Source organism: Scleropages formosus, chromosome 10 (assembly GCF_900964775.1).
Source record: "Scleropages formosus chromosome 10, fSclFor1.1, whole genome shotgun sequence".
NCBI classification, from domain to species: Eukaryota; Metazoa; Chordata; class Actinopteri; order Osteoglossiformes; family Osteoglossidae; genus Scleropages; species Scleropages formosus.
This window is the reverse complement of record NC_041815.1, coordinates 13335968-13479265: the sequence shown is the minus strand read 5'-3', so window position 1 is coordinate 13479265 and position 143298 is coordinate 13335968. Positions and strand designations below refer to the sequence as shown.

The 143298-nt window shown below is 40.2% G+C and overlaps 18 protein-coding genes and 1 pseudogene across 19 annotated transcripts in view; 1 reads left to right on the top strand and 18 right to left on the bottom strand.

Annotated features, from left to right (window-relative positions):
- Positions 1–6362: 6362 nt before the first annotated feature.
- On the bottom strand, positions 6363–21598 carry LOC108922430 (ATP-binding cassette sub-family G member 1). The gene is made up of 15 exons (XM_018732536.2): positions 21429–21598; positions 19914–20157; positions 14706–14823; positions 13284–13416; positions 13011–13061; positions 12739–12884; positions 11879–12002; positions 11658–11772; positions 11368–11516; positions 10195–10296; positions 9640–9808; positions 9421–9521; positions 9101–9259; positions 8397–8515; positions 6363–8139 (listed from the first exon to the last, which is right to left on the bottom strand). Exons 1-15 carry the CDS (start codon positions 21489–21491, stop codon positions 7911–7913), a joined length of 2022 nt encoding a protein of 673 aa, XP_018588052.1. The 5' UTR covers positions 21492–21598; the 3' UTR covers positions 6363–7910.
- Positions 21599–23528: 1930 nt separating this feature from the next.
- Positions 23529–27376, bottom strand: LOC108922427 (probable signal peptidase complex subunit 2). The gene is made up of 5 exons (XM_018732532.2): positions 27317–27376; positions 25750–25833; positions 25470–25630; positions 25086–25220; positions 23529–24869 (listed from the first exon to the last, which is right to left on the bottom strand). Exons 1-5 carry the CDS (start codon positions 27353–27355, stop codon positions 24683–24685), a joined length of 606 nt encoding a protein of 201 aa, XP_018588048.1. The 5' UTR covers positions 27356–27376; the 3' UTR covers positions 23529–24682.
- A 2252-nt stretch (positions 27377–29628) lies between these two features.
- rnf169 (ring finger protein 169) lies at positions 29629–37508 on the bottom strand. Of its 2 annotated transcripts, none has more exons than XM_029255218.1 (7): positions 37090–37508; positions 34953–35029; positions 33825–33933; positions 33637–33716; positions 32760–32866; positions 32396–32495; positions 29629–30969 (listed from the first exon to the last, which is right to left on the bottom strand). In XM_029255218.1, the coding sequence occupies exons 1-7, from the start codon at positions 37481–37483 to the stop codon at positions 29794–29796; spliced, it is 2043 nt and encodes a 680-aa protein (XP_029111051.1). In that variant the 5' UTR covers positions 37484–37508; the 3' UTR covers positions 29629–29793. The 2 variants fall into 2 exon arrangements, with proteins under 2 accessions (XP_029111051.1, XP_018587992.2); XM_018732476.2 differs by having other exon boundaries at positions 29630–30969; positions 33637–33720; positions 33808–33933.
- Positions 37509–51461: 13953 nt separating this feature from the next.
- LOC108922399 (olfactory receptor 2G3-like) lies at positions 51462–52388 on the bottom strand. Its single transcript, XM_018732505.2, has one exon. It carries the CDS (start codon positions 52386–52388, stop codon positions 51462–51464), a length of 927 nt encoding a protein of 308 aa, XP_018588021.2.
- Positions 52389–54422: 2034 nt separating this feature from the next.
- On the bottom strand, positions 54423–55349 carry LOC108922400 (olfactory receptor 142-like). Its single transcript, XM_018732506.2, has one exon. The coding sequence runs from the start codon at positions 55347–55349 to the stop codon at positions 54423–54425; it is 927 nt and encodes a 308-aa protein (XP_018588022.1).
- Positions 55350–59895: 4546 nt separating this feature from the next.
- On the bottom strand, positions 59896–60852 carry LOC108922401 (olfactory receptor 15-like). Its single transcript, XM_018732507.2, has one exon. The coding sequence runs from the start codon at positions 60847–60849 to the stop codon at positions 59896–59898; it is 954 nt and encodes a 317-aa protein (XP_018588023.2). The 5' UTR covers positions 60850–60852.
- Positions 60853–63384: 2532 nt separating this feature from the next.
- On the bottom strand, positions 63385–64362 carry LOC108922402 (olfactory receptor 142-like; annotated as a pseudogene).
- A 6216-nt stretch (positions 64363–70578) lies between these two features.
- On the bottom strand, positions 70579–78137 carry LOC108922403 (olfactory receptor 151-like). Its single transcript, XM_018732510.2, has 4 exons — positions 77234–78137; positions 76835–76872; positions 70831–71002; positions 70579–70589 (listed from the first exon to the last, which is right to left on the bottom strand). The coding sequence occupies exons 1-4, from the start codon at positions 78135–78137 to the stop codon at positions 70579–70581; spliced, it is 1125 nt and encodes a 374-aa protein (XP_018588026.2).
- Positions 78138–80364: 2227 nt separating this feature from the next.
- Positions 80365–81300, bottom strand: LOC108922404 (olfactory receptor 4E1-like). Its single transcript, XM_018732511.1, has one exon. The coding sequence runs from the start codon at positions 81298–81300 to the stop codon at positions 80365–80367; it is 936 nt and encodes a 311-aa protein (XP_018588027.1).
- Positions 81301–84252: 2952 nt separating this feature from the next.
- Positions 84253–85203, bottom strand: LOC108922405 (olfactory receptor 10J5-like). The gene has a single exon (XM_018732512.1). The coding sequence runs from the start codon at positions 85201–85203 to the stop codon at positions 84253–84255; it is 951 nt and encodes a 316-aa protein (XP_018588028.1).
- A 3801-nt stretch (positions 85204–89004) lies between these two features.
- On the bottom strand, positions 89005–89925 carry LOC114911700 (olfactory receptor 4E1-like). The gene has a single exon (XM_029255872.1). It carries the CDS (start codon positions 89923–89925, stop codon positions 89005–89007), a length of 921 nt encoding a protein of 306 aa, XP_029111705.1.
- Positions 89926–93727: 3802 nt separating this feature from the next.
- Positions 93728–94648, bottom strand: LOC108922406 (olfactory receptor 4E1-like). Its single transcript, XM_018732513.2, has one exon. It carries the CDS (start codon positions 94646–94648, stop codon positions 93728–93730), a length of 921 nt encoding a protein of 306 aa, XP_018588029.2.
- Positions 94649–97756: 3108 nt separating this feature from the next.
- Positions 97757–98689, bottom strand: LOC108922407 (putative olfactory receptor 7A2). The gene has a single exon (XM_018732514.1). It carries the CDS (start codon positions 98687–98689, stop codon positions 97757–97759), a length of 933 nt encoding a protein of 310 aa, XP_018588030.1.
- Positions 98690–102797: 4108 nt separating this feature from the next.
- Positions 102798–103733, bottom strand: LOC108922408 (olfactory receptor 2G6-like). Its single transcript, XM_018732515.2, has one exon. The coding sequence runs from the start codon at positions 103731–103733 to the stop codon at positions 102798–102800; it is 936 nt and encodes a 311-aa protein (XP_018588031.2).
- A 4402-nt stretch (positions 103734–108135) lies between these two features.
- On the bottom strand, positions 108136–109065 carry LOC108922410 (olfactory receptor 5AN1-like). The gene has a single exon (XM_018732516.1). It carries the CDS (start codon positions 109063–109065, stop codon positions 108136–108138), a length of 930 nt encoding a protein of 309 aa, XP_018588032.1.
- Positions 109066–118716: 9651 nt separating this feature from the next.
- On the bottom strand, positions 118717–119661 carry LOC108922411 (olfactory receptor 1D5-like). The gene has a single exon (XM_018732517.1). It carries the CDS (start codon positions 119656–119658, stop codon positions 118717–118719), a length of 942 nt encoding a protein of 313 aa, XP_018588033.1. The 5' UTR covers positions 119659–119661.
- Positions 119662–127526: 7865 nt separating this feature from the next.
- On the bottom strand, positions 127527–129033 carry LOC108922412 (olfactory receptor 1030-like). Its single transcript, XM_018732518.2, has 2 exons — positions 128965–129033; positions 127527–128477 (listed from the first exon to the last, which is right to left on the bottom strand). The coding sequence occupies exons 1-2, from the start codon at positions 129031–129033 to the stop codon at positions 127527–127529; spliced, it is 1020 nt and encodes a 339-aa protein (XP_018588034.2).
- Positions 129034–132141: 3108 nt separating this feature from the next.
- Positions 132142–133074, bottom strand: LOC108922415 (olfactory receptor 1D2-like). The gene has a single exon (XM_018732522.2). It carries the CDS (start codon positions 133072–133074, stop codon positions 132142–132144), a length of 933 nt encoding a protein of 310 aa, XP_018588038.2.
- Positions 133075–142959: 9885 nt separating this feature from the next.
- LOC108922416 (olfactory receptor 52D1-like) overlaps positions 142960–143298 on the top strand; it is a 921-nt gene continuing 582 nt past the window's right edge. Inside the window, exon 1 of the mRNA XM_018732523.2 lies at positions 142960–143298. This exon is cut by the window's right edge and continues 582 nt beyond it. Within this exon, the coding sequence (XP_018588039.1) occupies positions 142960–143298 (339 nt within the window).

Here is a 143298-nt window from a genome sequence, read left to right as displayed (position 1 = left end):
GGTGCATTTCCGAGGACAGAAGGAAAACAAAACATCAAAACGCAAACATCTTGTGCTGGACGGGGCCTCAGGGTAAAAGACAAGATGGAGGCAGAGCGTGCGGCAGCTGGTAGGACGCAGCGGCCCTGTGCACGTGACCTCCGCACTCCGAAACAGGCGGCATAAAGTATTCTCTCACACTAGTGTCTCATTAGAAAAGTCATTGCTGGATTTCTGTGTGCTGCTCCTTAGCAATTAAACTCCAAGTCATTCATGCAGTTTCCATAATTAAAGGAAAAAAGGTATTTTTTTTAAAAGCGATAGCACTTTAAAGCACAATGCAGAGAAATGGTTTATGTTACAGCTGTCAGAAAGAACTAATTACAAATTCCAAATGGTCATTCACAGACAGTGTGGCAAAAGGACTGGAGAGACAGAGGGAGACGGTTAAAAATGCCAAACTCTGTACTTTGACTGCAACAGCTCCAGAAAGATACCATATATCCTACAGTGCTGCTGACAACCAGAAGCCAATTCCAGGCACCTGACAGGCACCTTGCCTACCCTAAAGCTGTAACTACCTGTACCTGCCGTTTCCCTAAAATAGATTCCACCGTTTTCCTCAAAATAAACTATTATTCCTTGTGATTATAGCCCTCAAAGTGTACAGCTGAGATGTGGAGGGAAGGTCAGCAAGTGCCCCAACAATGAAAGGACCTGCAACATCCCCTTCATGTGCACCAACAGACAATTTTGGCATTCTGTCATTTTGGTTCAAACTGTCAAAATCTCACAGTGAGTTAAATAAAAGTATTGCAAACAGACATGGTGTCCTCGACAAAAGCCCGATGTCGAGTGCAGAGCTCTGGAGCTTTCTGATGGCCAATGTCTGCTCGGTCGGTCCACCATGGGGTTATGGTGCCACCACGCTAAGACCAGAGAGACAGAAAATAACATGGATGCTCCAGTCAGCCTAGCTGTTATGCCTCTGAAAAGTGGAAGAAACCAGAATGTAAGAAATTAAGCTAAGTCATCTGTGCTGGAGACAGTGGCACTACGTTCCACACTGTTCCAGTTGTTCAGAGGAAGATAAGAGCAGACCCGGTGCACAAGAATGTGAACATTTTGTAATTTTTAATACATTTTGAAAGCTCAGAGGAAACTACTTTCTGGAGTTTCTTTTTTTTTTTTTTTTGTAGTAGTCTGCAGATCTCTGCTTAACCAAGGCAAATTATCTGATATGTAATTATTTGAATATGTAATAACATTTGCACTTGGATTGTCCAGGCAGTCTAATAGACTAATTTTTATATGTATTGGAAAATCAAACTGTCTGGCATGTATCCTGTCCAACAGCTTGTCAAGCTAAATACATAACATGACAAATTCTGCAGGGCACAGTCCATAGGTGGATTTCTGTGGAACCCTGGTTCAAGTCCAGGTCTCAACAGGAAGAGCCAGTAACAATCAGTACTGCAATTACATCATGATGTGACCTCATGAACTAGGCAGAGACAACGAAACATCAGTCTGACAGAGGATTTCCCAGTATCACATCAGCTAAAAACAGAAGGTCAGCGCTGATTTTCTACAGCAGACTGGTCCTGTTGAATGCGCTTCGTAAAACGGAAAACTAGATTCTCATCTGATATTTTGTATTAGAGTTTTTGACAGATGACAAACCCAAATGCCAGTACTGATGATCAAAATCCGTGGTGAATTTCTCAGTCTGTCGTGGTTATACTTGTAGTTGGCACTTCTCACCAAAGACACACTTAAGACAGTGCTTTCTCCTTCTTGCAGGTCCCAGGGGAAGATCAGTACATCCTTTACCCTGACAGAGCAGCCTTCTTCCTAATGATATGCAAGGTGACCCACCAGACAAAGCAGTGTAATCCAACACTGAAGTCACTGGTCAGCGCTTCTCTTTCTGAAGCAAAAACACACATACACACACACACTTTCTGAACCGCTTGTCCCATACGGGGTCGCGGGGAACCGGAGCCTAACCCGGCAACACAAGGCGTAAGGCTGGAGGGGGAGGGGACACACCCAGGACGGGATGCCAGTCCATCGCAGGGCACCCCAAGCAATACTCAAACCCCAGACCCACTGGAGAGCAGGACCCAGTCCAACCCACTGCGCCACCACACCCCCACACTCATGGAGCAACCCTGAGCAAGGCCCACCCGAACCTGCTCGCCCCAGACAGGGCATGGGGGAACCGGAGCCTAACCTGGCACACAGGGCGTAAGGCCGGAGGGGGAGGGGAACACACCCAGGACGGGATGCCAGTCCATCGCAGGGCACCCCAAGTGGGACTCGTACCCCAGACCCACTGAAGAGCAGGACCTGGACCAACCCACTGCGCCACCGCACCCCTGATGAAGCAAAAACAATTGATGATAAAAGCATACACCTTAGAGAAATATTGGGAACGTCCCAGGACTAAAACCAGCAACCTTCAGTGTCACAATCTACACAATCTTGAGCTTTACCTGAAGACCACCTGCACTGCGCTGAAGCTCCATTTCATCCTAGCTCAAAGTGAATAACATGCTGAGAGCAAATGTTAGAAATAATTGGTTATCTTAATGCTCATGGCTGATATGACTTGACAGAACTAACATGTGGTCTATCTCATTCTTTGTTAACATTCATTATTATGTTTCACAGGGCAGACATTCACATACAGTCTGAAACAGCTTGTCCCAAGTGGGGTTGCAGCGAACTGGAGCCTAACCCAGCAACACATGGCGCAAAGGTGGAGGGGGAGGGGACACACCCAAGACAGGATACCAGTCCATCACAAGGCACCCCAAGTGGGACTCAAACCCCAGACCTGCCAGAGGGCAGAACCTGGCAAAGCCTGCTGCGCCACTGCCCCCCCCCGAGATGCAGATATTCATTGTCTATAAATGGGCATTGAGGCGAATGTTCAAAATTCTGTTGTTATAAAACATTCTGTTTTATTGTGTGCATTTTTATGGACACCCAAACAAACTATTTAAATTACATTTATTTAACAGATGCTTTTCTCCAAAGCGACTTCCAATGAAGTCTATGTAGTGTTATGATCCCCCACACCTTATTCACCGTGGTGACTTGCGCTGCAGGGGGTGCAGTGGGTTGGACCTCGTCCTGCTCGCCGGTGGGTCTGGGGTTTGAGTCCTGCTTGGGGTGCCTTGCGATGGACTGGCATTCTGTTCTGGGTGTGTCCCCTCCCCTTCCAGCCTTACACCCTGTGTTGCTGCGTTAGGCTCTGGCTTCCCGCAACTCCGTATGGGACAAGCGGTTCAGATGGTGTGTGTCTTACACTTCTAGATACACTACTTACAAATGGGTTACTCATCCATACATCAGTGGAACACACTCTCTCTGTCACTCACATTATGGGGTAAGCTGAAAAACATGTCTTTGGACTGGGGGGGAACCGGAGCACCCAGAGGAAACCTATGCAGATTTGGGGAGAACATGCAAACTCCACACTATTGTTTTATCTTAATTATTTTGCACCACCTGAATGTAGTAGCGCAGCGGGTTTGACCAGGTCCTGCTCTCTGGTGGGCCTGGGGTTCGAGTCCTGCTGGGGGTGCCTTGCGACAGACTGGCGTCCCGTCCTGGGTATGTCCTCTCCAGCCTTGTGCCCTGTGCTGCTGGCTTAGGCTTCAGCTCCCTGTGACCCTACATGGACAAGTGGTTTCAGGTGATGTGTGTGTGTTTTTTCCATTCTAAGGTAATTAGTCCACACAATTAAGCTTATTTTGAAGTTAATTTGACCAAAACCCAAATATAAAGTGGCCAATCTAATCTTTCAGTGGCAAAGATTTTGACACATCAGCTGAGATGACAAGGAATCAGAATAATACTGAGTAACAGCCTACTAATGCAGCTGTTTTTTTTTTTTTTTTTTTTTTTTTTTTTTTTTTACAACCACTAAATACATTGTTTTTCTCAAACTTCGATGGCACTACAGTCAGAATATTATGTTAATTTATGGTATTGCAATCTCAAGAGAAATAATTCATTTGTAAGCTCTACATAATAATCAAACAATATACAAATGTTATGTTTCATACAAATGTGAAAAAAGAAACTGCTAAATCAAAAAAGTCTTTTATACATTAGTGAAAATCATACATGGTTTCAGAGAATTTATAAGAAGCCTGCCATGGTGTACTTATTTAGCAAACACTTTTCTTCAAAGCAACTGAGATTGACCAATATTCAAAGTGAGAGCTGAGCAAAGAATCAGGAAACAAATAGATAAAAAGGTTAGACATTAAGTTACTACTAATTTTAATACCTAATAACTATATTCCACCTGGATACCTGAGATATCAGACATGTGGAGTGCACATGTCATCTGCTGTACACAATTTATCTGTAACACAATTGCCTGGGCTGAGGACAGGAATACCTGACTGTCTCTGATCAGTTTAAACCAGGAAAAGGCTTTCGCTCATGTGGACCATCACTTCATATTTAACATTCTAGGTATTTGTCCAAACTGCTGTGGTTGGGTTTACTCACTCAGTAAGGTAGGTGGCCAAGTTACCACTAGTGGCTTATTTGGAGAGCAGATACCCATATAAAGTACACAGTGGAGTGAGACATAGATGTCTACTGCGTCTCCTCCTCTACAGGCACTATATAGAGACACCAGCAGCTATCATACAGGCCCACTCAAGCACTCCACCTGCCATTGCAACATGATTTCTCATACTCATAACTCACATTTCCAAGACCCATTTAGTCCTTGACTCTTTCACATGAGTCTTAATTAGGGTAAACTGGCCACATCTGGTGCTTGTTTCCTCATAAGTTCTCCCCAGGCAAGGCTGGCTGAAAGATGCTCTGGAACATGTGTGACCCTTCTGCATGCCTGATGTTTAGGAAACAGCCTGTTTTATTTGTTATCTATCCTTGTTTTCTAGAATTCTTCACTAGCTGTAGGTTACACAGCTGATATCCAGTTTCATTGTTGTCTGACACTCTCCCGATCAGCCACCTGATGCTGCAACCTGAGGATTGCTTTACTACATTGAATCAGCCTTTTTGGACCTGGACCAAGACTTCTGTCCTCATAGGCTCTACCCCTATATAGCCTTAATGAGCTGGTCTTTTTATGTTTTTATTTATTATCTAGACAGGCTGTTTGGAATGACACTAAAATGCCCAGGAGGGGTGGGCACTCAGTGGTACTTGGACCCCCAGAGGTTTATTTTGTCCAATTCTTCTTGGCTGTGAGGTATTTACATTTACTTAGATTTGCTTAGCAGATGTTTTTTTTTTTTTTCTTCTCCAAAGCAATGTACAATTCAGAAAAAATGCACATTTCATACAAGTTTTTGGTTTTCCTCTCTACAGATACCAGCTGGCATACCTTTTTCTAGCATTATTGCTTCTGTTTTATGATCAGGTGTTTAGTGCTCTGCATTAATCTGCTGAGAAGAGTGCTGTATAAAAACAAATGTTTTCTCTGACATCAACTACATCAATGGCAATATTAATTTTAGATATCCCCATTAAAGGTCCAAATGTAAGTATATTTATCTGTGTGTTCTGAACTGCCAGAGAGAATTACTAACTACTGCCTCATGGTGAAAATGAAATTATTTAAAACAATATACTCAAATATGCCACCAATTAATCCTTTAGGTTACATATGAGTTAGCAAATGTATTTTATATTTTTCAGTGGATCAAATTCACTGCAACATAATTGTCTTATGCACTGATTTTAAATATGTAATGAAGTAATTTCACACCCAAGGGATACTCTCCACAAGCAAAAAATCAAGACAATATATTTTTTATATATTGAGTTGCAAAGCGAGGAAAACCATTTGCAATCAGTAAAGGAAGCAGATTAGTAATTTAAAAAAATTAAGGAAAATAAACAGCACAAAACATTTTGACTTATGCCCCACATTGTCATGTAACAACCAATTTTAAAATAAAGTACCAGTTGGAATTACCAATTACCAGCATGGGGAACAGTTCCCAAATATTGTATGCATGGCAAATTATTCACAGTTACACCTTAAATTTATCACACATACAGATGAAATATGTACCGTATATATAGTTTCTGGATCTTAAATGCAATACCATAATATAGTTATGCCAATGTAATGTTGCAAGTAATGTCTTTTTCCTTCTAGCTGACCATATTCACCTGGCCTCCAGATATTGTAGACAGACATTGTTTCTTGGCATTTGGTAACAGATTGCAATGAGTTTTGCACTGACTAGTGACTATTACTTCTGTGGGAACTCACATAGATTTGACCCATGAAATCAGTAAACAGCTATTTGTTTACACCACTACTTGTAGAATTTCTCATTGTTTTGTAAAGATAACAAATGTAGAGCAGCCTATTCTCATTTGCTGACATGTATTAAATGTGTATGTAAATTATAAATAGTTGGACCAATCACAAACCGCAACACCAAGCAAGGTGGATCGGTGAAAACAAAAGCATATGTCTCTTTTCTTAAAGATTTCAAATATGAAGAGACATGCTGAATTTTCAATCTGAATAATGTGCATGTGTGAAATTTATTATGTAATGCAAACAAAAGGTGGTATCCAAATATAAAAACAGAATTAAAGATTAATATGGATGGAAGATGTGTGTAGTTAAAAGTAGTACAGAACAGATTCATAAAAAAAGATTAATTCCATGATAAAAAGTCTTTTGATTGAGCTTGGCTTTGCTTCTCTGAATTTCTAATAAATAATTTAGACTGCAACACAAGAGCAGATAAGGTTGAAGCTTTTTTGTCTCCAGTTAAAAAAATGAGTGGCCACCCCATTTCTTCAACTTCAACAAGACTTCAACTCGCATGTCCAACATGCAACAGATCACACACTTCAGTTCATGAGCAGCGGCTATATCTGATTAGGCAGGTCAACATGAAAACCTCTTTGTGGTTCCCATCACACGGAGGGAATTCCCTGACTTAATACGAGTGTACCAATACCTGCATCAGAGTTCTGGCCAAATCAACCCAGGGGTCTCAAGCAAAGACCTGAGTGGGGATTTTGAACCAATGAATCAGTTTTGCACATTAACTGGAGTGTGAGTAAGCAGAGAAGTTTGTGATTGTTAACATAATAAAGTATGGTGGCCTCTCAGAAGAGCAATTCTTTGGTATGGCAGTTGACTTTTTCTATATTGGTTTGTAACATCTTTAAAACGGAATGGGATACAGCCCTGGTTTCCATGATGCCTTGAAAGAGTCAACACCTTACTTTACACCCTACTTACCTTACTTACATGAGCCTTATTACCATTATGTATAGCCCTTGTTCTCTGTCTCTTGCTGGTTTAGCACAATGGCTGCGTTAAACACACATATACAGGCAATAATGCAAAGTTTTACAGATGGTGGACACACCTGTGAAACTTTCGTACAGCTTCTCTTAAAGAGAAACTGTGCTTATATAGATCACCTGTACCTTAATAAACCGTGTTTTGTTTGTGATCAGAAGGAAGCAATGCTTATTACTACCACCTAGACTGAAATTTCCATCAACGATACAAAACGGCCGGCATGTAAAATCCATGGAACCAAGACAATTATTTTGCCACTATCCTTAAATATTATGCAACAGAAAGTCCCACTTAAAGGAAACACAAAATATGTTGTCAAGTTTGTTCAAACATCTACTGTATGGTACAACATACATTCGACTGTAAAGTAATTCTGAATGCTTCTACCATCCAAGGAGTTGTTTTCTTTCCTAGGTGTTATTACCACTGAAGAAAATCAGACCTTAATGCATCGCTCTATATTTTTCTGAGTTTTTAGGCCTGAGTCAAAGCCTGCATTGCTAGACTGACTGTCAGCAGGAACCGCAGAGCGGCTGCCACTAAGGTGACTCAACCAACACTTCCCTGGTCCCGTGAGTCCTCTCCCAGTCTACCGCTCGGAACTGATCTTGTAGCGCAGAACAAAGTAGGCCACGAGGCGGAGGGAGACAAAGAAGATGCCCAGCACAATAAAGTCCAGGTACAGCTTAGCATTCTCCACATCCAACTCCCTGAGGATGGCCTCTGACTTCTGAAAGTGGCACGTGTCATCCTTTTCACAGTGCAGGTCCTCGCGGTTCAGCCCATAGATAGACAGGATCACACCCTCAAAGCCATACCTATAGGACAGTAGAAGTACATTATCACTGTCACTGGCAGAAAATTCTGAAGTTTATTACTGAGCATGCAATGACCGTGTTCCATTAAAAGCCAGATGGACAGAAAGAAAGATAAAGAAAATGCATAACAGTGACAATGCAATAAGAGAGATTATTTTCTCCAAATATTGTAAACAGTGACAAACTGCTATGAAATATTTTTATATTTTTGCTCTCAGGTCTGTGGTTGGTGCTGCTGTAGCAGAAAAAGGACTTGCCTGACATAGGAAATGTATGACATCCACTGCAGGTACTTGGGGATAGTGTCAAAACTAACAAAGAAGCCTGAGAAGAGCAGTACGGGGATGGCTGTCACTGGACCCACAAATGTTGCCACCTGGAAAACACTGTAAATCTCAGTACAGTACAATATGTGGCACTCACTGTTGTGGACCATTGCGAAATTAGTGAACAAGATGTTATACTGAAGTAGCCATTTCAAGAAATTCCTGCCCATTGTTTCAGAAGGCAGAGATAGAGGTTAAGTAACTGATCTTAGTATCAAAATGTTTAGGGTTCGCATCTCAAAGACACCACTATTGCATACTTGTTTTAATTCTTAATTTTTTCATAGCTGATACAGCTACTCATCTTGCTGTATATATGGGTGATATATGTTGAATATACGTATCTCAGCATATCTCTAACAATACAATAGTCACAACCAAAGTTTAAAATGAAAGAGGGTAGAAAGTTAACTGAAATAAAGGGATTGCAAACACTAATCTTCATAATGCCACAAAAGAGCAAGCACAGTACAGTTATATAAGCATTCTTAATTAGTTCAGGGACACAAGATATTACTACTTTCACAGCAACCTTGCAACAGAAATAAACAGATTTGTATTCTAGGGGAACAGTTTCTAAAAGAAGTGGAGTGGAAAGACAGATGTGCAGAAGAAGCTGAAACAGGAGGTCTAACCTGTAGAGAGGTGGAGGCTGCCCCTATTAGAAGGCCCAAGGACTGGGCCACCAGTGAGGTCATGGTTCCCAGAGCAAGGAAGAGCACAAATCGCAAGACGTCACATGGCTGGGAGGTCATCCAGTAAACAATGCTGCAGTAGGCCACTGGAAAGACCACCTGCAGGTCAGATCCATACTGCACGGTCATGAATGAACCCTTGGAAAGCCTGGGCTCCCTGAAACCTTGTCGAAACTTCACTCCAAAAACACTCCAGCAGCTTGATGACTCCAGCACTTGGTGCCATCAAATACTCTTTATGACAGTTGAACATGTATTACCTGGAAGGGAACATCCGCCATGGTCTTTGCCAGATAGTAAGCCTTCAGGCTATACCAGTAGTTCAAGTGTTCTCGTAGAAAAACTCCCATCTCAAGAGGAACTAAAGATGGAGGAAAGGAGAATGGAAATGAGGATTAGTTTTAAAGAGGTCATTTTTTTTTCCTGCTGATGATTCTCTCTAGATGGTATGCTGGCATGCTGCCTACAGCCAGACTTACATGTTAACACGGTGGGCATAAGAGCTGCAAACATGAGGAACAGCATGGAAAAGAAGAGGAAGCCGGAGTTGCTGAGAACTTTTTTGGCTTCGTTACCAATGCCCAAGTAGAGAAGGCCGATCAGGATGCCAATGCCAATGTGGGAGGTGATTCGCAGGTGAGTCAACACCTAGGAAGGAGATGATGCACCATGGAAAGCGAAAACAAAGACGTCATCAAAACCAGTAAGTAACAATAGGAAACTGCCTTGTTTCTTATCCAAAGCACAATTTTTGACACTAAGATTGCATTTTTAAAACAAGAGCAATTTTCTAACACACATTTAAGAATATAATGCTAAAATTTTCATAAATGCTTCTCCCATAACATTTCCAATCGACAGTTTGGGAACAACTTAAGGATTTCCCACCCATTGTTGTCTGTGAAAATGTGTGTGTGTGTGTGTGTGTGTGTGTGTGTGTGTGTGTGTGTGTGTGTGTGTGTTTGTTCTTGACTCATTGCTACATTTTTCAGTGTTGTGTCTCTGTGTGGACACTGGGTGGTACTCTTTCCTACCGAATCCCTCATGATGCTTAGGAACGTCCTCTTGAAAAGGATGCAAAACTGAGTCAGGCAACTGGCAGAGAAGCTATGGCAACCCTCCGTAAAGGCAGAATCCTGCAAAGGAGAGGTATCAGCATCAGTATGCTGGTCAGCCATTGACTTATGGCTGCTCTTTGTGGCCCATATCCACATCCAAACAACTTTCAGCAGCATTCAGCTCCTGTCTTTCAAGAACGACTGTTCTGTTCAAAGGACTAAAGCACCAACACAGCAACACACATCTGCTCATGAAGTGATCCTGCAGTTAGATATATATACACAGCTTCTGATTTATGTAAGGGTTTAGAAAGTTTATGTATATCAAAACTGGCCCAACCCCTAACCATCAACCACACCTCACTGGTGACGTACACATTTTAACAATATCAGCACATTTAAAATGTTATTTCTATCAGTTTCTTTCATATGAAATACATATAAAACATTATATTTAATAATTAAAGTATTAATGGTATACATTATTGTACTGCTGTTTATAGGCTATTCCCGAAAAGTTTGTGAACCTTGTATATCTTAATCATTTTCATTTTCATCTCCATGTCAATTTGGGAGTGTTTGTACATGGACTGCATATTCAGTGATCTTTTTACTCATGTTTCATTTTCACAAAAACAGAATTCACATTTAGCACAGGTGACACTACTTCCTGTAATGTGTCATTAATTTTGAAGCGCAACACATGAAAATGTGTCTTACGTTCGGACCGTGGTCTGTAACTCTCCTGTACTTGTGTCCATATCACACAATATATTACATTGGACAATTGATTACATATTGAACAATATACTGAACAATGTGTGACTGAAGACTGAAAGAGAGGGCAGCAGCCAGGCACATACTGTTTTGTAGCTCACCTACACCGCTGCAAGGTGGTAGCAGTTTTAATATCAAAAGTCATGGAAATTTTCTATAGCTCAGAATTTCTGGCACTGACCCTTCGGAATATTTTTACTTATGTCCGAGTTTATGTAAGTTGCAAATTACGTAACCCATAAACCATCTGTAAATCTGAACGTGCCACTAATAAATCTTAATTCTGGTGATCTTTAGATTGCAGTTTCAGAACCACTGTTTCAGAGGTCAATGGAAAGCCTCCTGCCATCTATATCACCTTCAGACCCTCACCTCCTCTGCGGGCCGCTGCCAGAGGAACGGGTTGAGAGTCCCTTCATCATGCTTCTCCATTCTGTAGTCCCTCTCACACTTCTTTTCCTGAACGGCCCACACCAATCTGGCTGTCTGTTCGCCATACTCCCCTGAGGCCACCTCCATCACTGCAATGCAGCCAGAGAATTAGAGCATACCAATGAAGATTCCTAATATGGTGTTTAATAGACTGATATTTTATGTGCGTAGGAGTATTGGAGTGTTTTGACATGATTATTACGAATAACACAAACAAAACCATGTATTACCAAAATCTGCTGGATTGTGGTACGTTGGGCAGTTGAGTCCAAGCTCACTGAGGTATGGAACAAGGTTGGACACCTTGCCCTGGTAGATACACTGTCCTTGACTCAGAACATACAGCTGTAAGAGATATGTCAGTCAGCAAGAACAAATACCTGCCTGCTTTTTGATTTTCCACAGCAAAAGCCCCTCTACAGTGATGGAAGCTACTGAGTCATCTACCCACCTTGTCAAAGAGCTCAAACAGTTTGGCGCTGGGCTGGTGGATGGTGCAGATAATGGTTCTGCCACCTTGGGCGAGAGCCTTCAACAAAGACACCACCTGGAAGCATGAAGCGCTGTCCAGACCACTGGAGAGAAGAAAAGAAAAGAAGGCACTGCAAAAATTTTCACCTGCCGACTTTGTACTCACACACACATTTTCAGAACCGCGTGTCCCATACGGGGTCACGGGGAACCGGAGCCTACCCGGTAACACAGGGAGTAAGGCTGGAGGGGGAGGGGACACACCCAGGATGGGATGCCAGTCCATCGCAAGGCACCCCAAGCGGGACTCGAACCCCAAACCCACCGGAGAGCAGGACTGTGGTCCAACCCACTGCACCACTGCACCCCCTAGTGACTTTGTACTCTTTTCAGCTTATCCCTTTAAAAAAAAATAAGGCACATTAAAAACTTCAAAATGTGTGTATAATTCAGGAGTAGGTGTAATCAATTCAGATTTCTTTTTCTGCCAACTGGTGTAATTGCATAGACAACAATTCTATATAATACAGTTAACCATGTCAACTGCAGTATGTCTTCTTCTGGAACTTGTATATGGTGCACAGTTACCCAACAATTACTTAAAGCCACTAAGGTAGTCACAGCTGTCTGAAGACTGCTTGATGGGCTCCTATAAGAAGCCAATGAATTTCTAAAGTCCTTACTGAGCATCTTGCTTTCTTCAGTTTGGGGATAAACCCTGCACTAATGCTATGAGTAAGCTTTTAGGTCTATGATTTTACGCTCACTAAACTGTATACAAAAAACCTGGGTATGTTGTGCTGGATTAGTTTACAGATCTCATAATGCAAAAGTTCTGACCTAGTAGGCTCATCGAAGAACATGACCGGTGGGTTGTTGACCAGCTCCAGTGCAATGGCCAGCCGCTTTCTCTGGCCCCCTGACAGATTGGCTGTGCGAGTCTTGGCACACTCAAGGAGCCCAAGAGCAGTCAGGATCTCTTTAACCTAAAGTTCAGGCCACAATTCAGAACATTAACACTTAACTCATGAAAATGGCCCAAATCAAGTTCTATCTGCCTGAAAGGACAGCTTGATGAGCAATGATTAGGTCTGCTACAAGACGTTTCTCACCATTTCTCTTCTACCTTCATCCTTTTCCTGGAGTTTAAGATTAGCAGATACCTGCAAAATAATGGAAGATTGTCGGCTGTCTGTTTTACACATCAAGTCCTCCAGTTAGATGAAGAACTGAAAATTCCCCATACAGTGCACATGCATAGAAGGTTAGGGATGAATGCTACACTGTAACTTGTACAGAGCAAACCTGATGAGCACTTCTGTGTATTTCATCTCTTCATGCCCAGATGCAGTACCATCAGATCTCATATGGCTTGTTGTCCTTACCATCATGGCTTCTTGAACTGTCAAATGTGGCAGGAGCATATCGTCCTGCATGATATAACACGACACCTTGCGGAAAGAACGAAGATCCCGTGGCTGTCCGTTTATCAGAATCTTCCCCTTCATTCCTGTCTCTCTAGAAATAGAAGAAAATTTATTTGTAAAGCAATTACATTTTTCATTGCTATGTGTAAGAAATATCTTAAGCAGTGTGGTGGAGCAGTGTATATAGCTCCTGGGCCATGGTTTTGGATGTGGGGTTTGATCCCTCTTCAGTTTCTGAGGAGTTACCATGTTCTCCTCCCTGTTTGCATGCGTTTTCTCCCACAGACTAAAGAAAAGAGCAGAAGAATTCAGCGTAAACTACTTCATACCCTGTCTTACCTTACAAGCCACACGAGTAGCTCCCACTAAGTTGAGTTTGTCACTCTATTCTTATCTGGACCTAAAAATGCTTGGTCTCATACTTGGACATTACATTGAGCCAAACAATAACTATGGGATACAGTAGGTTTCAAAAATCAACTGTACACATTTCTCACATAATGGGGTTAAATTTCTCTGCGAAGTCCCCCCTTTAGACAAATTACAGTGATATGTTATGGAGAAAAATAATCAGTTCCTGGATGAAAATATGTTGTGTAAAATGAATTAAAATACCAAAGTAAAATGTCTTTTGTTATGTACAACAACCAAGTTAGATACTAGCACACAAACATTTTATAATATTTGCAACAAAGTAATTATTAGTAGTTTGCCCTTTAGTGCTACATTTTCATTCATTCATAACTGTTTGACCAATACAGGGTCACAATGCTCTGAATGTCTGCTCAGGAAGCATATAGTGTGAGGCAGAGTACACCCTGGATGTAGGCACACACACACATTTTCTGAACCGCTTGTCCTATACGGGGTTGTGGGGAACCAGAGCCAACCCAATAACACAGGGCATAAGGCCAGAAGGGGAGGGGACACACCCAGGATGGGACACCAGTCCATCACAAGGCACCCCAAGAGGGACTTGAACCCCAGACCCACTGGAAAGCAGGACTGTGGTCCAACCCACTGCGCCACCACACCCCCTTACCTGGATGTAGACATTTAGGTAATTTGGCTCACATATGTTTATGATAAAAAGAAATATAAGTTCACAAAATATGTCTTTCCCATGCTGACACTATGCTGTTAGAGGCACTGTGTAGCATAATTAACATGCTTGATATTAGATGATCTTCATTTGATCTGGAGATTAAAACTTTATTTAAGCTTTCGTAGGGTATTCTTTTTATTACAGCTGTTTATATGACTTAATTAAATATTCTTAAATATCCAGTAACTCAACACCGGTGAATATGAACTATATTATGTTGGACTAGATCGTTTTAATGGCAGGTTACTTAATGACCACTCAAGCAAGGTACTTACCTGTAGCCAGCTAAAATGTTCATGAGAGTGGATTTTCCAGCTCCAGAGGGGCCCATGATGGCGACCAGGCCACCACTGCTAAAGTTCCCAGAGATGCCCTTCAAAAGGGTCTTGCAACCTTAAACCCAGGGAACAAAAAGGCAGAGCCATGAGACCTCTCACAATATGAATTCAGATACCATACACAACTGCCAGTCATCAGTTTAAATGTTTAATATACTTTCTGTAGTATGTATACAGCTAACAGTGTCTACATTGTATCAGATGTGACTTGTAATGGCCTGGAACTGCTTCTTCAGCCTCTGCTTTGGAAATATCTGTACAATTTAATGGAAGAAAGTTCCTTCTATTGATGCAATGCACTCATTTTATTTTTTTCTCTGAGATGAACGTCGCTTTGGAGAGAAGCAAATGCTAAATGATGCTGGTAAATGACTAAATGTACATGTAAAATAAAGTAAAATATCTTCACCCCTGAGAAGGGGAGAATGCCCTGTAGTAAACTCCTATTTGACTAATGGCTGCAGCGTTAATCCTGTTGATTGCAGGGGCTGCCAAGCTAACTGGATTCATTGTTATAATCTGTCAGAGCAATAGACCAGCGTTTGTGACCTTTCCTGGCTTGTCTAAGTACAAAATCTGTTGCAGAGGGAACACTTTCCTGTTGGGTGACATATGAACACTTGAGCAGTCTTTTTGTACACTGACGGATATGTCTGAGCGCTCTAGTACAAGTGATGGGCTAAAAAGATCAAACTGGAGACCCTTCACATTATTACCCCCAATAAAACAACCACAATGCTTTACATTTAAATCTGAGCACGTTTCCCTTGATTGTTATAGCTTGGGTCAAACAGGTAAGCTATAACAGGAAATAAGACATTAGACTGATTAATACATTAAGAATATTATTGGAAATGTTTGCGGCAATAACAAATAATTTCAAGGCACTTGAGCAATCACTTGAACAAATGACTAAGTAAAATATTACATAACAGGAAACTACATCATCTACCCTGTTTGTTGTTTTGGCTGTTATTATCCACTCACTCGCTGTTAACAACTCGTCTAAATCAGGGTCACAGTGGTCTGCAACCTATCCCAGAAGCACAGGATGCTAGGATGGATAGGGCACAAGTTGGATGGGATGCTAGTCCAATATGCAAACGTCACACAGACTGAGCAGGATTTGAACCTATGTCAGCCCAGGTACTGAACAGCTGCACCACCATAGCACCCAATTATTAGTATCTTTATTATAAAATATTATTTTATTATAGTACTACAATGCTAAACTACAATACTATATTACTATACTACATACAGTATACTATATTATTATTATTTCTTCAGGATTGGTACAGTACAGTAGCCCTTTTAAAAGTACAAAGTGTCAGTCGTACTGTAAAATTTGTCTTTTTTTACATAGGCAAATCACAAACAGCTTCTATTCATGGTAAACTTCTACTCACAGTTCAGCCCCGAGAGTTTGTTAAATGGAATCAAATGGTGAATGCTTGTTGTGAGACGGTCAAATTACAATTATTTGTTATGGAAATAATAACTGGTTCCTGGACAAAAAAATCTTACGTGAAATTATTTTAAATACCTAAATAAAATATATTTATATGCATGACAATAATAACACAAACATATTTGATAATACCAGCAACAAAACTTATTTCTAGCTTGTTGTTTCATGTTTTACTTTAATTTATTAATTCATTATCAATAACTGCTTGTCCATTGCAGTCTAGAATCTAACCAGGAAGCATAGGGCATAAGGCAGAGTACAGGGTACACCCTGCCTGGAGACATTTTGATAATTTTACTCAGACATGTTTATTGCACAAAGAAATAAAGATCACAAAATCACTGCCTATGTTTTTCACTCTATACAGCACACAAACTATGCTGTTAGAGACTGTATAGCATTACTAGATATGCTTGATGCTAATCTACATCTGATTTCATGATTAAAGCTTTATTTACATCAGTCTAAGAGTATTTGTATTATTAAAGCAGGTTATATAGTTTACATAATTTTTTAAATAAAATGTTTATTTTTATTTCCAAATGTTAGTATTAAGGAAGCACAGGTACAGTAATGTTCAAGCCTTGGGTTGAAAGGATCTGGGTTCCAGTCATGCTCCTGCTCTGGGACCCTTGAGCAATGTGCCTATCCTGAATTTCCCCCATAAAAATTACTCAGCTGTGGAAATGTGAAAATAATTGTAAATAGCTTGTCACTATGGAGAAAAAATGAATAAATAAGAATAACAATAGTACTGAATCTGCTTTAATCAGATGGCTGTGATTGGTTCCGATTGTCAATATTTTATTCTGCAGTCAGTGTTTCCATGGTAATGGAGATGTTAATACATTAGAATCAGCCAGAATACAGTGAGACTGACACCACTGAGGAAAGAAAACCTATATACGGAATAAAATACCTGTTGGGGAAGTGAAATGACTGTGTAACAGGCTGGACAATAAACCCAATGTAGGATAAAAGGGTATACATTTCCTTAGCTGCTGCAGCATTTACTGTACTGTATAGGATCTGTTACATGAATATCATATGTAGTTATGATATATAAATCAGCATAATAATAGAAACTTGCATGGTCAAGTTTATGTTTAAATACCGTATACTCACACCACAGTGCATGGTCTGCATATATTTTAATAAATGTGAGACGTTACCTCCAGTGATACATTGCATTAACATGATAGTTTTATTTGATGTAAGTTATCTTAATCAACACTAAACACTTTTCAGAACACTGCAGATGTAAATGTGACATCCTTTTTATCACCGTGGCAACACGACAACCAATTGGAAGAAGTCCTTTTAAAACAAGTCCTCCCATCTGCACTGCTGAGGTTACTGTAGTTTATTGACCGACAGTAACCACCTTTGACTAGATAATGCGATGCTTTCCTGCTTCAGAAATTCTGAAGGAATCATTGGTTTTATTTTAATAAATCAGTAAGATCAACTTGAAACATGTCTTTGATTACAATATTATGTTTTCTTGATAATTAGTGTAATACTTCAGAATCTGTGAAATTTTTGATAATGGACATATATCAGATTGTGAGCCCAGACACTTAATTACTAAGTAAGTATTAAAACAAGCCCCTTATGCTCCTTATTTGTCCAATCTGAACAATCTGCTGTGTTTTGTCTTCTGTGAGTTTGCATAAGAACAAGTAAAAAAAGATACGGGTATAGGTCAATCTTGGGCTAAAGGTCGTGTACTATATTTGTCTGTGCACTTGTACACTGAGACAAACAAATGGTCCTGCAAGCCCATCAGGCAAAGCCATGCTGCCTGACATTAATAAATACTGTTATTCCTAATTTTCACACTAAAGTACAAGTTGGAGCTTAAACATGTACTGAGTCAATCACCTCTGTCTCCATTTGAAGGGTCCTTACAGGCATGAAGTGAATTTTTTTCAAAACTACATCATGACATAAGCTGTTCTCAATAACTAAAAGGGGAAGTTTAATGTCTTTAAGTATAGAAGAGAAAATAATCCATTATTTAGAACACACAACATGCAGCTCCTGCATAAGCAGCAATAAATATTTCATTAGAACAGTGAACAGCCCTCATGAATATCACACTAGACACACACACACACACACACACACTACAAGACTTGCAAAATCTAAGAAAGACATTTTATAAATCTGAAGCTGTTTCACACTCCTGTAAATCCTTAATTACATCAATACCCTGAACAAGTCAGGATGCTGAGCAAATGACCAAAGTCCAGGAAAACACTGACAGCCAGGACAAAGAATGGGAGAGTGTGGTTCACCTGGAAACCAGGGTAAGGCTGAAGGATGCAGTCATACAGAAGCTGATTCACAAACATCGCACCATATTCCAGTATGTTCTGGCTTGTAAAGGAGTTGAACCAAAAACACGCTGCATAATCTCCCAGCATGTGCCGGACTAGCAAAGGAGCTGAACTACAAAGACACTGTGTAATCCCCCAGCGTGTGCTGGACTGGTAAAGAAGCTGAGAAAGAAACACAGTGCTTCATCTCCTGGAGTGCTGACAGCTCTTAGCTCCTTTGCAGCCTGTCCCATCTGCAGCCACAGCAGAAGAAGGTCCCATCGGACAGCATCCTGCCTTGTGTATGGGAAGAATTGCACTTGCAGTCAAATCTGCTTTAACAAAGCTGCAACTTTAAGGAAATGATTTTATCAATGTGGTTACAGCCAAAGCAGTTTCACAAGCCCTCAATTACTTCTGGTGGACTACATGGAGCACTCAGTTTGCTGTGCCAACAAAGAACAGTGATGGAAAGAAAATGTCCAGGTTGGCTATAAGTGACCTCAAACAATGGATATAACCCATCATATATATTCCACTAATATTTACTAATATATTCTACTGCCTGATATTATTCCATATCTGGTTCATTTAATCGACAAACTAATTTGAATTTTCCTTACCAGCTGGATCCCTGAGCAATCTGAATTCCCAAAAAAAAAAAAAAAACAGTACCTACTATTTGAAATCTGGGCTTTCCGTCCAATGAAATCCAATTCATCCATATAGTACAACAAATAAATCGCGATGTTAGTGTGATAGCATATTACTTATCTTTGTCAAAGTCACATTCATAAGATTATCCATAAAACATAGAAGGTATTATATTATATATAGCTCATACTATATTACGTAATGTCCAATCCATGGGTTATATGCCAATGACAACCTTATTGCATAAGTCACTCTTACTGACTTACTACGTTGCACAGCGTAACAGGACATTGCCAGCAGGTACTGCAAAAATTTGGGTACTGGACTTGAATGGCTCTGCTGTTGCATCTTTGCACCACTGAGGCTTATTTATATAAAAAGTAAACGTTGGATATGGCATTCAATGGCCATAGCCACTGAAACCTGCATAAAGCTCTTTGATAAGCCTCATCAAATCAAACTGTAGGTGTTAACTGATTTTATAAAACATTTTTATGCATTACAAATCTTTAAAGTTGCTGTTTCTGAGATTTATTATACACTTTGGAGGAGGTTCAAGAAAGTACAATGTCAAAAGGTTCACTTGGTGCTTACTCTGCCCTAATACTGAATGCCATTTCACTTCTTATGATGATGTGAATACAAAACACAATATATATGGAACAAATGATCACAATATCCTGCACAGGTTAGCAGTACCTTTTTTTCTCCACCATGGGCCTTCTGGGACCGAATAGGAGAGGTCTTTGAATTCAATGTTAACTGCTGGCCGCCGTGGCAGGTAAGAAAACCGGTGGGCTTCAGTAATACTGTTCTCCACTTTCCTGAGGTGCCCATTCAGAAGTGGAACCTGTTGACTTCCAGCATTGCTGGATACCACCTCATCAACAGAGACACACACAGTTCTGGAGTCCAGCATCAAATCAGGAGGCCCATTGGAATTCTGGGAAGGAAACCACAAAAATTACTACACTGATTTAGCAAGATATATGGACAGAGAAGCAGCTCAGTCAGTGCACTTTAAAAGCCCTCTTTATGTGCAACCTAACACAAATAGGAGCATCTAACAGAGTAATGGGTATAAGTGCTGCCTTTAGATCCAAAGGTTGCAGGTTCAAATCTACACTACTGTTGTATAACCCTTAAGCAAGGTAATTATCCAGCTATAAAATGGGTTAATAACTAGGCAGTGTAACACTAGGAGACTTCAAGGAAAAGTGTCAGCTAAATAAATCAAGGGAAGTTAACAAAATGAAATCTACACTCATTTCAGCTACAAAATATTATAACATTAATAGTAAAAAAAAAAAAATTGTAACGCAACAGTTATCAGTGTTTTGAGCAAAAGTGGGCTGAAAGCTGCTGAACTTCACAAACGAATTAATAAGGGACTTCAGTATAGCACACATTTGGGGAGCGCGCTCCTTTGCGCAGGCGCAGTGCGCACTGCAATCCTGTCCAATCAGCGCAGCTCACACAGGGGCTGTCGGACAACGTCAGGCGCACTGAACCTCAGCATCTTCTCCATCATATTTATATTACAAGTGGAAATAGGTGCACTGCCAAGGTATTGCAAACACACCTCCTACAAATAATCTGTTCATAAATTGTATGCATCTTCGATGAATAAGTAAAAATAGACATTTTATAAACCCTACAAATCACAGTTTATAGCCTTTATATTTTTTAAACCCAGACTCTGGGCCAGAGTGAATTTTTCAATATTTTTTTAATTGTCACCAAAGGGAGACGTATGAAGTTCTTTTACACATGCGCTCACACACACAGGTTATAACTACAGAGACGTCAATAATGCAGAAGTGGCACTCCTTTCACAACAGAACCTTGTAAAATGTGAGAGTGTACAATAATAACTAAGAGGATGCAACAGGACACCACACCTCAGAATGATTGTTGAGGTGTTTTTGATATGAAATCCAGGTTTACCCGTATCGTTATCTAGGTGGGCTGCTCTAAGCATCTCGCAGCAGATTCGGAAAACGGTTAACTTTTGATGCACTAATGCTTGAAATGCAAATCGCCAAATGGTGAAAAAATTTACACTTAGCAAACTATACATGACTGCAGTGCGCTCGCAACAAAATTTGCATTTCAAGAAATCCCTGTATTTCCCCACAAATTTCCATGTACTAACAATCCTATTCCTAGAAACAACTAATCATGAGAAATGCCTGGAGACACGTTAATTCTCACCATAATAATGGAGTTTGTGACCGCTGCGCTGTTCACAGAAAAGGCAGCCATAAGACAGGCCATGTGACGAGGTCAGTCTGTGAAGGATGCAGCCGGGACCGCTTTTCTCTCTTCCTCGCTCTCTATCTCCCTCTGTCCGCGGCGGTCGCTGACGCCCAGCCTCTCCAGCACCTGGGATGAAGTCACTCTGTTGTTGTTTACAGGCGGACCGTCAAGTCCTGTGACGTTGGCAATGACGTCACGCGTCACGTAACTCGTCGCGCTGAAGGCAGGAGCAACGACAGGTACGGCTTCAGGAGGGTCTTAAGAGAGCCGCCGGTATCAGCCTTGCCAGACAACTCAGTGGGTCGATACGAGGAAACGCAAATGTTTTTAAATAATCCAGACACATTGAGACTCGCTGTTGCAAAGAACAGGTGCATTTAGTAAGTGTGATTGGATGGTTGGATGGACTGATGGATGAATCATGGGTTGGTGGACAGTAAGGGGAAGATGAATGAATCCATCAATGTGTGTGGATATTTGGGTGGACAGATGGATGGATGATCCAGTGCCATTATACTCCTTTTTGTAAATTCACATACATAGTAAATAAAGTTTTTATTGCCATGGTTGCCAATTAAAAAAAATAGCATACCACTAGGAAAAAAAAAAAAAAAGAACATGGTAGGTAATTAATAAAAAGCAAGATCAATATTTCTCATGTTTTGAACTAAACAGTAAGTTCATAAATATATCTAGATGTAAATGTTTTTGCTATTCCATCAGATAGTGGGGAATCACAAGATGTCTCGCACCCCAAAGTTTTCACCACTCTCCACATTAGTCATGAGAATATGGGACAGACAGGTTGTAGCTGACGGGGGTGTGGTGGTGCGGTGGTGCAGTGGGTTGGACCACAGTCCTGCTCTCTGGTGGGTCTGGGGTTTGAGGCCCCCTTGGGGTGCCTTGCAATGGACTGGTGTGTGTCCTGTCCTGGGTGTGTCCCCTCCCCCTCTGGCCTTACGCCCTGTGTTGCTGGGTAGGCTCCGGTTCCCTGCGACCCTGTATGGGACAAGTGGTTCTGAAAGTGTGTGTGTGTGGTTGTAGCTGTCCAACCCTTGAACACTGCTGTTCCACTTACTGTATAAACCTTCACTCATTCAAAGTGGAGGACAGATTAATGCCAGGCCATCTCATGTTTTTGGTGTATTTCTATCAGTTCTCTCATTTACTTTCATCCAGGACCAGATATAGTCCTGACAGTTGCATTTCCTCAATTATTTGGCCTCCTAAATTACTAGAGATCTAAAACAGCACAAAGAGACATAATTATCAGGCTTCCAAGAAAAGTGTAGACACAAAGTCATTGAATTGCAAGTACACCACAAGGGAGACATGCTTTTAATGTATTATATATCAAATATAAGATTTGAATATTTAGAAATCAAGAAATAGTAAGGTAGGGGGTGCGGTGGCGCAGTGGTGCAGTGGGTTGGGCCGGGTCCTGCTCTCCGGTGGGTCTGGGGTTTGAGTCCTGCTTGGAGTGCCTTGTGAAGGACTGGCATCCCGTCCTGGGTGTGTCCTCTCCCCCTCCAGCCTTACGCCCTGAGTTCCTGGGTTAGGCTCCGTGACCCCGTATGGGACAAGCGGTTCAGAAAGTGTGTGTCTGAGAAATAGTAATGTAACAAATTTACATAATACAGTATAGGCACTAGGTATTATGTTTGCCTGTAGTAAGGAATGAGTCAAGGGTTCAAATTAAGCTAACCTACCATCATACAACTGCAATTTAAGCCACTCATTTCATAGATTTTCCACATTGTTCAGACACCAAGTGACCCCACCACAATAATGAACAGTTTACATCATGTTTCTTGCATTTGCACTAATAGTTATTTTGTAAATTTGTAATTAATGTCTTGTGTCTTTTTTCCCTTATATCTTTAATTTATGTCATAAGCTGCTGGGAGGATTCACAGAGCAAGGATTTCATTGTATGGTGTAACAGACTGTTTACTATACATATGACAAACTCTTGAAATATCTGTATCCTTCTCACAATTTTTAGCTGAACTAGCACTTATTAGTAAATTCCACAATGAAACAAATTTGTAAAGATATGAAGAAATCCATTTGCTTTATTTGTACATAGTGAAGCAGAAGCACATAAAGTTGGGGTAAAAGTAAGCTAAAAACAACAATGCAAAATTGACTGGACAACTGAGAATTTCACACTACAATGGAAAAACCCATCCTCATGTATGAATAATGTATGAAAAACTAAAGAACTCAGAAGTCCTGTATAGACCACAAGTATAAATTTAGGAAATCCACAGACATGCATTTGTGCATTCTCTGTGGATTACATAACTTATGTTAAAAAATATAAGTATGTAGTCATGAAACAATTATCTGTGTCTAAAAGGAAAATATTTAAATAAACATCCCTGATTTCTATAAACCAAGAGAGGATATATCATTTATTCATTTAGCTGAAACTTTTCTCCAAAGCACTTTAAAATATTACTAAGTCTTCTTTTTACCGTTTGATCCATACCTAAAAATAAAACACAATACTTCATGTAAAGAAATGACTAACACAGCACAGCTTGTTCAATGCAACAGACAATAACGCCCAAGAAGGCCTTTAGGACATAACACATAAAAATGACTTAATTGTATAAATTTCATGGAAAGTACTTTTTTGGCATAAAGCATGGATTTGAATGGATAGATATAAAAATTCAGTTTGAGAAATGTTCAAATAGCCACTCTGCAATTAAAACAAATAATCCACAGCATATAGGCTTTTGAGGATAATAATAAATCTAAATTGCAAGCTGTGTAAGAATTGTCACCAAATTGTTTACTACACAAAATGTTTTGAAAACTGGCATATACTTGGATATTTTAATTAGCTGAACATTTTACACCTAAATTGTAATAAAGCTCTCTGAACTGTGACATTATCCTAGAGTTACATTCTATATACAAATGTTCTTTCCAAATGCTTCAAGTCTATTTAAACCAAATATCAAAACAGTATATGAGAATGAGAACCTACATTTGTCTGACACCTGCTGCAGTGACAGGACAATTACATTTGGAATTTTGGAAGGAGGACAAAAACACTAGGAAGAAATGGAGATTTAAGTGTTTGAAGTGTATACAAAATGCATCAAAAACTACACAACACATTTCACATCTGCTGTTGTAAATTTATTTTGCAGGGCCTTTATCAGGCAGCCACCATGTTGAGTCCCTGCTACTTCCTACTTTGTCTTTTTCTCCGTTGCCAAAGTGTCATGGAGTTTTGAGACATTTTTTTCAAACTGGTCCATAACCAAGGTTCCATTTTCATCAAAGAAAGTCCCTACAGACTTTTTGAATTCCATCTCCCGTTTTCGCTTGGATTTGCCATCAATGAAAGTGATTCGGAGAGAGTACTGGTCATCAAACCTGTGGCACACAATCTCTTGTCAGTATATAAAATAATTACAAGGTAAAACATTAAAGACTACAGACTTTCAAATTAGTTGATACTGGTCAGTTAATCACATATTACTGCATTTAGGTGTAAACAGAAAAAAACTGAAGCCATGGAGGATAAATAACATGGCACTTGGTAAGTTTACCAAAATGTTCCAATACATGGGAGTGAGGGCATTGCTTTACCTTTTCAAACTGGATGTAAGCTGCCACACATTGTCGGGATCCATGCCAGCTGGATCTTTCTGAACAGCAACCAGAAAAATGCTTTTTTCCTTGTAAGATGTATACAAAGTGAGCACACCCATCATGATAAAATAAGTAAATATGAGTTAAGGAGGATACATTAATGACATATCCATATGGAAAAAGACCCATGTCCAGATGGTTTAATTTATAAATACATTTTTTTAAAGATTTGAAAGGGAAAATAAGACAGACAGTCTTCCCTGAAAACCATTTCTGATAATTAAAAGAATAAAGACATTTGAAACAGATCACCGATTCTGGTCTAGTAATCTAGCACATTAAATTTCTCAAAAACACACAGTATTTCACATGAAAGGATATGAGATGACACAACATGCCAGGACTGGTTTGGACTCAGGGAAGGGGTAAAGGTAATCCCACACTAAGGCTACAATTGCAAAGAGGCAAGAAACTGTACAAATAAAGAGCCGTCCATCAACCAAGTTGAAGTTCTCTACATAGCCATACTTCTCCAAGAGAACCTGCAAGGGAGAAACAAATATTAACAAACGAAACATCACAAATATTAAAGCCAATTTTCCACTACTAATTTTTTTTTCTGAGCCAGGCTTCAGTTTTACTAATTTTACATGAAACATACCTTTTTGGCTGCATCATCAAGAGCATTCTTGACAGCAGCTCCATCCCATTTGTCAATTTTCACAGGTTTCTCATCAATCCTCCACTGGGGAAGGGGGGAGGAAAAAAAAAAAAAAAAAAAAAAAAGAAAAAAAGTTGACCTTCTCTTTTTTCCACAATGTCAATAAATACTGTATGTCTTGTAAATGGTTGTATAGTCTGCCTTGTACAGTCTGACACGTACCTGCCAGGATCACACAAAGCACAATGACCACGAGCCAGAAATGCCACTGTACTGAATTAATAAAATGTTCTTGGTTTTACTCACATGAGTATGGAGGAACCTGTCTCAATTTCAATCAGTGTGTTTGTATTGCTCTATATGAGACTTTTACAGAATCTAGCCAATGAATAAACAGCAGTATGTTTCTATTATGCATTTCCCACTGCAAATCTAAGTAACAAAATGCTAACAAATGCTTTTGTAATGTATTGGTGGCTTCATTGTGGCCAATTTTGTTACTTTGCCATGAGACAAGGAGGGAGGGAGTCAACATTTAAGCTGTAATACTCACTGTATGACCCGCTCCCGTTACTGGGATTTGAGCGGGAAAAAGGGTTTATTGAGAACATAGTCTCACGCGCTGTGCTTTCAGAAGAGGCACCAAGACCCCTGCATTCATGACATCGCTTCGAAATATAAAAATTACGTATTATATATATAGGGAATTTTACATTCATTTTTCGCTGTTATTTTATCAGAATCTAACTCGTGAATATACTGAGGGTGCGGGGGGGACTAAGGAAAAATTCCGACTTACGAATTGAGTTCCGGTCCCAATGCGTCCGAGTCCTACATTGAGGTATAACGCGTCTGAAAAACCTACGCTTTCTCAGTTCCCCCCCGCCCCATAAGGACACTATACAGTGACATCTAGCGGCCTATAGCGGTACCCCTACAGTAAAAAAACAGTTCCTTTATAAAACGTCTGATGAGGCATACTATTTCGGGGGGGATTTCCTTCACTTTAGCGCCAAGTCACCAAGCTCCCGTGTCGCATTTTACCATGATGTATGGTTTAAGCTTCCCCGTTCAAAATTTGTTTTAAAGTGAGCCACGCGTAATCGTATTAACGTGCAACAAGATCGTGATGCTCAGCAGCAGACGTCAACGAAAAAAGAAGAAAAAAATAAATAGCTCGACTATGCACAGCCAGTGAGTGACCCACCTAACACAGCATCAGAAAACGTAAGGAAACACAATGTGCCATTATAAACTCATACGTCGAACATGGGACGGGACGGATTCGACAGCTTACAATGCGAGCAAACAGCCACAAGCAAACAGCAAAAATACATATATTTAAAGAATATACATAACCCGCGACAACATACTTTTTTAGTGACTACTAGTCACACACGGTGGAAAACAAATCAACGAAAACCACCGTATGCCGAATATATCATGATCTACCGTACAAAACATAACAGCAAAAGTGAAACGCATATAAAATTATGCATCCAATACAGGCCGTACAAACAACAGGGAAAAACAAGTTTCATCTAAGAAATTATTTTAAACTACTTACCTTCTCCAATAAACCTCCCTTTCCGTTCTTCGCCGCCATCTTTCCTTCCTGTTCTTTCAATGTGATCTGGGTCAATCTGATTGGTTCAGCAAAGTGTCTTCACGACCAATGGTATTGCGCAACGTCATCATCATACGGCCGCCGCACAATTTTGCGTATGTACTTGACAAGAAGTGACTGACAGTTTATTTTGGCAAGTGCCAAGAGTGGGTGTAGCTGTATAGTTTCAGGATGTAAATCGTCTCTCTTTGTGCCTTAACTTGTAACTTTATTAAAGCTATATTATCATTCATGTTTTACGTAGCCCCCTGAGGTAATTTGGCGAAGGATTATAAGAAAACATTACAGTAACGGAAGATGCTTGAAAAACATGAAATTATGCATGATGGTAAATTATTATGAATTGCACCCATCACAAGCCTAAGCCTGGCATCATTTAAAAATAAATTCATTTTAATGTGAATTTTTGGGGTTTAAATAAAATGAACATCACAGCAAAGTGAAAGGTGTATACTGTATATTTTTAGTGTAACATGAAGCCTATACTGCATCTTCCTTCTAAAATAAAAAAGTTAAATGATACACAAGTTTCCCTGTGTACTTCTGTGGTTGTATTTTACTTTTACAAGAGGAGCACCCATAGATCTCCTGAATCACCCTATATTAAGTCCATAAAATATGAAGTAAATTAAGTAAATTCACTGAATAAAGCTTGTGTAGAACCAGAAACAGATAGATAGTCTACTTATCTACATAAGTCAAGGTCTGGGTTTCCCCTCAAAGTTAAATACCTGTTGGTTTTCAATTGTAAAGCTTTGACTCTAGAGAAAACACTGTACAATAAAGAAAAATGGTTCATTTTGTAAAAGACTTCTTTAATTTTTTTTTTTTTCCTCAAATTGTATTTTCAGCCTTTTTTTTTTTTTTTGCAGCCTAAACTGAGTGACTTTAAAACCATAAAAATCCAGGTGTAATACACAAAAAAAGAAATTGGCACTACCCAAATACCCCCCCTAAAATAGTTCACAATGAACACAGAGGGAGTATATTTACACAGATATGAACATGTGCGTTCACACATGTACTAATGTGTATTTGTCTAAAGTTCATATAACAAGGTTAATTATTTATAGATATAATATGGTTAAAGCTCATATTTTGGCAGGTCTAATAAACAAAATAGTCTTATGAAAACAATCTGTATCTCTGAGAACAAAATCTCAAATGTTACATAGCCCTTTGAAAGACTTACTACTTTACATGAAACATAAACCTGTATTGAGCAACAAACAGGCACAATCATGTTAAAAAAACAATTAAAAAAATCCAAAGTCATAACTTTTTTTCTTCTCCTTTTCATTGTTTCATAGAGCAGGGAAATACATTCTTCAAACCAGGATGCGTAGATTTTAACCAATGTCTCCTGGAAAAACGTTAAAAGTTCGCTGGGAAACAGTGAACTGAAGTAGTATTATCAGACGTTGGCTATAACAGAAAATAAAAATGCCAAAAATTATACAAAAGAACTGTCCAAAACATTTGAACTCTGAGGTAGAGACAAGGGTTAATATGTGGAAACAGTAATCATAATATATTTCCTCAATCAGAATATGTCAGCCCATGCAGTTACTTAAGCAGGTAAACCATTGGTCTTGGTCAGTGCCTGTACAAATAGCTTTCTAAAAGACTAGTCATGTTGTTATGCTAAATGCATGACAGAAAACCAGATTTTTAACGGGTTCATAACACCAATAGTGTTTTTTTTTTTTTTTTTGAAGAAAGAAGAAAAAAAAAAAAAAGAAAAAAGAAAAACAACAATAGCAGTTGGTGTACATATTCCTGATCAGGTCGCATAAGCATTATCTTTTTCTTTTAAAGTACAGCATATTAACAAGTTTTTCTATTAAAGGCAATTGAGAGCTACATAAGATGCTCCTTCCATAACTTGAGTGAAATCTTATGCTGTAAATATTCAAACTGGGTTCTATTCAGATATTCACAGAATACTGGAAAAGTTTTATTTAGGAAGTGGAAACAAATGACATCTGATGCTTCATATCAATCTTGTGTCACTGAATTAGTTTAGCAAATCAATTTCAGCATGTTTCTTTTTAGCCAACTAATTTGAGCTTTTTTTGGTAACAACTTCTATGACAGTCCAAAGTTTAAAAATTTGAACTATATATTGCATTAAGAAAAAATATGCACATAAGCTACACTATATAAAAGTTTTGTTTGAAATTAAAATCTGAAACAAACGAAAATACTAGTAACTGATTTTCACAAACTATTATGTTTTAGAACCTAGATTGTATATTTTATGTTTTCTTCATCATGTATAACTATTTCAAATTTTGTCATTGACTCCGGCAGTAACATGGGAATCAGTGGAGATATCCATATTCACTATTAAAAAGAAGAGTAAAAGAGATATTGCTGACTGATTTAAGTCACAGACCAACAACATCTTAACAGTTCTAGTTAAAGTGCTCTTTCTTTTTGGAAGTTCTTCCTGACCTTCTTGGATTATACTCCGAGTGACAGTCAGTTGAGACCCAAGACCGAAGAAGGTACCTCTCAGGGCTGATCTTTCGTCTGTCCACTTTTTGACACTCCTTATTGAACTGTCTTTGCAGCTTTAGTGCCAGTTTATGGTCCTCCTTTTCCTGTTGCACACGACGTTCAAGAAAGGAATTCTCATCGGTCTCTGTAACAAGGCTATCTTCATCCAGGGACTTGGGCTTTTTTGGAGCCCTAGCTTCCTCCAAATGCTTAGTCTTTTGGCTTCTCTTCCTGCCCTTCCTTGAGGTAGGTGTGCTCTTGATACTATTTCTGGGATTTGACACTGTACTCTTGTCTAGCACATCTGTCAGTTTTTGATTGCACACTGCCACTTCTACATCTTTTTTATCTGCAAGTGTTGATATTGGTCCACTATATGCAATAGATGCAATCTCTACTCCTTGAAGCGAGTCACCAGCAATGCATGTGCAGTGGTCCACTATTGGGGTACAGGTCTTGTTGACTTGTGTGACAGAAATGCTTGATTCCCCAGTGAGTCGATCAAATATCAACCTCCGCTTGTTACAAGTTTTCACTATTTCGTGTCCAGAGGTATCAATTTTTGGTGTGGAAACAGTCAAGCAATCCTTCAGTACGTTCTTTTCCAAAGATGTCTCGCTGATTTTACCCTTCTCCCCAGGGCTTTGTCCCTGGGTAAAGTCCTCAGTGAATGGACTCGTGATGGTTCCCTTGGAGGTCACCTGCCGATCAATCTCAATTTGCTTCCATTTTTGAAGAATGGTGGGACTTGCCTCATAGCTGGTGGGCTTTTGCAAACTGCGGCTTAGGTTTCTTGGTGTAGACTTCACAATGGTGGGTTCCAGGACTCGCCCATCTGGAAGCCTTTTCGGAGGGGTGCAGGGTGAGCAGACGATTGGTTTGAAGTGATTCAACTCCTCTGAAATGCTGTCATTGCTCTCAGGGCTGATGGACCTCTCTGGTTTGGCTTGAGGCGCCACAAAGGTGTTGGCTGTAGCAGAAACACTTCGCCATGGATGCTTTTTGTCAGGAAAAAGTACAGGAGCAGACAGGGATCGGCTGTTTTCAGAGGATAACAGAATTCCAGCGTTGTGGCTATAGGCAATATAGGTCTGCAGGGGGGAAAAAAAAAAGGTGATTTTCAACTACACTCAGATTGACAGATTTTCAAATATGTATGTTTCTGTACTCAAACACTTAAGCACTCTGGGTCCAAGTCTGACAAAAAAATCAGGTTATGTATTTTCAAAGGTGCACAAAGTATACAACATTTAAATTCATTGCTAATTGTCTCTCACACACACACACACACACACACACACACACACACACACACACACACACACACACTGTCTGAACCACTTGTCCCATGCGAGGAGCCGGAGCCTAACCCGGCAACACAGGGCATAGGGCTGGAGGGGGAGGGGACACACCCAGGACGGGATGCCACTCCGTCGCAAGGCACCCCAAGCGGGAATCGAACCCCAGACCCACTGGAGAGCAGGACCTGGTCCAACCCACTGCGCCCCCTACTACTAATTGTATTTTCTTCATTTGAACAAGTGAATGTCAGCTGCGTTCCTAAATCCAGTTGTTAGTTGATAGTAAAGTGCTCCCAAACAAAGTAGCAGTGTATGGCTGGAATTATTCAGCTCCCTAACACAGTGTTCACAGTTTGTGTCTTGTGTTGCTGAGTGTTTGTGATCAACAAGATGAGGAGTACTGCATGTTCATGGGATAAAATCAGTCAACAATCAGCATTAAAAATTGTGTGTATTTACATTTTGTCTTTTAAGTCACTTTATTCAAACTTGATTGTCAAAAAAAAAAAAAACCTAAGCTTTTTATTTAATTACAACAATATCTATCCACATTCCTGACCAGGACAAGTGGTCAGTGAAAATTAATTGATGGTAATATCTATATTTAGGACTTAAAGAACATACCCTGCAAAAAAATTAGGGTTAGTTTACACTTTTATTAACTGCATAAAAAAGAACACGAACAAAGCAGCCAGATGCTGATGAATATTGCATATGTTATTTCAAGTTAATAAAGAATAATAAAATAAATGTCCTGTGATGGTCTAACATCCCATTTACTGTGTGCCAGCCTCATGCCCTATTTTTCAAGGATAGGCTCTGAAACACAGCAACACTGCACAGGACAAAATACAACAAAATAAAGTCCTACAGGAAGTTTTTAATTAATGGCAGCTTTACATGAGGGTTTTTTTTTTTTTTAAATTATTATTTTTTTTAACAGACCCTAGCACATGAATGAAATGAGGGACATCTGTATTACTAAAATTTTAAAGATTATGGCATGGTGGCTGGAATTATGAAGAAGCTGATTGACCAAAAAAAAAAAAAAAAAAATCTAGTTCTAGTTTTGTTTGTAAGCTGAAGACTCAGTGTACATGCTTATAAAAATGAATCAAATAAAATGCAAGGATTATAGCTACAACACTGCAAAAAAACAGAACTGGTTATCAACAGACATGGACTACCAGCAGCAGGCCTTTAAAACACCAAATACCTTGGGTGCGATATTAAGCTGTAAGGGACAGCTGTTCTTTCGCCTGTCTTCTTCAGTATCTGTACAGCTCCTGCTTCTTTGCACCGCATGGTTTTGGAGACTGCTGACACAGGGGGCAATTATTTTCTGTTCACGCACACACACTTTTATTAAGTGAAATGTGAAAATGAGATGACTACTATGAAAATTATATATGTTTACCTCAGAATTTCATGCTATTCATTGTCGCTTTACGTATTTAGTCTGAGCATTAATGAATAACTGCACTGCAGTTAAAGTAGCTTACTGTTCTTTTAGTAAAGCTACACAACGAAACAATAGCACAGCAAGAGGGTCGAGGAATTAGGAAAGTGAGTTACAGTACATTCGACTGGAGGCTGGTGAGTTTCTGGTTTTGCGGACAAACGCAGACACATGTCGTGTCCTTTTTCCAATGGGCTCCTCATTTTCAGAATCTGACAACACTCCATGCTGCGGAAACATTTAAAACAGAACTGAGAACTGGGATGGACCTCGCAAAAAATGATTCTGACCCAAATTCCGAAACTACTTGTCTTTTTTTTTCCTATTCCTTTTAACTTTCCAAAAGAATGAGCATTATCTAAAATTTATCAAAATAATACAAGTGTTAATAACGAACAAACAAAAACTGCTTACGCATAACTTTCTTAAACATGTCCCAGTGTCACTTATCCTAATCCTTATGAATATCTATCTATCCATCCATCCATCTTCATGCATGCTTGTCCTTCTATATTTACTTTAGAAAATCAGATACTTAAACATCACATAATTTATAACACTTAAACATCTAAAACCGATTACTACTCAATTATGGAACACTGATCAACACAGTGGCCGCTGGTGTAACCAAGAAATTCTGTTCAATTTTGACTCCAGAAATTTATTTTACAAAAGTGGTAAACAAAGAACAGTGTCTTGTATTGTTGGTGGGATGATTCCAAGATCATGTGCAATATGAACATATTATTTTTTAACAAATCATTTATTTCTACATGCAGTTGCATAAACTTTGGTTAATTTCTGTTTCCAACAAAAACTTTTCATGTAGATGAAGCTGGAAGAGCTGCTGAAAGGAAACAAATCTGTGGCGATTACTCTTCCTCACAGGTGCTGAGCTTCTTAGCGTGGAAAGCAATCATACTTAAACGGGGAGGGAAACAGTCATTCATCAAAGGCTCCTCCACCCTCAAGTGAGTAGGTAAAGAAGAATAACTTACAGAGTCTTGAAAGTACTTTGGTATTCCACCTTCCTCCTCTATATGGTGGAGCTGCACCCGTCGCTTCTCCTCACTCATATCTATCTGAAGAAAAGAAAAAAAAAAATTTCTCAATTAGCATTCAACCTTTAAGTGATTCTTCTAAAGCTGCGAAAATGTACCGTAACCTACTGGTGCCAGCTCCTCACATCTGAGGAAAGTCTTTTTCTGTCGCTCTCCGTCCACTTGTCTCCAGTCACCCTCTAAAATCTTCTGGATAGCCTGCCCAGATGCCTTTTCACCTTTCTCCTTTTCACCCTCCAAGAGCACACAGGACATATTCACCAATGTATGAAAAGCTATCAACAATTAGTGTCAGTTACCACACTGACCCGTACTACATGTACATCAAGCACTAGATCTTGTGTGGAAGAGTCAAACATACTAGTTTCTACATTTATGTGTAAAGCACTCAAAGGTATACTGTGGTGAAGTTTGTATTACACTTACTTCAACCAGGAATAAGATTCATGTATATGGCTTTCATAACCAGAAACTAGACATCATGCAAACACTTATTCCACGTACAAAGTCTGAATATGATTTCTGCACAAATGATTCCAAACAGTACTGTGGAAATTCAAGTAGTTCATTTAAATTGGATACTGCGTGAACAGATCACTCTGGAATGACGTGTTCTGAGTTTGCATGAATTAAACGGAACACATTACATGGATGGCAGAAAGAGCCAAGAAAACCAGCTATTTAACACTGTGGTGACAGTGAGACTAAATATTGAGACAAACACATATTAAGGGAAAAGATTAGTTAATTCATCTTAATGACACAGATTTTGGGATGATGATGGACAATAAAGCTGGAAACTGTTTTAGTATCCAGACTGATTGGTTGTGAAGGACAAGGACTGCAGGTTAAAATAATTATTTGTATATATTACGTAGGGGGGCATGGTGGCGCAGTGGGTTGGACCGGGTCCTGCTCTCCAGTGGGTCTGGGGTTCGAGTCCCGCTTGGGGTGCCTTGCGGCGGACTGGCGTCCCGTCCTGGGCGTGTCCCCTCCCCCTCCGGCCCTACGCCCTGTGTTACTCCGGCTCCCCGCGACCCCGCATGGGACAAGCGGTTCAGAAAATGTGTGTGTGTGTGTGTGTGTGTGTGTGTGTGTGTCTGTGTGTGTGTATTTTACTTGGATAAAAATGCTACACACACAGAAGTATGTTAGATCTAGTGCTAAAATTTGCTTTGTGTTCCACTGTGCTGGAAAATCCAAAGAAAATGTGGTAATACTAATACATTGTTTCAGACATGCACAAAAAGTACCTTTTTCTTTTTCTTTTCATATTCTTGCTGAATTTCTCCAGGCTTACAAATGTGGACAGGAGCTCGGAATATTACTCCTGTAAGAAATGTTAACAAAGTGAATTATTAACACAAAACATCAGCATCAGACAAATTTGTTGCCATCTGCAAAGGCAGTTTATATGTGCCTTTCTTTCTAGCATGTTTTTGAAGATTTTTTTAAAAACCTACTTTGGACTTCAGCACAAAGAAATGATTGTTGCAGTCAACAAAAACACTGAAGAGATTCAATAAAAACCATAATATGGGTGGCAAGTAGGGGTAGCGTATCTAAACATATTAAGTAAAGCCACTCAAACTTATCAAATTGCGAATGCTGGCTGAGAAGACACTTTCCCAAAATGAATTACACAGTTTGAAACTTTAACCCTGCTGGATATTTACTGAAGTGATTTGGACTACAGTACATATCTGTGCGCACTCAGTGGGGGTAATCGATATCATAGCTGTTAAGGGCATTGACCTGTAACCTGGCAGTTGCTAGTTCAACCCTCACTCCCTGCTACTGCTGTAGCACCACTGACCAAGGCACTTACCTTGAATCACCACGGTACATTCATTTGCCACCAGAAGAAAAACCATCAACATTTAACACCAGTTAATAAGCCTATTATGGGAAGTTTCTTTGGATAAGAGGCCCAGGTAAGCGACCCAAAAAAAAAAAAAAGAGTAGTAGTAGCAGCAGTGGTAGGGGTAATAATAGTAGTACTACTGGTAGTAGTAGTACTGGTAGTTGTAGCAATAGTAATAGCATTAGTAGTGGGAGTAGCACTAGCAGTAGTAAAAGAAGTGTAGTAGTGGTGGTGGTAGTAGTAGCAGTGGTAGGCATAATAGTAGTACTAGTGGTAGTAGCAGTAGTAATATTAGTAGTGGGAGTAGCACTAGCAGTAATAATAGTAGTAGTGGTGGTGGTAATGGTGATATTGGTAGTAATAGTAGTAGGAGTAGTTTTAGTAGTAGTAGTGGTAGTAGCAGTAGTAATAGTAGTAATGGTGGTATTGGTAGTAATAATAGTAGTAGTGGTCATGGTGGTGGTAGCAGTAGTGGTGGTGGTAGTAGCAGTGGTAGGCATAACAGTAGTAGTAGTAGCAGCAGTAGTTATATCATTAGTAGTGGGAGTAGCATTAGCAGTAATAGTAGTAGTGGTGGTGGTATTGGTAGTAATAGTAGTAGGAGTAGTTTTAGTAGTAGTGGTGGTGATAGTAGTAATAGTATTAATAGTAGCAGTGGTAGTAGCAGTAACAGTTGTAGTGATGGTGGTAGTGGTGTGATGCACTGAGTTCAATGACTCCTCCCACTGAGAGCCACACATGTCTGGACTAGTCAAACAGGACAGCGTAAACACGGCCCTGCTGCACGTCCCACTCAGGAAAGTGCTTCAGGTTTCGCCGAACGACTGGTTACGGTCAGTCTGTGCAACGTGGAAATGTCGCTGAAAGGGCGGCCCTCCTCAGCCCTCCACCAACGTTCACGACCTTCAAGCATCCGTTGAACACACCTCTGTAGGCTATTGCCTCAGAAAGTTCAGAGCAAATGTTACTCAACGGCAATCAGATGGGCAGAGCTGTCATTGCTATGGTGGGTGAATAAGACGGTAAATTAGAAAGTTAGTGCAATGTGTAATTATTGAGGGTATTTAAACTGGGATCTGCTATCAGCTGGCCACGGGGGGCCATTAATCATTAGCTACCTCCTGTCAACAGCATCTGCAGGACCGTCTCCGAGTTTTACAAGCACTTGACTTGTCCGTGGAAGAGCTAAAATCAAGATTCAAGAGTGTGCACAAAACCGTATAAAATGCAACCCCCCCCAAAAAAAAAAAAAAAAAAAATTACACATATATTGCAAAGAATATCAGTCAGCGAAATACTTGTTACTAACAACTAACTCCTGAGGAGGATATCCGCAGCCGGCGGAGCGCGCAGCCCCGCGAGCTGCCGTCCAGTCAGTCACCATGACAGCTGACACTTTGTTTACAACAAGTTCAACTAGAGCCCGAAAAACCGCACAAGTTCGCAACCAAATCATAGCACCGTAACATTTAAAATTAAATAAAAGAAAAAAAAGATGGGGGTGCTGCTAGCTTGTTTTTCCGTACCTCCTCCCACGGCCTCCGCCTTCTCCTGCTCCATCCTCCGCTCGCAGCGCTCCGGGTAGCTGCGGCGGACCATGTCCCACAGCTCGGCGTTCACCAGCGACTTCTCGCGGGACTGCCTGCGGGCCCAGCCGGACACGCGCAGCCGGCATAGCGGACAGCAGCGCAGGGCGCTTTGCTCCACCGTCCGCCTGAAACACGGTAGGCACACCGAGTGCCTGCAGGGCATGGTCACCGGCTCCAGAAAGATCTCCGAGCACACGGGGCACCGGGCCTCCTCCTGCGTGAGGAGCCGAGCGGCAGAGGCGGCGCCTTCCATCGGTCCGCCTCGGCCCCTGTGCCTCTCCGTCTTCCCGGGTGCAGCGCCAGCGGACTTCGCGGAACTCACCGCCGCCATCTTCGTGCCTCTCTCCCCCCCCAACTCCCCGGCTCTGACCGCACAGTCTCCGCCCAGCGTTTATTACAGGAACCGGGGCGGCGAGCGCCACCAGCGGCGGCCCGCTCCTACCTTCACTTTCGCGGCGCGTAAGATAGAGCGCGACGCGCAAGATAGAGCGCGACGCGCCGATCTTCGTCATTTCTTCCACCAGCATTACTTTCGAGTTACGCTACATTCAAAACACCTTCGTTGCTAGTAAATATGCTGCATAAAATCGGTAAAAAAAAAAAAAAATGAAAGTGACGAATAACAACTAAAAGGTGGGTCCCCCCTGGCGCGGATTTGGAGAGGAACAGCGCGCCGCTTAGCGCGAAAGTACGTAGCGGGGGCTCCTTCGCTCCTTCGCCTTCGGCCACAGCGCGAAACGTCCTCAAGATGTTCACCACCAACTACTCATTGAAACAAAATAGAGCAGTATTTTTAAAACGTGTTAAATGATTCACAGTGGAACAAAATCTATAATGCTAGAAAAACGCTGGTGTTTAAACTGTGTCTTGCACGGTAGGGATAGAGTACTTCACAAATACGGCGTTTTTATTCATAAACACAAATTAAAAATAATGCTAAAAATGTGACTTTAACTTCCGACTTCGACTTAAAATGTGTCCCTCTGGACCTCTGCAGGGTAACAGTGATTTGTAGTGCAACAGGACTGACAGAACAGCTTTAAGTTTATAATAGTGCTTAAAAACAACGTTTTCTGAAATCTGGCAGTTGATGAAAAAGCATAGTTTAGATACTAAAAGCAAGAAGTATGCAACTACTCTGCTGTGAGGTCGTAAAAGAGGATTTTTCCCTTGTGTGGCCACTTCTTGACATGGAGGTAACCTACACTGTCAATAGGCCAATGATTCCCCAAAACAAGTTGTGTTTAGTAATTACCTTTACTCATTTAGCTGATACTTTCCTCCAAAGTGACTTACAATGCTACAGTTACACCAATTTACTCATTTATACAGCTGGATAATTTTACTGGCTCAATTTTAGGGTAAGTACCTTGCTCAAAGGTACTTACTACAGCTGGAGATTGAACCTGTGACCTTTGGATCTAAAGGCAACAACTTTAACCACTACGCTACTGGCTGCAATTAAATACAAGTAGACAATACTCACAAACGATAAAAATGCTCCGGAAAGAATTGCTGGGCATGTGTAAGGTGATGAAACACCCAAAAGGGCATTCTCAGCCCCTTTCTACTGTAAAGCAACAAAACAGATTTAAACCCTAAACATGAAACTGGATCACATGAAATAAGCAGAAAAGCTAATGTAAGAACACACACACAGAAAAACAAACAAACACTGTAAGAACATGTGCTGTGTATTACAAAGGTAACTCCCAGAGGAGTGTGGCCAGTTGTAAATAGTTCCTTAGTTTAGATTTATCATGTGCATCATATGTGTATATATATATATGTACTTTTTTCTGAAATACTGCACAGTAAAGATAAAATCCAACCCGATGTCTTACTAGAAAAATGCTGATGTTTAGTTGACCTTGGTTGACTCAGTTTGAATATAAATAAACTACTGCTCAGTAGTATTTTGCTTTCCAGCCTACAAAACCTGGTGCTGCACACATGTGCTGCGAACCCATGATCTTGATGGACACTTGTGTAAGTGGAGTGCTGTGCAGCAGGATCTCTGTTGAAACATATGCTAAAAAGGCCAGATTTTCCAGGTAGGTTACCAAATCAGTAAGTTACTGATTTCATAAATGATTAGTTGGATCTTCTTTTCTGCCCTGTAATGGACTGGAATCCCATCCAGAGTGTACCTAACCTCTCATCCTATGCTTCTGGACCACTGTGACTCTGCATTAGACAAGATTGTTGATGAATGAATGAAGGGGTGGCACAGTGGCACAGCGAGCAGCGCTGCTGTCTCACAGTGCCTGGGTGGTGCGAGAGAACGTGGGTTTCATCCCCGCTCAGTCTGTGTGGAGTTTACATGTTCTCCCGGTGTCTGCGTGGGTTTCCTCCCCCAGTCCAAAGACATGCTGTTCAGGTTCCCCCATAGTGTGTGAGTGTCATGGAGTGAGTGTGTTTCACTGATGCATGGATGAGTAACCCCTTGTAAGTAGTGTATCTAGCAATGTAGTCACCTTGGTGAATAAGGTGTGTGGGCAAGTAACACTGCATAGTATCTGTTGTAAGTCGCTTTCAACGAAAGTGTCTGCTAAGCGAATAAATGTGAATGAATGTTATTATGTGTGTAATTTACACATGACAATTCTAATAAAACACACACACACACACTTTCAGAACCGCTTGTCCCATACAGGGTCACGGGGAACCGGAGCCTACCCGGTAACACAGGGCGGAAGGCCAGAGGGGGAGGGGACACACCCAGGACGGGACGCCAGTCCATTGCAAGGCACCCCAAGCGGGACTTGAACCCCAGACCCACTGGAGAGCAGGACTGTGGTCCAACCCACCGCGCCCCCGCGCCCCCGCGCCCCCGCGCCCCCATGCCCCCATCTAATAAAACAAGTGTAGCTTTTTTCCCCCCAAAATTATACAATGAAAGTATTGGAAACATACTATTTTTGACAGTAACTGCACCTTATTAACACACTGACTGCAAATACTTTGTCACACTGCTTTCTGCTGCTGTGATATAACCCAATTAGCAGTCAGACTACTTTCCACAATCATAGTAAGTGATTTTATTAATTCTAAATAAACACAGATATCCTGTGGTGTCCTCCATCGCACTATGTTTACTAATTTCACCAAAATGAAAGGATGACACGATGCAGTTGGTGGCTTGACAAGGGTGACACAGGAATGAAGGATGAGTAAAATATTTTTAATTGAAAATGGGGAAATGCATATTTGCTGTAGGTTATGCAGCACTTACAGTAGAGTATGAAGTTAAGTAACCTTTGAATTAACAGTTAAAATGTTTCACATGGGCTGAAACAAAAGCTGACACTATGCCACCAAACGTAACAAGAGCTAATGTAGAGAAACAATAATCGTCTTGTTCAGGATCAACCTGGAATCACATGATGAGATTAAAGGCCTTGGGTGAGTAATAAAAGTTTCTGTCTTCACAGAATATGAGAGACACAGCATCTGAAAAGAAAATAGAATTGAATTTCAACTCTTGTTATTACATGCAACACGTTTGGAAAATGTGTACCATATTTGAACAACAAATATAATCAAAATTATGACATGTCTAATTTTATTAGTCCAAAAATCTTTAGATTTCTTATTTCTTTCACAAAGCAGACAAATTTCTTAATTATTGGGGAAACTTTCTATACGACACATTATAAAGTAAACCTACACAAATCCTTTGTCACAACCAAAGGGTCCAAATGTCAGCTCTGCTGGCAGACAGATTGGGCGACAGACTCCGCTGTAGTTGGAACAGCCCCATGGAAATGCTGTCGATTCTTTCATTTCAGCTGGTAAACCATGGAAAAGATAACAAAGTACCTCTTCATTGAACTAGGTAAAATTCCCAGTGTAAAATGAGCGGTAAAAAGGCATCAGTGAGGAAATAGGCCCTGTCACTTCTGTTGTGCTGCTGTGGAGGGATTTTCCACTTTATTTAGGTATAAGTACAACTGCAGCTTTTTAATGGTAATTTTAATTTTGGTGCAGAGACTACACAAAAAAATGTTTTATTTATATTTTTTAAAAGAAAAAATGAGAAATAAGACAAACCACTGCAAACCGATTTAACATTAGAGTCTTAACTTTCTAAAAAATCAGATACAAGAACACCTTTCAAGTGATGTCCTTTTGTTTTTTAGGATACTGCATTTACAAATATGTTATTCTGTTTTTTGTACAAATAATTACTGTACATACTTTTGTCATAAACATGATCAGACTATGAAACAAATTGACAGGGTAGAACCCTTTACAACATCCTTTCTTAGCTTGTGTATGGAAAAGGATATTTTAAAAAAGATCTCTCAGTAAGAACCACAGATCTACAACATATGGCATGTAAATAAATGACTACTAATACAGAAAACAACAGCCTTTTAACAAAATGGGTGTCAAAACTCACAAATGAAAATGAAGAAAAGCAGGAGCATTAGGATCAACGCACGCTGAAGGCTCATGATGGATGTTGCCTCTTCTCAAGACCAGCTGCAATGAAACTATTTCTCAGTGGTTAAATGTCTTATTTTCTCAATCGTCTAAGGAGGAGGAGAAAGTTTAACTTGTTCTGCCAAATCCAACTTTAAATACAAAAAAAAGCAATTCTTTGGAGCTGAGAGAGATGAATAGACCACATTGTGCCTAATTACATTTAAGACATTTAGGCACAAGACTCCTCCCCAAGTCCAGTGAGGACAAAATTTGTTTATCCTAATGTCAGGCACATGGTTTCTCTCGAGGCTACAAATGTCCAAGGAATGAACACATGGCAGGCTATAGGGCAGGTTTTTACTGATGTGCTCGAAAAGCCAGGCCAATGAAGAGGCCATAGATAAATCTCTGGAAGTCAGTCATGAGGCAAGACTTGAGACTGTTGACAGTCTTTTGTGTAATGCTAATGTTTGACATAGTAACCTGCACTGAAGTCCGTAGCCCCTTTTGTTTCAGAGTAAAGAATATTCGTGTACATAAAGGGTAAACTTTTTTAATGTCCCAGATTCCATAGCAGCTTGAATTGGGTCAGTTTTGATATTAACTATTTTAAAATGTTTAACTGGCAAATAGTAGAGTGATATAGAATTTACGAGATAAAAATAAATGAAAATCATACATAATAGATAAAAGACCTAGATGGCTTTAAGTTCCTATAATTTCTTTTGCTGAGCAGATGGTTTCTTCCAGAATGGCAACGGAACTTTAAATACTTTAAAGATACAAACTAACTGTACTTAGGAATCACTCATCTGCATTTATGCCTCTCTTTCTTCTAATGTAATGCACTCATTGTATTTTCTATAAGATGTGCATCACTAGTGGGGTGCGGTGGTGCAGCAGGTTTGGCCGGGTCCTGCTCTCTGGTGGGTCTGGGGTTCGAATCCTATTTGGGGTACCTTGTGACGGACTGGCGTCCTGTCCTGGATGTGTCCCCTTCCCGTCCAGCCTTGTGCCCTGTGTTGCTGGGTTAGGCTTGGGACAAGTGGCTTCAGCAAATGTGTGTGTGTGTGTGTGTGTGTGTGTGTGTGTGCGCATGTATGTATATTGCTTTGGAGAAAAGCATATGCTAAATGAATAAATGTAAATACAGCTGAGTATTTACAAAACTATTTGGACTAGATAGCAGATTTGACTAGAACATTGTCCATTGCAGTTATGGGCATGAAACCTGGAGGTTGCAGTGTAAAGCTCTTTCCCTGTTGTTGCTATAATAAATACCCTACATATCTCCAAATTGCACCAGTAAAGTGCTCAAGTGTAGAAATGGGTCAAATATTAACACTTTCAACATCAGTTTGAAGAATTACCAAAGGAGAGAAACAATAAAAGAGGTGGTCCTTCATGCCCCTCTGTCTTTGCCTCAAACTCTTTCAACTGGTGTTCCACAGGGCTCAGTACTAGGCCCTCTACTGTTCTCCATTCACACCCCTTCCCTTGGCTCTGTCATTGTCTGTCACAGGTTCTTCTATCACTGCTATGCTGACAATACCCAGCTTTTCTTCTCATTTTCTCCTGCAGCTACAGATGTATCCGCACGTATCACTGCCTTCCTCATGGACATCTGTGCTTAGATGATTGATCACAATCTACAACTCAACCTCTGGAAAAACAGGATTTTTTTTACCTCTATAATGGTCAATCTACCTGTGGGGAATTCAGTCTGAAGGTCCTTGATGATTTAGAATTGATGATTCTTAATTGGCTGTAGTATTTGACTGTGAGCCCTGCTTGGGGTGCCTTGCGGTGGACTGACATCCTGTCCAGGTTGTGTCCCGTCCCCTTTCGGCCTTGTGCCCTGTGTTTCCTGGTAGGTTCCGGCTCGCTGTGACCCTGCTTGGGACAAGCGGTTATAGGTGTTGGATAGTTGGTATCTGACTGTGTTCCTGGAAGCATGGGGGAATGCTGATCAATGGTTCACCCTAGACAGGACACCAGTGCACTACAGGGCTGCCACTCTCAACAACAACAATCATAATAAGAAATTTTGATGAAACAAAAAGAGGTAAGAAAACAAAACTGTCATCCAGTTTTAAAAAGTGTTCTTTCCATCTCTTGGTAATAGGTCAGAACTACAAAGGTACAATCTGGTACACTACTAAATTTTTGTTATTGCTTTAGTGCTATCAGCAACCACTCAGGTGGTAGCAACTGCAGTATTTGTAAAGGAAACTTAAAAAAACTTAGCGTTTAAGCCAAGGTATTTTCAGAATAGCTGTATATTTACTAACATGATCTGGAGTTTGTCCCATATCTTTTTTAGCATGGCCAGTTCATCGATACAACATGCCTTAGGGTCAGGAAACCTGCAAAATGTGATGGAGATGCAAACTTTACTGTGAAAGAACAATGGGCAGACTTGAAACCACAGGCCTAGGGGTATGTGAGGTTTAATAACAAAAGTGTAAATTATGCTCTTAGTCAGTCATAACAACCTGGAGCTAAACACGCTCAAAACGGTGGAGATGATTTTGGACCTCAGGAGAAATACCCCAGTGTTACCCCCACTCACCATCATGAACAGCACTGTGGCAACAGTGGAGTCATTCAGGTTCCTGGGCACCGCCATCTCACAGGACCTAAAGTGGGAGTTCCACATAGACTCCATCGTGAAGAAGGCCCAGCAGAGGTTGTACTTTCTTCGCCAGCTGAGGAAGTTCAATCTTCCACAGAGGCTGCTGATGCAATTCTACTCTGCAGTCATCCATTCTGTCCTCTGCACCTCTATAACTGTCTGGTTCTGCTCAGCTACAAAATCAGACCTCAAAAGATTACAGCGGATAGTCCGGATGGCTGGAAGAATCATAGGCACGCCGCCCCCCCAAACTCTCCAAGAATTGTACTCGTCCAGAGTGAGAAAAAAGGCTGGCAAAATCATCCTAGACCCTTCGCACCCAGGCCACTTCCTCTTTGAACTTTTGCCGTCTGGCCGGTGCTACAGAGCACTGAGCACCAGGACAGCCAGCACAGGAAAAGATTCTCTCCTCAGGCCATCTACCTCACGAACAGCTAAATGCCCCCCAGGGAGTAAACTGATGCAATAAACAACGCTATTTATACTTATATTTATTTTTCACATCATATCTCTTATTTACTTTCCCTTGCATTGTATATAACATACCTGTACAAACATATAATGTCTAGTGTCTATTTTGTATATTGTGTACTTCATACTGGGGGGCGCAGTGGGTTGGACCAGGTCCTGCTCTCCAGTGGGTCTGGGGTTTGAGTCCCGCTTGGGGTGCCTTGCGACGGACTGGCGTCCCGTCCTGGGTGTGTCCCCTCCCCCTTCAGCCTTACGCCCTGTGTTGCAGGGGTAAGACTCTGGTTCCCCATGACCCCGTCTGGGACAAGCGGTTCAGAAACTCTGTGTGTGTGTGTGTACGTACTTTAGACTCTATATTTTTTTTTTTTTTTATTAGCCCACTCTACTTTTATTATCTGTGTCTTGTCACTGTCATTCTGTCTGTGCTGTGGAAGTTTCTGTCACCAGGACGAATTCCTTGTATGTGTAAACATACTTGGCAATAAAGATGGCTCATTCATTCATTCATTCATATTCACTGTAGTAAATGACAAGAATTTCTTAAAGAATGTCCACTAAGATTTTGGGGTAGATACCAATAGTGCTGTAGAGGCTATTGGCACAGGAAAAAATTCAACAACTAGATGAGCAGAGGGAAGGCAAAATATACAATCTTACTGTTACTTATTTCCTGTAATCCAGAAAGGCTGAATAATTTCTCTTTCAAAGGATTGAAAATAAAGCCTGTCTTGAGCAGGGTCGCAGTAAACCAGAGTTTCTCCCAGAAGCAATGGCTCAAGGCTGAGGGGGGTACACATACATACTAACCCACTGAGACACTACAGGCTACTCACTGTGCCAGCCTTGCCACTGGCCTTGGTCTTAAATGAGAATTTTACTTTCAATGCAATATGTTCATATAATCTTTCACATGTCCTGCTTCAACTGACTTAGGTAAAACACAAAATAAAAGTAATTATTGATATTTATTGACAATAAATTTATGGAAAATTTGCTCTTACCAGCAACTGATGTATCATCATTGGTTAAGGAAAGAACAAAGTGATTACAAACCAGCCAGTTTTGCAACTGTGATGCATGGAACTCATTTTCTCTTTGGAGAAAAGTGTCAACTAAATGAATAAATGTATTACACATCTTAAGAGTTTTATTCAAAGTGATAAATTTACCTTTTTATAGAACTAAATATTTTGTCGAGCATATACAATAAGGGCCTTGGTCAAATGCCCCTCTTGGAAATTTACCTTTACCTTTAATTATCTGTGTTACATTTATTCTACTTACAGATGCTTTTCTCTGAAGACACGCAAGTCAGGGTATATAAAAATGTGTTTCATAACCAACAAAGAGCTTTATATTCTTTATTGCATCACAATGCGTTTGTGTCATACCATGTTTTAGCTGGTGCACATTTCTCCAGTAGCTTAATATGCTTAATATGGTCATAACAAATCATGGTGATGAAAATGTATGTGGATGTTAGGAGATTAGGAGAGAAGAGAGTCTGTAAGAGGTTTGTTTTGACACTTTTTTGAATACTGCAAGGGATACAGCCGTTCTGAGGGAGAGAGGGACCTTATTCCACCATACTGCAGCCAAAACTGAGACCCTACAAACTTCTAGTTTTGGACCCTTTCCAACTTAAGGTGGAGGAATACAGTGTGTTTGCTGGTGTAAAGGAGAGGATCAGGTCTTGGAGGTCTTTTGGTACTTAGATCCTTTATCATCTTGTAGACCATAACAGGAAGTCAGTTGTGTGAGATGGGGAGGGAAGGTACATGCGAACACTTAACGAAACACGAAATGTGCTGCCACTTTCTTCAGCAGCTAAAGAGGTTTGATGGTAGAGCGCAGAACACCAGACCAGAGAGAGTTGCAGTAGGAATCCTGGCATCCTACTGTGGGGAGGCTATTAACTACCATGTTATTTGCAGACCTCACACACTTTCTGAACCACTTGTCCAATACAGGGTCACAGGGAACCGGAGCCTAACCCGGCAACTCAGGGTGTAAGGCTGGAGGGCGAGGGGACACACGCAGGATGGGATACCAGTCTGTCACAAGGCACCCCAAGTGGGACTCGAACCCCAGACCCACTGGAAAGCAGGACCCGGGCCAACCCACTGTGCTACCATGCCCCCCTCTATTTGCAGCCCTGTTATACAGAAATAAAATATATGCCAGATTGATAACAGCATAAACTGTTCTTGTAGGAATTTGCCCATCTTCTGTGGTGTCATTGTGATGGGTCTAAAGTCACCCAGCCTACTATCTTATGTATTAGGTTCTGCTAAGAAAAATGTTATAAGAACTGATGATGTTAATTAATAAGATGTTATTATTAGACCCATATGGTGAAAGTTGTCAATGATGCCATGCAGATTAACAATATATGTTTTTCATCAAAGCTTAAATGTGGTGGCACAGTGAGTAGTGGTGGGTGATATGAGAAATCCTGGACTTTATTCCCGCTCTGTGTGGAGTTTGCACTTTCTCCCTGTGTCTGTGTGGGTTTCCCTCCAAAGACATGCAGCTGATGTGGGTTGGTGACTCTAAATTGCCCATAGTTTGTCATTGAGTGTGTACTTTTGTAGCTACTCTGCGATAGATTGTGTCCTGTCTGGGTGTACCCCCCCTCAGCCTTATGCCCAGTGCTTCCAGGAGAGGCTGTGGTTCACTGTCACCCTGCTCAGGACAAGCAGTTATTAAAATTGGATGGAGGAATTAATGCTTACTTAATTATTACTTTGGAATGTATGCTGCCTTGAAAAGTTCTGATTCTGGAATTTCAAAGTTTTACGAAGCATTATTTTCTTTTCTTTCAGGGGTGCGGTGGTGCAGTGGGTTGGACCACGGTCCTGCTGTCCGGTGGGTCTGGGGTTCGCGTCCCGCTTGGGGTGCCTTGCGATGGACTGGCGTCCCGTCCTGGGTGTGTCCCCTCCCCCTCTGGCCTTACGCTCTGTGTTGCCGGGTAGGCTCCGGTTCCCCGCGACCCTGTATGGGACAAGCGGTTCTGAAAATGTGTGTGTGTATTTTATTTTCTGCTGCTTTAATGGGAAGCAGAGATAAACAACAGTTTGAGTCTTCAGTGCAGCTTTAAATTCTGTTTCATGGTAATTTATTTCACTTGACAAAAGGGGGCAGTATATTATAAGAAATAAAATAAGGGAACACGATATTTTTCAAAACCTCTAATCAGATCTTCGTAGTACTCTAAAGGAGCAACAGCTTAGAACATGCACAGTTACATTTACATTTATTAATTTTGCATTGGCTTTTCTCCAAAGTAAAGTAAAAGTAATTAATAATTGTTGTACTTATTGACCTGGAATACACACACACACACACACACAGTCTGAAACTGCTTGTCCCAAGCAGGGCTGGGGTGAACTGGAACCTAGTCCAGCTGCCACCTCAAGCAGGACTCGAACCCTGGACCCACCAGAGAGCGGGGCCTGGCCAAGCCCACTGCACCCCCTGGTATACACCCCTTAAAAATATCAAAAGTATCGGCAGTTGTATAACAAGCCCTTCTTTTAGAGCCAGCAGTTCACTTGAAAAAAATTTTGGACTCTGGGAGAAACTTCCCAGCTCCTGTGTAGTCAGTCACAGCTCCAACACCATCATAAAGTTTGCTGACGATACCACCATTGTGGGTCTGATCACCAACAACGATGAGACGGCCTACAGAGAGGAGGTGACGCTCCTGGCAGAGTGGTGCCAGGACAACAACCTGTCTCTCAATGTCAGTAAAACTAAGGAGGTGGTGATTGACTACAGGAAATAGGAGACGGCTCATGCACCCATATACATAGCAGGGGACATTGTAGAGAGGGTCAACATCTTCAGATTCCTCAGGGTCACCCTCACTGCCAAACTCACATGGACGGAGCACACAGCATCAACCATCAAAAAGGCTCATCAATGCCTCCACTTCATCAGGCGTCTGAAGAAAGCCAGGATGTCCACTACAGTCCTCACCACTTTCTACAGGTGTGCTGTAGAGTCCGTCCTCACAGGATGTATTACATCCTGGGGTGACAGCTGCTCCATACAGGACAAGAAAGCCCTATAGAGGGTGGTCATAACAGCTGAGGAAATCATTGACACACAGTTATTAGCAGTCTAGGACACCTACACTACATGCCGCCTCAGAAAGACAATGCGCATATGAGAGATCATAGTCACCCTGCACGGGCACTTTTCTCTTCCCTGCCATCTGCAAAACGGCTTAGGTCTATTCGAACCCACACAGCTAGGTACAGGAACAGCTTTTACCCCACTGCTGTAAGACTATACAACACTAACCAATGTGCTACCTTTAGTAACTAGAGTTGGACTGCTCCACCCAAGCGCATTAGTAAATTACACTGTTACTTCAAGTATTCTCATTCTCTCGTTCTGAGTTCTCTGACTGTTACCACTATTGTTACTACTGTTACCATTATTTATTATTATTGCTGTCACTGCTGCTATTGTTATTTTTTTACTGTCATTGACACTGTTTTGTTCGTCATTGTTTTGTTTGTGTAGTATTCCTATTGTCCTTGTCCAGTCTGTGGAGAAGCATTCAGGAAGATTTTCATGATACATGTACATGGTACTTGTATCTATGACAATAAACTTGAAACGCCAGGCAAATAGGGGGGAGGACATGCAACTGACTAATCAGATTTCAAGTCATTTAACTTACATTTGCATACACAGACCAGGAACTGTGAGGCACCTGCTGCACCACTGTGTCACCCAAGTACAACAGAACAGAATACACACACACACACACACACACACACACACACACACTTGTCCCATAATGGGTCACAGGGAGCTGGAGCCTAACCCAGCAACACAGGGCATAAGGCTGGAGGGGGAGGGGATACACCCAGGACAGGACGCCAATCCGTCGCAAGGCACCCCAAGCGGGACTCGAACCCCAGACCCACTGGAGAGCAGGACCCAGTCCAACCCACCACATCACCATGCCACCGCACCCCTCAGAACAGAATAAAACATGAAAATAAAAAGGAAGAATAACAGGAAGTTAAAAGACACTGTGATATGGAGCAGGCAGCTGACCCCCCTGGACAGTTCCCCGGTGAGATGGGGGCGTTCCAGCAACAGAGGCTGTCACAGATGGAAACAGACAAAAACACTTTCCTCATCAGAGCATCCAGATAAAGAGACTTGTGGGAAGCAATAGTGCACTTGTCCTCAATTCTTGTCTCACAGGTGTCAGGTCTTGTGATTGAGAATTGAATTCAGGTTGTGTTTGGTTTTTTCCCGTCTTTATTCATCCATCCTACACTTAGTCATTTAACTGACACTCCGATGCAGCTTACAGTGTTAATCTACCTACAATTATCCATTTATACAGCTGGGTAATTCTACTGGAGCAATTCCCTTCTTCAAGGGTACTACAGCTAGAGGGAGATATTTAAACCTATAACCTTTGAGTCCAAAGGCAACAGCTTTAACCACTAGGCTACTAGCATGAGTGTATTGCTGGCCAGCAATAAAGAACTCTCTTGGTGATCTCCTCTGCATTTAAGGTTTTGTCCCCTTTCTACACCCCAGAAAACAAAAATATATAAGCAATTTTCAACATCTTATTCTTAAACCTGGATTTAAAGGTGTGCACTGGGTTTTGAATTATTTTTTTTCCTGTGTTTAGAAGACAGGGAATTTCTAATTTTTAGTGAAAATGTGACTGAACTTTATGTGGCTCCCATTTATGGTGACAGTGATTAGGAGTTCATTTAATAAAGATCACATCACAAGCAGATCTATAAAAATTACTTATGTCACATAAAGGAGGCCTGTACATAATGATACTTGATATTAGAAATTTGGTTATATGAACTGTACAATAATTTGGCAGTTCACTAACTTTTGGGTTCAGAAAACAGAAACAGCTCGTTTTCTTCATACATTACAAAAAGCATTTCTATTGTATTTGTTTGAAGACCAACCCATATATTATTGACTGCGACGAATACAAAACGTGCAATGATGTTTAACATATTAGCGTTCTATTTGGGACATACTGTAGCCCTCATATATTTGTCTGAGCATATTCTGAGCAATCTAATTATTTGTTAATATTATGCATTTTTAGAATTCCAAAAAATAATATACTTCCAGTTGATTTTGGATATGATCCATCTGTCTGCTAGATGCAGACAAAATCACAACTTGTGTACCTTCTTTATGTTTTTAGTAAAGAGACAAACAATTGTTCATCATGAAACTTACTTTTAGAATAAACTTTCAGAATTTTCTATTGAAATCTTTGGGTTTTGTCTGAAGCAACTTACATTTAATCCATAAAAGTTTTTCACATGAACAAAAAACGATCAAATTAGACAAACTACTCCACTATAGGAAGAAAAATTCTGCTGAATTATTTACACTTACAGTAGTCTATTAATGTAATGTATAAAAATCTGCACATACATATACAAAAAGTTTATTTTTTAAGTATAGCAAAAATGATAAAATATCTTTCATGCAGTGTAAGAATCTAAAATGTGATTCATACAAGCACAGTTTGTACAACACAGACAAAAAAAATAAGGAACACGATGGAAACATGAATTTGAGAAAACTGAGAATTAGCTCTTACTTGCACTGATCCACAGTAGGTACTGCTGTCTGTGCAGTTACAAAAAAACTGCTTACTCATAAAGGTAAAAAACAGTAAACCTTTACCTCACAAAGGTAAAATAAACTCAGTTTTATTTTGAGCACAAAGTTTAAGAAACAAGCCTCCATTTCAATGTACTGACTTACTGCTGCATATTCTCCGCAAACTCCTACGTATCTGTTTCAGTTTCAGGCCGTAAATGAGAGGATTTAGGAGAGGGGGAACAATGAGGTACTCCACAGAGAGGATGTTACGGAGAGCGTGCAGGGCGGACTTGGACCCATAACGTGCGAACATGACATCAAAAACAACAGAGAGAATGAAGTTGATCAGTGTGATCAAATGTGGCAGGCAGGTCTCCATGAATTTACTCTGCTCTTCAAGTGATCTTGCACATGTCTGTATAATGTAGATGTAAGAGATGACAATCACTAATGTTTGAGCAGTATGGAAACATGTGATAATGTATCCATATAAATTATTCAAAGTTGTATCTATACAGGACAGTCTTACTACCTCCCAGTTGGTGCAGTAAAGCTTATCGATGCTGGTCCCACACAGAGGTAGTCTAGCTGTCAAAATAAGGCCAATACTTGCCTCACAGAAGGGGAAGAGCCATATAATTAGTAACAATTTGCAGATCTTCTGAGATGTCATAATGGAATGGTATTCCAAGGGCCTGCATATGGCAACATACCTGTCGTAAGCCATTACTGTTAAATTTGTCAACTCTAAAAAGGTATAAATATAGACCACAAACATTTGAGTTATGCAAGCTCTGTAAGTCACTGTCTGAGAGTCTGATAAAAGGTCAATGAGAAACTTAGGATAAAACCCAGTAGCACCGCAAATTCCATTAACGCACAGATTGCACAGGAAGATGTACATGGGCGCATGGAGAACTTCTTCCAGTAAAATGGACAGAATCAGAGTTAAGTTTGCAACAAGGGTAAAAAGATAAGTGAGAAGTGTAAAGACAAAAAATATATCTTTGTTTGTCATTGTATCATTCAGTCCACTGAGCACAAAAATGATTTCATCTGAAGAATTCTCCATTCCAGCTGATTTGAGCTTGTATTTATACGAACAAAACCTCTTCTTAAATGTAGTTTTCTTAATCCTTTTAATGTTCAGCATAGCAGGAGGAGAAAAAATCTTTTTTGGATTTTAAGAACCAATCTAATTCAGTCTAATTCAAGTATAACAGTAAAGTACATGTACTTTATTATTTCTAAAGATGCATGCCTTAGAGTCAAAGTAGTAAAATGAATGCATCAGGTGATCTCTCTGATAAAACACATTTCACTGCTAAGACCTTTATATTATTCCTGTTTATGCTGCCACCCTTTGTGATTGGCTTTGTCATCAGGGCCTCATGAGACAGGAGACAGTCTTGTGTTTACATTTTTAATCACACTGAGCTTTCTGTGAAACAAAGCCTAAAGCATGATAACCCGTAGATAAAATAGTAAATTCCAGACAGAAAACAAAAAAAGCTGTTTGTGGTCATTATGGAGCATTTTTTTTAATTCTCAAAAGAACAGTGGCGTGACAGGTCCTCATCTCATAACAGCCCAAGCCTGACACCATATTACAGACACCGTTAGTTTCCACAATAAGCTCAACAAACAGCATCATGAAGACACAGGTTGCTGAGGTCTCTGCTGTGAGCAAACTGAAACAAGAAACATAGAATTTACTTCAATACCATGTCAGAAACCTGTGGCTCTCCATGCAGCATATTGCAAAATACCCATCATAAGCCTTTCTTGCTACATTTGCAAATTCAAAAAAGAAAAAAAATGTAGATAACAAAATATTATCTGATAATAAGCATTGAATTTCATCACATGTGAATACCGGATGAGGCCAGGGTATACCACTCCATCACAGGGAAGTCACACAGACCCACTCACACACTGCGGGCAATTATTGTCACAAATCCTCCTGAACTGCAGGTCTTTGGACTATGGGAGGAAACTGGAGCACCTCAATAAACACACACAAACACTAGAAAAATATGCATACCCTACACAGAGTGAGGATTTAACCATACACCGAAACAGCCCATGCACTGTAAGGCAACTGCGCTACCTCCTCTGTCACCTTGCATCCCAAAAAGTAGATGAGAAGAGAGAAAACAAAAAAGTTATTCATCTTTATGTCACCAAAAAAACTGAACACTAAGGAGGAGAAGGATAACTAGCTAACATATTAGCACTGAAATGTCACAAATAGATGAACCTCCGATTTGAAAAAATGATGACGGTCATACAGCTAGTTCTAAACTGTAATCCTGAAATATTTTCTTTTTAAATTACATAAAATTACTGTCTCCTGCTGAGTACACATACTGTTTCTTAATCTGTTGATGAAATGATAAATATACTCTATTTTACCCATGTTGTTACATTTACATACTTTTCAGCTATGGTGTTTGCCAACCATAAAACAGAAAAGTAAAAGCATGCTTTGCCTGGGGTGCAACAGTACAGGAAAATAAATAATATTGGCATACAAATGAACACTATTATCTTTATTAGATATAAGAAATAGAATCACAGAGAAAATTATAAGGTTTGCAAAAGTAATAATCCAATTTAAGTCAGCTGTGTAGACCATTCCAATGGTGATGTCATTCTAATACCTGTCCCCTGCTCTTTGTCTGAGAAGAGACGACAGATGAGAGGAGACCTTCTATACATTGAAGGGAGAACGAGAGGAGCAGCCAGTATGCACATGAAGGCCCTGAGTTCTACTGAAGCCTGCATAGAAAAGTCAGTGTGAATAATTATTGTCCATGCTTTCCCTTTAGGGACGCTAACAGTGTACCTGACAGCATTCTGCTGTGGCCAGGCAAACTAAACAATCAGGAAAAATAATTAAAATAAATAAAGGCTGAATGTAAATATATAAGTCTGGCAAGGGCAATATATATATATATATATATATATATATATATATATATATATATATATATAGTTCTGGAGTAAAATTGGCAGGGAATTCCCAGAAAAGTTGAACAGCATTATTTTATTTGTCTTACAGTTAAATCACAAGACAGAGTGAATTTTAAACTGAGATATGTATTTAACGCACTGAATTGCTGCTGCATATTCTCCGCAAACTCCGACGTATCCGTTTCAGTTTCAGGCCGTAAATGAGAGGATTTAGGAGAGGGGGAACAATGAGGTACTCCACAGAGAGGATGTTACGGAGAGCGTGCAGGGCGGACTTGGACCCATAACGTGCGAACATGACATCAAAAACAACAGAGAGAATGAAGTTGATCAGTGTGATCAAATGTGGCAGGCAGGTCTCCATGAATTTACTCTGCTCTTCAAGTGATCTTGCACATGTCTGTATAATGTAGATGTAAGAGATGACAATCACTATTGTTTGAGCAGTATGGAAACATGTGATAATGTATCCATATAAATTATTCAAAGTTGTATCTATACAGGACAGTCTTACTACCTCCCAGTTGGTGCAGTAAAGCTTATCGATGCTGGTCCCACACAGAGGTAGTCTAGCTGTCAAAATAAGGCCAATACTTGCCTCACAGAAGGGGAAGAGCCATATAATTAGTAACAATTTGCAGATCTTCTGAGGTGTCATAATGGAATGATATTCCAAGGGCCTGCATATGGCAACATACCTGTCGTAAGCCATTACTGTAAGATTGGTGAGTTCAAAAAGCACATACAGGTAAATTACTAATATCTGGGTTAAACATGCAGTGTATGACACGGTGTGAAAGTCTGCTAAGAGGTCAATTAGAAACTTAGGATAGAATCCCGTGGCACCACAAATTCCATTTATACAGAGATTACACAGGAAAATGTGCATGGGCTCATGAAGAAGTTTTACCAGTAAAATAGTCACAATCAGAGTCAAATTTATAAATAGAGTTAAAAGATAGATGAGAAGAGTAAAGGCAAAAAATATCTTCTTGTTTGTCCTGGTATCATTGAGACCACTGAGTACAAAAATTATTTCATCTGAAGAATTCTCCATCCCAGCTGATTTGAATTGGCGTACACAAAAACAAAGCCTTTTCTTAAATATGGCTTTCTTTGTCCTTTTAACTGTAAGCATAGCAAAGCTGTTCTCTCTAGTAAATTTTACATTTTAATGACTAAAATAGCCTTTTAAAACTTATGTTTTCATATGTAGACTGTAAAGTACATAAACTATTCTGAAATATAAGTGCATAATAAAATATAAAGTGAAATGCAACAAAATGGGGGAAAAAAAATCACTGGAAAAAGATTTAGTCCACCGCTACTGTTGGTTTGTTAGTATAGAAACATCAGATCATGTCCCTGGTAAGAAATATCTTTTTAGCTGCTGTTCAGACCTTTATATGTTTCAACTTTATGTTATCACCACTGAGATTTGCTATGTCATTAAAGTCCCCTACAGACATGAGGCAGAATTGTGTCTAATTACAGGATTTGCATAATGTCCCAAAGTGATTGTAAGACAATTTTTTTTTTTCATAGCAGCATCAGTAAATTTTGTAACACTGTGTCAAATTCAATATGAATCTTAAATAGAATGTATACAAAGATTATTTTTTAGGAAAACTAAGGGGAGCAGTTTGCAGCACTGCTTTTTATTATAAGAAAATACACTGATACCTCATGTAACAGGGTACTGTACAGTGAAAAATTGCTGTAAGGATTGTGGAAATCCCTCACTTACTCGCTTTTGTTAGCTGCTGGTCCTTGTCAAGGTCAAGGCAGTCTTGAGCCTATCCCAGAATCATTTGGCACTAGGGTATGAGGGGTATGCTCTGGACAGGACACTAGTCCATCACATGATAGCTCCCCGCACATACACCAGTAAGCCTGAACTGTGTGTCTTTGGACTGTGGGAGGAAACTGGATCAACCAGAGGAATGCCATGTAGACATGGGGAGATCATACAAACTGCTGCTTGTGGAAATATGTACTCTATACAACAGACTAATTACTGGACTGCAGAATTCAACAAAAACATGGGATCTTTCAAGGGAATTACAGAATGCAAAAAATGAACAATATATACAGAAACAATTATGCTTGGCATTAGGCAACATGGAAGAACAATGCATTATCATACTGCATTTGCATTTAAAGTTTGCAACAATTTCACATATATTTTATTCACAATACCCTGTGAAAATTCTGAAAGCAGAATGAAATTAACCTATGAAGTTTTACTCTTGGGTTTAATTTTTGTTGTTACCAGTGATGATACATTAAGGGTAATGGTGTGCCTGGTGTTTTGCTGTACCTTGCCTTATATGCACTCAAAATTCATCTAATATCCATGGGAATTCATGAGTTTACACACTTATTTTATTAGATCTGCATTTTAAAATCAGATAATTTGGTGTTCTTTAAAGTGCCTTTTATTGTAACCTTCATTTTTATTTACTTAATTGGGTAGACCATCTGTTCTTGATTCAAATGAAAATCAAGGGTACTTTTGGGCCTGGCAGGACTGAGAAGGTGAACTGAATGAGATACGTAATCCCTCCCTGGAAAAGCAGGCTGAGTGGTGTATCATTCTCCAGGTCATTTCTCCAGAGATCATGGCTGTTGACATGGTTGTAGATCAGATAGGAGACTCAAAGCACAGTCTCTGAGTGCCACCTTCCGTTAGAACTGAAATAAACCTGAAGGTAACTCTCACAGCATTGCGGTATCAATTAGAATCATTGAAAAAAATAGGTAAAACAATAATGCTTTAGGATTGCTGAACAATTTAACACAAACTGTTTCCTTAAAGTTTTCATCTGACACTTACTTAAAGCAATATAAAACTCGGAAAAATATTATTTTACTTTTGTATGTTACCTGCTCGCATGGAACTAAACACTTCCTTGTAGCAATATGACTTTTTATATGCAGAAGAAGGAATAGTGCAAGTCAAAATTGCTTAACAAACCATACAAAAGTTTTTAGGAAAAACTTTTTTTCTGTAAACACATCTTTCAAAAGGTTGCTGAGTCACTTCATACGTATCATAGAATCTGAACAGTGGAGTTTGTACTTTTTGTAAATTGACTCCATGTATCATGGGGTTGAGAAGCATGGGGACATCAGACATTTAAATAATAAAGATAAATTAAATAAATATAAATAAATAATTCTGTGGAGACTCCGAGTTGATTTAGATAGAATGCAGTGGCAGAACAAATTCCATGAACACACAAATTGCACACGCAGATGCGCAAGTGCTGAAACATTTTCTCTAGTAGAACAGTTGTGATCAGCAACATTTTTAAAAAAACAGTTAGAGAATGCATATGGAGGAAAAAATCTATTTGCTTGTTTATATTGTTTTAGGAGGGGTGTGGTGGCGCAGTGGGTTGGACCATGGTCCTGCTCTTGGGTGGGTCTGGGGTTCAAGTCCTGCTTGGGGTGCCTTGTGATGGACTGGCGTCCTGTCCTGGGTGTGTCCCCTCCCCCTCCGGCCTTATGCCCTGTGTTGCTGGGTAGGCTCTGTGACCCTGTGTGTGTGTGTGTGTCATTTAAACCAAAAAGCCCAAAAACTGTTTTTGAGAGTGTGATTTTCATTTGTCAGTAATGATCTGAAAAAACACAAAGACTCTTTTTAAATATGTTTGTGTTATTACCGTTTGTGCTAATGGAACAAATGCATTGTTCCCCAAAATATAGATATCTAAGGGTAACATATGTAAACAATGTATCAATGACCAAGGCTCCGGTTCCCCACGACCCCGTATGGGACTAGCGGTTCAGAAAGTGTGTGTATGTGTGTGTGTGTGTGTGTGTGTGTGTGTGTGTGTGTGTGTGCGCGTGTGTGTGTGTGTATCAATGACCACATTCTGTTTGTGTCACAAAATTTTCTAGATTCACAGTGAAACAAAAGGTCATTTTACCATGCCAATCAGTAATCATGTGTTTGTATGCACATAGACTACACTGCATGTCTTTTAGTTTACACACACACACACATTTTCAGAACCGCTTGTCCCATACGGGGTCACGGGGAACCGGAGCCTACCCGGTAACACAGGGCGGAAGGCCAGAAGGGGAGAGGGACACACCCAGGACGGGACGCCAGTCCGCCGCAAGGCACCCCAAGCGGGACTCGAACCCCAGACCCACCGGAGAGCAGGACTGCGGCCCAACCCACTGCGCCACCGCGCCCCCTTATGTCTTTTAGTTTAGTTGTGCAATAACTATCCCTATTTGCTTAAGCCTCTCTCGTGTTTAATCAATAGAGGCGATGTGACAGTTGCTCTGAAAGTAATGAGACCGATTTACAACTATGAACATTTTGTGCTTGTATTATTTTTTCACCCAACGCAGTCAGCCATTTGAAGATGTTGTGTGTATGTTGCATATTGTAAAAAAAAAAAAAAATATTATAATTGAATTTATAATTTTATATTAACTTTTAAAAGTATTGTTTTGTGTTTTGGCAAAAGTGGGGGTGCGGTGGTGCAGCGGGTTTGACTGGATCCCACTCTTTGGCAGGTCTGGGGTTCGAGTCCCGCTTGGGGTGCCTTACAACGGACTGGTGTCCCGTCCTGGGTGTGTCTCCTCCCCCTCTAGCCTTACGTGCTGTGTTGCCAGGTTAGGCTTCGGTTTGCTGCGACCCCACTTGGGACAAGTGGTTTCAGTCTGTTTATTTGTTTTGGCAAAAATTGTAAAAACACAGACACACAAACTGGGATGATGTACATATAACACACATTTTCAAAAAACTAACCCAAATTCCGTTGCAAATATGTTAACCCAAAGTCTGGTTTGAAAATTAATATTAAACACAATAAATGTGCAGTTGCCTTTTGGATTAGCAAAACACAAACATGTGACACACTTATTGCAATGCACAGCTAAATTTCACTATATGGTCCAGAAATTCTGAAAACAGTGAAATAAATCTGGTTTTGCAGTTGTATTATGTTTTTATTTTTCTACATTGTAAAATTCAGTCACATTTTCTGATTAGAAATGGCATAATAGCATTATAGTGCTCCTATACATTGCTTTATATGCACTTTATATTCACCTATCATATCTGGAAAATTGTGCTCAATATTTTTTTGAACTCAAATTTTAAAATGACGTAATTGAATGTTCTTTTACCTGCATTTTAACATAACATATTGCCTTTTCACCACGTTAATTGGCTATACTTACTGTTGTTCAAAGGGAATTCAAAGGTACGTTTAAGACTGAGGGGATCGAGAAGATGAACCAGACCCTCGTGATAGAGACATGCAATCACTTCATGGAAATGAAAAGTGGTGTATCATTAATCTCCAGAACCCATGGCTGACATATTTAGCTATAACTAGAATAAACCTGAAGATACACCTTATAACAGTGTGGTATCCATTAGACACACTGAAAAAAGCTGTTTTATCACACAGCAATTTAACAAAAGCTATATTCTTAACATATTTCTTTATCACTTAAAGCAATATAAAACTTGACTTTATATACAACTACTTTTTTATGTAATCTGTTGCAGATGGGACTAAACAACACTTCCTGGTAGCATTACGACTTTTCATATTTTGACAGTTACAGCAAAATCACGACACATTTCTTTTAAATGACCTTGGAGTTACTTTATGCCTGTCACAAAATCTGAACAGGGACCTGCGTACCTTTTGTAAGTTGAGCCCATATATTATAGGATTAAGAAGAGGGGGAATAACCAGAAATTCAACAGCCATAATGTTGCGCAGAGTCAAAGGGAGTCTGTTAGAGCCATACCTGTTGTACATAACATCAAAAAGGGTGGCAATCATAAAATTCACCATTGCAATTAAATGTGGCAGACAGGTCTGCATAAATTTGCTTCTCCCTTCCTTAGATTTCAGACACACCCTCACAATGCAGCAGTATGAATATAAAGTAAAGAGTGCTTGTGTTATTTCAAAAATGATGATAATGTATCCAAGAATATTGTTGAGTGTAGTTGGCACACAGGAGAGTTTTACAACTGACCAGTTGTCACAATACAGTTTATCGATGTGAGAACCACACAAAGGCAGCCTGAAGGTACACAAAGTAGTGATGACAAGCCAAGAAAGTGGAACACACCAAGCAAAAAACAGCATTGTCTTAACCATCAGAGGAGTCATAACCGTGTGGTACTCTAAAGGCCTGCATATTGCAACATATCTGTCATAAGCCATTGCTGTTAGAATAGGAGTTTCACACAACACAGAAGTATAAATGACATAAATTTGAATTAAGCAAAAATTATATGAGATCACATGAACATCAGACAGGAGGTCGAGTAGGATTTTTGGGTAGAAACCTGTAGTCCCATATAGGCTATTAGCAGATAAGTTACACAGGAATATATACATGGGTTCATGGAGGGTTTTTTCCATAGCTATGGTCACAATCAGAGTAAGATTCACTGAAATGATCAGCAAGTAGGTGAGAAGAGTGAAAGCAAAGTAAACTAGTCTATTATTTTTTACTTCTTGTAATCCAGACAGGAAAATGAATTCAACTGTGGAAAAGTTTTCCATTATTAATTTTCTTTTCACAAAATGAATCACAATGATAACAATAATAAAAAAAAATCTATTTTGGCCAAGCAGAAAAAGATTTATGTTGCGCAGATGTTTGTATTCAAATTCTAAAAACAAATGAAGATAAAATTTAAATTTCCACCTATTTGTTGTGGAATTGATCAAGAACACTGCCTTCTCTATGTTTCATTTTTGTTTTTATCCATACATTACTCTACAGCCCTGACTACACCAAAAATTAAAGCACCTTGTAACTGTAGCCAGGATTTGCATCATTTATATTCAGAACTTCAGAAGGGATGGCCTTTTTAGGTGTACAGCATCATCAGGTCCCAGGAGCTGTATACTCATTTGACACACATTTGTTCATTTGTTAATGAACTTCTTTCTGAAAAACAATAATCTGGGTAGTTGTGAACAGGAATTTTAAAGACATTCATTTTCAATGTCTGGATCTGTTATTGTTATAAACTAAGATGGTGTTGATTCACAGGCTTTTGTTCATAAAAGGCATAAATTGCACTTCCCCCTTTCACTAATTTCAAATCCCGCTCGACCCCCATTTTCAAAACTATTTGTGTACCAGTCAGGAAGAATAACAATTTCCGCAAAACAACCATGTGTGCAATGCTGGAGTGTATTGTGTAGATACATAAATATACTTATGATTTTAAATCTAAACAAAATCTTTAAATCTTGAATCTAAACAAATGATTTTTGTTAGTCTTATTAGTTATACAGTTGTTTTAAGCAGTTCAGTTTGCTTTACAGACCTAGTATAATCACACACATATACACATTTTCTGAACCGCTTGTCCCATTTGGGGTTGCGGGGAACCAGAGCCTAACCCGGCAACACAGAGCGTAAGGCTGGAGGGGGAGGGGACACACCCAGGACAGGACGCCAGTCTGTCACAAGGTACCCCAAGGGGGACTCAAACCCCAGACCTACTGGAGAGCAGGACCCAGTCCAACCCACTGTGTCAATGCGCCACTACGCCCCCCCCTCCAATATAATACCAGGTATTAAACTTACAAGTGGAGTAAAAGAATTTTTTTTCCAATGCCAAACTTGGAGCTAGAGGCAATTTTATGGGTTATCATATCTTTGAGCAGCACAACTAGCCCAGTGAGTGCAAGCTGCATGCAATGCTTGATGGTGCATACCAGATGTGTCTCACCCATCTGTATCTCTGAATATATTCATTATTTTGGAGCATTTTAGCAGACATTTTCTTATAGTTCTCGTAACTCTTCCTCACATTATGCACAATATTCTTTTCATATTAGTTATTTTTAGTTTGTGTTTTTTCCTGCATTTTACAGTGCACATTTGCATTCCACAAACATCTTGTTTAAAACAGTTATACAAAAACAGATTCAAAGAGGTAAACAAGACATGTTGTAGGCTCACATCTACATTCCCTAGTATTTAATTTAGGAACCTATAAATCCATCGTCAACATCTGCCTGTCCTGAGTGGCATCGTGGCAAGCCGGAGCCTACCTGGCAACACAGAGCAAAGGGCCAAAGGGGGAGGGGTCGCACCCAGGGCAGGATGCCAATCCATTGCAAGGCACCCTAAGCAGGGCTCAAACCCCAGTCCTGCCATACAGCAGGCACCACCTCTGCAACTCATAAATGAGAGAGTTAAATGGAAGTTTCATTAGATAATTTACGGAGAGCCTGCGGTCTGTTGCAAGTGCCATACTGTGAGTACATGACATCAAAAATAATTGACGGATACAGCTGACTAGTGTGATCATTTTGGGAATGCAGGACTCCATGAACTGTGCTCAGTCCACAATCAAGTACAGTATATGTCCTGAAAATATGTATGTGGGAGGTTTTTATAAGCAAGATTATTAAAAAAAATGTCACAACAGCTTATGGAGTTTTTATGATATGTCGAGGTTTAAATATTTTAGTTAATTTATCATCACATGTAATAGCTATGCAAACTACAGGAAATGTTCTGCCTGAAGTGCTGTGCCCTGCTGTATAAATAAGGCCAATGATACCAGACATTTTCACAGATAAAAAATCAGCTAAGCAGAGAATTAATAATAACTATCATTGAAATTTAAACCATAGTTTTTTAGAATGGGAAGCTTAATAAGATTAACCGTACCCTCTTAAGTGAGATGTAGCGTCCTTGTGTAAAGCGAGACTGTAGAGTATTGCATTAGACTCAAGCTCATACCTGGAGGGCCTGTGACAGGGTTCTTAAATCTGAGTACCAAAATGAAGTAAAAGTGTAATAAACCTGAACATAACCTTCTTGTCATGTGCTAACCATAGCAGTATACAAAGTTCAATATACATTTTTTTCCTCTTTAAAATTTACATAAAACAATGTTAAGCATAACAATTAATAAAACTGCTTCTTCTAATATCCCTGTTAAAATGGAAATAATGAAGACTTTCAGGAAACAGTATGGTTTATTAATATTTGGACTGATCCTGGAAGCTTAAGATACAAAATTGAACATAATGCAAACAGAAAAAAAGGTTTTTTCAGGTTACAGCTTTTCAAACGTCATTAAGAAACATTTTTGCTTCTGTGGGTTTCTGTCTTACTTTGTGCTTGTCAGAGTATCTGAAAAGGGACCTGCGTACCTTTTGTAAGTTGAGCCCATATATTATGGGGTTGAGAAGAGGGGGAATAACCAGAAATTCAACAGCCATAATGTTGCGCAGAGTCAAAGGGAGTCTGTTAGAGCCATACCTGCTGTACAAAACATCAAAAAGGGCAGCAATTAGGAAATTTATCATTGCAATTAAATGTGGCAGACAGGTCTGCATAAATTTCTTTCCTCCTTCCTTAGATCTGATACAAACCCCCACAATGCAGTAGTATGAATATAAAGTAAAGAGTGCTTGTGTTATTTCAAAAATGATGATAATGTATCCAAGAATATTGTTGAGTGTAGTTGGCACACAGGAGAGTTTTACAACTGACCAGTTGTCACAATACAGTTTATCGATGTGAGAACCACACAAAGGCAGCCTGAAGGTACACAAAACACTGAAAGCACACCAAGCGAAAGGAACACACCAAGCAAAAAACAGCATTGTCTTAACCATCAGAGGAGTCATAACTGTGTGGTACTGTAAAGGTCTGCATATTGCTACATATCTGTCATAAGCCATTGCTGTTAGAATAGGAGTTTCTCCTAACACAGAAGCATAAATCACATAAATTTGAATTAAACATAAATTATATGAGATCACATGAACATCAGACAACAGGTCAAGTAGGAGTTTTGGGTAGAAACCTGAAGTCCCGTATAGACTATTGGCACATAAATTACACAGGAATATATACATGGGTTCATGGAGAGTTTTTTCCATAGCTATAGTAACAATCAGAGTAAGATTCACTGAAATGATCAGCAAGTAGGTGAGAAGAGTGAAGGCAAAGTACACTGATCTACTGTTTTTTACTTCTTGTAATCCAGATAGGAAAATGTATTCAGCTGTGGAAAAGTTTTCCATTGCTCATTTCATCTTTAAAAAAAGAAAAACAATTGTAAAAGATTTAATTTGGACCATCTGAGCAGAACAAAGATTTGAGTTCAGTCTTATTAAAATTTGTAAAGATTTCTATAAGAAGTTTATAAAAATTTAAATGATTTCTTTTAACCAGTCTCTGGTTAAAAAAAGTGAACCTTAGCAAAAAAAAAAAAAAAAAGAGAATTGATTTCAACCCAGCTCAAAAAGGCTTGTTCCTCAAATTTTAAAACCTCGTGTAGATACATTTCAAATTTTCAGTACAGAAATCCCAGAAGTGACAAAAATGGCTTTTCCACCTCCATTTTTTAAAATCAATTGATTAATTTACATTCTGTTTACAGGACTGTTTTTTTCATGTCTACACATTGCCATACAGCCTTGATTACATTGGAAATGAATGCACTAAATAACTAACATCGATTTGCACAATTTATATACAGCACTACACGTGGGATGGGCTGTTCAAATGTGCAATGTCATCAGGTCCCTGGAGCTGTATATTCATATGACAATTTGCTAATGAGCTTTTCTCTGAAACAACTTTGAGTGGTGTTAAACAAGAATCCAATGGAAAATGTTAATTTTATGGATGTACATTAACACTGTTTAGATTTGTTATTTATAGACATACAGTACTTGTTACTGTACATCTGTGAGAATGGATATTAAAAGACAAAAATTGCCACCTCACCATTATGTTTTAATGGATATATCTAAGTTTACAAAATCCCATGTATATGAGCTGTACATTGAACACAAAGTAAATGTCACAGACTGAGCTGTGACAGGCAAGTTGGTAGCAAGGAATCAGTAAGATGCCAGCAAAATACCATCAATGAAGTGCTGAACCTTGTTGCTGTTGTTGCCTGTTCACATGCATTTCACTTTGTACTTCTACATTGCTTGTTTTGGTCCAGTATTCCATTTAACACTTTCTGTTTGAACTAGATTGGGTGCCGGGAAAGGCCTACCGGTATCTGTCTGTTTGTCATCAATTAATAACATTTCTTTCATCAAAGTATGACAAGTACATGTAATTGGTTGTGAAAAGTAAATGCATTTATTGTTTTTCAAAATCATTTCTGTAAACTTTTTACTTATCATACAGCTATCTGGCATTCTGTGGTGTTTAGTACCTTGTGTTGTAAACCAGATGGAGTGAACCATTTAGGTTATTTCTAGGTGGGAGTCCTTTGGCACAACCAACTAGACAGGGGTGTTTTATTGTGTAATGTGATAAATGTTTTTATAAGTTCTAACGTAGGGATATTTATAGTAGAAAATGTTTTGTATTGTTTGTCCATCCATCCATCCATCTTCCTTCGCTTTTATCCGGGGCTGGGTCGCGGGGGCAGCAGTCCGAGCAGAGTCCTCCAGACTTCCCTCTCCCCGCACACCTCCTCCAGTTCCTCTGGGGGAACCCCAAGGCGTTCCCAGGCCAGCCGGGAGACATAGTCTCTCCAACGTGTCCTGGGTCTGCCCCGAGGCCTCCTCCCAGTGGGACAAGCCCGGAGCACCTCCCCAGGGAGGCGTCCAGGAGGCATCCGGAACAGATGCCCGAGCCACCTCAACTGGCTCCTCTCGATGCGGAGGAGCAGCGGCTCTACTCCGAGCTCCTCCCGGGTGACTGAGCTCCTCACCCTACCCTAAGGGTGCGCCCAGCCACTCTGCGGAGGAAACTCATTTCTGCCGCTTGTATCCGCGATCTCATTCTTTCGGTCATGATCCAGAGTTCATGACCATAGGTGAGGGTAGGAACGTAGATCGACCGGTAAATTGAGAGCTTCGCCTTACGACTCAGCTCCTTCTTCACCACAACAGACCGGTACAATGACCGCATTACTGCGGACGCCGCACCGATCCGTCCGTCAACCTGCCGCTCCATTTTTCCCTCACTCGTGAACAAGACCCCGAGATACTTAAACTCCTCCACTTGAGGGAGCAACTCCCCCCTAACCCGGAGGGGGCAATCCACCTTTTTCCGACTGAGAACCATGGCCTCGGATTTGGAGGTGCTGATTCTCATCCTCGCCGCTTCGCACTCAGCTGCAAACCTCCCCAGTGCACGCTGCAAGTCTTGACTTGATGAAGCCAACAGGACCACATCGTCCGCAAAAAGCAGAGACGAGATCTCGCGGCCACCAAAACAGACACCCTCCGTTCCCTGACTGCGCCTAGAAATTCTGTCCATAAAGATAATGAACAGAATCGGTGACAAAGGGCAGCCCTGGCGGAGTCCAACGTGCACCGGGAACAGGTCTGACTTACTGCCGGCAATGCGAACCAAGCTCCTGCTCTGGTCATACAGGGAACGAACAGCCCGTAGCAACGAGCCCCGAACCCCATAATCCCGAAGTACCCCCCACAGGATGCCACGAGGGACACGGTCGAATGCCTTCTCCAGGTCCACAAAACACATGTGGACTGGTTGGGCAAACTCCCACGAACCCTCCAGCACCCTAGTGAGGGTATAGAGCTGGTCCAGTGTTCCACGGCCAGGGCGAAAACCGCATTGCTCCTCCTGAATCCGAGGTTCGACTATCGGTCGGATTCTCCTCTCCAGTACTCCGGCATAGACTTTCCCAGGGAGGCTAAGGAGTGTGATCCCCCTGTAGTTGGAACACAATCTCCGGTCCCCCTTCTTAAAAAGAGGGACCACCACCCCGGTCTGCCAGTCCAGAGGCACCGTTCCCGAACTCCACGCGATGCTGCAGAGGCGTGTCAGCCAAGACAGCCCCACAACATCCAGAGACTTGAGAAACTCGGGGCGGATCTCATCCACCCCCGGAGCCTTGCCACCGAGGAGTTTTTTGACTACCTCAGCAACTTCAGCCAGGGTAATGGACGAGTCCCCCTCCAAGTCCCCAGCCTCAGCTTCCTCTACGGAAGGCGTGTCGGAGGGATTGAGGAGATCCTCTAAGTACTCCTTCCACTGCCCGAGAACATCCTCAGCTGAGGTCAGCAGCGCACCACTTCCATTGTAAACAGTGTTCGTGGAACACCGCTTCCCCCCTCTGAGTCGCCGGACGGTTTGCCAGAATCTCTTTGAGGCCGACCGAAAGTCTTCCTCCATGGCCTCGCCAAACTCCTCCCAAGCCCGAGTTTTTGCCGCAGCGACTGCCAGAGCCGCGCTCCGTTTGGCCCGTCGGTACCTGTCAGCTGCTTCAGGAGTCCCATGAGCCAGCCAGGCCCAATAGAACTCCTTCTTCAGCTTGACGGCATCCCTTACTTCCGGTGTCCACCACCGTGTTCGGGGATTGCCGCTGCGACAGGCGCCAGAGACCTTATGGCCGCAGCTCCGAACCGCCGCCCCGACAATGGAGGCACGGAACATAGTCCATTCAGGTTCAATGTCCCCCACCTCCCTCGGGACCTGGTTGAAGCTCTGTCGGAGGTGGGAGTTGAAGACCTCTCTGACAGGGGCCTCCGCCAAACGTTCCCAACAGACCCTCACTATACGTTTGGGCCTGCCAGGTCTGTCCAGCTTTTTCCCCCGCCATCGAATCCAACTCACCACCAGGTGGTGATCAGTTGACAGCTCAGCCCCTCTCTTCACCCGAGTGTCCAAGACATATGGCCGAAGGTCAGAAGAAACGACTACAAAGTCGATCATCGACCTCCGACCTAGGGTGTCCTGGTGCCAAGTGCACTGATGGACACCCTTATGCATGAACATGGTGTTCGTTATGGATAAACCGCGACTAGCGCAGAAATCCAATAACAACTCACCGCTCGGGTTCAGATCAGGGAGGCCGTTCCTCCCAATCCCGCCCCTCCAGGTATCACTGTCGCTGCCCACGTGGGCGTTAAAGTCCCCCAGTAGAACGACAGAGTCCCCAGTGGGAGCGCTTTCCAGCATGCCCCCCAGGGACTCTAAAAAGGCCGGGTACTCTACACTGCCGCTAGGCGCATAAGCACAAACGACAGTGAGAGACCGTTCCCTGACCCGAAGGCGTAGGGAGACGACCCTCTCGTTCACCGGGGTAGACTCCAACACATGGCGGCTGAACTGGGGGGCTATTAATAAGCCCACACCAGCCCGCCGCCTCTCACCTTGGGCAACGCCAGAATAGTGGAGAGTCCACCCTCGATCGAGAAGAGTGGTTCCAGAACCCAAGCTGTGAGTGGAAGTGAGCCCGACTATATCTAGACGGTATCTCTCAACTTCCCGCACCAGCTCAGGCTCCTTCCCCGCCAGTGAGGTGACATTCCAAGTCCCAAAAACCAGAGTTGGCGCCCGAGGTTTGGGTCGGCCGGGCACTCGGCCCCGACCACCGCCCAAATCACAATGCACCGGCCCCTTACGGTTTCTCCGGCAGGTGGTGAGCCCACCGAAGAGCGGCTCCACATCGTGGCTTCGGGCTGAGCCCGGCTAGGCCCCGTGGGCATAGACCTGGCCACCAGGCGCTCGCATGCGAGCCCCCCCCCAGGCCTGGCTCCAGGGTGGGGCCCCGGTGACCCCATACCGGGCGGGGTAAACGAAAGCCTTGATTTTTTCTTCATAAGGGGTTTTTGAACCGCGTTTTGTCTCGTCTGTCATCCAGGACCTGTCTGCCATGGGAGACCCTACCAGGGGCATATAGCCCCAGACAACATAGCTCCTGGACTCATTCAGGCACTCAAACCCCTCCACCACGGTAAGGTGGCAGTTCACGGAGGAGTTGTATTGTTTGTATGTTTTAGTATTTGTGTTGGATGTAATTTTTGGGGAAATGTACTTTGAAATAGTTGAGGCTGTTATGGTATAACCAGAAGGGTGGAGTTACTGCTATATAAGTTTGTATTAAGGCACTAGAGGAGGTTTCCAATTGATGCAAGCTTATGCAGACAGACTCTCATGCAGTCAACAGGAGAGCTATGCATTGCTGTTGATGCAAGGGGTTAAGCCCATAGCTCATAGGCCTCATATTCTTTATAATTTAATGTTTGTTTTGTACTTGGCTGGGGTTAATGTGTTTTGAAGAATACCTTTTAGCAAAGAAAATAAACCTTTTCTGGTCCAACTACTTCAATTCTCCACTGCTGCCTCCATCCGTCGTCCATACCCCCACAGTAAAGCTTTTAAAAAAAATAATGCTTTAATGTTATTTTTAGGTGGAAACAAGAAACAGAGATAAAAAAGTGGGGCACTGGGTCTCATACTGATGAGAGCAGCTGACTTTAATGACCCAGATTTCAAACCATTCCCCAGCAAGGTACTTGAAGCTGAATACTCATTTTTGCAAACTGTTTATCCTGGTGAGCATTAGTTCAAACCTATGCCTAAACAGTCTATGTGCTGTGAGGCAACAGCATTACTCCCTATGCCATTGTGCCACCCCTGAGCTTGAACAGTTCCACTGCAAATTTTCAGATGTAAAAAAGAGTAAATAATTGCAAGTGGCTTAACATTATGAATCAATCTGGAGAAAAGAATTAGCTAAACAAACAAAGAAAAAGTTTTTAAAAAATGTCACTTCCTGTCAATGAATAATGCATTTCGGGAGCCAGAAGTATTAGACTGGTTGTGTGTTTGAAGAGATGCATTATATATTTTGCATATGGACTTAGAGTCTGCTGGAGAGCTTGCACCCACCTATGAGCAAGGTTGCTGAACCCCCCCATTTAAGACTCTTCGTACAAAGAGAGATGTTGACGAGGGCAGGTGCTGAGTTTGTAGAAAACAGTACATGCAGGACATAGATGTTAGTGGGTATTTATATGTTCATATGAAATGTGCATGACTGACAGCAGGGCAGGGCCGGTGGTTTCGTCTTACTTTACAAAATTTTGTTTTAACAAACTCCAATTCAGGAATAAGCGTTAAACTGCTACTATATTGGTGGGTGATAATTCCTGGAGGGATCAGAAGGGGAATTGCAATATAGAGGGAATTGGAGGACAACCAAAGTGCTGAGGAGGGTGGGGGCACCACAGTAAGACAAGAATAACATTGAGTGAGAGAGAGAATGCTAGGAGCAGGGAAGGGGTACAAGGAGCATGGAAGAGTCCATGGAAGGGGACAGAGATGGTGGAGAAAGTGGTGGGGAGATAATGCAGCAAGAAAACCAAACCCAACCCATAATGAGAAGGAGGCTGCAAAAGCAAAGGAAGGAGGAGACAGGGCATGGAATTGTGGAAAGGTAGCAATGAGGGAACTGGATAGAAGCAGAAGGGGGCCTGGTCGATGGCAGTTTGAAGTGGCTGTGGAAGCCACTCAACACATTGAACTCAGGGTGTGCCTGGGGAGAAACCATGGGCAGGCAAAAGCATAGAGCATGTGTACGTGTACCATTGAAATGGAGCGAACGAGGACGCTACTGAAGCACAATATCAGTGCATATTCTTCATGCATGATTTATTATTACTATTGATGCAACACGCAGTGGGAAGGCAGCCGGCACGAAGGGCAGTGCGGTAGCTGGTGGCACAGGCATGAGTGAGCAGAGCAAGCCCAAGGGGAGAAAGGAAAATGGACAGGACCTGCAATGCCACACCAAGAAACAACAGCCAGAGGAGCAGCCCCAAAGGTAGAATGGGAAAGGAACTGAGAGAGACTGGGCATGGCTACGTAGGCAATAGGAAAGAGGGGACCAGAATCAGAGCAGGAGCAGGTCTTCTCCAAAGAGGCACAGAACAGCACCTGCAAGTTGGACTGCCCAAGAGAAAGGCAGGAATATAGAAAAGAGTGCATGTAACAGGAACAGAGCCTGCACAGTTAGGCATGGAAACCATGGCACGAGACAAGTACACAGGGATGCAGTTACTGAAAAGCACTGAGTAACACAAGGAGCCATGAAGGAAACCGGATGGCACATACAGCATGCTTGCAAGAAATAAAAGTAATGCAAAGATAATGGGGAGGCAGCCAGAGTAAAACAGTAAACAACACCACTCAGTAACAGAGAAGAAAAAAAAAAACCCAGCATAGTGGGTTAAAATAAAATAAAACTGCACAAGTCTGAGAGTCAGCTGCTTCCCACCCTGTGGGGGCTTAGTATCAAAAATTATGTGCCTAAAAAACATGGGAGACAGGGTACAACTTGCAAACTGGAGTCAGCTGTAATGGAGTGAAAAAATGTAGGAAATGACCCTGTGTGCAAGATCGGGAAATGAGAATGGAACTGCAGGCAAGCCACAGGCAGTCGGTGGTAGAAATAACAGCAGAAAATAAAATACTGTCCTTTGTTCCTGATTCCCTTCTTCCCGTTTAGTTCATGTCTCCTTCTTATGCCTACCATTTGGTTCCTTGTTTCCCCAAGTCTCTGGATGACATTTCCTGTGCCTCCACAACCGAGTCTCTACAGTTCCATGTCCTCAAGTCTCCACAACTTCACCACAGCTCTATGCACCCATGGACTGACTAGCTCTATTTGCACCTCTCACTTGTAAATAAACTTGCACTTGAGTTCACCAGTCTTAATGAGTTAATTTGTAATTTATTGTTGGCACTTTCTGCTTCTGCAGTGCTCTACAAAACAGAGACCCTATGTGTCATCACAGAGGGCCTGGACGTTTGAAGGAGAAGACCTATCAAAAGTGAAACCTGATCCTGACTCAATTTGTGGAGCAAAGATAGAAAATCAGGGCTGAGCATCTGAAGATGTCTTACTCTGGAGGAAAGACAACAGCAACTGTGTGACAGACTTCATTTTTACTCTGGGGCCTCTGATCACCTCTGGGCACCCTGATCCTGCACAACTCCCTGTGAGCCCACAGCAACTAGTGGTGAGTGTTGTTACCAGTTGTTTCTCCCAGTTGCTTTTCCTGGTTAAGTGTCAAAGCCAGGAAATGCTGAAGAGATTAATGTTTTTTTTTTTTTTTTTGGCTATGGCACTTCCAGTAACTGTTTAATTATCTCCCTAGCAAAGGCCTAGAAAGTGTCATTTGTTCTTTGTGATTTGCATCAGCTGCTTAGACAAGCAATTATTGCCTCCAGATCTAAGGATATGTGGATGGTGCCAGTTGTCCTCCATGTAAGGCTGTTTCACGCAGAAACAAGTTGGTTTCATCTGAATAAGTCTGCCTCAAACCATGCAATTCTGAATCACTTATGATTAATACGATCTGCTTTTTTCTTTGGAGTACCAGTGAATTTGTTTCTTAGGGTAATCAGTGGATGGACAAATGTCTTATGATTCCATGCAGGGCTGCCTCAACAGAAAGTCCCAATTCAGATTGAATTCTTCAAATTCCAATGAATATCAGGAGTTTCGCCTTTCACAGACTACTTAGGAGCGCGTTTGTGATTCGAGTAAAATGAAGAGTTTATTAAAGTGTAGTGTTTTAGTGAGCTCCAGTAACTAAAGTGGGCTGTGAGGAGACTGGGACACAAGACTCGGGGCGGGTTTTGGAGAGTCAGACAAAGGGAAGGACAAAGGTGAGGTAGGAGCCTAGGTCAAGATCATGTTCAAAGAGCAGAGCTGAGGCTGAGATCGTAGTCATAGAGCAGGGCTGAGGTTCAGGTTGTGGTCAAAGATTTGAGCTGAGGTCAATGTCAAAACTGTGATTGCGGATCACAGCCAAGGTTAAGGTCATGGTCGAAGGCCCAAGCCAAAGTCAAGGTTGAGGTTGAAGTCACAGAGCTAAGCTGTGGTTTAGGTTGCAGTCGATGGTCTGAACCAAGCTCGAGATTGTGGCTGGAGAGCAGAGCTGAGATCCTGGTTGTAGTCGAAATTGAAGGTTTGAGCTGAGGTTGATTTTTAGGATAGTATTGTGTCAAGAAGAAAGAGAAACTCCAGGAAGGGCCTATTATCTCTATGAGATTCCTCAGTCTTACCATGGCGACTTGACTTCCTTTATACTTATCTCCAAAATTTGATGCAGGTGCAGTATGTATGGGGGGCATGGCACCCATGGGATTGTGCTATCTGTTTCCTACCTCATACAAGCTTAAGATGAGCAAGGGTGTATTCTCTCTCCCTCCTTGAACAGGAAGTTATGGTGGCTCATGTGTCTAACTCTAGAACTGGTTATCATTTGGCTATCTACCTCTGTGGCATCAGCTGGCTTCTTTTTTCTAGAGAAGGATGGCAGTCTACAACCCTGTATTAATAAAGGGGCTGAATGTGCTCACAATTCAGTGTCTGCACCCTGTAAATTTGATATTTTTTTCACAGTTAGACCTAAGTAGCACATATAACCTGAGCAAGATAAGGGAGGGTGATAAGAGGAAGACTGCATTTAACATCTTCTTTGGGGGCATATACTTTGGTGTGGCAAATGTGCCTTCAGTCCTCCAGGCTTTTGTCAAGCAAGTCCTCTGGGATGTTTGTGTCACTCTGTCTAGATGACAACCTATTCTTTTCTCCTTCAAAATAGAAGCATTATAGGCCCCATTAGGGAAGTGTTTAAAAGACTTTCAGACGATAAATTGTATACAAGATGTGAGAAGTTTCAGTTTCATAAAAACGAACCTTGAACTTTTTTTTTTTGGCTCAGGAACACATAATTTTTGTTACAACCCCAGTTCCAGAAAAACACTGGGAATGCGGTTTGGAGCCATCCTGCTGGAAAAAAGCAGGGATGTCCCTGGATAAGATGGTATCTGGATGGCAGCATATATTGTTCCAAAATTTGTACATATCTTTCTACATTAATGGTGCTCTCACAGGAGTGCAAGTTATCCATGGGATGGGCACTGACACACTCCCATACCATGACAGATGCTGACTTTTGGACCTGACGCTGATTACAGCTTGGATGGTCCTTTTCCTCTTTGGCCCGGAGAACACCATGGCTGTTTTTGCTAAAAACTCTTTGAAATGTTGACTCGTCGGACCACAAAACACGATTCCACTGTGCTACTGTCCATCTCAGATGAGACCGAGCCCAGAGAAGTCATCGGTGCTTCTGTACTGTGTTGATGAATGGCTTCTGCTTTGCATAAGAAAGCCTTAACTTGCATTTGTGGATGCAGAAGCAAATGGTGGTGACTGACAAAGGTTTACCGCAGTATTCCAGAGGCAATGTCATGACATCCATTACAGACACGACAGTTTTAAAACAGTGACATCTGAGGGATCAGAAATCATGCGCATTCAGAAGTGGTTTTTTGCCTTGCCCTTTATGCACCGAGGTTTGAACGGATTCCTTGAATCTTTTCATTATATTGTGCAGTGTAGAGTGTGAAATGCCCAAAATCCTACCAATTTGTCTTTAGGGAAAATTGTTCTCCAAAGTGCTGGTTTTTTTGCTGACGCATATGTTGACAAATTGGTGAACTTTGAAGCTTGCTGTTGCATGACTAGTCCTTTTTTGGAGGCTCCTTATATACTGTATCATGATTGCCTCACATGTTTAAAATCTCCTCTTTTACATCACCTTGTAATTTCAGTTTTTCACATTGTTATTAATCCTAAACTACCCCTGACCCAACTTTTTTGGAACATGTTGCAAGCATCAATTTCAGAATAAACATATACAGGTTTCCGCTGCTATCTGAAAGTAGACGCTTCCTTTAAAACCTTTTGTAAGCCGAAATGGTTTAAAGCGAAGAACTGATTACCATTAATTTATATGGGAAAAATTTTTGAGTATTCCCTGACCCAAAAAATAACCTACCAAATCATACCAAATGACACATTAAACTTAATAGTATGAATGGTGGATGCAGGCAAGTTCAACACACACACATGTACGTGCAAAATGTCTTTACTATGATTTAAACGCTTAATTACGTCCAATTTTATGCTAAGCGTAACACCCTTACGAGTTTTCTTAGGCTTTTCTGATACCTTAGGACACATCTTGCTAACGGATGCACAAAATAAATTGAAATAAAGCACAGATGCTCACAGACACAGTTCAAAGCTACGGTGCCTTGATGCTGAGATACTGAGTGTAATTCCTGAGAAGGAGCTTGGCGATACAACTCTCGCTGCTCGGGGTGCGTGGTGAATCTATAATGGCTCGCTGCAAGCACTGAAAGCTATTTTTGCTTTTCGCCTTTTTTTGTAAAATCGAAAAATCCTCTTTGAATTTCTTTTGATTAGCAAAAATAGGTACTAATCTAAATCTTTTGTAAAAGTGGAGTGGCGTAAAGTGAAGTTTTGAAAAGTGGGGGATACACGTATCTTGAAAAAACAATGCAGCTGATTAGGTGAAACATGAAATACCTGGTCTTTCTACTGTTCTTGTTCGAATACGAGTCAAAGCAAACTTACAGATCACTCCTTTTTTGTTTTTATTAGTATTTTCCATACGGTCCCAATTTTTTTGGAATTGGGGTTGTATTAAAATGAATGGTAATTGACAGTATTTTTTAAGCAATATCCACTTTACACTATTACACTTATTATGAGAAGGAAGCTCATTCATATATACAGAAACCTGTTCCTCTCAAAATACAACTCAAAATACCAATTGTTAATGTTCTCAGGGTCTCTCTTTAAATTTTTTCAGGTGATTTCACGTGAGTCTGGGAGACTGAAGTGTGGACTGGACTCCAGCCTGACATACTCTTTTGCTGATCCTCTCTCCACTCTTATTCCTACTTTATTAGCATTCATAATAAGGAATGCAGGTGTGTAGTAATGATTTATCAGCAGATTACTAACATACATGTGTGGAACAGGGAAAAGGAACCCACTTAAATCCAGTTAACGTAAAGCAGTCCACTCACATAACACATAAGAAGACATACTGTAACTGCAGAACATGACTAACCTGGGATGGCCATTACAGTTGTCACTACAGAAGAATTTGGGGGTTTAGATATTTAAAAAATATCCAGTGATTTTACATTTTTTTGCCTACTTACAAATGAACTCTCTCTAAGGAGTTCAGTGACTTCTAGCTGTGATCGGGAAAGAGGAGGCCAGTTAAGTACTGATTCTCCTGCTGTACATCTTTCACACAGAAATGACTGTTTCTGTTTCGAGCTGTAAATGAGGGCTTTAAACAGAAAGGGAATGAAAAGAAATTCATCAGAAAAGATTTTACAGGTAACCTGCAGACTGTTGCTAGAGAAATGGTATTCAAACATAACACAAAAAATAAGTGAGAAAATTAAATAAGTGTAATCAGATGGTGCAGACAGATCTCTATCAACTTTTTATACTCTGCCTTAATCACAGAGAGGTTCTGATGATATTGATGTAAAAGAAAACAATATTACTGAGATTTTTTTATCCTTGTGTTTTTTATGACTGTTTTTGTTATATTATTTACATTTATTTATTTAGCAGATACTTTTCTCCAAAGCAACTTACAATGAACTCTATGTAGTGTTATCATCCCGCACACCTTATTCACCAAGGTGACTTACTCTGCTAGATACACTACTTACACTGGGTCACTCATACATACATCAGTGGAACACACACACTCTCTCCGTCACTCACGCACTATGGGTGAATCTGAACAGCATGTCTTTGGACTGTGGGAGGAAGCCAGAGCACCCGGAGGAAACCCAGGCAAACATGGGGAGGACATGCAAATTCCACACAGATGGAGTGGTGATCAAACCCATGTCCTCTTGCACCACCCATGCACTGTGAGACAGCAACGTTACTTGTTCTGCCACTGTGCAGCCAAATATATATTATAAAATTTGTGGTTGATATTTCAAGACGAATTAACATAGCTTTTTTAAGGTGAGACAAACAAGAAGTCACTATGACTGAGCTGCTTCAGGTGTATAAACGATTCAAATATTGTAATCTACTTTTTTCCTTGTTCATAGCACAACTATTCCAGTTTCAGGCAGAAGTATGATTTTACACATTTATTCTCTTTGTGGTTGGTAGATGTACACAATACAAAATTAAGAATGGGAAAAAATGGGTTTTCAATTCATGGAACCTATAAACACTTGGCTACCAAGAAACATTTCATCTCAATGAAATTACTTATGTGGGCCTCTGCAGTACTTTATGTGTGCCACAACATTTAAACAGTGTACTCCGAATTTTTTGCAAGTTGAGTCCATATATTATAGGATTGAAAAGAGGGGGAATCACCAGAAATTCAACAGCCATAATGTTGCGCAGAGTCAAAGGAAGCCTGTCAGAGCCATACCTACTGTACATAACATCAAACAGGGTGGCAATCATAAAATTCACCATTGCAATTAAATGTGGCAGACAGGTTTGCATAAATTTGCTTCTCCCTTCCTTCGATTTCAGACACACCCTCACAATGCAGTAGTAAGAATATAAAGTGAAGAACGCTTGCGTTATTTCTAAAGTGATCATAATATATCCAAGTACATTGTTGACTGTGTTTGGCACACAGGAGAGTTTTACAACTGACCAGTTGTCACAGTACAATTTATCAATGTGAGAACCACACAAAGGCAGTTTAAAGGTACACAAAGTAGCGATGACAATCCAAGAAAGTGGAACACACCAAGCAAAAAACAGCATTGTCTTAACCATCAGAGGAGTCATAATTGTGTGGTACTGTAAAGGTCTGCATATTGCTACATATCTGTCATAAGCCATTACTGTTAGAATAGGAGTTTCACACAGCACAGAAGTATAAATGACATAAATCTGAATTAAGCATAAATTATATGAGATCACATGAACATCAGACAACAGGTCAAGTAGGATTTTTGGGTAGAAACCTGTAGTCCCATATAGACTATTAGCAGATAAGTTACACAGGAATATATACATGGGTTCATGGAGAGTTTTTTCATGAACTATGATGAAGATAAGAGTTAAATTCACTGAAATGATCAACAGGTAGGTGAGAAGAGTCAGAGTAAAGTAAACTGATCTGTGGTCCCCAACTCCTTGTAGTCCAGAGAGAGAAATTAATTCAACCGTGGAAAGATTTTCCATTGTTCTCGCTGGAATAAATAGTTCTCCTTTAAAAGGAAATAAAAAATTTTAAAGAAGTGAAATTCATCAAACATGGAAATTTAGATAAGAAAAGTATGAAGAGAAATCCCAAATTGTCTGTCCAGAAATCCCTAAACAGACAATTATTTGTTTTCTTTATCTGTATCATCTTTCATCATCTTTCTTCATTCAGTCTGTAGTTGAAAATAAGAAAGTTTAATTCTGTATGCAGTACTATACTTTCTTTTCTGAAGATTTAACACATTCCTGTTTTTCCTGTGTATGTAGAGAGTCATAGCACTGACAATCTCTTGAAGGATTTGAACCATTTATACACAGAACTCTACATAGGATGTGCTGTCTAAACTGAGAGTGTCATCAGATCCCTGGGGATATATGTGTAGCCAAGAGCCAAGACGTGTGCTGTAATCCTGGCTATTTTAGTATTAAGTACAGTGCTGCCCCTTTAAGTGGTTGCTCTGTGACTTTTCTGAAACATATTTAGCAACTTTAATTAGCCATCCTCAGGAAAAAAAAGGTCCTAAAAAGCCTTATGGGATTCATATATTCAAGTGAAGGTTTTTGAAACCTAATGAATTAAAATATTTAGTATTTAACATTTAATATTTTAAATTAAAACGCTGATTTCAGAGAAGAGGATTAGCAATTCTTGAATTCATTTCGGACATGATACATGGGATTTTTAAAAGATGCATATTGCCCTCTATCGTCCTCTTATTGTAGAACAGATTAGGATCCTCCATTATCAAAACTCCTTCACTGCCAGCTGGTTGAATAGAATGTTATAGTATCATCATCATTCACTTTATTGAATTGGTGAGCTGGAATTTAATGCATAGCAGCAGGTAATGTGAGTATCAGGAAACATTCAAATAAACAAATGTATTTTTCAATCATGTATCTCTCTTAGGCATATTACATGTACATGTATAGTTATACAGATGTTTTCCAGAGAGCCATGAAGCCAGAAGTGGTGGATATCACATAAAATGTAAGATCTGACAAAACAGTCAGGATTATACAGATATTTTACACTTATCTGGAGTTTTCTGGAAATTTATACAGTACTTAGCAAAAGTGTTCTGAGTATCTGGGTGGTATGGTGGTGCAGCAAGTAGCGTTACTGTCTCACAGCACCTGGGTAGTTCGACAGGACGTGGGATTGATCCCATCACTCAGCTAGCACAATGTCCTGAATGTGTGTAAGTCGGTATATATAAAGGCATGCACATGAACTCATTTTGACTTGGAAATGATAAAAACAGGTGGACATAGGTTGGCTTCTCCTGCTATCTCCCAGAGGTTCTTTTCACACTGTGGGCTGAAAGCATATCTCAAAACATATCTCTTTTGGATAACACAGTTGTTTGGTCAATTCGTCTATGGCCTGGAAGTTGTGTAACTGTAGGAAATTATAGCATAGCCATAAGACAAACAGCAACTTTTGGCATGCCTCCGGGGAGAGAGGGAGGGAGGCAGGGACTGAGGGCCTTTTTTTTCAAAAAAAAAAAAAAAAATATTTCTAAGGGAAATTCACTAATATTCTATTTCAATATCCTCAATGTGTTCCATGTCATAGTATTAAAAAAAGACAAAAAGTGACAAGTACATTCATATGATTTGGAATTATCTCAGTATATATATATGTATATATATGTATATTTACTGAAATACTTCTGAATGTAAATATAGATTCTAAATATAGATATAGATTATATACAGATTATAGCACACTCATATAAATGATGATTCACTTTCACATAAAACACCACTGGAAATTTAGAGTCGCCAGTTCACCCAAAACACATGTTTCTGGGCTGTGGGAGTAATATATTTTTTTTTCTATTAAAAAAAAATCGTGGGAGGGTATTGGGATTTGTCTATCCTGTGTCTTACGCACCTACTCGAATTATGAACCTCGGTGCAACAAGTGGTAGGGAACAAATTAGGTTTGCTTGAGACTTTCATGTCTGCAGCTATGTCTCTTTCTCTTAATGTAATGCATAAATTGTACTTTTGCTGAGCTGTATGTCACTTTGGACAAAAGCATCTGCTAAATGAATAAATGTAAATGTGAATGTAATGCCATGCAAACGTGGGCAGAAAACTGTAAACTGAGCTGGATTTAAACAGATAAAAAAACAGACAAGGCACTGGGAGGAACCAGTACTACTGGATGTAATATCATGTTGCCAACATATGTATATCATTTGAAAGAACTAATTTTTCTGCTGAACATCCTCCACACATTACTTCGTATCTGTTTCAGTTTCAGACCATAAATGAGGGGGTTTAGTAGAGGGGGGACAATAAGAAACTCTACAGAAAGGATGTTACGCAGATCCTGTAGGCTTTTGCTAGGCCCATAACGTGCATACATGGAGTCAAAAAAAGAAGAGAGGATGAAGTTGAACAATGCAATCATATGGGGAAGGCAAGTCTCCATGAACTTACTCTGCCGTGCTTGTGACTGCAGACATGATCTGATGATACGAACATACGAGATTATTATCAGCAAAAAACTCTGAAAAACGTGTAAAAACAAGAGAATATATCCAAATAAATTGTTCAATGTGGTATCTATACAGGAGAGCTTAACTACTTCCCAGTTGGTGCAGTAAAGCTTATCGATCTTTGAGCCACAGAGAGGCAATCGGGTGGTCAAAATAAACCCAATAAAAATTTCACAGAACGGAATAAGCCAAGTAATCAACAGCAATTTTCGCACTTTCCAAAGCGTCATAATGGAGTGATATTCCAGTGGCCTACATATTGCAACATATCTGTCATAAGCCATCACTGCTAAATTAATTAATTCACAGAAAACATAATTGTACACTATAATCATTTGCATTTTACACATACTGTATGAGATCATTTGAGAGTCTGATAAAAGGTCTTCAAGAAATTTTGGATAGAATCCAGTAGCGCCACAAATTCCATTGACACAGAGATTGCACAGGAAGATGTACATGGGCTCATGAAGAACTTTTTCCAGTAAAATGGTGACAATCAGAGTTAAGTTTACAAAAAGAGTGAAAAGGTAAGTTAGAAGGACAAAAGCAAAATAAATCTGCTTGTTTGTTCTGGTTGTGTTCAGACCACTGAGAGTGAAAATGATTTCTCCTGAGGTGTTATCCATGTTGTCTGATTTGAACTGGTGCGCAAGGATAAAGTTTCTGTTTTTCGCTTTTCTTCTCTTTTTGACTTTTTCTGCCACCATAGCAATTTCATCCCATCAGATGTCCTGGAATCACTGTTAAGCAAATGATAACATCAGTCCTTTTATCTCATTGCCTGAAATAGCACCATTAACTAAAGTCTGTGTATCCCTTCTTATGGTATTGCACAAGAAATGTTCCGTATATAAAAATAAAAATATCTCTTCAACATAAAAAAGCCATGTTTGAGCGCTGTCTCAATCAATAAAAAATTTGCAAGATTCCGGCACAAATGAGGAGATATCTCACTATTCTCACTTTTATTCGTGTCCCTACTCAATCATTGGCTGTGACGTCACTATTTTCCCTGTAGATTTCAGCCTTTTGTGATTAATTACTGGGACTAAGTGTCTGAAAATGTATATGTCACAATGATTTAATTTATTCAGAACTTCTGGTTCTTAACAGGTTAATAATGTGCAGGGATTTGTTTGTAGCCCTTAAAAATATGTCCAAGAGAAACATGGTACACCAATTGTTTTAACATGGGGGAGAATCGTTTACAAAACTATGTCCAGAGTATCAGCTTAATACATGTTTAAACCTAGCCTTCAGACCAACATGTTAAATCTCAGTATTATAAAATCATCAGGTGGTCAAAATCAATCCAGTAAAGAGTATCAATACATCTTACTATTATAAAATTACTAGGGGGTGCGGTGGCGCAGTGGGTTGGACCACAGTCCTGCTTTCCGGTGGGTCTGGGGTTCAAGTCCCGCTTGGGGTGCCTTGCGACAGACTGGCGTCCCGTCCTGGGTGTGACCCCTCCCCTCCAGCCTTACGCCCTGAGTTGCCAGGTTAGGCTCCGGTTCCCTGTGACCCCATATAGGACAAGCAGTTCTGAAAATGTGTGTGTGTATTATAAAATTATAATAATACCTGTATTTTCATATTTTTTCTTTTCTTTGTTGTTTTTTGCTGGTAAGCATAAACGGCCTATTTTTATTGCAGACTGCTTTATAACTGCAATCCATGCCTTTGAGAAGCTGATTTGAAATGCTTGACATAAAACAAAGGTAATGATTTTTAGTATTGTCAGAACACTTCCAAAACAGGCAGTTCTAGTAATTACTGAAATCACTCGCAATCCTTGTTTGCTGAACTATTTTTAGTACATAATTTGTAATGAAATAGTAAATCATATCAAACAAAGTCATATGTAGCTTTGCAGAGAACCCTATGCAATGTTACTTTAATCACCTGAAATTTCAAACCAGGTTGCATGCATTCAAACTGCAGGAGGAAACTATACAAACATGAGGAGAACAAGCAAACTCGACACAGAGTGATTCAGATTGAAGCTCGTGGCCAGAGAGCACAGGTGCTATGAAACAGCAACGCTACAGACTTCATCACTGTACCACCATACAGGGTATTACAAGTTAAAATCACACATGTACATATAAAATATCAAATATACAAAATAAATGTTTCACTAATGTAATTTTTATTGAATTTATTTATAATTTTGAGGATTAAAAAAAAATTATATGTTATATAACAAATGTAAACCAGCTGTAAAAAAGAAAAAAAAAAAATAGAAACATGAAGGCCTCAATTTGTCATCTGTAAACACAGGGCTGATTTTCACTACGAGTTCGGTCTGGCTTTTTTTGTTTGTTTCTTTTAGCAATTAGTCCTATATTTGCAAAAGAAGAGAAGACCCTCATTACAGTAAATGTAGTGGAGGCTCCCCTTTGACAAACTTTTTTTTTTTTGCACAATGTACAGTTAAAATCATTCCGTTGCCACTGTGTGTGATTGCAAATGTGTAAATGCTTTTGAATCAATGGATTTGCCTAAAAAAATTTTTCCTTTTTTTAATAAAAAATATCTTTTGTTCTTTGTCTTTAAATGACATTTTCTATGAACCAACAAGTGTGACTTACATTAGACATTTGTAATTAAACTGATATTTAAACAATCAAGACTTAGATTTAATTAATCTCCTCTACAAAAGCATTTGTTATGCGTTTCATAAAACTGAAATTCATAGGCGGGTTTGAGACTGGGAGTCCTCGGAGGATGAACGAAATCATGAGTGAACAATGGAATAAGTTAGACACTGAGACTGAGTGACATATCACTGGTGCTCTCTCTGTGTCTGTAGAGCTTCTGTAAAGGCTTTTACATCACATAGAAGATTCAGTGCCCTGCATCTATAAATGAATTGTTGTACAAGCTACCCAATACCACACGGTATATGAAAAATGTTATCTTACTATTATAATATTATCATTATCTAACTATTATTATTATATTTTGACTTTTTATTTTGTACTTTTTCTGGTGGTTAGTTTTAAATGCTGATATTTATTATAAACCACTTTTAACACACACACACATTTTCAGAACCGCTTGTCCCATACGGGGTTGCGGGGAGCCGGAGCCTAACCCGGCAACTCAAGGCGTAAGGCTGGAGGGGACACACCAAGGACGGGACGCCAGTCCGTCGCAAGGCACCCCAAGCAGGACTCGAACCCCAGACCCACTGGAGAGCAGGACCCAGTCCAACCCACTGCGCCACCACACCCCCTCACTTTTAACATGTCTGCTGAAATATTTTTACTACACTATTAGGAAAGAGCATGAATATACTAGTATTGCAAAGCAATTCAATTTAATGTTTTTACTTTTCATCTTCCTTTACAAATTGCCAAAAGATATCCTATTTGCATGTGAAATTGTTATTTATAAGACTGTTATTAATGAAGCTTCTTTCTTGTCCTTATGGGACAAAACAACACTTCCAGACAGCAGTATGTTTTGTTATTTTTTTTATTAGATACCAGTACCTTAAAGTACATGGGGGAATAAAAATGAAAAGTTGGAAAAGGACTTGTTCTAATTAATACCACTTAGCAATATTTACTCTAAAAGTTTCTTTCTATGGGCCTCTGAGAAACATTATATTTTTCACAGTATCTGAATAAGATGGCCCGTACTTTTTGTAAGTTGAGGCCATAAATTACGGGGTTGAAAAGAGGGGGGATAACCAGGAATTGAACAGCCATAATGTTCCGCAGACTCAAAGGAATGCTAGCAGATCCATATCTGTTATACATACTATCAAACAGGGCTGCAATGACAAAATTCACCATTGCCATTAAATGTGGCAGACAAGTCTGCATAAATTTTCTTTTCCCTTCCTTCGATTTCAAACACACCCTCACAATGCAGTAGTAAGAATATAAAGTGAAAAGTGCCTGTATTATCTCAGAAACTATTACAACATACCCGAGAACATTGTTGACTGTAGTTGGTACGCAGGAAAGCTTCACAACTGACCAGTTGTCGCAGTACAGTTTGTCGATGTGAGAACCACACAAAGGCAGCCTGAAGGTACATAAAAGATTGAAAAAACACCAAGAAAGTGGAACACACCAAGAAAAAAGGAGCATTGTCTTAACCATGAGAGGAGTCATAACTGTGTGGTACTCTAATGGCCTGCATATTGCTACATATCTGTCATAAGCCATTACTGTTAGAATAGGAATCTCACACAACACAGAAGTGTAGATGACAAATAATTGTAGTAAACATAAATTATATGAAATCTTATGAACATTAGAGAGGAGATCCAGTAGTATTTTTGGGTAGAAACCTGCAGTCCCATATAGACTATTAGCACATAAATTACACAGAAATATATACATAGGTTCATGGAGAGTTTTTTCAATAACTATTGTGGAAATGAGAGTGAAATTCACCGAAACAATCAGCAGGTAGGTGAGAAGAGTCAAGGTGAAGTAGATTGATCTATTTCCCCCTAATCCTTGTAATCCAGAGAGGGTAATGAATTCAACAGTGGAAAAGTTTTCCATCACTTTTCTTGAAATTTACAGTTATAATTTTAACAAGGAAGTAGTTATACAACATATTTCCTAAGTTATGTTGCAGTTTACTGGAATACAGGGAATGTAGTTACATTCATATACCAAAAATGAATAAGGATAGAATCCAAATCTCCAGCCCACAGTTTCTTCACCTATCTGTAAATGGAATAAACCATTATGAATGCAGCATTGTATTATCTTGAATTTTCAGTATGAATTCATATTACTGTGTAGCCCTCTGTTTGAAGACTACTAGAGCACTGTGCAACTAGAAGGATTTAGACCATTTATACACAGGACTCCATGTGGGATGGGCTTTTCAAACTAAAAATGTGATATGCACCCTGGAGATGTGTATTCATCTGACAATTTGTTAATGAGCCTTTCTCATTAAGAAAAGATGTAAAATATTAGAAATAGTTATGTTGCAGTTTTCAAAATAAATTAGAAAAATGTCTGATTTTCCATAATTACCTGCTGTTGTCATGCTGTCACAGATTGATGATGAAATGAACCCTAATGCAAAGTTTATTCAGTGAATTGGGCTAACGTGCACCAGGAACCAAAGTGGGTCATGAGGTGCCTGGGGTGTGAAGACACAGGATTGGACTCAGGAGGACCAAGATGAGGTAGGGGCTGTGTTGTGGTTGTAGGCCAGAGCCAAGGTTATTGTCATGGAGCAATGCCAAGGGTCGAGGTCATGGTCAAAGAGCAGAGCTGAGGTCATGGCCATGGGTGTGGTCAAAGTGCAAGGAAAATCTCTGGTAAGAGTATGTTGTCTCCATGGAATTCAGCAAGTTTTGTGATTCTGCTTCACTTTTTTCACAGACTTTGTTTGATAGGTGGATGGAACATGGGTGTGCTGGGTCCTACTGGGTTGTTTTAGATGAGGACCCCTACTGGTAAAAGAATTATTCTCAGGGGATGTGACATCATACTGTATCTTCAAACAAAACAGAAGAAAATGTAAGCTTTTATTAGATAATTTATTCAGTGAAATAGCTAAACTGAACTAAAAAGCTTAATGGTTTTCTGGATCTATTCAATGATTGTATTCAAAGGTACTGTTTTGCACCTTTGCTGGTCAGGGCAGGAGAAATTACACTGGTATTTTCTGACAACAGCATGTACTACTCTTGGAAGTAGGTTGTTTTAAAACAATTTTATCTATCAAGCTTAATATAATATTATGATAACATGATTTCATTTGATTTGATTTGATATATATGCTTGAACAATTTTATCTTTGTGGACATTTATGTCTGCTGCAAAACTGTGTACGTGATATCACAGAGTCTTATCCATACCTTTTAGCTCAAGGTAAAAAAAAAAAAAAACAATACTTAGTCAGTGCTTGAGTGTGTTTACTGATGAAAAGGAACACAGCCTTATTACAATGTTTTGGGGCAATACTTATATGCACAAACAGCACTGTGGGCAATTGTACAACTGTACAAATGATATGAAATGTAAAGTGAAAAATTCCCTTTATCAGCATATTAAAGTTAAAATCCTTTGAACCATATGTTTTTTAAAATTTAAATCCCTTTTCAGCCAGTTTTTTCATGCCAGTTACTCACTTTTTCTTTCCTGGCTGCACCCATTCTGACTTTGAAGGCTTGAACATTGGTTGCAACCTTTTCTTGTGTGCCACCAAATTCTTTTCGTTCTGTGTGCTTAAGGTTACACCTGGCAACATTACATACTTGGGGGAATAGAGCTATTTGCTTGAATCACCAACAACCTGGCTGAAGTACTTGGCTAAGTGTAGGTGTTGTTATGATCAGCAAAGAGTACATGGCCCAGCTATTTCCACCACAGACATGAACCAGTTCTCATTCCCTTGGCTTGCTATAGATATCTAGTGTGCTAAGGTCATAAGGCGCACAGAAATTTACCAGCACAATATTGAGGGTGTCCAAATAGTTTTTTCTTTTTTTATTCACTTTGACTGAGTTGAAATGAAGCTTGGATTTAGAATGGCATAGCTAAAGTTATGAATACCAGTTTGCACAGATTTTTAGAATAATGCTTGTGTAATTTCAAAATAAATATCAGAACTAATAAAACAACTGGCTTGTTATACTTTATAAACTTTACAACAGTCTACTTCTACACCACCCATTATAAGATATTTTGTTAGAAAACTTACATATTTATGAAAGGAACTCAATTAAACACACACACACATTTTCTGAACCGCTTGTCCTATACAGGGTCGCGGGGAACCGGAGCCTACCTGGCAACACAGGGCGTAAGGCTGGAGGGGGAGGGGACACACCCAAGACAGGACACCAGTCCGTCGCAAGGCACCCCAAGTGGGACTCGAACCTCAGACCCACCGGAGCGCAGGACCTGGTCCAACCCACTGCGCCACCACACCCCCTTCCTCAATTAAACATAATTGTGCATTTTAGAATGTCTAGGGATACACTCAACAACGAAGAAGTCAAGAAAATATATGTGTTTTAATAACTCTAACCTGAAAGCAATAATTTACACTTTTGCTATTAAATCTCATAAATTTATGATGAGCTGTATGATAAATTACATATGATTTAAGATTAACAAAAAACGACTATGAGGGCAATCCACCCATATACACTCACCTCCCGTGATTGCAGTTTTTTCTTGATGATATGGCTGTATGCTGTTATCATCAGCATGAATTACTCAAAAGTATGGAAAAAAATTACAATAGATCTGTATAGAACTGTATTCTGAACAGGACAAAACCACCACTTGCAGCAACACTACAAGTTTCATTCACACTCAGATTACAGGAAAATACACATGCACCAATGGAAAATCATTTCCAGTAAAACTGGCAAAACCAAACATACAAAAAAATGCCAAAATGTGAGAATAATAATAAAAAAAATTATATGCATGTCTGCAAATCTCTACATTAAAATAGTGTTGTGGTACAAAGAACACACTCAATGGTTCATTTTGTCAAAAAAGTTTTTGGTTTGTTTTTATGAAAATTCTTGGTCTACATCGTTCGGTGAACATGAGTTTTACTCAGTGATTGAAGTGACTCCTTCCTTGTAGCCATTTTTCCATTTGAAAAAATGTTTTTGGAATTTTAGAAAATTTCCCATAGTTTTTAGGGCCAATGCAAACAACAAAAAACTTAGTTTGAATTGATTTGGTTAAAATATCCAGCTGTATAGGTAACAGAGCAAATACTGTCAGTCATTTTAAAAAGAAAGATACAGTAGCAAAGAATGGAATTAGTAAAAATAACAATAATACACAATTTATACACACCCAATTTATAGGTTTTGAAGCTGGGATGACTGAGAAAGTAAACCAAATACTTTAAATGTCTTTACTAGTAAAGGGACAGCAGTGTGTCATTATTCAGGCGGCCTTGTGTCCTGAGCCCTTGACAGTGTTCTAATGCCATACTGAGCTATAACTGAAAAAAGAAAACCAGAATAAAACCCTGAGGAGAATACAGTTTCCATTAAACTCTTAGGGTGTTGGAACATTCTAGTGTCTCTGAACAAATCAACACATTATTTTTCATAAAATTTCCATTTATAATTTACTTAAAACAGTATAAAACCCAATTGTTAAAAGGATGTTTTTTCCTGTTTCCAGGTGGATTGAGTAACACTTCCAGGCATAAGTACGTAAATATTTAGACAGAGTTTGGCAGCTTATTGTATATTGTAAGTGGAAACACAGTACAAAACATAAACAAGAGGTTGTTCTAGTTAATATCAACTCGCAACTTTTCAGAGATTTTTTTCTACACATTTCCTTCTGTGGGCCACTATGTTACCTTATGCATCTTACAGCATTTATCAGTGTACTCCGTATTTTTTGCAAATTGAGTCCATATATTATGGGGTTGAGAAGAGGCGGAATAACCAGAAATTCAACAGCCATAATGTTGCGCAGAGTCAAAGGGAGTCTGTCAGAGCCATACCTGCTGTACATAACATCAAACAAGTTTGCAATCATAAAATTCACAATTGCCACTAAATGTGGCAGACAGGTCTGCATAAATTTGCTTCTCCCTTCCTTAGATTTCAGACACACCCTCACAATGCAGTAGTAAGAATATAAAGTGAAGAATGCTTGCGTTATTTCTAAAGTGATCATAATATATCCAAGTACATTGTTGACTGTGTTCGGCACACAGGAGAGTTTTACAACTGACCAGTTATCACAGTACAATTTATCTATGTGAGAGCCACATAAAGGCAGGCTGAAGGTAGACAAAACAATGAAAACACACCAAAACAAAGGAAAACACCAAGAAAAAAACAACATTACCTTAACCGTCAGAGGAGTCATAACTGTGTGGTATTCTAAAGGCCTACATATTGCTACATATCTGTCATAAGCCATTACTGTTAGAATATGAATTTCACACAACAGAGAACTATAAATGACATAAAGTTGAATTAAGCATAAATTATATGAGATCACATGAACATCAGACAGGAGGTCCAGTAGGATTTTGGGGTAAAATCCTGTAGTCCCATATAGGCTATTAGCACATAAATTAGACAGAAATATATACATGGGTTCATGGAGAGTTTTTTCAATAACTATTGTGGAAATGAGAGTGAAATTCACCGAAACGATCAGCAGGTAGGTGAGAAGAGTCAAGGTGAAGTAGATTGATCTATTTCCCCCTAATCCTTGTAATCCAGAGAGGGTAATGAATTCAACAGTGGAAAAGTTTTCCATCACTTTTCTTGAAATTTACAGTTATAATTTTAACAAGGAAGTAGTTATACAACATATTTCCTAAGTTATGTTGCAGTTTACTGGAATACAGGGAATGTAGTTACATTCATATACCAAAAATGAATAAGGATAGAATCCAAATCTCCAGCCCACAGTTTCTTCACCTATCTGTAAATGGAATAAACCATTATGAATGCAGCATTGTATTATCTTGAATTTTCAGTATGAATTCATATTACTGTGTAGCCCTCTGTTTGAAGACTACTAGAGCACTGTGCAACTAGAAGGATTTAGACCATTTATACACAGGACTCCATGTGGGATGGGCTTTTCAAACTAAAAATGTGATATGCACCCTGGAGATGTGTATTCATCTGACAATTTGTTAATGAGCCTTTCTCATTAAGAAAAGATGTAAAATATTAGAAATAGTTATGTTGCAGTTTTCAAAATAAATTAGAAAAATGTCTGATTTTCCATAATTACCTGCTGTTGTCATGCTGTCACAGATTGATGATGAAATGAACCCTAATGCAAAGTTTATTCAGTGAATTGGGCTAACGTGCACCAGGAACCAAAGTGGGTCATGAGGTGCCTGGGATGTGAAGACACAGGATTGGACTCAGGAGGACAAAGATGAGGTAGGGGCTATGCTGTGGTTGTAGGTCAGAGCCAAGGTTGTTGTCATGGAGCAATGCCAAGGGTCGAGGTCATGGTCAAAGAGCAGAGCTGAGGTCATGGCCATGGGTGTGGTCAAAGTGCAAGGAAAATCTCTGGTAAGAGTATGTTGTCTCCATGGAATTCAGCAAGTTTTGTGATTCTGCTTCACTTTTTTCACAGACTTTGTTTGATAGGTGGATGGAACATGGGTGTGCTGGGTCCTACTGGGTTGTTTTAGATGAGGACCCCTACTGGTAAAAGAATTATTCTCAGGGGATGTGACATCATACTGTATCTTCAAACAAAACAGAAGAAAATGTAAGCTTTTATTAGATAATTTATTCAGTGAAATAGCTAAACTGAACTAAAAAGCTTAATGGTTTTCTGGATCTATTCAATGATTGTATTCAAAGGTACTGTTTTGCACCTTTGCTGGTCAGGGCAGGAGAAATTACACTGGTATTTTCTGACAACAGCATGTACTACTCTTGGAAGTAGGTTGTTTTAAAACAATTTTATCTATCAAGCTTAATATAATATTATGATAACATGATTTCATTTGATTTGATTTGATATATATGCTTGAACAATTTTATCTTTGTGGACATTTATGTCTGCTGCAAAACTGTGTACGTGATATCACAGAGTCTTATCCATACCTTTTAGCTCAAGGTAAAAAAAAAAAAAAACAATACTTAGTCAGTGCTTGAGTGTGTTTACTGATGAAAAGGAACACAGCCTTATTACAATGTTTTGGGGCAATACTTATATGCACAAACAGCACTGTGGGCAATTGTACAACTGTACAAATGATATGAAATGTAAAGTGAAAAATTCCCTTTATCAGCATATTAAAGTTAAAATCCTTTGAACCATATGTTTTTTAAAATTTAAATCCCTTTTCAGCCAGTTTTTTCATGCCAGTTACTCACTTTTTCTTTCCTGGCTGCACCCATTCTGACTTTGAAGGCTTGAACATTGGTTGCAACCTTTTCTTGTGTGCCACCAAATTCTTTTCGTTCTGTGTGCTTAAGGTTACACCTGGCAACATTACATACTTGGGGGAATAGAGCTATTTGCTTGAATCACCAACAACCTGGCTGAAGTACTTGGCTAAGTGTAGGTGTTGTTATGATCAGCAAAGAGTACATGGCCCAGCTATTTCCACCACAGACATGAACCAGTTCTCATTCCCTTGGCTTGCTATAGATATCTAGTGTGCTAAGGTCATAAGGCGCACAGAAATTTACCAGCACAATATTGAGGGTGTCCAAATAGTTTTTTCTTTTTTTATTCACTTTGACTGAGTTGAAATGAAGCTTGGATTTAGAATGGCATAGCTAAAGTTATGAATACCAGTTTGCACAGATTTTTAGAATAATGCTTGTGTAATTTCAAAATAAATATCAGAACTAATAAAACAACTGGCTTGTTATACTTTATAAACTTTACAACAGTCTACTTCTACACCACCCATTATAAGATATTTTGTTAGAAAACTTACATATTTATGAAAGGAACTCAATTAAACACACACACACATTTTCTGAACCGCTTGTCCTATACAGGGTCGCGGGGAACCGGAGCCTACCTGGCAACACAGGGCGTAAGGCTGGAGGGGGAGGGGACACACCCAAGACAGGACACCAGTCCGTCGCAAGGCACCCCAAGTGGGACTCGAACCTCAGACCCACCGGAGCGCAGGACCTGGTCCAACCCACTGCGCCACCACACCCCCTTCCTCAATTAAACATAATTGTGCATTTTAGAATGTCTAGGGATACACTCAACAACGAAGAAGTCAAGAAAATATATGTGTTTTAATAACTCTAACCTGAAAGCAATAATTTACACTTTTGCTATTAAATCTCATAAATTTATGATGAGCTGTATGATAAATTACATATGATTTAAGATTAACAAAAAACGACTATGAGGGCAATCCACCCATATACACTCACCTCCCGTGATTGCAGTTTTTTCTTGATGATATGGCTGTATGCTGTTATCATCAGCATGAATTACTCAAAAGTATGGAAAAAAATTACAATAGATCTGTATAGAACTGTATTCTGAACAGGACAAAACCACCACTTGCAGCAGCACTACAAGTTTCATTCACACTCAGATTACAGGAAAATACACATGCACCAATGGAAAATCATTTCCAGTAAAACTGGCAAAACCAAACATACAAAAAAATGCCAAAATGTGAGAATAATAATAAAAAAAATTATATGCATGTCTGCAAATCTCTACATTAAAATAGTGTTGTGGTACAAAGAACACACTCAATGGTTCATTTTGTCAAAAAAGTTTTTGGTTTGTTTTTATGAAAATTCTTGGTCTACATCGTTCGGTGAACATGAGTTTTACTCAGTGATTGAAGTGACTCCTTCCTTGTAGCCATTTTTCCATTTGAAAAAATGTTTTTGGAATTTTAGAAAATTTCCCATAGTTTTTAGGGCCAATGCAAACAACAAAAAACTTAGTTTGAATTGATTTGGTTAAAATATCCAGCTGTATAGGTAACAGAGCAAATACTGTCAGTCATTTTAAAAAGAAAGATACAGTAGCAAAGAATGGAATTAGTAAAAATAACAATAATACACAATTTATACACACCCAATTTATAGGTTTTGAAGCTGGGATGACTGAGAAAGTAAACCAAATACTTTAAATGTCTTTACTAGTAAAGGGACAGCAGTGTGTCATTATTCAGGCGGCCTTGTGTCCTGAGCCCTTGACAGTGTTCTAATGCCATACTGAGCTATAACTGAAAAAAGAAAACCAGAATAAAACCCTGAGGAGAATACAGTTTCCATTAAACTCTTAGGGTGTTGGAACATTCTAGTGTCTCTGAACAAATCAACACATTATTTTTCATAAAATTTCCATTTATAATTTACTTAAAACAGTATAAAACCCAATTGTTAAAAGGATGTTTTTTCCTGTTTCCAGTTTGGATTAAATAACACTTCCAGGCATCAGTACGTAAATATTTAGACAGAGTTTGGCAGCTTATTGTATATTGTAAGTGGAAACACAGTACAAAACATAAACAAGAGGTTGTTCTAGTTAATATCAACTCGCAACTTTTCAGAGATTTTTTTCTACACATTTCCTTCTGTGGGCCACTATGTTACCTTATGCATCTTACAGCATTTATCAGTGTACTCCGTATTTTTTGCAAATTGAGTCCATATATTACGGGGTTGAGAAGAGGCGGAATAACCAGAAATTCAACTGCCATAATGTTGCGCAGAGTCAAAGGAAGGCTGTCAATGCCATACCTGCTGTACATAACATCAAACAAGTTTGCAATCATAAAATTCACAATTGCCACTAAATGTGGCAGACAGGTTTGCATAAATTTTCTTCTCCCTTCCTTAGATTTCAGACACACCCTCACAATGCAGTAGTAAGAATATAAAGTGAAGAATGCTTGCGTTATTTCTAAAGTGATCATAATATATCCAAGTACATCGTTGACTGTGTTTGGCACACAGGAGAGTTTTACAACTGACCAGTTATCACAGTACAATTTATCTATGTGAGAGCCACATAAAGGCCGCCTGAAGGTAGACAAAACAATGAAAGCACACCAAGACAAAGGAAAACACCAAGAAAAAAACAACATTACCTTAACCGTCAGAGGAGTCATAACTGTGTGGTATTCTAAAGGCCTACATATTGCTACATATCTGTCATAAGCCATTACTGTTAGAATAGGAATTTCACACAACACAGAAGTATAAATGACATAAAGTTGAATTAAGCATAAATTATATGAGATCACATGAACATCAGACAGGAGGTCCAGTAGGATTTTGGGGTAAAATCCTGTAGTCCCATATAGGCTATTAACACATAAGTGACACAGGAATACATACATGGGTTCATGGAGAGTTTTTTCAGTTATTATGGTCACAACCAGAATAAAATTCACGGAAATAATCAGCAAGTAAGTGAGAAGGGTGAGGGAAAAGTACACTGATCTACTGTGCCCTTGTCCTTGCAGTCCAGAAAGAGTAAGAAATTCAGCTGTTGATGAGTTTTCCATTGTTCTTCTTTGAATCACACAAATCAGTTTTGAAAAACAAGCCACTGATTTTACATTATGCTGAAATAGACATAAATGCAGAAAATGTGGTCATGTTAATCTAAAAATGAAAAAGGGTAAAATTCAAATCTTCAGTACTAAAATTTAAAAAGCTTGGTAAGACAGATAATTTATAAGGGTCTATCTGTAAATGAAATAAACACTTAAGCTGTTAATATTACTATGTGGTCCATAGGAAATCAAAGTACTGAACATCTCTAGAAGGATTTGGACCATTTATGCACAGGACTTAAAGAGGGAAGGGCTGTTCAGACTGTAAATGTCATCAGCACCCTGGAGATGTATATTCATCTGAGCCTTTGTTAATTAGCTGCCCTCAGAAAAACCAAAACGGTCCTGAAGTATCAACATATAACTTCTCTATTTCTATTTCCATAAAAGAGGAAGGTTAACTTAACATCTAAAGCAGTTGCTAGATTTTGGTGGTAACGATTTTCTTCACTCTAAACATAAACTACAGTGTGCTGTTTTGAGATGAAACTTAGCAGTGTGAATGAAATTTGGTCACACATTAAAATACCAGGTTGTTAGGAGGGTATTTTCAAAAATTGCATATTTTCATTAACAATTTGTGCTGGAAAACAGATGTGAACCTCAGGCTTTTAATTTACCCATATGTCTGAAAAAGTGCTGAAGTTTAAAATGAATATTTTAGAAAGAGCCATGAATCAATTCACTAAATGGCAAGTAGAAGGTGGGCTTGTTGAAAGAAGAAAACCTACTAGTGAGTCAAAAATCTGTACAAATTAAATGTGTTTTGTACTAGTATACATCCAAATGCTTGAGTTCAAATTTTATTGACAAGTTCTCTAACATACCTCTACATTCTCACAAGTTTCAAGCATACATACACAGTGACAGATACTTTAACACTTACAAGCAGGTGGAAAAGGTCTCAGATATAACTTCTGAGGAGATATTCAGAAATGTATATATATTTTGTTTTAATATAAAGCCTCATTGAACTGTATTTCCATCCATCAGTTTTCAACAGTTGCTCAGCCTGATCTGGGTTGCGGAGTCTTTCCTGGAGTCAAGAGACTCAAGGCTGAGCAGCGGTATGCCTTGGATGGAGCACTTCACCACTGCAGGAAAATTTACTGTGTATTTATCTGGTAATTCAGTCATCAGCGCTGACCTTAGTAATTAAATATTATTTCATTAATGAAATGATTTGCTTTTCTGATTTTTATCTGTGATGCGTAATTTGGGAGGGGGCACGGTGGTGCAGTGGGTTGGACCGGGTCCTGCTCTCCAGTGGGTCTGGGGTTCAAGTCCCGCTAGGGATGCCTTGTGACGGACTGGTGTCCCATCCTGGTTGTGTCCCCTCTCCCTCCGGCCTTATGCCCTGAGTTGCCGGGTTAGGCTCCGGTTCCCTGCGACCCCGTATGGGACAAGCGGTTCAGAAAATGTGTGTGTGTGTGTGTAATTTCAGATGTATTCATAGGAGACACCTTTGAAATAAAATGCACAACTCCTGCTTTTCACACTAGTAGGTTTTCTTCTTTCAACAAGCCCACCCCCTGTCTAAATTTGCTGGGGACTACAGCATTAGATATATAATTGTTCTAAAAATTATTTTATATACAAATGCATAAATCAAGTATAACTTGACAAATTCTATTAAAATAAAATGCAATTCTGTTATAAATATTAACACATCACTATATCAAAATTGACAAAACAGCTTTTTGTGTGCTTAAGACCCAACAATAAGTCTTGTTTTATTTTTTCTACACCCATTTCACCTGCACAGCAGGCAGTGTTGCTGCGCCATACCATCTGGGCTATATCATACTATCCAGGCTTTTCTGATGTGGGTAGCTCATGTTTTGCTCAGAGTTTGCATGTTCTCCCTGTGTGTGTGTGAGTTCCCCTGGGTGCTCAGGTTTCGTCCCACTTTCTAAAGACTTGCAGTACAAGTGTATTGACGATTCAAAATTGCCCATTGTGCATGTGTGTGTGTGGCTGCGCTGTGATTATCTTGTGTCCTGTTCAAGCTGTACTCTCTCCCCAGCTGGGGACTGCCGCAACCCTTACGAGGACAAGTGGTTAGAGAAAGTGAAAAAGTTACAAGAAGCCCACCAGCATACAGCAATTAGCAAAGAGGACCACACATACAGTGTAACATATGTACTGTGATTAAGGAACATGGGTGATTTAGGTGCTGTCATTATATCTATTACTAGCAGAATTTAAGGAATTTCATTATCAGTAACATTCACAATATGGAAATGATGTATTTTATAATATATCCCATACAGTTTACGTGATAATACTTTTTGATGCCAACTTACAGATGGCCTGCCTCTTTAACAATCTGAATGAAAGATGGTGTTAAACTCTCTGACACTCTTGAGTAGTACAGTATTACACTTCAGTAAATACTAAAGAGTAAAGAACAGGTAGTGTTCAACAAAAATGTTCTCAGTACTCTGGTTGAACAACAAAGGAAAGGTAGCAATTACCTGAACAATAAGAGTATGGCACAATTTGTGCTCCCTTGGCTTTCCTGCAGATTACCAGTGTAGCATGGTCATAATGCAAACAGTATTTTAGTGATTTGCAAGCAGAGAAGTTGAAACATTTTGTTTTTTGTAGACTTTAATTTTTAACAGACTTCATATGATTTATTTCAAATTACTCATGCAATTATATAAGTGCTTGAACTAAAGATTAGGCTGTACCATTAGAAACAGCACCTAACCCAAATACCCTTACAATGAAGAAAGAGGTTAAGAAAACATATATAGGATACACACAAACATTTTTTTTCAAGCACTGTCATGCATAAACAATAGCATGCAAAATTCCTAATAAAACATATGACTGTGAATTGCATTTGATTTTCACATGAGTCATGTACTCTCCAGATATCCACCCTGATTCCCCCCTGCCATTTAAAAAAAATCAGAAAAAAAAGTAATAAAAAACTAACTACAAATACTCTTGCTAAAAGAAAATCAATCTGAATATAATTTGGAATTACATAATTTGAACTATTTACACATATACCTTTTTATTTGCTGTGCATAAATATTCTGCAGTTCATCTGAGTGTACTAACTTTGCTGTTGCACAAACCCCACATACTCTTACGTATCTGTTTTAGCTTCCACCCATAAATCAGGGGATTAAGCACAGGGGGAATGATGAGGTACTCCACAGACAGGATGTTACGAAGAGTCTGCAGACTGTTGTCTGAGCCATATCGTGCATACATGACATCAAATAAAAGAAACAAAGTGAAGTTGATCAACGTAATCAGGTGAGGCATGCAGGTCTCCATGAACTTACTCTGCTCTTCCCAGGACTGCAGGCATGTCCGGATGATGTGGATATATGAGATTATTATAAATATGGCTTGGCAAACATGCAAAAGCATCAGAAAGTAACCATATAAATTGTTGGATGTTGTGTCTGTGCAGGACAGTTTTACCACATCCCAATTGAAACAGTAAAGTTTGTTGATCTTAAACTGACAAAGGGACAGACGGAGTGTCAAAATAAGCCCAACATTTGCCTCACAGAAAGGCAGAAGCCATGCTACTAGCAGTAATGTTCCAACTTTCCGAGGAGTCATAATGCAGTGATACTCCAGTGGCCTGCATATGGCAACATACCTGTCATAAGCCATGACCGTCAGATGTGTGAATTCGAAAAACAGGTATATGTAGATTACAAATGTTTGAGTCATACATGCACTATATGACACCACATGAGAGTCTGATAAAAGGTTAATGAGAAATTTAAGGTAGAATCCAGTAGCACCAAAAATCCCATTAACACAAAGATTGCACAGGAAGATGTGCATGGGTTCATGGAGAACTTTGTCCAGCACAATGGTCGCAATCAGTGTCAAGTTTGCAAAAAGCGTAAAGAGGTAAGAGAGAAGGGCAAAAACAAAATAAATGTGCTTGTTTGTTCTTGTGTCATTCAGACCAGTGAGGGTGAAAATGATCTCCTTAGATGAATTCTCCATCTTAGCTGAAGTGGTTCACAGCAACAAAGGATCGTTTTTTTTTTTTCTTTTTTTAAATTTCCTTCTTCTTTTAGCTTTTTCTTGGCGCATAACAGTTTTAACCCATTAGGAGTGGGAAAACAGTCAAACAAAGAAAATGTTCAAAATTTTAATCCAGTTTTTTCTGGTTTTGCATTGACTTCAAGCTATGTGTTTACATATACAAATAGAAATATCTCTCATATAACTAAGCAAATAAGCAGTTATTTAGCCCCTGCCTCTCTCAATGAAAACATTCTGGTTTCAAATGATGCGCTTACTCATCGTTCAGGGTGTTTTATATGTACAGACTGTAATGTTGGATGTTGACCTGTGACACATTATCACTGTCCCTATAGATTTAACCCACTAGTGCTTAGATAATGACATGGATTTGTAATTGCTGTACATCCACTCGTAATGGAAATGTGTCACAACCTCTCTCTGAGCAGTACCTTTAGTGAACACCAGCAGTCACCTCCTCCAGCAACCTACACTCTCTAAGCAGACCAGATTTCCAATTTTTTAATGAGCGCAGTACTTAAAAAGATAGACTGCCTGAAGCAGGGCTGCGGAGTCTCTTTTTAGCCAGTATTACTGAGCAAAGCCCTTGGAGACAATCTTTAGATCATTGTGGTTGCCTGCAGCCTTCTATGCCTGTGCTTCTTGTGTTGCTTGTGCCTGCATTAGTGTGTATTGTCTGGGCTGGTGTGTGATGTCTTGTTAAAAGACAGTTCTGCAGTTCACGGACTTAATCAAATAAACCTCTGAATGGGTTCACCACTTGATAATGTCTGGGTGACACAATATCACATGATGTTTCAGTTGTCTGACAAAAAAAAACATGCACAATTTCTTGATCCTAAAAAAGTCTGACTTTGTCATCTAATTTTTCTTTTGGGTTAATCCACTCTTGCCAATAAAATATGTTCATAGCAAATGTTTTCATTCGTAGAGAGAAACAACTGAGAACTGAAATACAAACAGACAGCAAGGCCTGTCTCAGGATACTGGAAATGAGACTCCACTAATAGCTGACTTCACATTCAGGAGGAAGAATGCAGGATTAGTCCTGGTCATGGAACAGTGGATTAGCTCTTCTCATTGGTACGATTGTTTGAGAGGGCATGACAATATGCTAATGCTGTATACACATAGTGGGGGCACAGTGGCGCAGCGGGTTTGGCTGGGTCCTGCTCTCTGGTGGGTCTGGGGTTCAAGTCCCGTTTGGAGTGCCTTATGATGGACTGGCGTCTTGTCCTGGGCATGTCCCCTTATGCCCTGTGTTGCCAGGTTAGGCTCTGGCTTGCTGCAACCCTACTTTGGACAAGTGGTTTCAGCCAGTGTGTGTCTACATGTATTGTGTGGATCTGAAGTCAGCATATAACCATGTCTTTCAGCATGTGCTGTGGAAAATAATGCAGGAATATTTGGGATAGTGATGCATGCTATCCATTCATGTATAAGCACAATTTGAGTTTTGACTTTATTCACCACGTTAAATGGAATCTGCTGGGTGTATATAAGAAGAGACTAAAAAGATTACATCCCCTGGCTGTTAAAAACAAAAATAAAAAACAGACCTGTTATACTTCCGTAAATTACATTAAAATAACCCAATGCACTTCTCATGTTGAGATAAAATTTTATATATTTATTCGGATGTGTATATACCAAACTCAGTCAAGGACAGAAATGTAAATCTTGAGAATGTAATTCAGCGAACAACATATACTGTACAAATAAGAAAACAGAGAAATTACATGTATCATAAACACATACTTAATCAATAATACACGGCTGTTAAGCAATCACGAAAATTTATGGTACATTATTACAAATGATTTTCCAAAATTTAACTGTGGAAACTGTCAAGAAACTTCCTTTTCACTGCTCATTAAAAATAATGGTGCAAAAGGTAATATATACAACTGACTTAAAAAACTTGAAAATAAAAAAAAAAAAGATACTAAAAACAATAATTTTAGAAAAGCTATGCTAGTTACACTTTTCAGTTGCACTGAATCATGTATTACTAAGCCTTAAATCAGGGGGGTTAAGCAGAAGGAGTGGAAAAAGTACTCTATAGAGAAGATGTTGCAAAGAGCCTGCTGGCTGTGGCTGGCATCACAGCATGTGTATATGAAATGAAAAATAGGGTGAAGTTGAACGATGAGATCAAATAGGGTTCGGGATATGTATAGATGTAAGGCATTGCTAGCACTGAAAATGATAGAAAAATGCAGAAGAACACGAGAATGTACCCATATACATTATTTAATATGGTAACTATACGAAATGCCTACTTGGTGTAGTAAAGCTTAACTATCCTTGCGCCACACAAAGACTGATCAATGGTTAAACTGACAGCAAGTAAAGAAAATAATTAATCTTCCTGTTTTTGTGATTCTTTCATGATTCTTGCAATATTTTTAAAGTAGTGGAACTATTTTCCTCCATGCATTCATTTCCTCTATGTGAATGTATATCTGATGTTTCTGATTATTTACAATAGCTGTTTTGGCAGGGAGTGGCGCAGTGGGTTGGACCGCAGTCCTGCTCTCCAGTGGGTCTGGGGTTCAAGTCCCGCTTGGGGTGCCTTGCGGCGGACTGGCGTCCCGTCCTGGGTGTGTCCCCTTCCCCCTCCGGCCTTACGCCCTGTGTTGCCGGGTAGGCTCCGGTTCCCTGTGACCCCGTAAGGGACAAGCGGTTCTGAAAATGTGTGTGTGTGTGTGTTTTGGCAGGTTGTGGCAGCAAATGACAACAGCAATAATTGCTTTATGATGTTATGCTTTTATATACCCCCGCTCAACCATGGTCATATTGCTTACACATAAATATAAACAGCAACACACACACACACACACACATTTTCTGAACCGCTTGTCCCATACAGGGTCGCAGGGAACCGGAGCCTACCCAGCAACACAGGGCGTAAGGCCGGAGGGGGAGGGGAGGGGACACCCAGGACAGGACGCCAGTCTATCGCAAGGCACCCCAAGTAGGACTCGAACCCCAGACCGACTGGAGAGCAGGACCCAGTCCAACCCACGGCGTCACCGCACCCCCACCATAAACAGCAACAAATTTCTTTAAAAAATAATGCAACATAGTTTAAATGACTTTGACTGAAGATCTATTTATGTTACCATTGGATGATAAAAACACGTACAAATACAAGTATTTGCTAAAAACACTGCCAGTTGCTTAATTTACTCAAGCACATATATGTGCAATGAAACAGCATCAGTATCAGTACATGGAAATTCGAGAAGTTTTATTTTTGTGCATTATTTGATTTCCAGAAGGGGGTGCAGTGGCGCAGTGGGTTGGACCGGGTCCTGCTCTCTGGTGGGTCTGGGGTTCGAGTCCCGCTTGGGGTGCCTTGCGGCGGACTGGCGTCCCGTCCTGGGTGTGTCCCCTCCCCCTCCGGCCTTACGCCCTGTGTTACCGGGTAGGCTCCGGTTCCCCGCGACCCCGTATGGGACAAACGGTTCCGAAAATGTGTGTGTGTGTGTGTATTTGATTTCCCTTTAATTTTCAATCACATCTTAAGAAATGAAAACAACATGTTTTTGTTTGTGTCAGAGTTCTATTTCACAAGCTCACCACTTGATTCGATTACTGAAACTGCAGGATTTTAAAAACACGTTATGCCCGATGCAGTTCTCTGGAATCTTTGTAACTGTATATATACACACATACTTATACAATTTGTAGTCATAAACAACATTAGAAAGAATTTAGATGTACAAAAAACTAATTAACTGAGCATTTGTAAAGTTGAACTAGTATTGGATCTGGCCTCACTTGGACCCGATTATGAGGCGAGGAAATAAAACTTTGGTATATCCATCCCATAATCATTTTAGCATTTACACATGTAGACATCAGTGTATTTCTAAAGAGCTTAATTCAGGGCAAAGCTGTGCATTAAACTAAATGAAATAACCATATGCATCTGCATGTAGTCAAAGTACATATTCATAAAGGAGAAACAGGGCATTAACATTATAAAAGCATGAATAAATTTAAAAAGTTGAAAAGAATTTTTGTATTCTTATTTTATGTTGGAGAATAGTTGTATTTCTTACTTCACTGCACTGATTCTCTGGCTGAACATCCTACCCACACTGCAACGTATTTGCTTAAGTTTCAGACCGTAAATGAGAGGGTTTAGCAAAGGGGGAACAACAAGATATTCCACTGTGAGAATATTCCTGAGAGCTTGTACACTAGACTTGGAGCCATAGCGTGCATACATTACATCGAAAATAACTGACAAGGTAAAATTAATTAGTGTAATTAGATGTGGCAGACATGTCTCCATGAATTTACTCTGTTCTACCTGAGACCGTAAGCAAGTCCTGATGATGTGGATGTAAGAGATCATGATCAGTAAAAATGTTTGGAAAACATGCAAAAACATGAGAATGTAGCCATACAAGTTGTTCAGTGTGGTATCAATACAAGCAAGCTTCACCACTTCCCAATTAGTGCAGTAAATCTTATCGATTTTAGACCCACAGAGAGGCAGTTTAGCTGTCATAATCATTCCTACAGTGGTCTCGAAAATAGGGATGAGCCAGATAATAACCAACAGTTTTCCCACTTTCTGAGGTGTCATAATAGAATAATATTGCAGTGGCCGGCATATAGCAACATACCTGTCGTAAGCCATTACTGCTAAATTGGTGAATTCACAGAAAATATAATTGTAGATGACAAAAATCTGTGTTAAACATGCACTGTAGGAAATCATATGTGAGTCTGCTAGCAAGTCCATGAGAATCTTGGGATAGAAAGCAGTAGCACCACAAAGTCCGTTGACACACAGATTACACAAAAATATGTGCATGGGCTCATGCAGTATGTTCTCAAACACAATTGTCATAATCAGAGTCAAGTTCACAAAAAGAGTAAAAAAATAGACTAGAAGAGTGAAGGAAAAATATATCTGCCTGTTTGTCCTTGTATCATTCAGACCACTGAGGATAAAAAAAAATTCATTTGAAGAATTCTCCATTTTCACTAGATTGAAATGATGCATATAACCAAAGTGTTTCTTTTTACGTCTTCTTTTCTGTTTATTCCTTTGTGCAAGCATAACTGTTACTGGCCCATAGGAAGGACTCGCAGTAACAGCTGAACAGAAAGCTAAAGCGTCTGCATTCTCTCATGGTATTAAACTAGTTGCAGACTATATACAATATCGTAAATAAATATAGTCTGTAGACCTATAACTTCGCCAAATGAATATTTTCACACATAACAGGAAAACCTCTCAATTCCAAAAAACAGTCTGTCTCAATTGGAGTATATCTTCAGAATATGTCTGAGTGTATTGATGAGAAATCGCTTCAACCTTGACAAAAGTTCTTGCTCTAGCCTCCTTCCTTTATAAGCATTTAGAATGTCCTGTTGATGTGTGGGATATGCCTTGTTAACACTGCTCCTGCAGATCTGAGCCCCATGAGGTTAATTAACATGATAGATGAACAGTATTTTGTGTGTAAATTAAAAGAATCCCACAAATTATTAATTTTTTACATCAAGGAACAAAAGCTGTTCATTTCATTTATATATCCATATATTTCACAGAATTATGGGATATCATTAAAAGCTCAACTTAAGCTTAACTATTACTTAAAAAACAAATGCTGAATTGTCCTACCAAATTTTTCACCGAAAGAGAAAATAATACTGAAACAGGTCTCTAAATATAAGGGGATTACTGGATATGGATAGTAAAACACATGAATCAAAAGTGCTGGTTTTCAGGATTACATTTATGAAAACAGTGGCACCTAATAGGCCTTGGCTGGTATGAGAGAACTTTGGTTCGATCCCCGCTAATTTTGATCCCCTGTGTAGAGTTTGTTCCCTCTGTGCCTGCGTGGAGTTCCTCCCACGGTCCAAACACATATAGTTCAGGAGGACTGGTGGTTCTATAACTGTAGTTTGTAAATGAATAAGCGTGTGTGTATGGGTGTATGACTACCCTACGATGGACTGGTGTCCAATTCCAGGTGTGCTCCCCTCAACCTTGAACATAGATGGATTTATGAGAACGTTTACCTTATAAAGCATATTGTGGCGCACATCACTCCGGGGTTGGATGGGGCGAAGAGAGGGGCACAGTAGCATTCAGTGCAAATTTTTCATTGGAACACCTGCACACAAGAAAATAACACTCTCAGTCCAAGGACCCCCTTTCTTCAAAGACCTGCATCTCAAGCCAGCCTTCCCAACCTCCTCAGTGTGCAGAAGCCTTTTTTTTTTTTTTTTTTTTTCCCAGCTGGCAAATACAGGCATCCCCTTTTTTTACTCATAAGTCCCCCCAGTGGTTGCACACTTCATTCACATTTTTCCCATAATGCAACTATTTACAATAAACAAGATTTTCCACTGTAACTCGCAGTAACGTGGGTCATTCCAATATTCATTGGTCAGTTTGTGAAAATGAGCACTTCAGCTCATTTCCACAGTTTTCATAGCTTGTGTCTAGTTATTAACAACATCTCCTTAAGTTGCAGGCCATAAACTTCAAGGTTAAACAGAAGTATGAAAAGATGCTTTGTGGGAGAGGATGTTACAGAAAGCCTAGAGATTCAAAGACTTTTTCCATCAGTGAACTTAATTATTTAAACATATTGAACATATGGGAATGCAAAATTATGTTTATATTGTTGAACAAGACTGCCATTAAATCTTTGATCAGGGGTATCAAACATAAAGTTTTTTGTCCATCACAGTGGATAAGTGGTGAATAATTCATGTAATATTGTATGCTGCACTACAGCACTATAGGGAGATATAGCTTTGATAGCTTCCAATACCCATGAATAATGCTTTCTAGTTATTGTCTCTTTTGTTCTACAACAGGGAGTGGGAATCAAACCTGTAAACTCAGAGTTCTAAGACAACAGCTCAGCAGCATCAATTAATAGTTAATTCATGGATTTTTTTAGCTTACTGTGTAGCACCAGAGGTGCAAACATGCATGTGCAATACAGCTCTTCTTGATAACACTTCCCTATCATTAACTAATCACTTGTCCTCTTCCAAGGTCATGGGTGTCTGTAACCTATCAAGGAATCACTGAAGTCTGTGTGGAGTTTGCATGTTCTCCCTGTGTCTGTGTGGATTTTCTCTCTGTGTTCTGGTTTCCTCCTACAGTTCAGAGACATGCTGTTCAGGTTCCCCCATAGTGTATGAGTAACAGAGAGCATGTGTTCCACTGATGCATGGATGAGTGACCCATTATAAGGTATGTGGGCTGATAACACTACATGGAGTTCATTAGAAGTTGCTTGGAGAAAAGCATCTGCTAAATAAATAAATGTTAACAAATCTGGATTCAAGCTTGAGCAGCCCAGGTGCTATGATTCAGCAACATTACCTGCTGCACCACTGTGCCATCCACATTAATTCCATTATGATGTATTCAACTCAGAAGGGGGCGTGGTGGCGCAGTGGGTTGGACCACAGTCCTGCTCTCCGGTGGGTCTGGGGTTCGAGTCCCGCTTGGGGTGCCTTGCGGCGGACTGGCGTCCTGTCCTGGGTGTGTCCCCTCCCCCTCCGGCCTTACGCCCTGTGTTACCGGGTTAGGCTCCGGTTCCCCGTGACCCCGTATGGGACAAGCGGTTCTGAAAATGTGTGTGTGTGTGTGTATTCAACTTAGGGGGGTGTGGTGGTGCAGTGGGTTGGACCAGGTCCTGCTCTCCAGTGGGTCTGGGGTTCGAGTCCTGCTTGGGGTGCCTTGCGACAGACTGGTGTCCAATCCTGGGTGTGTCCCCTCCCCCTCCAGCCTTGTGCCTTGTGTTGCCAGGCTAGGCTCTGGCTCCCTGTGACCCTGTATGGGACAAGTGGTTCAGACAGCGTGTGTGTGTGTGTGTGTGTGTGTGTGTGTGTGTGTGTGTGTGTGTGTGTGTGTGTGTGTGTGTGTGTGTGTGTGTGTGCATTCAACTTTAGCAAGGAATGTGGTGGTGCAGCAGGGTTGGCTGGGTCCTCCTCTCTGGTGGGTCTGGAGTTCAAGTCCCGCTTGGGGTGACTTGTGATGGATGGACTGGCTGGATGTGTCCCTTACCCCTCCAGCCTTGCGCCCTGTGTTGCTGAGTTAGGCTCTGGCTCGCTGCAACCCTGCATGGGGCTTGCGACTTCAGTCAATGTGTGTGCATTCAACTTTATAAATTCTTTAAAAAAAAGTTAAAAAGACTTCAAGAGAAGGTTTTTAAAGGGGTTAAAATGTACATTCGGGGATATGATGTATGATATGCAGATTAATTGCAGCACATGCACAGTTAATATTATAATATTTAATAAAAAAAAAATGGTGTGGGGATCGGGATTTGTCTGTGTCTTATGCACCTACTTGAATGATGAACCTTGGTGTAGCAAGTGGTAGGGAACAAACTAGGTTTGCTTGAGACTTTCATGTCTGCAGCTATGTCTCCTTCTCTCAGTGTAATGCAGAAATTGTACTTTTGCTGAGATGTACGTCGCTTTGGACAAAAGCGTCTACTAAATGACTAAATGTAAATGTAAACGTTAAAAAGTCACCCTACACGAACCTATATCAGAACATGTTGGCAGAAACTGCAACAAGTTTCTGAGAGCATGTTAAGTCAAGTACAAAGAGACTTGTGCATAAACATGGAGGTGTCAGCTGCCATCGCTCCATTGTTCTTATTTGCTTTACCAACTCAGATGATTTTTCTAGAATTTTGAATTTTCGCATTCAATAACAGTATCTATTACATAACTGATCATTTTTATTTATAATTGGTCGGTGTAATGCATTCAGCTGATGGAGTATGAAGTGGCCAGAAAGAAGATCCCTTGTCTTTATTGTGTCTTAGTGTTCAGTCAGAAGCTGAAAGAAACTGTTTAGCTTCTCAATCAAGAAGTATTAGTGGAAACTTACTTTTCAGATGATAAAGCTAATATTGAGCCTCCAAGAAGGAATTACATACACAGTGTTTCTGTAGTAGTACATTTATTTTGTCTATGTATTCAATCAATCCATTCCTCTGATTTATTTCATACACAATAATCAAATTTAACAATTTAACTTAAGAAAAACGTGAAATCTGCAAGGAAAGAGGTGGGACTAGATCTCAAAAGGTTTGAGGGCAGAGTGGTAAAATAAAGTACCCTCCGTTTTCCTGAAGATACCTGAACATTTTAAATAGATGGTGGCTGATGGATTTGGCAATAAAAACTTTGCCTATGTCAGACAGACTCCTTGAGTTCCACTCACCATTGAAAACAACATTTTAAGAACAACACAAACTTACAATATGCAATTTTGCAATAGATAGTTCAGTGTATAAGAGGAGATCATAGAAAACATTCGATATGCTACATTTTCCACAATGATTTTATTTAAAGAAAATGTCTAGTGTTGAATCACATAATTTTAGTGATTAAATCAGTGCATTAATCTTCCTACTAAACATTTTCCAGACACTCCTACGTATCTGCTTAAGTTTCAGACCATAAAGCAGAGGATTAAGCAGAGGGGGTATGACTAGATACTTCACAGAGAGGATGTTACGGAAAGTCTGAAGGCTTTCACTGGAGCTAAAGCGTGCAGATACAACATCTAAACATACTGATAAAGAGAAGGTGCTCAATGTGATCAGGTGCGGCACACAGGTCTCCATGAACTTGCTCTGCTCTGTCCGAGATCGAAAACATGTTCTGGTAATGTGGATGTAAGAGATTATGACCATTATGGCTTGCGAGATCTGAAAAAATAATAAAATGTATCCATAAAAATTGTTTAAACTGGTGTCAGTGCATGAGAGCTTCACGATATCCCAGTTGAAGCAATAGAGCTTGTCGATGCTGTTTCCACACAGAGGCAGTCTGACTGTCAACACAACCCCAGCAAAAGTTTCGCTCAGAGAAAACAGCCATGTAAAGATCAACAGTTTTCCTATTTTCAGAGGAGTCATAATGGAGTGGTACTCCAAAGGCCTGCATATTGCAGCATATCTATCATAAGCCATCATTGTAAGGTTGGTAAATTCACAGAAGATATAGGTGTAAATAAGAAAAATTTGAGCTATACATGCCCTGTATGTGATCACATTAGAGTCTAATGATAGACTATTGAGAAAATAAGGATAAAATCCAGTAGCACCACAGATTCCATTGAAACACAGACTACACAGGAAGATGTGCATGGGCTCATGGAGAACTTTTTCCAGTAGAATTGCTACAATCACAGTAATGTTGAAAAAAATTGACAGGAGGTATCCAATAAATGAAAAGGAAAAAATGATCTGTTTGTTTTTCCTTGTTTCATTTAAGCCATGCAGCACAAAAACTAATTCAGAGTAGTTTTCCATTTTTACTTATTGGAATTTATGAGCAAAAGTGTACACACTTTCCAAAATTACCCCTTGACAGATGGTATCACTGAATCGATACCTAACCATTGTAAGAATGTCTCGTAATGTAACGTAAATAAGTAAGATAGTTGTAAAAGACCTTTAAAGTAAACTTGTCATGTCATTACAAAGTAGTCATTAAAAAAAAAAAAAAAAAAACACTAATATTGTATGCAATGCTGTTTTCTTTTAATTTATGATATAAAAGATCAGACATGTTCCCACCTAATGGTAACAGTTAAGCTACTGTCTAGACCTTTATATGTTTTAGGAAGGCCTTGCTGGCCAATGAAATTTATTTATGTAGCTAATTAATATTCCCTTCAGACAGGGAGTCATAATGTAAATCTAATCTAAATCTGTAGGGATGGAGAGCAATATTTGATGTTCCTGTAGTTTCATATTATAAATGTCTGACTTCTACAGGCAGCTAAATTAGATGTTCTGAGTTATAAAACATGGATGGCATGGTGGCACAGTGCATGGGTGGTGCAAGAGGACATGGGTTCGGTTCCTTGTCAGTCTGTGTGGAGTTTGCATGTCCTCCCCATGTCTGCGTGGGTTTCCTCTGGGTGCTCCGGTTTCCTCCGTGTGCTCCGGTTTCCTCCGGGTGCTCCGGTTTCCTCCCACAGTCCAAAGACATGCTGTTCAGGTTCACTCATAGTGTGTGAGTGACAGAGAGAGTGTGTTCCACTGATGTATGGATGAGTCACCCAGTGTAAGTAGTGTATCTAGCAGTGTAAGTCACCACAGTGAATAAGGTGTGTGGGCTCATAACGCTACATAGAGTTCATTGTAAGCTGCTTTGGAGAAAAACGCCTGCTAAATATAATAAACTGCAAACACATTTTGAACTGAAGCATATAAATTTACAAAGAAGTTATTTTATCATTTTTTTGGGACAAGGTACCACAGCAATTATAGCAGATTCTTCACAGCTCCTGAGTTTCTTAGTGACCATGAGTTTCAATCTTGGCTTAGAGTGTGCAGAGTTTGCATGTTCTCCCCAAGTTTTCACACCACAGACTTATAAGGAAGAAGGCACTAGTAAATGTTTTGTTCTCTCGTTCTGTTCTGAGAACCATGCATGTGTTTGCTGTGAAGTGAATTTCACTTGTGGGGGCGCGGTGGCGCAGTGGGTTGGACTGCAGTCCTGTTCTCCGGTGGGTCTGGGGTTCAAGTCCTGCTTGGGGTGCCTTGCGACGGACTGGCGTCCTGTCCTGGGTGTGTCCCCTCCCCCTCTGGCCTTATGCCCTGTGTTACCGGGTAGGCTCTGGTTCCTCGTGACCCCGTATGGGATGAGCAGTTCTGAAAATGTGTGTGTCTGTGTGTGAATTTCACTTGATGGCACATTGATGCACACATGCTGGCAGAAACCGCTTATCCCAAGCGGGGGTCGCTGTGAACCGGAGGCTCACATGGCATAAGCCTAGAGGGGGAGGGGACAGTCAGGATGGGATGCCAGTCCACTGCAAGGCACCCCAAATGGAACTTGAACCCCAGACCTGCCAAAGAGCAGGCACAGGCCAAGCCTGCTGTGCCCCCTTGGCACATTTACATAATTTTAATTTTGTAAAAATATTTCACATCTAGTTGTGTTCATTTTAATATATGTTCATTTTTGGGAATTTTTCGGATTAGTGTGCTTCTTAGTATTACTAGCTTGGAAGTGTAACCAAAATTTAAGTGAACCATCAACTGTGTATGAAACATCAATGACAGTCGATGTTTTGGTCATGTTAACTATGGCCAAAAATGGATTTGTCAAATGGCAACGATAACAACAACAACAGTAATGGTGATGTTGTAATTGTTGTTCACACAAATATCAGAAAGGAGAGCAATAATTAAATGATGCATGTAACAACTTATAGAAAGAAATGTAAGTGTAAATGTCAAAAACCTGGACAAGTTTGTAGGGTGGACAAGGTTTTCTGTCACATGGACACTCCTGCTGAACAGAAAGTGAAGATCAAAGGCAAAGACAATACCCCCAGTGAGGAAGGATGGTTCATGGACACCCTTTGCTGCTCTGAGTACCCTGGCAAAAGTATTTAAAACACTACGTAAATAAACAAATGAAGAAAACCCAGGAAATAACCCTGGCCCAGAGCTAAACCAGGGTGGTGGTGCTTACCTACCACTCTGCAATCCCTTCATTTACCCCAAAAATCACACAAAATTCAACACTACCCAACACAATTCCATCCATCCATCCATCTTCCTCCGCTTATCCGGGACCGGGTCGCGGGGGCAGTAGTCCGAGCAGAGCCCCTCAGACTTCCCTCTCCCCGCACACCTCCTCCAGCTCCTCTGGGGGAACCCCAAGGCGTTCCCAGGCCAGCTGGGAGACGTAGTCTCTCCAACGTGTCCTGGGTCTGCCCTGAGGCCTCCTCCCAGTGGGACATGCCCGGAACACCTCACCAGGGAGGCATCCAGGAGGCATCTGGAACAGATGCCCGAGCCACCTCAACTGGCTCCTCTTGATGCGGAGGAGCAGTGGCTCTACTCCGAGCTCCTCCCGGGTGACTGAGCTCCTCACCCTATCCCTAAGGGTGCGCCCAGCCACTCTGCGGAGGAAACTCATTTCTGCCGCTTGTATCCACGATCTCATTCTTTCGGTCATGATCCAGAGTTCATGACCATAGGTGAGGGTAGGAACGTAGATTGACCGGTAAATTGAGAGCTTCGCTTTACGACTCAGCTCCTTCTTCACCACAACAGACCGGTACAATGACCGCATTACTGCGGACACCGCACCGTTCCGTCTGTCAACCTGCCGCTCCATTTTTCCCTCACTCGTGAGCAAGACCCCGAGATACTTAAACTCCTCCACTTGAGGGAGCAACTCCCCCCTAACTCGGAGGGGACAATCCACCTTTTTCCGACTGAGAACCATGGTCTCGGATTTGGAGGTGCTGATTCTCATCCCCGCCGCTTCGCACGCGGCTTCAAACCTCTCCAGTGCACGCTGTAAGTCTTGATTCGATGAAGCCAACAGGACCACATCGTCCGCAAAAAGCAGAGACGAGATCCTGCGGCCACCAAAACAGACACCCTCCGTTCCCTGGCTGCGCCTAGAAATTCTGTCCATGAAGATAATGAACAGAATCGGTGACAACACAACTGATATAAAAAAATAAACAATATAAGATCCATGTTTTTTTCACTTTGAAGCACAGAGAACTAATGCTTTAACAAACAATCCAGAAGGCAGAGTGTGAGGATGATTGAGCTGCAACATTTCACGGGGAGGAATCAAAACAGACAGACAAAGCATAGGACCATTGACAGCTTGTTCACCTTCTATTTCCTTTTTACCCTTTCCACTCTTTTGAATAACTTACTGTTTGCAATTACTGTCTGTTGGCAAATGTGGTGACACTTTGGCAGGCAATATGAATTGGTATGCCAGCCTGAATACTTAGTATACAATAAAACTTTGTATCAGCAAAAAGTTTGCTGATCAGCAGTTTGTAAGCTGTGGGCCAACTTCAGTAACAGTGATGTAAGAGTCAAGTAATAAAAACTTGAAGTTTCAAGTTAACTACTTTGTCCCAAATAAGTGTTGGTTTCAGAGATTCAGTATTGATGTCTCTCAGTGCTTAGATTTATGATAAAACATCAAACAAATCAGCGGTTGGTCATAATTGCAGCCAGTGGGAATTTATTTTCAACATGAAAACCGTGTTTATGACTTTCATTACTGACTTTAATGGGCTCTGATACATGTCCATGGAGACACTTTGGATACCAGGGAGCTTGTAGTAGCCACAGCTGTCCCCAAAGAATAGTTCTTCAGTAGCCAAAACATATTTGTCATTGAGGGTTCTTGCATCACAATCCAACTCTCTCAAGATGTTCCTTAAATGTTTATGTTTTTTCTCTCAGGGCTGGGACATGATTAACAATATTACAATATTACAATGAAATGATGTGCCCCAAGCCAGGGATAAAATATAGTCTTGGACCGATGTAAGGCTGACTTATCTCAGCACGTATGCTCTCCAATAATCATTTATAATATCAACGATTTATACCTGCAAAGTGTTAAAATTTTAATCTCTGCAGTAGATATCTGTGACAGGTTTGCATTCCCAAGGGTTAAAGCAAGTGTGCAACTAAGTTGATAAACATGTTTATCTCTCTATTACACAGATAGGTCATTAGTCCACATTAGTCCCTCCATCCTCTGGAAACCAAACTGAACCCATTCACCCCTGAGACTAGAAGACCAGAACAAACAAAATGAAGTCCTTTGTGGACTTGGCTGGCTGGGTGGCATGAGGTAATGTTAGAGGACTTCAGAGAAAAAACATAATGACATCCCTTTAGACAGGACTGCAATTATGAGCAGAACTGAACTGACCCCAAAGAGAAACTTCTAGACACACTTTATCCAGGAATTGGAAGCAGAATGTGGTGTAAATCGACCTGATGCTGCTTTTGAAGAGTTTCATATATGTAAAAATTATGAAAAAAGCATGCCCCACATATGTAAATATCACCATACATGCAAAAACATTAGATGCTGTTTTTGAAGAACATGACAGTCTAACAATAGCCCAGTTTTCACAATGCAGTTTTTCAATCTTTGAGCCACACAGTTTCAAGAACTAAAGACAACCAGGAAAGTCATAGATGAAACTGGAGCAATCCATGAAAACGTAATTGATCTGGTAACAGTTCTTTTAGTCATAACTGCATAATACTCCCAAGGCCTGTGTATTGCTACAAACAAACATTATTAGATGGTGTTTTGAACTTCAATCAATTTTTTTCTTGTATTTTCTATATTTTCAAATTACCAGTAGCTTTGGTGGTGTTACAGTATTATAGTTTAACCATACTACGGTGCATTATAGAAATAAACCTTTGAAATAAAACATAAGGACTCAAGAACTTTCTAAAAGAATTCTTCTTTATTCAGTGTATTCCTACAGCTAGAATACAGACACACGTGAATTTGATATTTTTTTTTAAATTAACATCTGACAGTGAAAGTAACTGAAAACAAAGGGAGAACAGTAAATGGAAGTACCACTGGAGAACATGGAGTAAGCTATTCGGATCATTGCACTGTTTTGTCCTATCACTCCATATGCTAGTCCCTGTGCAACATATTTTAATTTTGACAATATGGTCATTTTCATGTTTAACATAAATAGGCATTATCTTTTTTATATTTCTGGCTTGTAATGGTCACATACACACACTGTCTGAACCACTTGTCCCATACGGGGTGGCGGGGAGCCGGAGCCGGAGCCGAACCCGGCAACACAGGGCGTAAGGCTGGAAGGGGAGGGGACACACCCAGGGCGGGATGCCAGTCTGTCGCAAGGTACCCCAAGCAGGACTCGAACCCCAGACCCACTGGAGAGCAGGACCAGGTCCAACCCACTATGCCACCACACCCCTTCTATAACAGTCAGTTCTTTGTTATTTTTATGTATTTTTTTCACTATCGTATGTAAAAGAAGATAAGGATTTATTTTACTCCTGCAACTAAATTTTTTTCAGTCTCTCAGAAATGATTGTGATAGTTAAAAAGTTGTAGGAAATTAGTTACACAGAATGTAGGGGCATGATGGTGTCGTGAGTTTGGCCAGATCTATCTCTCTGGTGGGTCTGGGGTTCAAGTCCTGCTTGGGGTGCCTTGTGATGGACTGGTGTCCCATTCTGGGTGTGTGTACCCTCCCCCTCCAGCCTTATGCCCTGTGTTGCCGGGTTAGGCTCCGGCTTGCGGTGACCCCGCTTGGGACAAGTGGCTTCAGCCAATGTCTGTGTGTGTGTTTGCTGATTTGTAGTGTTGAATATTTCTGTATTCAAAATGGGACAACTGTCCTTGCAAACAATAGGCTCATCTTAATAAATGATTTAAACCATTGGAGGCTAACCTCCTAAGAAATCATATACTAGATGTAAGTAGGGTGATTTTTACATGCCTCAGTGTAGCAAGTTACATTATTTTATTGCCATCCCCAAAGATTGCTCCTCGAGACCATACCCCTTTTACTTGACAAGACAAAGCAGTCAATGACCACAGTGCCTGGAGTCCAAGAGAGATATGCAGGACATGCAGGATATGCAGGATATGCAGGCCAACTATTAGTCTCGATGGGAGGGAGGGGGATATTTGAAGAGTTCTGTACAGAAAGTTGAAATGTAGGACAACTATGGCAAAGGGTAGGCAACTGCAGATGATAGGTGACCAGGATTTTATTATTTTTTTTTTAATTTCAAAGGGCTTAAGCACTTGGGACTTGAAAGATATGGGATATACTTGAGTGTGAAAAGATATACCCTTTGACCCTTTTTAGCAGAGGACCATGCTGCCTTTCCAGTCAGCCTTTGGATTGTCAGATCAGATGGCTCTTTGCAGGTATAAGTGGGTTGAATGGCAGACTGCTTCAGCCTTCCAAAACAAGTTGTCATGAGAACTTGTGAACGTTGGCAACCTAGCTACAAAGCAGGAGAAGAGCAATAGACTACTGTAACATGTTTTTAGGTTAGAGGTGGACTTCATGCATACTAACAGTTACATCCTTTGGCAGTGTCTAGGTGTGAGAGTAAAAATGTTTTGATTACATTTACATTTATTCATTTAGCAGATGCTTTTGTCCAAAGTGACGTACATCTCAGCAAAAGTACAATTTATGCATTACATTGAGAGAAAGAGACATAGCTGCAAACATGAAAGTCTCAAGCAAACCTAGTTTGTTTCCTACCACTTGCTGCACCGAGGTTCATCGTTCAAGTAGGTGCATAAGACATAAGACACAAGATAGACAAATCCCGATATCCACACCAATTTTTTTTTTAAATTTATTTTTTTTAATTAAATATTATAAGATACACAAATGAGCAGTACAATACCAGAGTACACACACACACATTTTCAGAACCGCTTGTCCCATACGGGGTCACAGGGAACCGGAGCCTACCCGGTAACACAGGGCGTAAGGCCGGAGGGGGAGGGGACACACCCAGGACGGGACGCCAGTCCGTCGTAAGGCACCCTAAGCGGGACTTGAACCCCAGACCCACCGGAGAGCAAGACTGCAATCCAACCCACTGCGCCACCGCACCCCCTAATACCAGAGTAATGACTGAATAAAGGTTGTATCTGGGGATGCTTCTGGAGTTACAATGCGTGAACAGGTACACCATAGATGATCTGAAGAGATCTTGGGCGAAGTAGATCTGGAAAAGGTGGGTTTTCAGACCTTTCTTGAAAACAACAGAATTTCCACAGTTCTGAGTGACAGGGGAGGGTCATTTCATCACAATGAACCCAGAACCGAGAACCTCCGAGCTTTACCTTTCGTGTGCCGGACCACCAAGCAAACAGAAGTAGACAAGCGAAGGAGCCTGATGTAGCAGTTGATTAAGTCTTGTAAATAGCTGGGAGCAGTTATATTGATGCATTTGTACACAGTAGCCAGGGTTTTGAATTTGATACGGGCAGCTATAGGAAGCCAGTGCAGAGAGGTGAGTAGAGGAGATACATGGGAGTGCTTTGGTAAATCAAACACAACTCGTGCAGCAGCATTCTGTTTCAGCTGCAGAGGTTTGATGGCATTAGCCACACAGAAGAGAGTTGCAGTAGTCCAGACAGGAAGTCACCATGGCCTGGACTAGTAGTTGGGCGGAGTCAGTAGTGAGGTAGGGACGGATCCTACAAATATTACGCAGGATGTATCTGCAGGACCGGGTTGTGGCTTCGATATGTTGAGAGAATGACAGACTCGCATCAATTGTTACTCCCAGACTCTTAGCAAAGGAGCTAGGCAAAATGATTAGTTTAAGGAATAACCTGTCTCAACAGGAATCGATGGAATGTATAAAACTAAGAATGTCCTGTACCGCAGATGTTTCCCTTTGCTCTAGGATAAAAAGTATAATAGAGGAAGTGAAGGTGAGAAAGGTGTTTTTCTCTTTCTCACAGCATAGATGGCCTTTTTAAGGATGGCATCGGCAGGATACTCTGGCAAACAAGTTCAGTAATTTGGCTATGAACTTTTTTCACTAAGTAGGTACTTGGTTTACAAAGTATATAAGCACAAAAGAAGCTGTTCCAAGTCGAATGTCTCTGTAGGCTCTGGTGAGTGTGCAGACAGAGTACTTGCTGTCGTGAAATAAAGCTTGCTGAGTGTTACTCTATCTCTCTGCTGTGTGTTTTTTTTTTAATTAGCTCCTGTCATATAGGCAACATATCATTTAGGGTTAGGGTGGATGAGTAACCAGTAAGCCTTTTGGTTGGATAGGTCACACATCAGAGTTCTGGTCTCATTGGAATGCAGTGGTGTTTCCTTAAAGAGCGGAAGGACCAAAGTATAAAAACTAGCCAGACTCACCACCTCACTTTTGTTTAAGAATCACATTTTATTAGCAAATTAATTAATACATCATTGAATATTGATGAACATATTCATTATATGCAATGAAAGTCTGATTAAGTGTGATAATGTTAATCATTCACAAGTTATTGACTGACAACTGAAAAGAGCCAATAAAATTCACAGAGAATGCCAGCTGGTTCACTAATATTTTGCATTAAAAATGGCTTAGTTTTACAGAATGTCAAAAGTAATTATAATGGGGGATATGTACACTTTTTTCTTTGGAAATGTACCCAAGTAAAAATTATCAATGTTCAAAACTTCTGAAGAAAAGAAATTTTTCCAGAAACCTACTTATGCACAAGCAACAGGTAAATGTAAGTCATTACTATGGACCTCTGACTATGAAAGTAGCAAAGAGAAAAATTACTGTTGTGGAAAAAGAATTTCTATCAACATTTTTATTAATCAAATAAAAATGATATAAAGGTACTGAAGAAAAACTGAAAAGACAATTAAATAAGTACCAGAGAAATAAACAGCGAATATTCAACGAATCCTTAACACTATCCTTCAGATAAAATCACTTGGTTGGGTAAGAGGCGGATGTTGTTGTCACGAACCACGTTGCAGCTTCCCAAGTTCGCAAATGACGAGACTGACTCCTGGGTTTCTAATAAAACGTTACATTTAATTAAAATACCAACAAATATCCGTCGCTCCACTTGTACACTCTGAGGCAGTACACTCTGAGCCAAACTCTTCTTCACTACTTCTTTTTTCATTTACGCAAAAAGACCAAGGAACGTAATTAACGTATGGACATCTAGTGGCAGTTCTATAAATCGCATTTCAAATTATACAATTAAACTCAATGCCAATCATTCATCAGCAGTTACAAGTTGACAACCAAATACAAACAACACCTTTCCACACAACACCAACTCAAACAATAAAAATACAACAGCGGATGTCATTTTGATGTTTCTTGTCTGTTCTGAGCAAAGCATGATATGAATTATTTATTTTTTTTTGTCTCAGAGCTCTTGGAAGACATTGTCAAATCACAAATCTCACATTTAAAGGCACAGTATTTTTTATGATGAAGGGTGTGTAAGACTAAATTCTCCTTTTTTCTTATTCATTTATGATATTATTAAAATGTATTTAATGGGGTAAGAAGAGCATAAGAAGTGAAGCAGTGTGGTTAGACCAAGTCAAGAAAGGTGAAAAAAAAAATGTTTCATCATTTGTAGTACAACGCCACTCAATTTTCAAATTTGACAGTTTTATTCTTTATACATCTGAAGACTTCATTTCGGACCTTTCTGAGTTTTAGACCATAAATAAGGGGATTGAGAAGTGGGGGCACCACCAAGAACTCTAATGCCAAGAAATGGCGGAGACTCTGAGGAAAATCTCTTGACCCGTATCGACTGTACATTGTGTCAAACAGCAAAGCAACCGTGACATTAATTAACGAAAGTAAATGTGGTGTGCAGGTCTGCATAAATTTGTTCCAGTCTTCAGTGGATGTGATGCTGGTTTTGATGAGTTTCATATAGGAAAACAATATGAAAAACACATGACCCAAATATGTTAGTATCACAATATAGCCAAAAACATTACAAAGTGTAGTAGGAAAACAAGAAAGTCTAACAATAGCCCAATTTTCACAATATAGTTTTTCAATATGAGATCCGCACAGAATCAATCCAGAACTTAAAACAACCAAAAGAGACATGCAAAAAACTGGTGTGATCCATGAAAACAGAATTAATGTAACAATAGTTCTACTTGTCATTATAGCATGATACTCCAAAGGCCTGCATATTGCCACAAATCTGTCATAAGCCATCACTGTTAAAGTTGAAAAGTCACATAGGACAGAGGAGTAAATTATTAACACTTGAATAATGCATCCTGTGTATGATATGACTTGAAGCTCAGTAAGTAAATCAGACAGAAATTTAGGGTAGAAACCTGCAGATCCGTATAATCCATTTACACAAAGATTTCCCAGAAAGATGTACATGGGTTCATGAAGGTTTTTTCTTAAGGAAATAGTGAGAACTAATGTTAAGTTAACAGAGACAATCAGAAGATAACACAAGAAGGTGATGCCGAAGAAAATGTATCTACTTTGCCAAGTTGCACTTATCCCAGAAAGGGTGAACACAGAGGTGTTGTAGACATTATCTGTTGCCATTGTTGAAATAACCTGGAAAAAGTACAAAAGCATGCAAACTCAAATCTTTCATTTAATATTTCTTAATCATTACATTATTTGCTAAAATAATTAATTTCCAGTATTGTTAACAATCTTTCATAATTATCATAGCAAAGCATGATTGCATAATTCAATCAATCATTTTGTTTTAATTCTGTACTTTTGCAGCTTTAAAACTTACTGCCTGAGATTCACGTTTCCATACCAGTTCAATTATTCTACAAATATGAAAACAGTTTTAAATTGATGTATTTATTTTCAACATATTTAAGTAAAAGTGAAATTATTACGTTGGGGATTAATAACGAATATCCAAAATATTCCATCTTGTTTAAAAGAGACATACAATATAATAACAATACTACTACTACTACCACTACTACTACTACTACTACTACTACTACTACTAATAATAATAATAATAATAATAATAATAATAATGATAAATTGTCAGCAATATCATCAAGCAATACCTGTTACAGCCCATGACTTCTTCCTGTATGTCTAAAATGAAACACGCTTGGCTTTTAAAGTCTGTTCTAAGGAAACAGGATTTAAAGGCGTCCAGATTAAGGGATTTGGGATTTGAAGGAATTTTCCAGTTACACTAATGATCAATGATCCTTCTCCAAGCAATACACAAAATAATTAATGAAAAAAATGTTTTTTCATTGGCTTGATGCAAAGTTAATATTTATTTCTGGCTTCTATCTCATGTGATTCAATTTCTGTGTGTTCCCTGGTTTACATTTACATTTATTCATTTAGCAGGCGCTTTTGTCCAAAGCAACGTACATCTCAGCAAAAGTACAATTTATGCATTACATTAAGAGAAAAAGACATAGCTGCAGACATGAGACTCAAGTAAACCTAGTGTGTTACCTACCGCTTGCTGCACCGAGGTTCATCGCTCAAGTAGGTGCATAAAACACAGGATAGACAAATCCTGATACCTTCCTACCATTTTTTAAAATAATATTAAGTTACACAAGCAAGCAAATACAATGCTGGAGTAGTGGCTGATAAAAGGCTTTCATCTGGTGATGCTCATTAAGTTACGTTGCATGAACATTTACACCGTACATGAGCTGGAGAGGTCTTTGGCGAAATGGGTCCAGAAAAGGTGAGTTTTCAGACCCTTCTTGAATGCAGACAGAGTTTCAGCAGTTCTGAGTGGGAGGGGAAGGTCATTCCACCACAACTGAGCCAGATCCGAGAACCTCCGTGCTTTAGCCTTTTTATTGCGATTTCTAAACTATAAAACAGGATACATGCGGGCACCACATCCACAGTGATAGTGTAAGATATATTTCACTTAATGAATATTACATCATCTATCATAATGGTAAGAGATCTAGATTTGTGACCTTGTTTAAATTCTTTGAAGTCCACATCTGTTGTGCCCTTGTGAAACATTTGGACTTGGTTTGTTTTAAAAAAAATATTTTGTTGTTCAAATGTGCAGTGACTTTGAGGTCAGTGAGTTGCATGTATGCCTCACAGCTCCTGGATTGTGGGTTTCCATGTGAATTAAAATTCTGCTGAGTGTGTGCAAAGTTTACATATTCTCTTTCTTTTTGAGTGGGTTTCCTCAAGGTGCCTCAGCTTCCACACACAACCCAAAGACATTTTTTAGGTGTACTGATAACTCTGAATTGCCCTTTGTGTGTCTGTGTGAGTAAATGAGTGAATTATTGCCAAGCGATGGATTGTTATCTCCTCCAGGGTCTTTTCTGCCTCTTGCTTTCCTGGAGGAACAGTTTCTGATGATGGATGGATGGATGGACTATGTATATGTACTCCTAAATACCACCTGCACAGTATACAGGCAGTCCCCAGGTTACAAACATCCAACTTACGTACAACCCGCAGTTACGAACCAATCTCAGACAGGCATCAAAAAATTGTGCTTCTACAGCGGTTCATCGGCATGTGGGCGCGTGGGACCGAGGTAGGACAAAGACATCATTCTTTAAAGTCGGAACACGTTGCTGTTAACAGTGTCTCGTTTGCTATTGTATTTGGCTTATTTTTTTTGTTTTCTCTCTCTTTTATAAATATTGTAATAACATTTAATATTATCTCTTTGTATGCCTTCTTTTTCTTCTTCTTCTTCTTCTTCTTCTTATTATTATTATTATTATTATTATTATTATTATTATTATTATTATGTTAAATATGTTTTAGTGGAGGGGGCGTGGTGGCATAGCGGCCTTGCCCTGTGCCTGCTCTCTGGTGGCTCTGGGGTTCGCGTCCTGCTTGGGGTGCCTTGCGGCAGACTGGCGTCCAGTCCTGGTTGTGACCCCTCCCCTCCAGGCCTTACACCCTGTGCTGTCGGGTTAGGCTCTGGTTCGCTGTGATTGTTTTAGTGAATTTGGGAGTGTTTCTTTAATGTTTTTTTATGCATAGAAAGGTACAGTATACTATATACTAAGACATATGTTTGACTAACTGACATTAGATACGAACTGCACCTAACTTTTCCGACTTAAGGAAAAATTTGACTTAAAGACAGACTTAGGAACGGAACTCATTCATAATCCAGGGACTACCTGTATAATATTCAATTTAATTCATCTATCCATCGTCAACAACTGCTTGTCCAGAGCAGGGTTGCGGCAAGCCGTAGCCCTGCCTGGCAACACAGAGCACAAGGCTGAAGGGGGAGGGGACATACCCAGGATGGGACACCAGTCCATCACAAGGCACCCCAAACAGTGCTCAAACCCCAGACCCGCCACAGGGGGCACCTGCAGAACCCACCGCACCATTACGCCCCCTTCAATTCTCAGACACACACACACACACACACACACACTGTCTGAAGCTGCTTGTCCCAATCTGGGTCACAGCAAGCCAGAGCCTAATCCAACCACACAGGGCACAAGGCTGGAGGTGGAGTGGACACCCCCAGGATGGGACACCAGTCCATCACAGGGCACCCCAAGCCAGACTTGCCAGAGAGCAGGACCCGGCCAAGCCCACTGTGCCACCCCCAAATTCAATTCTATTCAATTTATTTTTATGGAGCGCTCTTCTCATTCAGTGACATAGGACTCTTGAACACCGGCATAATAATAATAATAGAGTATGGATTTCCCAGCAAATAAGATCCTGTTTGCCCTAATTAACTCTTGAAGAAAAATTATTTTCCTAACATTAATGAAATGCTAATGAGCTATAATGGACTCTGATGCATGTTTTTAGGGTTACTTTTGGTGTAAGTTCCCCAAAGCATTGTCATTCCAAAAACATGTTTATCATTGATTTTAATCATTCCTTTCATCATACCATCTTTCTCCCAAAATGAATAAATTGTTAATGTGTTTTCACTTGTCTTTTCAAGACATGATAGGTATACAAAGACCTCTATTACCATAATTATAGTCCCCCATTGACACTTTGCCAGCATGCAGTGGATTGCTCTTGTATGTTACAGTTATTATTTTAGAGGTTAAGTCTTCATCAACAAACTAGAAAACAGTAGCGGCGTGTTCTACCCAAGTTGTCAGTTGAGTTTTTTTTTAAATCTGCTGTGCATGGCTGAACATTTCCAGTTATGATTCACCATTGCAGAACAAACTAACAGTGGACATGCTGCACATATGCCTAATACATATGCCTAATACAAATAAATAAATAAATAAATAAATAAACCATTCCAATTTACCTTTCAGCTTTAGCGTTAACCATATTATTACCATTGTATTTCTTAAAATGCACTGCCTGACTGCCTATCTGTGACATGTCTGTATACACAATGGATAAAGCAAGTGATTTGAAAAACATGTTTATCTCTCCATTACACAGGTAGGTCATTAGTCCTGTGTTGGCCCTCTTTTCCCCGGAAAGCAACCAGTAATTTGTAGACATCCTCCCTTGAGACCACAAGACCAGAACTAACAAAGTGAAGTCCTTGTGGGCCTGGTTGACATTAAGGTCTGAGACAATGTTATAGGACCTCAGAGATAGAACATAATGACCTCCCTTTAGACACGGTTGCAACTATGAACGTCACTGAACTGACCCTAAGCAGGGACCTGCAGACACTTTCTCTAGGAGCTGAAAACAACAGATGATGCAAAGGCAAAGGCCTTGCTGGCCTTGCTGGCCTTGCTGGCGTGGCTGGTATTGCTGGCTTGCTTTAAATGCATCTATGAATATTTACTTTTTTCATTCTATAGATGAACATCAATTACCAGCTTTATACGTGATCTGGACCCTAACCCAGAAGCACAGGGTGCAAGTCTAGGCAGGATACACCAAGCACACAATATACAATACCAGTCTGCTAGCCACACTCAACATACAGAAAACTGACAATGGAGAGTTAACAGTCTACCTGAAACATGTCTGTGTTGAATTTGGGCTTAAAGGACTTTGGAAAACATGCACCATGGTTAGAAAATGGTTCAGACAAAGAAAAGGAACGCTTTGTCACATTATTAATATTAGGTCAATGCTTTAAGACAAGGCTGCATTCACTCAATTTATGACCAAGTGATGCTTTCTATGTCCACCATAAAGTTTTAAATAAGCGCATGTCCAGTACATTACATTAAATTTATTCACATTTATTTATTTTGCAGACGCTTTTCTCCAAAGCGATGTCCAGTGAACTCTATGTAGTGTTATCAGCCCACACACCTTATTCACCAAGGTGACAGTAACAATGAAATATTGACACATTAATTACTTTCATAAAGTAAAAGTGCATAAATTAGTAGTATTTACTTTTACATTTACATTTACTCATTTAGGAGACACTTCCTCTAAAGTGACGACCATCTCATAGAAAATACAATGTGTGTGTTACATGAGGAGAAAAAGAGACATAGTTGTAGGCGAGCGATTCTTAAATATAGTTAGTTTTTTTCTACCATATGCACCAATGTTCATGACACGAGTAGCTGCATAAAAGTCAGAATATCAACGATTTATGATCACACACACTTTCAGAACCGCTTGTCCCATACGGGGTCACGGGGAACCGGAGCCTACCCGGCAACACAGGGCGTAAGGCTGGAGAGAGGGAGGGGACACACCCAGGACGGGACGCCAGTCCGTCGCAAGGCACTCCAAGCGGGACTTGAACCCCAGACCCACCGGAGAGCAGGACTGCGGTCCAACCCACTGCGCCACCGCGCCCCCACCGATTTATGATCACTTTCCTGCAAATGTTTTTTTTTTGAGATACACAAACATTACACATTACAGGAGTAGCTGTGTAAAGGGTTGTCCAGGCATGATCTTAAAGTTATGGTGTATGAACATTTACACCTGACATGAACTTAAGTGAGTGAAGTGAGTCTGGAAGAGGTGAGTTTTCAGACCCTTCTTAAATGTGGACAGAGTTTTAGTGGTTCTGACTGGGAGGGGGAAGTTGTTCCACTGCAATGGAGCCAGAACCAAGAACCTCTGTGCTTTACCTTTCATGCGTGGGGCCACCAAGTGAGCAGATGCAGAAGAGAGTAGCGGTCTGGTTGGGGTGTAGCGGCTAATGAGTGTTGTAGAAAGCTGGGAGCAGTTCTATTGATGCATTTGTAGGCCATAACCAAGGTCTTGAATTTGATTTGGGCAACTATAGGAAGCCAGTGCAGAGAAATGAGTAGAGGAGATACATGGGAATGCTTTGGCAAGCTAAACACAATTCAGGCACCAGCAGCATTCTGTTTCAGCTGTAGAGGAGTGACGGCAGTAGCGGGAAGGCCAGACAGGAGTAGTCTCACACCAGACAGTGTTCACCATCAAGTTCAGATACAGTATGAAAAAGCTTCTTATAATTAATTCTCATGTAATGGCACTTCATTAGGGAACAGATTCAGACCTTGAAAAGCTTTCAGCAGTGTACAGAACAGATGTTCTTCATACTGACAGGATGTACAGAAGGACATACTTCTGCTTCACATCAGGATATTATGGTTAAACCTATATTTATTCATTTAGCTGACACTTTTCCACAAAGCAACTTAGAATGTTAATCCACTACAATTACTTCCCATTTGTGCAGCTGGGTAATTTTTCCTGGAGAAATTTAGGGTAATAATTACCTTAGTGAAGGGTACTACAGTGGGAGGTGAGATTCCAACCTATGACCTTTGAATCCAAAGGCAGCAGTTGTAACCACTGCACTATACTAGCTGTCCCTTACTTCTTACTGAAGTTATTTACTCTGAGAAAAATGTGCATGAACCCATGTACATCTCTGCATTCATGCCTACAAGGAATTAAATTTAAGTGCTATAATAAATAATTCTCATCTTGGGCAGCTTGTATCTCACTCAAAAAAGATTTGTCTATCTGCCTGCCTGCTTATGTCTTTATGTCTACTGACCATCGTTTCACTACGCTTCCAGAGTCTAAACTGTTCTTGCCAACACACACTGAAATACAACATCCACAAATTAAGTACGATTTTTAGTTCAAAGTCACAAGTAACAAGAGGTTTGTTTTTCTCCTCTTCTTTTTGTTTGGGAGGATTTTTTTTTGTTTTCCTCTATGACTTATTCTCTATAAAATTGTTTAATGCTCTGTGTTACTCTGGTAAGAGTGCGCTATAAACATAAATGGAATGGGACAGAAGTGAAATGAGAAATATCTGGGCAATTTTCCACAAAAAAATTAGGTGATCATCCAGAATGCCCTATGAGCTATAATCTGCATAATAACAGTGGAGTCAAAACACTATATAAACAGTTCTTAATGTCATAAAGTATCGTTACCTGTGACATCAGGTACAATAAATTAATTTCCTTTAGGAAAACAAATTTTAAATCAGCTTTTCTTGCTGTTTTGAAAAAGCAAAGTTTTATTTGTTTCACTGATCAATACAAACAGAATAAAGTCACACAGAAATAAATATAAAGAAAAACAAATAAGCATCACAGGAATGAGCAATTATTATAAAAAGTATAACTGTTCAGGGGGGTGCGGTGGCGCAGTGGCGCAGTGGGTTGGACCACAGTCCTGCTCTCTGGTGGGTCTGAGGTTCGATTCCCGCTTGGGGTGCCTTGCAATGGACTGGCATCCTGTCCTGGGTGTGTCCCCTCCCCCTCCGGCCTTACGCCCTGTGTTGCCGGGTAGGCTCCGGTTCCCCGTGACCCCGTATGGGACAAGCGGTTCTGAAAATGTGTGTGTGTGTGTGTGTGTGTGTGTGTGTGTGTATAACTGTTCAATTATGCAACAAATGTTATGCTAAAGTATTACAGTGTTCCTGTGGTGAGGAGAAACAAATGTTTTCAGATTAGGGTCAGTTGACTGCTGTGTGATCTCAGCAATGTTTATATAGTTTTGATCATTAATATTTAATCTCACACACACACACACACACACACACACACACACACACACACACTTGCTGAAACTGCTAGTCCCAATCGGGGTTGTGGTGAGCTGGAGCCTAGCCTGGCAGCACAAGGCACAAGGCCAGAGGGGGGCGGGACACACCCAGGATGGGACACCAGTCCATCACAAGGCACCTTTAGTGGGTCTCGTACCCCACACCCACCAGAGACCAGGCAGAGGCCAAACCCACTGTGCCACTCAGCCCCCCGATTAATATTTAATAATTAATTTAATTATTAAACATTTAGAATTGGTTTATACGTCAAGCCTATAAGAAGATGACATCACATAATGAATCCGGTGGAATCTTTGGTGAAAAGGGAAAAGGAAGTATGGTTACCTGATGAAAACATTTGTGAAAGACTGGGTTATACATTGAATTTAGTCATTACTGAAAAAATAGAGATGCTGCAATGAAGTGATGGATTGATAATAGGTCAGAGAAGGTGGTAAAAGATCAGAAACGGCAATGAGATTGTAAAGCTTTTCATTTCACGTTTCTCTCAATTTTCAGATTTCACAACATTAGTTTTAAGGCATCGGAATACTTCATTTCGGACTTTACTGAGCTTCAGACCATAAATAAGGGGATTAAGAAGTGGGGGCACCACTAGAAACTCTAATGCCAGAAAATGACGGAGGCCCTGTGGAAAATCTCTGGACCCATATCGACTATACATTGTATCAAACAGCAAAGCAACTGTGACATTAATTAAAGAAAGCAGATGTGGCGTGCATGTCTGTATCACCTTTCGCCGGTCCTCAATGGACTTCATACTGCTTTTAATAAGCTTCAGATAAGAAAAGAGTATGCAAAACATATGAACCAAATATGTAAGTATCACAAGATATGCAAAAATGTTATAAATAGTTGTAGATGAACAAGACAATCTAACAATAGCCCAGTTTTCACAGTACAGTTTTTCAATCTCTGAGCCACACAGTGTTAACCCTGCACTAAAGATAACCAAAACAGTCATAGATAAAACTGGAGCAATCCATGAAAATAGAGTAAGTTTAGTGACAGTAGTCTTAGTCATAACTGCATGATACTGCAAAGGCCTGCATATTGCCACAAATCTGTCATAAGCCATAACTGTCAAAATGGAAATGTCACACAGAACAGAGGAGTAGATCACTAACACCTGAATAAGGCATCCTGCATATGAAATTACTTGAGGTTCATGAAGCAAATCATACAGAAATTTGGGGTAGAAACCTGCTGTTCCATACAATCCATTTAAACACAAACTGCACAGAAAGATGTACATGGGTTCATGAAGAGATTTTCTCAGGACAATTCTAAAAATTAACGTCAAGTTAACAGAAAGAATAAGAAGATAACACAACACGGTTATGCAAAAAAAAAAGTATCTACTTTCCCAAGTCGCACTTATCCCAGAGAGAGTGAACACTGAAGTGTTGTAGGCTTCGTCTATTGGCATTGTGGAAATCTGCAAAACAAACACTGAAAAAACATTACGAAAAAATACAATTGAATATGTCGTTCAATAGATACCTCAAGATGTCTTATTTATTAAAAAACTGTTTAAGCTCTATTGTTTTGTTGAAGAAGGCACCAGGAGTGTATATGTCCGATTACATTGAGGCAGTATTTTTCTGAAAATGTTATGATCATTCAGTGCATTACAAAATGGGGGGACAGTAGATAATTACTTATCAAAAGGACAATGAGAAGGTAGCAAAGGACGTACCTAAAACAGGGGAATGCAGGCCAGTATGGTCAAATTGCAGAACTTCTGTTGTCAGTCATTCTCATCCTTAATTCTGATATCCGGGATTCTGTATTTGCTTCAAAACTGCCGAAAGGGATTTCTTTTACAAACAAGCATTAATAAACTTGCACAAACAAGCAGAGTGTGCTCCCCATTACACTTTGACAACAGACTGAACTCATGTGCTCTGATATCTTCAGCATACTGTGCTGATCCTCAGTCCAGACACAGAAAGCACATACTGATAAAGGCTTTCAAATAGGGCCAACCACATGTCCAATCCTCTTTAAGGGCCTGACAGAACATTCCTTCAAAACTCTAATTTCACCTGGTAGTTGGAGTTGTGCTCACTTCGGGCCGTACTGCTTGTGGAACACAACAGCTGATAACTGTCACACACAGAAATTAATGTTAAGCATCTTTCGTAAAAGTAGAACAGTAGATTTTAACAGAACCTGGGACTCAACTACATTGCTCATAGAATATACTGTACCTGTCCGAACCACTCCTCCCATACGGGACATTGGTAACCAGAGCCTAACCCAGCACACAGGGCGTAAGGCCAGAGGGGGAAGGGACACCAATCCATCACAAGGCACCCCAAGTGGGACTTGAACCCCAAACCCACCAAAGAGTAGGACCAGGACCAACCCACCGCACCCTCCAATAAAATAGATTCTATACATGAACAATATTATTTTTTCTTTAATTATATTTGCAAATGCAGAATTTTATACAGAAAATTAAAAAAACTTATTCATGACATTATTTAAAATATTTACCAGAAAATAACTACTGAAATTAAAATCTTACATCAACACTACCACTACTACTATTACTACTACTACTGTTACTGCTACGACTACTAATAATATAAACAATTACCGTTCCCAGCCCATCACTGCTTGTTTCAAAGTGATTCTAAAATGAACAACACCTTTCTTTTTATAGGCTACTACAAGGAGCCATAAAACTGGGATGTATTGGCATTGCCCAATTAGGCTAATGATAAACCTAAAGGGACATTTTGCCAAGATGCACAAATATTTATTAAACAAAAAACCTTAAAACCTTTAATTATGTCTCAAACAGTGCTGTGCCATGTGTCCGCAAAAAGTTTACATTTTGCACATTTAAGCAAAGTACAAAATCAAACTGGCTTAATAAAATCATACTTCAGGTGAAATCAGATAGAGATGGCTCTAAGGATATTATTTTAAAAAAGCAGAACATTCAATTGAGAATTTTGTATTTGTATCAGAATCACATGTGATAGCCAAATCACGTGCAAATTAATTTTACAATACAACCAGAACCATAAGATTCACCTCAGTACATACTGGAATGTATCATATGTGGAATTATACACACATTTTCAGAACCGCTTGTCCCTTACGGGGTCACAGGGAACCGGAGCCCACCTGGTAACACAGGGCGTAAGGCCGGAGAGGGAGGGGACACACCCAGGACGGGACGCCAGTCCGTCGCAAGGCACCCCAAGTAGGACTCGAACCCCAGACCCACCGGAGAGCAGGACTGCGGTCCAACCCACTGCGCCACCACACCCCCATGTGGACTTATACTTGAATTATATATTGAATTATTATTATACAAATAATTTTAACATTCTACACTGGAGGCCCTGGTAAAATTATAATCTCTATAGATGCATTACACACACACACATTTTCAGAACCGCTTGTTCCATACGGGGTCACAGGGAACCGGAGCCTACCCGGCAACACAGGGCGTAAGGACATACCCAGGACGGGACGCCAGTCCGTCACAAGGCACCCCAAGCGGGACTCGAACCCCAGATCCACTGAAGAGCAGGACTGTGGTCCAACCCACTGCGCCACCGCACCCCCTCTAGATGCATTACATATTTCCCCAATTTTTGCACTGCAAGCATTTCATCTTCCTATATTTGAGGTTTAGCTCATTTATGTTCAGTTCCTTTATCAACATATTATATTATGTCAATTAGCAGTAGAAGGCGTGAAAGTAAGAAAACTGGTCTATGGCCAGTACTTGTGCTTCACATTTCACAATGAACTAGAAACCTATGATTTTTTTCCTTCCATGAGAAATAATGTCAATTTTTCTTCCTCGCAATGCCAATTCATCAACTGTACTGGTTTCTAAGGATGAATTATCTCCATTATGTGATGAATAAATATATAAAGATACTGACCTATTTCTGCAAACCGCTATTTAGTTTGTTATAAAGTTTGAGTGAAGGCAGCATAGTTGTTCAGAAGGTAGAGCTCCTGATATCTGAATTAAAATTTAGCTCTGTCTTTCCAGGGTTTGTGTGTTCTCCTTTTGTTCATATAGATTTCCTCCAGCAATGCTTCCTGTGTTTTACTTGTCCATGTACAAACTTTCATTTTCAGTTACAAAGTGTTGTCCATTTGACAAGTTGAGCTACCTGTTTTCTGTCAGATGCAGTGGAAAAGAAAATTTCTTTGCTTGCAGCGCTACAATGAAAATATTGAAAAAAAGTGTTTTTATTCAAGAAGTAAGTGAAGATATCTAATTCTGAATGACTGTATCTTTCTTCCCACTAATAAAGGTTTAATGTAATTTTGGCAACGGGGGTGCAGTGGCGCAGTGGGTTGGACCAGGTCCTGCTCTTCGGTGGGTCTGGGGTTTGAGTCCTGCTTGGAGTGCCTTGCGATGGACTGGCGTCCTGTCCTGGGTGTGTCCCCTCCCCCTCCGGCCTTACGCCCTTTGTTGCCGGGTAGGCTCCGGTCCCCCGCGACCCTGTATGGGACAAGTGGTTCTGAAAATGTGTGTGTAATTTTGGCATTTGTCTCAGTCCTATAAATATATCTCATTGCAAATACACAGTGAAACCCACTGATTTTTGGGCGTGCGCATCCACTTTGAGCATAGACAAAAAAGAGATAAAATGTCAATCGTAGAAGAGCATGTTTGATCAGGTAGATTTATTGATTTTAATAACATACTTATCTGATTCGTATCAGTATATTGAAAAGTGAAATCTAAAATAGATGTGTAGATGCAGCTGGAAACACCAATAAATGAACATTGCTGCCATAAGCAATGGAAAGTGGTTTGCTCTCAGGATCCTTTTTTCAAGGGTGTTTTATTCTGGCCTGTTAGATCTTTATTAACTTTGATCATGGCAAAATCAATCCATACAGATTTTATTCACTTTGGTTGCTTTGTGGAGACATGTCAGGTCAAACATAAAGAATTGAAATTTTGATCTTTAAGAAAAAGCAGTAAGTCTTTCATAATGGAACTGTTTCACAGTCATGGGGCCTTGATTCTTCACTGTTTGGGAAAGAGATAAGTTAGGTTTAAGCTATGAAATAAAATCATAACATTCATTACACACAAAATGGCTCAGTGTTCAAAATTTAACATTGCTCCTCATGAATCGCAAGACTTCATTTCGAACTTTTCTGAGTTTCAGACCGTAAATGAGAGGATTGAAAAGTGGGGGCACCACCAGGAACTCTAATGCCATAAAATGGCGGAGACCCTGTGGAAAATCTCTGGAGCCATATCGACTGTACATTGTGTCAAACAGAAAAGCAACCGTGACATTAACTAGCGAAACCAGATGTGGCGTGCACGTCTGCATGACCTTTTTCCGATCCTCAATGGACCTGATGCTGCTTTTGAAGAGTTTCATGTATGTAAAAAGTATGAAAAAAGCATGCCCCATATATGTAAGTATTACCATATATGCAAAAACATTGTATGCTGTTTTTGAAGAACATGACAGTCTAACAATTGCCCAGTTTTCACAATACAGTTTTTCAATCTTTGAGCCACACAGTGTTAATGCAGAACTAAAAACAACCAAAAAACTCATACATGAAACTGGAGCAATCCATGAAAACATAATTAATTTGGTAACGGTTTTTTTGGTCATGACTGTATAATACTCCAAAGGCCTGCATATTGCTACAAATCTGTCATAAGCCATCACTGTCAATATGGAAAAGTCACACAGAACAGAGGAGTAAATCACTAACACCTGAATAATACACCCTGCATATGAGATCACATGAGGCTCAGAAAGTAAATCAGCCAGAAATTTGGGGTAGAAACCTGTAGACCCATATAAACAATTTACACACAAGTTGCACAGAAAGATGTACATGGGTTCATGAAGAGTTCTCCTCAGGACAACTGTGACAATTAGCGTCAAGTTAACAGAAAGAATAAGAGTATAACACAGGAAAGTTATACAGAAGAAAATGTATCTATTTTCCCAAGTTGCGCTTATGCCAGAGAGAGAAAACACTGAGGTGTTCAAGGCTTCGTCTATTGGCATTGTGGAAAACAATCTGAAAGACAAATAGTTAACAAAATATTAAAATGCCAGAATACTCAGTATATTATTTTATGGCTCACTTTTCAATATTTTTTTTAAAAAGTTATGTTTTAAGCCTTGAACAAACAACATTGTTACCTATAACAACACAAGGAGAATATGACCATCAGCACACTGCCAGAGAGTTATGACCTCAATGGAGAACACACGTTACTAACCAACATTTAAGTTTTCCACAGAGGAAGCTATAGAAGAAGAGAGTGGGTTCACTCCAGAGAGGATAACTGATGAGTGGCTGATAATGTACAGTGTAATTATCATTGAGCTCAATTTGTCAATAAAAACAGATATGTGAAATGGTTTTTGGAAGGACATGACTGCAACAGAGAGAGTGTGTTCAAGTTTTCTCTTCCTCGTTCTCACTCCTACATTCTATCACCTACAAGACAGTACATTTTTTACAATATTATGAAACGGACAGTACAAATTCTATTGTAAATGTAAGAAATTTCACAATTTGCATTTATTTTCTTTTTTAAATAATCTAATAAGAGCAGGTGGATTAGGAGTAAAGCACAGGGTCTTTGAACCATAAGGTTACTGATTCAAATTCAGCTGTCCACTACCACATTTCTACTCTCTGCTATTTTCTATGACTTTCTACTTTCTACTTCTCTACTGTAACTTTTCTACTTTCTACTTCTACTCCTCTGTAGTATTTTTCTGGAAGGTACTCAACTTGAATTACTCCAGTAGAAATTGATCAGCTACGTAAATGGGCGAAGTATTGTATCTTGCTTCAGATTTTTATGTTTGTTTCACAGCTAATATTACTACTACTACTACTACTACTACTACTACTATTAGCATTACGACTACTACTACTACTAATAATAATAATATAACCTTTCCCAGCCTTTATATATATAAAGGCCATATTCTTATAATAATCTAACCTTTCCCAGGTTACCTTTCCCAGCCTGTCAGTGCTTGCTTCAAAGTGATTCTAAAATGAACAACACCTTTCTTTTTATAGGCTACTTCAAGGTCCCATAAAACTGGGATGTTTTGGCATTGCTCAGTTAGGCTAATAATAAACCTGTTGGGACATTGAGCCAGGATGCACAAATAATTATTAAACAATAAATAAAGAAATAAATAACAAAACCTTTGAAACATCAATAAGATAGTCGTGCCAAAAACAGATTAATACTCACTGCCTCTATTGGTATCTATTTGTGTACCATAATTAAACAATTGCTATATGGTGGTTAAAGAAAGTCAAGGACAAACTTTGTCTTCCCTTTCAAACATATTGTGAATGCACCTTACTCCATAACAACATAAGATAGTATTCATAAACGCTGAAAGAAAATATAGTTTCAAGTTTATTGTCACAGATACACGTACCATGTACATGTATCACGAAAATCTTCCTGAATGCTTCTCCACAGACTGGGCAAGGGCAATAGGAGTACTACACAAACAAAACAATGACAAACAAAACAGTGTCAATGACAGTAAATAACAATAGCAGCAGTGACAGCAATAACAATAAATAATGGTAACAGTAGTTACAATAATGGTAACAGTCAGAGAACTCAGAACGAGAGAATGAGAATGCTTGAAGTAACAGTGTAATTTACTAATGCGCTTGGGTGGAGCAGTCCAACTCTAGTTACTAAAGGTAGCACATTGGTTAGTGTTGTATAGTCTTACAGCAGTGGGGTAAAAGCTGTTCCTGTACCTAGCTGTGTGGGTTCAAATAGACCTAAGCCGTTTTGCAGATGGCAGGGAAGAGAAAAGTGCCCGTGCAGGGTGACTATGATCTCTCATGATGCGCATCGTCTTTTTGAGGCAGCGTGTGGTGTAGGTGTCCTCGACTGCTGGTAGCTGTGTGCCGATGGTTTCCTCAGCTGTTTTGACCACCCTCTGTAGGGCTTTCTTGTCCTGTATGGAGCAGCTGTCACCCCAGGATGTAATACATCCTGTGAGGACAGACTCCACAGCACACCTGTAGACAGTGGTGAGGACTGTAGTGGACATCCTGGCTTTCTTCAGACGCCTGAGGAAGTGAAGGCATTTATGGGCCTTTTTGATGGTCGATGCTGTGTGGTCAGTTCATGTGAGTTTGGCAGTGAGGGTGACCCCGAGGACTTTGAAGCTGTTGACCCTCTCTATCATGTCCCCTCCTACGTAGATGGGTGCCTGAACCGTATCCTGTTTCCTGAAGTCAATCACCAACTCCTTAGTTTTACGGACATTTAGAGACAGGTTGTTGTCCTGGCAGCACTCTGCCAGGAGCCTCACCTCCTCTCTGTAGGCCGTCTCATCGTTGTTGGTGATCAGACCCACAATGGTGGTATCATCAGCAAATTTTATGATGGTGTTGGAGCTGTGATTGGGCACGCAGTCGATGAAGCCAACAGGACCACATCGTCTGCAAAAAGCAGAGACGAGATCCTGCGGCCACCAAAGCAGACACCCTCCGTTCCCTGGCTGCGCCTAGAAATTCTGTCCATGAAGATAATGAACAGAATCGGTGACAAAGGGCATCCCTGGCAGAGTCCAACATGCACCGGGAACAGGTCTGACTTACTGCCGGCAATGCGAACCAAGCTCCTGCTCTGGTCATACAGGGAACGAATAGCCCGTAGCAGCGAGCCCCGAACCCCATAATCCCGAAGTACCTCCCACAGGATGCCACGAGGGACACGGTGGAATGCCTTCTCCAGGTCCACAAAACACATATGGACTGGTTGGGCAAACTCCCACGAATCCTCCAACACCCTAGTGAGGGTATAGAGCTGGTCCAGTGTTCCACGGCCAGGGCGAAAACCGCATTGCTCCTCCTGAATCCGAGGTTCGACTATCGGTCGGATTCTCCTTTCCAGTACCCTGGCATAGACTTTCCCAGGGAGGCTAAGGAGTGTGATCCCCCTGTAGTTGGAACACAATCTCCGGTCCCCCTTCTTAAAAAGAGGGACCACCACCCCGGTCTGCCAGTCCAGAGGCATGGTTCCCGAGCTCCACGCAATGCTGCAGAGGCGTGTCAGCCAAGACAGCCCCACAACATCCAGAGACTTGAGAAACTCGGGGCGGATCTCATCCACCCCCGGAGCCTTGCCACCGAGGAGTTTTTTGACTACCTCAGCAACTTCAGCCAGGGTAATGGACAAGTCCCCAGCCTCAGCTTCCTCTATGAAAGGTGTGTCGAAGGGATTGAGGAGATCCTCAAAGTACTCTTTCCACCGCCCGAGGACATCCTCAGTTGAGGTCAGCAACGCACCACTTCCACTGTAAACAGTGTTTGTGGAACAACGCTTCCCCCCTCTGAGTCGCCGGGCGGTTTGCCAGAATCTCTTTGAGGCCGACCGAAAGTCTTCCTCCATGGCCTCACCAAACTCCTCCCAAGCCCGAGTTTTTGCCGCTGCAACTGCCAGAGCAGCGTTCCGTTTGGCCCGTCGGTACCCGTCAGCTGCTTCAGGAGTCCCATGAGCCAGCCAGGCCCGATAGAACTCCTTCTTCAGCTTGACGGCATCCCTTACCTCCGGTGTCCACCACCGTGTTCGGGGATTGCCGCCGCTACTGGCGCCGGAGACCTTATGGCCGCAGCTCCGAACTGCCGCCCCGACAATGGAGGTGTGGAACATAGTCCATTCAGACTCAATGTCCCCCACCTCCCTCGGGAGCTGGTTGAAGCTCTGTCGGAGGTGGGAGTTGAAGACTTCTCTGACAGGGGCCTCCGCCAAACATTCCCAACAGACCCTCACTATGCGTTTGGGCCTGCCAGGTCTGTCCAGCTTTTTCCCCCGCCATCGAATCCAACTCACCACCAGGTGGTGATCAGTTGACAGCTCAGCCCCTCTCTTCACCCGAGCGTCCAAGACATATGGCCGAAGATCAGAAGAAACGACTACAAAGTTGATCATCGACCTCCGACCTAGGGTGTCCTGGTGCCAAGTGCACTGATGGACACCCTTATGCATGAACATGGTGTTCATGTCCCCCCCCCCCCCCCAAGTCCTGGCTCCAGGGTGGGGCCCCGGTGACCCCATACCGGGCGGGGTAAACGAAAGCCTTGGTTTTATTTTCTTCATAAGGGGCTTTTGAACCGCACTTTATCTCGTCTGTCACCCAGAACCTGTTTGCCATGGGAGACCCTACCAGGGGCATTTAGCCCCAGGCAACATAGCTCCTGAGCTCATTCAGACACTCAAACCCCTCCACCACATTAAGGTGGCAGTTCAAGGAGGGGGCAATATTTTTTTTTTTTTTGTCTGGGGGGCTCTGTTTGGACTACTGTCCCCGCGACCCAGTCCCAGGTAAGCGGAGGAAGATGGATGGATGAATGAAAAATATTGCCCCTTAAGCAAGGTAGAAAATCAAGTATACTTTAATAAAACCATCCTTCAGGTGAAATCTGATATAGATGACCCTAAGGATATTATTTTTTTAAAAAAAGAAAAAAAAACACAGAACATGTAATATCAGTTAACGTTAATTTTACAATACACACACATTTTCAGAACCGCTTGTCCCATACACGGTCACAGGAGCCTACCCGTTAACACAGGGCGTAAGGACGGTGGGGGAGGGGACACACCCAGGACAGGACCCCAGTCCGTCGCAAGGCACCCCAAGCGCGACTCGAACCCCAGACCCACTGGAGAGCAGGACCCGATCCAACCCATTGCGCCACCGCGCCCCCTTTTACAATACACTTACAGCAATTAAATTCACCTCAATATATTATGGAATTTATCATATATTGAATTATACTTGACAAATAATTTTAACATTCTACAATGGAGGCCGTGGTGAAATTGCAGTATCTATAAATGCATAAAATATTTTCCCCAGTTTTTATATTGCAAGCATTTTTTCTTCCTATATTTGACTTTTAACTCAGTAATGTAGTTTTTTATTTTCAGTGTAACATATTATATTCTTTCAATTAGTAGCAGAAGGTGTGAAAGTAAGAAAACTGCTTTATGGTCAATACTTGTGCTTCATGTTTCACAATGGATACCCCATGAGCATAGTACTTAAACTGATTAATATAAGTACAAACATTTAACTGTTAACGGCTTTGTAGCTTTGCATTAAATAGTATGTTTTGCAGTGTAATAAATAATCATATGTAGAACTGCAGAAGTCCAAGTATGTCCGTTTCGTATTGTTTTGTCAGTGGTCAAAGGTAGTGTCCTTTAGTACATCACTGCTTGAACCATCTCATTCACCACACTCCTTATCCTTCTGTGTTCAGTTTTATAACATATGAATAGTGCAGTGGAGTGGAACCTACATTGGTGACAAGTGTGAAAAGCCATATTTTAAAGTATCACAATATATACATTATTGTTTATTACCAGGGGGGTGCGGTGGTGCAGTGGGTTGGACCACATTCCTGCTCTCCGGTGGGTTTGGGGTTTGAGTCCTGCTTGGGGTGCCTTGTGACGGACTGGCGTCCCGTCCTAGGTGTGTCCCCTCCCCCTCCGGCCTTACGCCCTGTGTTGCCGGGTAGGCTCCGATTCCCCGCGACCCCGTATGGGACAAGCGGTTCAGAAAGTGTGTGTGTGTGTGTGTGTGTGTGTGTGTGTGTGTGTGTGTGTGTGTGTGTGTGTTTATTACCATTCTAATGTAATAACAGATTATGCAATTAGACTCCCTAGAAAGCAGTGAACTAGGAAAAACCAATCTTTTTTGAGCCCCATGTAACATTTAAAGTTTTGTTTAAAATAAAAAAAAACAGAAAAAACATTAGCTGACCCTTCACCAGTGGGAACTTGTTTTAAAAACCATAAATGGTTTCATAACTTTCATTAGTGACTCTTATACGTGTCTTCGGGGAGACCTTTGACAAACCTAAGCCTGCAGCGACCACAAGTGTCCCCAGAGAATAGTCATTCAGTAGCAAAAGACATGTTTATCATTAATGATTATTGCATCACAGCCCACTACTTCACTTTTTTTATTTCTAGTACATACTGCAAGAACAAAATCATAGTTTCAAAGGAAGATACACAGAAAAGTCATATAAAGTTGTGTACCAATTACCAAAATGTTTCATTAATGAAGAGATCTGAGAGTCACTGATTTAACTGGTTAGTCTTTATAGGAATATGAGACTGTTAAAAGTTTCAAAGATGGCAGATCACATGTACTGGAATTTTAGGTGGATCAGTTACAAACACAGAATGAAATCATCTGGGAAGGAAAGAATATGCAATTGTGGAAAAACTGCACTGAAATATAAACTTAAGAGGACAGTTATTAAAGACCACAGAGGCTGCTGACTGGGAACTGACCAATGCATATAAATCTAAAACCTGGAGAAACAACACAAACACTACCTGTCTTCTACTGTAGATGTTTTGGTAATGTATGTTATAATGAATCTCACATTATAAAATAGATGTACCTGAATAGACAATAGACCAAAAGTAATTTGTCATCCAGTTTTATTTTTTGTACAATTAAGGCCTTACAGTAGACATCTGTGACAGGTTTACATACTCAAGGGTATACAGAGCAAGCAAGTTAATAAACATGTTTATCTGTCCATGAGACATTAGGTCATTAGGCCACTCATGTCCCTCCATCCCCTGGAACACAATTTAACACCATTCACCCTAGAGACCACACGACCAGAAGAGAGAAAATGAACTCCTTTGTGGACGTGGCTGTTAGGATGGCGTAAGGTAATGTTAGTGGACCTCAGGGAGAGAATATAATGACCTCCCTTCCGACAGGATTGTAGCGCTGAGCATCACTGATGTGACTTGAAGAAAGACCTGTAGGCATGCTTTTCCAAGTAACCTGGAAACAGCAGATGGTGGAATGGCAAAGAACGTGCTAATCAGGTTTTAATGTTTACAATGGTTCTTTAATCTTTGTTCTTTAGGAATAACATACTGTATATGCCATCCAAGGTCACATAATATAAAAATCCCATATTCCAGAATTCCAGAACCAGCACATACATATTTTTCAGCAAAAAAAGCCAACAACTAGTTTAATGAGACCTACCTTTGATAGTTGACTTACTTTTGTTTTACAAAGAATGAGTCATATAAAGGGGGCGCGGTGGTGCAGTGGGTTGGACCGGGTCCTACTCTCCGGTGGGTCTGGGGTTTGAGTCCCGCTTGGGGTGCCTTGCGATGGACTGGTGTCCTGTCCTGGGTGTGTCCCCTCCCTCTCCGGCCTTCCGCCCTGTGTTGCCGGGTAGGCTCCGGTTCTCCGCGACCCCGTATGGGACAAGCGGTTTGGAAAATGTGAGTGAGTGAGTGAGTGATTCATATAAGTTATTTACAAACTTGGGTAATCAGGTTAATATCTTGCATTAGAGTGACATGTCTGGATTCTTACACTTAGTAAACAAAAAATAGGAATTACACTAACGGCTCCTTCAACATGGACCCACATAGTGAAGAATTGCCATAGAAATATGTATCAATTTGTCTGTACAAAGGACTCATAAATGCTGTGAAATAGCCTTTTCAGGTACATTACCATGCAAACTCCTAAGAGACAGAGCAGTGGTCAAACTTTCACATACTCATGAAGCCTATACACTGTGAGACACCAGTAATACCCAGTTTAGCACTCTGCTGCCTCATGCTTTGACCACAGTGTTCTCCCTCCTGTCTTTTGTTTTCCGAAAGTCCTACTAATACCTGAGGCCCAGCCATTTCTGGATGCTACAGCTCTCTAGATTTTAGGCCCTGAATTTTCTCAAACATAGGCATGTTCACATGACAGGCACACTCTTATCACAGTAACAACCTCCACTGATTCCAGTCTGCTTCTTTTAGAAGGATGTTTCACATTCTAAAATAAGAATATTCGGATAAAGTTTTATGCAGCTTCTTCTGTGATGAACATTGGTTCATATCACGGAAAGAAACTAACTGCACTTAAGAATCACGTGTCTGCATCTATGTCTCTCTTTCTGCTAATGTAATGTACACACTGTATTTTCAATGAGACGTGCGTCGCTTCGGAGAAAAGCGTCTGCTAAATGAACAAATGTAAATGTAAATGTAACAATAAATTGAACAGCATTTATAATTATAACTAGTTTCATTTGACTTCAGTGTTCTTGGGGCCTGTCAAAGTCCAGAAGCCACTTTATCATATCTATATTCAAATACTGCTAGATTCGAATACCACTGCTATGCTGATGATACTCAGCTCTTCCTCTCCTTTCCACCTGGAGCTTCAGACATTTTTTGCATGCATTGCTGCCAGCCTGTCACACATCTCTGCATGGATGTTTGATCACCACCTCCAACTCAACCTCTCCAAAACAGAGATTCTTCACCTCCCAGCTGGCCTGCCTTCCTGTCACGATCTATCGATCAAACTGGACAACTCATTCATTTTGCCTACCCCCTTGGCTAAGAGTCTAGAAGTGACAATTGACTGAGTTCTGTCTTTCTCTCAGCACATCAAAGCCACAACCCGGACCTGCAGATACGTCCTGCATAATATTCGCAGGATCCGTCCTTACCTCATAACTGACTCTGCCCAACTACTTGTCCAGGCCATAGTGACACACTGTCTGGACTACTGCAACTCTCTCGTGTGGCCTTCCCGCCACTGCCAGAAGACCTCTGCAACTGATACAGAATGCTACTGCATGAGTTGTGTTTGACTTGTCGAAGTGTTCCCATGTATCTCCTCTACTAATTTCTCTGCACTGACCTCCTATAGCTGCTCGGATCAAATTCAAGACCTTGGTTATTGCCTACAAATGCATCAATAAAACTGCTCCTAGCTATTTACAAGACTTAATCAACCGCTACACCCCAACCAGACCCCTTTGTTCGACTACCGCTACTCGCTTGGTGGTCCTGTGCATGAAAAGTAAAGGGTGGAGGTTCTCGGTTTTGACTCCGTTGTGGTGGAATGACCCCCGTCTTTCACTCAGAACTACTGAAACTCTGTCTACATTCAAGAAGGGTCTGAAAACTTACCTTTTCTGGGCTCACTTCATCCATGGTCTCTCAAGCTCACGTACGGTGTAAATGTTCATGCACCTTAACTTTATGATCAACCCCAGATAAGCCTTTACACAGCTGCTACTCCGGTATTGTGTGTAAATGTTTGTGTACCTTTTTAAATAATACAAAAAAAAAAAAAAGAAAAAAAATGTAGGAAGGTGATCAGGATTTGTCTAGCCTGCGTTTTATGCACATACACGTGCGATGAACATTGGTGCATCAAGTGGAAAGAAACAGACTAGGTTTACTTAACAATCACATGTCTGCAACTATGTATCTTTCTCCTAATGTGATGCACAAATTGTATTTTTACTGAGATGTACATTGCTTGTGAGAAAAGCATCTGCTAAGTGAACAAATGTAAATGTAAATGTATATCACTCTAAGTTCAAACATCACCTCCATCATCATCATCATCATCTTCTCCAGACTGAGATGTAAAATACTTTTACAATTACATCATCTCAGAATGACATCATCATCCTACTTGTGATCATGTGATGGGAACCTTGTCATAAAAGCACAGAAATTTGTACACGTTGACACCTAAAACAACAATTTTTGTATGAATCACTTCCACAGCATAAACCAGCTTTACTGAGGTATGTAAGATCATTCTTCATTATGCTCATTTTCCCTTAAACATAACTACAGTGTTAATGGAGGATATCTTTACATTTCAGAGAACCCTGACTGTACCGCAAGGAAAGGAACCAATCAAATCGTATGTCATCTAAAATTATTTTAATTATTGTACATTCTGTGGATTCAGCTCTAAATGGTGGCATTTTGTAATTTTTAAGAAGAGCAAAAACCTGATTCCCTAAAATATCCTCTATCATTATGTTGACAGTGTTCCTTATACAGCAAAAGGCAAATGGAGAATGTATCAGCGGTGACGTCCTTCATACTGACAGAATACACAGAAATGCAGAATTTTAAATATATGTACTTCACAGTATTCTTCTTGCTTTACATGCTGATATTATGTTTAAACGTACTTCTTATTTCTGCAATTTACAGTGAGAAACGCCTACATGAACCCATGTACATATTAGTGTGTAACCTTGCAGTGAATGAAATGTATGGGAGTACTATATTATTCCCATTGCTTCTTAGTCAGCTGCTGTCTCACACACATGAAGTGTCTCTGGGACTCTGTCTGGCACAGATTTATTGTTTACACACATACTGTGCTGTGGAGTTCTCTGTTTTA

Bases quoted from the DNA above. Each gene is read 5' to 3' on its own strand.
- LOC108922430 (XM_018732536.2), bottom strand. From the start codon at position 21,491: ATGGCCTGTCTTATGGCTGCCTTTTCTGTGAACAGCGCAGCGGTCACA. The intron at 11,773-11,878 runs GTGGGTAGATGA...TATCTCTTACAG, and splicing joins TGTTTGAGCTCTTTGACAAG to CTGTATGTTCTGAGTCAAGG. The intron at 8,516-9,100 runs GTTAGACCTCCT...AGTGTTTTCCAG, and splicing joins CAGCCTCCACCTCTCTACAG to GTGGCAACATTTGTGGGTCC.
- LOC108922427 (XM_018732532.2), bottom strand. From the start codon at position 27,355: ATGGCGGCGAAGAACGGAAAGGGAGGTTTATTGGAGAAG. The intron at 25,221-25,469 runs ATATCCTTTCAT...ACTCATATTTAC, and splicing joins CTGGCATGTTGTGTCATCTC to TTATTTTATCATGATGGGTG. The intron at 24,870-25,085 runs GTAAAGCAATGC...TGTGTGCCACAG, and splicing joins CTTACATCCAGTTTGAAAAG to GTTTGATGACCAGTACTCTC.
- rnf169 (XM_018732476.2), bottom strand. From the start codon at position 37,483: ATGGCGGCGGTGAGTTCCGCGAAGTCCGCTGGCGCTGCACCCGGGAAG. The intron at 33,934-34,952 runs GTACTTTTTGTG...GTGCTCTTGGAG, and splicing joins ATGAAAAGAAAAAGAAAAAG to GGTGAAAAGGAGAAAGGTGA. The intron at 30,970-32,395 runs GTATTTGGTGTT...TCCCCCCTGCAG, and splicing joins AGCTTAATATCGCACCCAAG to ACCTATATTGCCTATAGCCA.
- LOC108922399 (XM_018732505.2), bottom strand. From the start codon at position 52,388: ATGGAGAATTCTTCAGATGAAATCATTTTTGTGCTCAGTGGACTGAAT.
- LOC108922400 (XM_018732506.2), bottom strand. From the start codon at position 55,349: ATGGAGAATTCTTCAGATGAAATAATTTTTGTACTCAGTGGTCTCAAT.
- LOC108922401 (XM_018732507.2), bottom strand. From the start codon at position 60,849: ATGGAAAACTTTTCCACAGTTGAATTCATTTTCCTGTCTGGATTACAA.
- LOC108922403 (XM_018732510.2), bottom strand. From the start codon at position 78,137: ATGGAAAATCTTTCCACGGTTGAATTAATTTCTCTCTCTGGACTACAA. The intron at 76,873-77,233 runs GTGGCACACATA...TTGGCTGCACAG, and splicing joins GAGTACACTGTTTAAATGTT to TGGCAGAACAAGTAACGTTG. The intron at 71,003-76,834 runs GTGGTGCAAGAG...TCTCTTGGGCAG, and splicing joins TGCTGTCTCACAGTGCATGG to TCCAACTTGCAGGTGCTGTT.
- LOC108922404 (XM_018732511.1), bottom strand. From the start codon at position 81,300: ATGGATAACACCTCAGGAGAAATCATTTTCACTCTCAGTGGTCTGAAC.
- LOC108922405 (XM_018732512.1), bottom strand. From the start codon at position 85,203: ATGGAAAACTTTTCCACTGTTGAATTCATTACCCTCTCTGGATTACAA.
- LOC114911700 (XM_029255872.1), bottom strand. From the start codon at position 89,925: ATGGAAAACTTTTCCACTGTTGAATTCATTACCCTCTCTGGATTACAA.
- LOC108922406 (XM_018732513.2), bottom strand. From the start codon at position 94,648: ATGGAAAACTCATCAACAGCTGAATTTCTTACTCTTTCTGGACTGCAA.
- LOC108922407 (XM_018732514.1), bottom strand. From the start codon at position 98,689: ATGGAGAATTCATCTAAGGAGATCATTTTCACCCTCACTGGTCTGAAT.
- LOC108922408 (XM_018732515.2), bottom strand. From the start codon at position 103,733: ATGGAGAATTCTTCAAATGAATTTTTTTTTATCCTCAGTGGTCTGAAT.
- LOC108922410 (XM_018732516.1), bottom strand. From the start codon at position 109,065: ATGGAAAACTACTCTGAATTAGTTTTTGTGCTGCATGGCTTAAATGAA.
- LOC108922411 (XM_018732517.1), bottom strand. From the start codon at position 119,658: ATGGCAACAGATAATGTCTACAACACCTCTGTGTTCACCCTTTCTGGG.
- LOC108922412 (XM_018732518.2), bottom strand. From the start codon at position 129,033: ATGTGGTTGGCCCTATTTGAAAGCCTTTATCAGTATGTGCTTTCTGTG. The intron at 128,478-128,964 runs GTATGCTGAAGA...TTTGTTTTGCAG, and splicing joins CTGGACTGAGGATCAGCACA to ATTTCCACAATGCCAATAGA.
- LOC108922415 (XM_018732522.2), bottom strand. From the start codon at position 133,074: ATGCCAATAGACGAAGCCTTGAACACCTCAGTGTTTTCTCTCTCTGGC.